Here is a 124647-nt window from a genome sequence, read left to right on the forward strand (position 1 = left end):
TTATTAATTTATTATAATAATTAATAAATATTAAATAAAATAAATTTCGACAGTATTTTTTGTTTTTTTAACATTATTATTAAATGTTAAATTATAGGTGAGGAAAAACTAAAAAGCACATCTGTCCAAAGGAATATCCTTGTTCTCCCTCAGCCAGAAAAGGAATATCCGTTCTCGATATGAGAAACGGGAGTTTAATTAAACATAAAAAAAAAAATGTCCTCACACATTTCTGTAATCAACACAATAATAGCATATAGTTTAAAAAAACTTTTAAGTATATCATTACATCGATATTTCAATAATTTTTAACAATTAATTTTAATTATATATATTATATAATTTTTATAATTAAGATCAATAATTAAAAATTATTGAAATATCCTATAACTGAAGGAGTTGCTACTTGCTACATATTCTAAGGTGTACATAGTTTAATAAAGTTCGGATAAAAAAGGGATACAATACCCGATTGAAATTAAGTCATTGTAACAAAAATCTGTTAAATAATTTTGACGAGTAAATAGCTAAAATCGTCTTGAAAGATATTTTAATCTCTATTTTAGTTTTTGAAAGATAAAGATAATCAAAATTATCTCCGAAAGATATACGATTGGTCACATTAATCCTTCCGTCAGTTGGATGATGACGTGAAGAGCTAATGCCACGTGTCACAAGATGATTAGTTGACATATCAGATCGGTGACACCTGGCATGCCACGTGTCACTTAACATGTAAAAAAGTTATTTATAATCGAAATAGTCCTTAAAAGTTCAGACGTAAATCATTTTCATCCCTAAAATTTTAAAAATTAATCAAATTAGTTCTTATATAAATCTTTTTATTTTTTCTTGATAATATTAAATTTAAAATATTTTTTGATACTAATAATTTTAATAAAAATATAATTGATAATCAAAAAATTAGTAATTGTATCTTTTCTTCTTAAAAATTTGTTCAATAAAATTATCTATCTCCTTTAATTCTTGTCAAAATCTCTCTTATTTTTTTCTATTCTAAAACTTTTTTCTTACATTATTAGATTTTGCTGGAATATATATATACTCAAATTGTAATGTATGTATTTGTTAACCTAAACAAAGTTATATGCTCAAAATAAAAATTTATGTATGTTAACCTAAACAAAGTTAATAAAAATTTATTAACCATATTTTTTTTTATTACCGTATTACTTTCATTTTGGTTAACATATATAAATTTTGATTTTGAGCATATAACTTTGTTTAGGTTAACAAATACTTATGTTTCAATTTTGAGTATATATATATATCAACAAAATGTAATAATGCAAGAAAAATGTTTTAGAATAGAAAAGAATAAGAGAGATTTTGACAAGAATTAAAGGAGAGAGATATTTTTATTGAAAAATTTTTAAGAAGAAAAGATACAATTATTAATTTTTTGATTGTCAATTACATTTCTATTAAAATTAGTAGTATCAAAAAATATTTTAAATTTAATATTATCAAGAAAAAATAAAAAAACTTATATAAGGACTAATTTGATTAATTTTTAAAATTTTAGGGATGAAAATGACTTACGTCTAAACTTTCAAGGACTATTTTGATTATAAATAACTTTTTTACATGTCAAATGTTACGTGGTATGCCACGTGTCACTGACCTGACATGTCAACCAATCATCTTGTGACACGTGGCATTAGCCCTCCACGTCATCATATGCCACGTGACACTTAACGTGACACGTTATCATCTAACTGACGGAAGGACTAACGTAACCAATAGTATCTTTCAGGGACGATTTTGATTATCTTTATCTTTCGAAGATCAAAATGGAGATTGAGGTATCTTTTAAGGACAATTTTGGCTATTTCTTTTGAGTGAAATTTATTTGCAAATGAGAGCTTAAATCCTAAAAAAAAAAAAAAAATAAAAAAATATCTCGGTTTCAAAAATCATATCAAAAGTGTAACCAATGCCACTTACTTCAATTGCCTACAATAATACGGTATTAACTATTAACCTAAATTTTTTTTTAACTTCTCTATAAGCTCTTAAATAACTTTTTAGAAAACTATAATTTAATTTTAAAAATTGTACTAAATATTAATACTACTACTTTTCATAAGTCAAAAGTTAAAAAAAAGTTACTTTTAAAGTTCCCAAATGACCCTATGTAACATTAACCATATCTCATCGATAAAAATCAAAAGATGGAATAATTTGATAAATTTGAGTAGATTATTATCTAACAATTCTCAACTATTAACTTCACATGATATTAACTGTATCAGAATTTTTATCATGTAAATAATATACCACTTTTTTTTTTTTAAAATCTTGTTGACATTACTTAAACTTCTATAATATATATAATATACAAAACTATATTTATTAACTTTTTCTTTTGTTGTACCCTTTCTTTTATTTATTCTATCTCTCTTTGTATAGTTAGGTATCAGTTAATTATGAAAAGGAGATAATTTCCTTAATATTATCTATTTGGGTCCAAAATCCAAATACATTTACAAATAACACTTATTTGAGAAGTTGTAGTCATGGCCTCATGGGCACTACCTTCCACGTTGATAAGAAATTATTAACTGCATATAGTATATATCGTTATTATACATGCAAAATAACCATCATCATGATGAGAAATGATTTCTATACAATCCTGAAAAAAAAAATCATCTATTCCAATCTGTTGTGATCTCATTTATATGTTATACACTCCAAAGAATGCCAAAATCTGATTATTCACATATTCAACCAGAATACAACAAAGACTGGATTTGGTATTGGTACCATCTTGGCAACTATAGCTTGAAAATTTTTTCTCAATTTCATAAAAGCTCAAACGAAAATTAACATCAAAATTCCAACAAGGGACATCATGGCTATCTGAAATCTGAAAATATGAGACCTTGCTAGCCAACATGCAAGTCACAGAAAGATAATTTTGCTCCCTTTGTTCTTCAGAATTTGAGGCTTTGATATGCACAAAATTTAGAAACACCAACTTCAGTAAATAGTAATGTGACTAAGTACACATGTGACATTTAGAAAAGAATTTAATTTTCATGCATGGTTAGTATAAAAGAGTTTAGACCTACTACCTTAAAAAGTCATCTAAATGCATGAATTTGATTAGATTGACTGTTTAAACCTCTTTATAATGTGCATCAAAATTAAACTCATTAGTGCACTTGTAAATATATAAATGAAGGGATTAAACATTGCATATTTTATCTTGCACCCAATGAAAGACTTACTTGGTTCTGGGTCCTTTGTTGCATCAAGGTCTTAAATGGCATCACCATGTTCATCCATCTCCTCAAGAATAACATATTTGGCAGCAGAATCTGTTGCAAGATGCTCTGACACACCATTCTCACTTGTGTGCCCCTTCTGAAGCTTCTGGTATCTGAAACGAAAAATAAAAGGGAAAAAAAAAATAAGAAAAACATTTTTATCCCTTTGTTAAATCAGCTGGCTTAGTTAAACAACATAAAACAACTGCATGTTAGGAACTGTCACTTGAAATATACATCGGTTCATGACTTACTTGTACCAATTGAATAAACTGACGCCAACGATGATAATGAATAGACCAAATCCTTTCAACCAAGTAAATTCATCATGAAAGTACAATACTGCAACCTACATATGAACAGCAAGAACACATAAGATTTAAGTTCAAGTAGATGTATCATGTATAATCAGCAACCTTGATGTGAAAAGTTTATAGATACAAATATGCATTTAAGCTATATAGTTCAGTTATACAAGTAGAATATCACATAGTAAACATGTAGTCTAGAAATCTGAGCCAAAAAGAAGAGGGGATGCTACTGGATAATTATATCAGTGAACAAAGTCATCGAAAGGAATGATACCAATATGGTGACAGCCTCCTTTACAACCCCCGCTATTGTGACTGTGACAGCACTAGTTACCGAGACCAAAACATATTCTGTTAGTACCTACGCAACAAGAAATAAAATATCCAAATGTAGGAAAGATCAGTGGCTAACATTAACTAATGTCTGTAAATAAATAAAATCTGTTCTAAGACATGTCAAACCAGAAACAAGTCAAGCATTAACTAACATCAATAGAACTCGAAAGTTACACTTACCTCCCTTGAGTTCAGTACAATTCAACCTACGTTGACCTCCCATTAGAGGCGTTTGGTACATATTATTACCAAAATTTCAAGGGAAGTCAATGTATGATCTAGAAACAGAGGAGAGCCAGGTTGAATTTCACCAAATGGCAGGGGAGGTCAGGACAGTGTAATTTACGTAATAAATATGTAAAACTCGCTTTTTTGGTGTCAGGGAAAAGGGAAAGAGGAACAAAACATGTATGCATCTTAAAGGGAATATATAAGCCTACCATAAAAAAGGCGAGTGCACCACCAAAAAGCAACAGCAAGCAAGTTCGTGTTATGTGCCATGAATTATCAAAGTACTGGTTTTCTCGGAATTTATCCCATGGATCTAATGCAAGCGAAAGAAGTGCAGTAAGCATTGCCATGACTGGAGCTACGTAGCTCATCAGGGTAAGCGGATTTTTTAGACCTGAAATCAGTATCATCTGGAAAGGTAAATAAATTTTTTGCTAAAATATGACAGCATTGATAAATATTTAGCTGGAGGAAATTCAAGGGAGGATCAAGTGAAACATTAACAAGCGTGCACTAGAACATGGAATTCAGAGTTAGCTCCCTCAGTCTTCAAATAAACAATATCCATCTATAATTTAAGACCTCCAAAGTCCACATGAAGTGCTTGGATTTAAAGTGCCCTGGGCTCTCTACAGGAACATTTATTTATTTATTTTGAAGTTAAAGAAGATTCCTGATGCTCCAATTTTATATTGTCTTCTCTTTCCAACTTTGTTAAAAATAGTCTCTACATGTGATCCTCATTTTTAATTTAATCCCTACACACATTAAAAAAGTTTTAAATTTGTTCCCATTTTATCCCTGTTGTTTGTTGCTGCTATAATACAGCAGGCTTGGCATAAATTCACAAGAGGTATAGGAATCAAAACAATAATATGTGTCATGTATCAATAGCAAACTATTACTGAATTTCACAAGGAACAAATAATTATCGTTGGTGACACATCAGATTAATTTTCAATTTGGTCCTTAAACTTCACCTTTTTTATAACTTTAACAAACCATGTTCAGGTTCGGGGTATTATAACAATTAAATTAGCTAAAGCCACCAAGTTGAACACGGCTTGGTAGTTGGTATTTGGTAAGAAGAACTAAACTAAATTTTAAGAATGTGTATCGTATTTGGGGATGTAGCTCAAATGGTAGAGCGCTCGCTTTGCATGCAAGAGGTACAGGGTTCATTCCCCTGCATCTCCATTATTATTGTTTTTGTTGTTGTTGTTGATGTGTACAAAAGTAAATATACTGTTGCATACAGGAATAAAAAATATTTTTATCCTAAACTTTTCAAAAGAAATATATTGTTTCCTTGACAAGTATTCACACCCACAACTAACATTTAATTTATGTTTATTATACTCCTAGGATCTGATAGGGTGACCCCAAACAAGTTTGGTTTAGTTTACAAGAAGAGAGGCAAGTAGTTCTACTTGCTGGCATTATTTGGCTGTTTGTTCCTTTTGAGCTAAGCTAACAGGCATGAGGGTAGTAGTCTTAGTCCTAGCTGCTGCCTAAAAATACTAGTTGACTAGTTAGTTTTCAGTTTTGTGCATTTTTCTGTTAAATCTATTAGAATTGGAGAGGCTGAGCTCCCTCCATAATTGGTAGTTCCAACCATGTATTCCTATAGGGACTGTGATTTGCAATCCCTAGTTCTTCAACAAAGCTTATCAATTCTGCTAGCTGCTGAATCTATCAGGATCATTCACATATTGGGATTTATGGATTTGATTGACCAAAAGCAAAAATGAATATGTAAATATCAATCATTTTAATCGAGACTAGTGAGATTCACAGAACTTACCATAGGATTCTTTCTGCCAATTGGTTTTGCAGTTCAACACGCAGGACGAGAATGAAAAATCAGGTCCAAACCCAAAAAACATGAAGCAGCATTGTTTAGGTTATAAAGAATGGCAAAAATAATAAAACAGGAACATGCTTGTGCAAGTGCAATTGTGTGTTGGTAATGCAGGTATAATGCATCTGTAGAAAAAGTATAATATAGAAAAAATGAAATCTAAACATAATACCTGCAAAAGAATCTGAGTCATGCACCAGCGGAAGCCAGACATAACAGCAGCAAGCATGACAAGTATGAATCCAAATAATTCAAACTCTGTTTCTTTTGCGACTGCATTATACCAAAGAAAAATAAAATCCAGATGCAAGGTTTGAGATACATATTAAAATATTAAATTATCACCATGAAAAATGAAGGGCCTCATTTGTACCTGTTAATAGTATCCCAATGGAGATTACCATGATGATGCCTGATAGTTTAAAGCTTGGTGTCTCCAACCTTCCAACATATATTTATATTTAAATGTTAGGTAAGATTATAATGTGTATATAATGTTATATACATGAAATTATATATATAGCTGAGAGCGTTTTTATCTGAAGTACGTCACTTGAGATCTCTCAAGAATAATATTTGCTTTCCATAATACTCCCACAATTTTCTTGGAGCAGCTCCTTAAGATTTAATTTTTTTTCCCTCAAATAACCACATAATTTACAGAGGTAATTACAAGAAATTCACCTGAAAGCAAACGCAAACAGAAGTAGAAAAATTGGAGCAGCAGATTTACACTGAAAAGAGCAAAGGAATGCGATTAAGGTTCGGAAGGATGATTACTTCCATTAAAACAGGAAAATAAACTCAAAATGACATTTATCTCAATTAACATGAAAAGAAAAGAAATGCTACTTACCATTGTAGCAAATGTGACAGAGATGAAAACTAGAGATGCATTGCTCAGGTTAACATCCATCGCTGTTCCAATAGCAGTTGGTACAACTGTGAAAGGCAAATTCCATCTGTGGCATTAGTTGATAGAAAGGTTAATATTATAATGGCAGAAATTTGCCAAAAAAAGTGCGCTTTCAGGTGGAAGATGAGAGGAAGTAAAATTAATAGAAGTGTCACTTGACTCACTTCCAACCATCCTTTGCTAAGATCAATTCATATTGCAAGCAATTTTGTGCATTTGAGTGTAAAAGTTGCACTTAAATCAACAAATAGAAATAACTGATTATTAGGTTATCTATTCAACATGTGAACATAGTTGAGCATCCATATAGATAAAAGTCTAGCAAAGTTCCACGAAACTAAAAGCATATTCAAATAGAATAAACTATGGTCTGTTTGGGTGGACAGTAAAGCACATTTGTGATAATTTCTACCCCTTTTTTATCCTCCAGCCAAACATACCCCAAATATCTAACATTGATGTCCAGAAGAGCTACAACCACTAAGCATTGCAAATCTAAAGCAATATGAAGAAAAGTTAAGTGACGTGGAACATTTGGCAGCTGTAAGAATAATAAAGCAACAAATTGTCAGCAAAATGTATTAAAGAATATGGGAGAAGAAATTGGAATCATACCTCTCCAGAAGTAGTCATTCCAAGACATAACAACACTGCTTTCAAATCTCTCAGACCAAAACCAGGTGATAGATTTAGCTAAAATAGCTTGCATTGCAAAGTGGATGGTATTCATCAAAAAGGGAGCTGGGAACTTTCCCATATGATCTCCTAAAAGAGTTTTATTGTACCTATTCAAAATATTAGAATGAGAGATAAAAGTTAAAAGAATATAAATACGCTAAGCAGGTAGCAATGCTTCTGAAGACCAAAGCATAAACAAGGAACTTACAAGGTCAAAAATAGACTGAAAGTGTACCACACAAGTATAAAAAACAATGTCTTTAAGATATTTGCTGCAGAAATAGGATCTTTGGAGCCTTTTACAAAAGATCCAGTATCAACCGCACGAACGGAGGAGTCAACACCAGTCATCCCCCTTTCCGAGTTGTCTTCAACATCAAAAGGCACATACTTTCCAGATCCATTACCGCTCTGATAACTTGAATCCACATCCATGGTACCTGTAAAATTCTTTTGCATACTCCTCCTTTGCTGATACTTCAGGTGAAAGCGTCTGTCTCTATCAAAAGATATGCTTTGCTGCTCGTTCTTTTGAGGAAAAGGCAACTCAAAATCCGAGTCTTCCTCTAAACTAACATCTTCATCCCTGAGTTGCTGCTCCAAATGGACTGTTCCATTATCATCACACCATCCTGAAAATGAAGGTTCTCGACGAAAGCCAGACCCTATGCTTCCATTGTTGACGTCATTGACCTCGGTGAAGTCAACCACCTCTGAAGAAAATTCACTCTGTACCATCTCCTGTATTTTTAGTTATATCCATGACAATGTAGATATCCCACACAAATCTGTTTAATATCTTCACTTACAACCAAATCCAACATAAGATCATTTGGGAGCAAAGACAACTAGTGCATTAACTTCTGTTCAGGCATAAACCCTGCCTCAATAATCTAACTCGTGAAATCAAGATTGCCTTTGCGCAGATGCGCCCTTGGTATATACCGAGATATATTCCGAATCCAATCCAGCAGAAGCAACAGCTGCAGATCTCTTGGATAGCTGCTCTATAGTTATAAACCGATGACGGCAACTTTTCAGATTCAGGTGCAAGTCAAAATTTTCAGAGGTGGCGCCTACATCTGCCAAATTATATTCAAATTAAATCTGAACACAAGTTTCCAATAAAGAAAACATGAAAAAAAAAAAAAAAACTTCAAAAGTTTGGAATTTGATTAAGAAAGAAGCAAATCAGTTCCCCATGATTATAAATCACAGATCACACATGTGCCAGCGGAAAAGTCATTTGAATACAAGTTCTTCTTAATGATCTCAACTATATTCCTGTTCTTGTTCTTGTTATATTTAACCACTCAACTACTCATTTAGCTTTTTTAACATCTAGATGCATTGCCAAACCACAACTACCAACAGTTCCAAGATTAAGAACCAACGTGCCATGCTATAATCCTAAAAGTAGCTAAAGCATCGAATAAATATTCAACAAAATCAACAAAAAAAAAAGGCAAGTAACGATTTTTCTTTTCTTTGCAGGTATTCAACAACTATTCAGAAATCCGCTTGAACTAAAATCAGCTCGCGCTAAACCAAACATGAAGCTCGAAAAAAAAAAGGCCAGTAATTTTATCAAAAAAAGAAAAACAAAATAATTTTTATTAAAAAAAAATAACAACAAAAAAGAGAGAGAATTAAAACAGAAGACCGTTTTAGACTAAAGTTTAGGTCGTGTTATCTACGAACGAAGAAGCTTCGTAAAAAAATCGAAAGTTTGAGATCAAAGAGATATTTTTGTTGACGCCGACCATATAATTTTGTAACTAGAGTGCTACATTGAAGTAATCATGGAGAACGGAACTAACCTGGGGAAAGATCGGATCTTGAACTATGAGTGCTTCGGATCTGAAACTTGGTACGGAAATGGATCAAAATGTTAAGAGGACTTAAAAAGCGTTTCAAAGACACCGGTAAATGAAATGAAAAATTGACCAATGTGTTGCTCAAGAACCAAGCAAAGCTACTTGCAATTAAGTTTTACTACCAAACTATTTGACTTGATTATACCGCCATATATATATATTTTTTTTAGAAAAAGATAAATATATCCTGATTTTTTAATTTGTTTATTAATTAAAAATATAAAAATATTTTTTATTTTTTAAATACGAGTCTTTTTATTTTTTATTTAAAATATATAAGAATAAATAGATTATTTAAAAAAAAAATTAAATATTTCATTTTTTTTAAAAAAATTATTTTTATATTTTTAATTAATTAATAATTTATTTATTTTCGAAATAAAAACTTAAAAAGTCAATGAGTTATTTATTGTTTTTGTTTTAAATAACTCCCTCCTCTCTCTATATATATATATATGAAAGTTTTTAAATATACCGTACATCGGTGTTTTAGTAATTTTTAACCGTTAATCTTAATTATATATATTATATATACTTTTTATAATTAAGATCAACGGTTAAAAATCACTGAAATACCAGTGTACTAGTACACTTGAAAATTTTTCATATATATATATATAATTAAGATGATATTATTATCATTCAAAATTTTAGATAATAAACTATAATTAATCAGCTATAGTAGATTTGTGCGAGTATTAGCAATGTCATTAATTTTTTTTTAGTGAAATTGAAAATGTCATCAATACTCAATAATGACTAAATAACATAATCACAATTCCAACTTAAGTCCTAACTAACACACTTTAATAGGACCATTCAAGATTCAACAACCAATTGCTTTCATTTTTTTTTTATGTTTGTCTCTCTTTTTTATTTTTTCATGTATCTTGTTTTGTAAATTATTTTTTCTATTGTAGGAGTATTTATTGTTAAGTAAAATGTTTAATTATTTATTAGCTTATAAACACATCAATAAGTAGAACAACTAAGCCGAAATTTGAAAACTTTTTGTCTAAATGAGGTTTAAATCTTCATTACTTATTTAAGAGATGATGAGTTCTTTCTGTGTGTATATTGTACTTTTGGAAACATTTCAAGTGCACCGGGAGTACCGATGCACCAGTTGTTTTAATCGTTGATCTAAATTATAAAAAATATATATAATATATATTAATTGAAATCAACGGTTAAAACAACTAGTGCACCGATACTCTCCGGTGCACTTGAAATGTTTCCTGTACTTTTTGGTCAAATTTTTGGTACTGGATACTTTTTCCTTTGTTTTATACAGTTGGGCCGAAAATTTTGAGCAAGCCCAATATAAAGCCCAGATTAAGATTAAAAAAGTTTCACGTACGAAAAAAAAAATGGATAGAAGCAGATAAGAGTGCTACCGTTCCATCTCTTCCTCATCGAACACCATGGCTTCCCAAGTTGTTCTTCAGGTTCCTTCCATCTCCTTTCTTCTTTTTCTTTTCCTTCGAATTATTTATGATATAATTAACCAATTCATGAATTAATTTTTAATGTGAATTTTAAAAAAAAAAATCCATATGCAGCAGGCCATGATGCTTGGTTCTTCTTCAATACTGCAAACCAACCTCAATCAATGTTTTCCATCCAAGCCGTTAGGTTTCTCTGCTATGGTATCTTCTTTTCGTCGCAACGCGCCATTGATTTCGAGCTCGGTTTCATGGCGTTGCGCTCCTCTCATTGCAAAGCCTGCTACTTTTGTAGCCAGAGCTGATTCCAATGCTGAAGGTGCTGATGCTGCTGCTTCGGATGATAATGTCGAAGGTGGAGGAGAAGAATCAGCTTCGGCTTCTTCCGAAGCGGAAGCCGAAGCTGAAGCAGGAGTGGAAGAACAGGTGGAGGAGGAACCCAAGCCTCCAAGAAAACCTCGAGTCAAGCTTGGTGACATTATGGGGGTAATTTCGTCATTTAATTACCTCATTGTGTAATGTGTTTGTGTTTCCTACTGTTAGTATACAATGATTCAAGTAATTGTAGTTTTAATTGTGCACATTGTTTAAAGATTCATCAATGTTGCAGCATGTTAGGTACTACCTCCAGATAGAGATAACTATCCATTGCAGAGTTTAATTTTGCATAAGATTAAGAAAATCATCAAAGAAAAATACATAGTATTAAGGAGTCATGATTATGATAATTTGGATCCTGTTCTTCATCCCTTTATTGCAAGAGGTTGTCTAGGATTGTGAAAATGTGTTTGTATGAGTAAATATAGTGTTTATGTTTTTGGAGCCGAGGAAAAGTAATTTTGTGGAGATGTTGGCACGAGTTTATTTTCATGACTTCTTTTTCGTCGTCTTTTAATAAAATGGTAGGACAGAAACTGATCAAGTGATTAATGGAACATAGAAATACTTTTTCTCGTAATTTGGGAGCACATAAGACTTTTGCTTTTCTACAGTTTTAAGAGCATTCACTTGTTTGCGTGATTGTTTGGTTTCAAACTGTCTGTACACCTTGACACATTCACATTGTATGTAACATTTCAGACACAATGAGTACTCATAAATAAGTGTTGCTTTAGTTCAATGTGAAAAATGATCTGTTTTACTCATAAATGGTCTTTGAAGTTGGAAGTTGGAATGAATTCATTTTTATAGTTTCTATTTTGAAGTTTCAAAAGCATAGGTGTATTGTCACTAGCTAGGTCTGTGTAACTTGTAATATCACCTTCAACACGGAAACAAGTATGTATCTGAGAGTGCATGCTGCCGTTCATGCAGATATTGAATCAAAGAGCAATTGAGGCTTCAGATAAGGAGAGACCAACTCCAGACCTTAGGACTGGAGACATTGTGCAAATCAAATTGGTATCCTGTTGGTTTCTTTTTTTTTTTTCTAAGATTATTTTAAAGTAAAATTTAGCAAGCCACTTCTGCGGAGTTGAATCTGACGATGATCTATTTTCGACCAACTACAGGAGGTTCCTGAGAATAAGCGTAGGTTGTCCACCTATAAAGGTATTGTCATATCAAAACAGAATGCCGGTATTCACACTACCATTCGAATCCGAAGAATCATTGCTGGTGTGGGAGTTGAGATAGTCTTCCCAGTGTAAGTTTCCCGCTTGCTCCGAGATCATTTATGCTATATGCAATAGTTTTCTCTTGGATGCATTCCAAGTTCACCACATATCACTAGGAAATAGTTATGCTATCATTTCCCTGCATCCCTGAAAAAAATAATAGAGGGTAAAAATGAAGCAGTTACTCCCATGTAATTGATGCTTAACATTGTGACATTGGTGGTGTGTTAGTACTGTCAGACAGTTTGAAATTGGTACCATGCACCTTTTGAAAGTAAACTGTTAGGAAATAAGCAGAGGATCATAGACCATCATAATTGAAGATATCGTCATTCTAGGGTCCATACAAGCATGTTAGGCTTCATTTTTTGCTACAATTGGAGTCACTTACATAAGCACGTCTTCATGTTTTAGTTATTGTCTTCCTGTGTATAAGAAACTAAGAATGTGATCCTAATATTTGGAATGGGGAATGTATGTTCAAAATGTGGGGTTGTCATATTAACTTTCCTCTAAAAGAAAGGAGCATGTGATACTCATGTGTACTGATAAATATATGCAATGCTTTGCTGCACAAATTCTGATTTTGACTATTGAAGCTTTAGTGAAATGGTTCATTTCCTCAAATTATCAATATATGCTTAAGGCCAATGTAATTTTCCTATCTTTATCTTATGAAGAAGCCCTATCGTGTTTTTCTTGTCCTATGATTCACATGTTTACTGTCGCAGTTACTCACCAAACATCAAAGAAATCAAAGTAATAAACCACCGTAAAGTTAGGAGAGCAAGATTGTACTATCTCAGAGACAAGCTTCCCAGACTCTCAACTTTCAAATGAAGGACGCATGCTACCCGCATTTCATCACTTCATCTACAAAGTTGTCTGCTGAACCAGTAATGATCACAGGGCCATAATTCAATTATTTTGATTCGTTGCGTTGTTGCAGAAAATTGTGATTTTTCTTAACATTTAAATTTTCTGTCAAGGGAATTGAAACAAGTGTAGCCACCCTTTATTTGTAATATTTCATGTTTATAGTGTTTTTGTATGCTTGTTATGTGTTAGAAAGCCAAGCTAAGAAGAAGGCATCACTATTCACTAGTAAGTTCCAAGGAATATCATGCATAATCTTTCCACTCTATTACTGTTATAACCTGCTGTTTTTCTTAGGTACACTGGGGTATGTCTTTATCAGCTATGACTCATAAGTGATGAGTAATAGTAATTATATCAACCATCTGGTCCATTTTTCTGATTGTCCTTGTAAAGAGATATTTATATTTTAGATAATTTCATAATAAAACTGGGTCTAACTTGCTGAGTTGAAGATACATTTACCTATTCATGAGTTCTTCCAACTTTTATTAAATGTGTCCAAATATAGGTAAACTTGTGACTAGATAAGATCTTTTTTTTTTCCCCAGTCAATTGCCTCAGCCAGATCATACTACACAAACAAAAAGATGTTCATATTCAGAGAGGGTGGATAGTGGATTCAACATGGGTGGGAGTAATGAATCCTAAGCTCAAGCCATGTTTATTAAACCCCTTAAAATTCAAGTTGGTATTCACGAGTTGCTATGTTGCCATTTATTAGAAATAAATTCTGAAGAACTAAAAAAATGTAGAAATAGGATAATGAATATATCTAATTATATTTACTATATCATTTACTATTTTAAAAATTTTACATTGATAATTGAATGTTAGTGTACAATTCTTTTTAGGGTTTGGTAAAAGAACTAACAGGAAATTTTTAATTAAAATCCTAAACTTTTTTATATGTTTAATTAACTTTCAATGTATTAAATATACTAAAAATATTTTAACCAAAAAGATACACTAAAAATATTAAAAAGTTTTTTTTGAAAAAGATTAGAAATTTCAAACGATCTTTTTAATTCTAAATAAAGTTTCAATTTTTTTTAATCTTGTCAATATTTTCAATATATATATATATATATATATATATATATAATTCTTATCTATTTAACAACTAAGATGATAAATCAAGATTTCTAATCATCACTCAAACTAGTTTAATTTAAAAATAGAGAAAATAATAAATAAATCCCTAACCTTTTGCCCCCACGAACATTTTCGTCCCTGACTATTGAAAAATACTTTTAAGTCCCTGACCTTCACAAAACTTGGACGGATCAGTTCCTCTGTCCAAATGCTTCCGTCAGGAACTGATCCGTCCAAATGCCTCCGTCAAGGACTGATCCGTCCAAGTTTTGTGAAAGTTAGGGACTTAAAAGTATTTTTCAATGGTCAGAGACAAAAATGTCTACAGGACAAAAAGTCATGGACCTATTTATCCTTTTCTCTTAAAAATGTGATACCCAAAACAAGAAATGTAAGAAGACCTCCCATAATTAATTAGTCTCAACATCACTTACTGATATGAATAATACTATTATATTTTTTATCTCTCAAATTTCCAACACATTCACAAAGAAAAAGAGAATTTCTTAAAACTCAATACATATGGAAAGATAATTAAAGCACACAAATTTCAAACTTTTATATAGACAAAATAAAAAGGTATACTTAATTGTTAAGAAAGGTTATTATTGACTATCAACAATCAAATATGAGTTGTAACAAAAGTAATAGAACTTGTAAAAAGTTCAACTTGCTACATTAGTTGTTTTGATAAATATGATGACTCATGAATATAATATATATCTAGTCATTATCTTTATTATCTTTGACCTATTTTTCTGATGTAGTTAAACTTTACAATTCTTATTTAACTATTACATTCTAAACATTTCTAGCATGTTATAAATAATTTTACGCATTTTCCAATCCTCTAAAATTTTATAATCATATAAATTATCATTTGATCATTATTATTTAAGTTGTATTTTAACTTTTAAATTTAACAATTAAAATGCTTTTTGGTTCTTCTAACATAAGTACATAACAGTCATTATGCAATTTTTTTTTTGGCCAGAGAGTCATTATGCAAGTTGATTTATATATTATTACCAACAGCAAAGTTTGCCTAATAGCTCCCTCATCGAGGAGCAATATCGTATAAATATTTTGGCTCAATTAAACTGTTAATCTGAAACAAACTCTTGCAAATATAAATAACAAAAATAAATTTCTTGCAAATATTAGTATGCAATGCAATGAGGAATGAGCCGCTTTTTAATTTTTATATGGAAGAAACAGTAATGTTATTCACTGTTATAGGCTCCGTTTGTTTTTAAGAACAGAACAGGATAAGACATTGAGAATAAGATATGATAAGATATTGATGGATAGAAACACAAAATTTTATATTCTGTTTGGTGATAAATTAGAACAAATTATGAAAATTCAATTTATTTTCATTTTTTTATTCAAAAAATTTGAGATGAAAAATATAACAATAAAAAATATAATTATGAAAAATTAACAATAATAATAAAAGAAAAAATAAAAAATAAGTTGTGTTTCTTGTTAGGGTTTCCATGTCCTTCCTGTCAGGATGGACATAAAATACACTAATTCAGTGTCTTTAGACACATTGTCTCTGTTCATATCTCCTCTGCTAAACACGATTTTGTATTTCAATATTCTGTCTTTATAAACAAACACAACCTATGTTATCTAAAAGTGTAAAAGGTTTTCTATATTATTTAGGAATTGGAAGATAGCTGTGAACAAATTAAAAAGTTCGATTTAGTTTGTCACAAATTAGAGGGTTGGTATTAATCCAACGGCTAAATTTAAATTTATCAAGATCGGACGAACGCCAATAACTTCACAAAACCAAACTTCAAATTTAGTTTATAATACTAAGAATTCAATATGTTTATCATCTAATTTTAAATTCACTAAGTTTGGCATAATCTCTCTATACTCAATTAAGAGATTGTGGGTTCGAGTCTCCTATAAAAAAAATTCACTATGTTTCAAATCGAATCCTAAATTTTTTCTTTCCCACAATTTTAAATCTCCCATTTATGAATTGTAATTTAAAAAAATTATCTCTATATTCATAAAAAAAACACACTAATAATTTATAACAATGCATAACACTTAATGAAAATCCATTACCAAAAAATTAGCCGCAACGATCCCCAAACTAAAATTTTCTTGCGGAAAAAAAGTACTGTAAATATAAATAAAAATGATTAACTGTGGAAATTTTATAAGAAACAAGAGACACAGTCCATATTTTCAGTGGAATAGACAAAAAAATATTGAAAATGATAATGATGATGAATTGACGACAAAAACAGTGCCAAACAAACCCTTTCGGTGTGTCACTTTCATCTTCCTTCGCACGCCAACAAGCACTTCAGTGTTTTCTCTGTAGCATAGCATCTCAACCAATCTCTCCTTTCTTCTCAATTTCAGATCTCAATTCTCTCTCCCTCTCTTCAGCTCAGCACAGAAAATGGCGGTTACCGCGGTTCACCAACTAGCACAATGCATCACTTGCCACGCTTGGAGCGCCGATCGATCCAGTAACTCGCTCTGTCTATCTCTATGCTCTGTTTCTCTTTTCTCTTTTTTTTTTGTTCACGATCGGAATTAACGCGATTTAGAGCTTCTGTGTGTGTTTTTTTCGTGTTCAACGAAAATTTATTCCACGGAAAATATAAGGTAGTTTGTTAATTTGTTTCTAGGTCTTGGATTGGCGGAGTTTTATAGTTTTGTAAATGGATTCTGACTCGATCTGATATTTGATTTTGTTCTTCGTTTCCGTTGTAATCCAATGAAGTATCATCGTGTTTGGTGGCGGAGATGATAATATCTCATGTTTCAGCTATCAAATCGTTTTGCTTTTGTAGCGATTAGATCCTTAAAGCTTGGGAAAAAATGTTTAAAGAGTTAGTGATTAATCGTGGAGAATGATTGATAAGTAGCTTTTTTTTTTTTCATGTTGACATCACATTTCTGTTTGAACAAGATTATGTTTGCCGGCTTATTTGAATTTTGAACAACTTAGTGTGCTTTCTAATTTTAGAGAATAGTGTTTTATATATATATAATGGAAGTGAGTTGAACTATTGTAGAAGGAATCTAGGATGTATAGAATTGAGCCCCATAGGTTTAAAAAAATGGTACTAAAACTGGAAGCTCTAGACCTAGGGCAATGCGTAGGTAAATAATGGATACATGTAGTGTGCGGAGTGAAATATGTTGCTTTGATATATGAAGATATTTGGAGGAGGAGGAAAAATAAGAAAGTTCAAGTTTCCTTCATGTTGTTTAGATGTTTGAGATCATCCTAATCTGTGTTGGAGTTTTGGATAACAACATGATAGCCCTTAAGTTTTTTTTACTGTCATTATTGTAGACACTCATGGATAGATTATGTTTTGGAATAATATTTTTCCCAACATAACCATGGCAAATGCACTTAACCTTGCCCCTCCACTAAAATCAACAGTATTTTCTGTTATCAAACACCAGTTTTGTGGCAACACAAGGCTAATACAGAAAGCCCTTTATGATAGCCATCCTTTACCCTTCCCTGACATTGCTTCCAGTCATACATATCTTGGTCATAATTTGCTGCTTCATGAATTCTTAATATATAATAATATATTAATATACTTTTGTAGTGGTTGCATTATGTCCAAACAACAGTGAAGTTCACATCTATAGATTGGTTGAAGACAAATGGGAAAAGGTGCATGTTCTCCAAAAGGTACCCTGCTAATATTCTTTCTCTGCTTAATTGAAATGATTTTGGTACTGATTTTATACTCTCCTTCTGTATGTCAGCATAGTTAGGTGAGACCTAGTTGGCTAGGGACTTTATAAATAGTTTCTGAGGAATTTGTTGCTTTTTTTTACAGCATGACCAGATAATATCTGGGATAGACTGGGGCGCGAGATCAAATAAAATAGTTACTGCCTCCCATGATCGGAATTCGTGAGTGTCTGTGTGATCTAGAACAATAGATCTCTCTCTCTCTCTCTCTCTCTCTCTCTCTCTCTCTCTCTCTCTCTCTTGGGCTTTCGGACATAATAGTTGTCAATTTCCTGTTTTCACTTGCATTGCAACGATTTAAATGCAAACCCTTTGTTCTCTGTAGATATGTCTGGAACCTTGAGAGATCAGAATGGGTGCCCACACTTGTTATCCTTAGGCTAAACCGGGCTGCTCTCTGTGTTCAGTGGAGTCCGAAAGGTATGAAGGATGCTGCCATGTCCTAGTAACTCTCTCAAGTCATGAACTTTACTGAGAGGAAAGAATTATTCAGAAAGTTTTAATTTATGCCTAGAATTAATCATGTTTGTGGTGGCTAAGTCATCTGAAATCTAAATCAAATATAGGTGTTGTTGCTTTTTGCATTTTGTGTAGGACTCAGATCTCTCTATTTCATTGCCTACATTCTGAACAGGTTGACTAGTTGTTTGCACTTATTAGATTTGTTGCAAGATTTTACAATGACTAATTTGTTGCCATAAACTAATGATAGTTAAATCCTGGTCATGTTTTTTCTGGTCCTATTTTATTTTAAGAGCTAAGACTATGGCGTGATGTTAATGTCAGAGGTTTGGTCCTCTACGAGGTCATTTTCCCCTTCTTTAACAAGTGATCACTCCTATATAACATTTCTTCTTGTTTTCCAGAATTATTCCATAGTTTTTGTTTTTCTGGTTCATTTGTTTTTAATGTGTGTCTAAGTTCTGTGCTAGCAGAAAACAAGTTCGCAGTGGGAAGTGGAGCCAAAACTGTTTGTATATGCTACTATGAGCAGGAAAACAACTGGTTTGTCCTTGCTTCTTTCATATGTTTTATTTTTCCATGCTTATTTCATCCTGGCAATGTAATGATTATGTTTTTCCATTTTTTCTTTTGGGCATACTTATGACTTTTCCTATCTTATATAAGTGCAACAGCTGCTAGAAGTAGAATCTGACATTGAAAATAGCTTTTCTGCAAATTCTAAACTTGTATGTTTTATGAGGTTAAAAGAATATCAAAATGTATACATGTATACCTTATTTAATTATTAGATGCTGCATGCTGTTTTCTGTTCTTATTCTTTATTTTGTTGATTTGTTTCCTCTCTTTTTTCTGCAGGTGGGTCAGCAAACTAATCAGGAAAAGACATGATTCTTCAGTGACAAGTGTCTCTTGGCATCCTGATAATGTTAGCATTCTAACTTACTTATTCATATGTGTTGAGACTTTCTTGTAATTTTACAATAAATAGAAGCTAGAACGCTTCCTTGTAGGCTTGATAAGCTTGTGGATGCACTTCCTTGCCATTCTGGAAATTCTTTCTAGTGATTAATAAATTATATTAATGGCTAATAGACAAGAAAACTACTTGTTACTCATAGATTATTATTATTAATCCTCAATATTTCAAACATATAAACTTAATTTATTCTGTATTTAGTTTTTAAAATTTTATTTAATTTATTGTTTCATCCAAATAGAGGATGATATAAACCATATTATTCAATCGGGTTGGTCAAAATGAAGTACTTTGAACTTTATATGTGACAAAAGATTAACTTGAAAACTCAAGGGTAAAATTATTAGACTATCATTAGCCTAGTTATGTTATATGCAACACTGTTAGCACGCTAGTTTAACAATCCAATGTTAGATCATTGTCTACTCTCGTTTAGAAACCTGTTTAAGCCGCATCTTATTTTATTTTATTTTATATTTTGCTGCAGATTCTGGTTGCATCAACATCCACAGATGGAAAATGCCGAATATTTTCCACCTTTATAAAAGGTGTAGATGCAAGGTATGATAACAGAAACTCTGATTATGGTTAACATTCCTATATTTTTTTTTCATGCTTATGTTATACTACTCATGTTTACATGATGAATTGGCACAGGGATCCAAAAAAAGAGTCAAGGTTTGGAGAGGTATTCAATATTTAACTCTTATTCCTCATGTGAATTCTTGATAAGCCTCCTCCCCAAAGTCAAGATATCTATCCTTTCTTTTATTGTTGATGAGGTTCTCAGATTTAGTGCCAAGTATGGTATTGACATATTAGGTTCATTGCTTAGGTATTATATTGATGTAGATAGTTGATGATCCTTATTCGCACAAATAGGAAGCTGAATATAGCACTTGTGAACTTAGTGAATAGCTGTGACATTAAATTATTTTAATTTCGTATGCATGCTGCAGTATATGAATTTCTTGTGAAGTTCATGATAGTTCATATCCTGTGGATATCTTATTGAGTACTTCTGAGCATTTTGATTTGATCAAATGATTGAATTCTTCTGAAGTTATAAGATCAATTGAGTTTTGGTTTCCTACATATTTTTCTTGTTAATACAATTTTTCTTCCATTGTATAAGTCATAAAAAGAACAAGAAAATAGATGAAGGAAATGGACAGATATGTTGCATTAGTGTGGCCTCCGCTTATAGTATATATCTTGTGTAACAGTTAATTGTTCAGCTTGATTTGTCATCATCTTGGACTTTTGGAGTCAAGTGGTCACCAAGTGGAAATACTTTAGCTTACGTAGGTGAGAATATTCTACTCTCTGGCTTGATATGCTGGCTAACCAGAATTGTTGTTGCCAGTTTTTATCTTTTAGTTTTGGATTTTGTTTTTCCAAAGTTAAGGTTGCTCATTGTGAGTTTCACTCAGGTTTAGTCATTTTCTTCATGCTTTAACAAAGAAGATTGAGAAGCATATACTTGTGTTGTCAAGTTTTCATGGTGCACAAATTTGATTAGTTTATCTTGCCTTATCTGAATTTTCTCAAAAATAATTATTGGAGCCAAACTTCTATCAAAGCCATGCAATTTTATTCATATATCTCTGTTATAATCTTTTGTGACCTACTGTATTTGTTGCTATTTTGCAGGCCATAATTCTGTGATATATTTTGTTGATGATGTCGGTCCTTCTCCTTTGGCTCAAAATGTTGTGTTCCGTGATTTGCCTCTCCGTGATGTGGGTCAGCATCCATTCTTTCTAAAGCATTTTCAATTTTTCAAGATTTTCGCCAATAATTTGCTGATATTTTCTTGAACTGGTGGATCCTTGTATGATATGTTTTCAGGTGTTATTTGTTTCTGAGAAAATGGTGATAGGCGTGGGATATGATTGCATCCCAATGGTCTTTGCTGCAGATGAAAGAGGAATTTGGTATGTGAATGCTCAAATACGGGTTTATAAGATTAGTGTATCCAATTTGATTAGGCCAAGTCATTGAGGCTATGTCAACTTGTGTGAAATCTTACTAGAATTAGACATTAGTGGGGTTTTTCGTATATCAATCATGCTGTGAGTGGGAGATGTTGCTGTGTGTTGATTCGTCTTTTTTTATTTTCTATTTTTTTAACTTATATTTTGGTTATTAACTTATTATCACTTTTCTATAGGAGTTTTATCAGGTATCTTGGAGAACGGAAAGCAGTATCATCTGGATCAAGATATGGCTCACAGGTAACTAAGTTTCTTAAAAAGGATTGTCCAATATAGTCGTGAGAAACTGACATGTTTTGTTTTTTATTATTGACTGAATCCCTTGGGTATCATACCGCCTTTTTGGAGCCATATATGAATGCTAAATCAAGTTTTAGATAGATTGGTGTATGGCATTTCTTTGTTGCTATTTTATTTTTTTGTATGCATGTCATTGTCCTTTTTATGTTGTTAACACGAGGTTTGTCTCTCCCTTTTATCTAATTCTGTCTGCTTAATCAGTTTTCTGAAGCATTTGGGAAGTTTTATGGCCAAGCCAAGCTTGGAGTGAGCAATGATGCCGTCGAAACTTCAAGAACACGTGGAGTTGTACACGAAAACTGTATAAAGTATACATCTCCTTCGCGACCTTCTCTTACTTTCATTTGGTTGGTTATATAATATTATTTTCTTCACGAGACTCATATTAAAATTTTATGTTGTGGACTTGCTGCTACTCGTTAACCATAATACAATTTAACTAACAGTTAGATTCACGCATCTTATGTATTTATAAACTGTATTAAGTTCATTGATTTACTGTCGGCTTTCTGGGCTTGTAGTTCTATCATCCCTCTTAGCAGGCAAGGGACACAGATAAGGCGATTCAGCACATCAGGTTTGTGCAATGTGGATGATCTTCTGAATTTCTTTTCTTCACTCCTTTTATAATTCCATTTGCCAGTTTTGATTCAGCTACATTAGCTAAAGCCCTAAATCTTGTTCCTCAAAACTGCAGGATTGGATGGAAAAATAGTCATGTGGGATTTGGAAACTGAGCAAGATCTTTTGGAACTTTTAGTACATTAGTAACTTGTCCACATTTGGTGCCAAAATATCTTAGGTAATTGTCGCGTGCAGCATTATTATATACATACAATGTAGATTAAAGTTTTTTTTTTTTTTTTGTAATTTTATTTCAATAAAAGAATATCTAGCATTATCATAGCTAATATACGCGTGTAGATCTGTGAGTGAACTCTGCCAAGACCTTAGATAACAAGAAAGATGAAGGGTTGGGAAAAGGAAGAATGTTATGTGTATTATTTTGTGTATTTTTTTGTATTAAAAATTATTGATAAGAAATGAATAAAATTTTAAAATTATATCATGAAAAGAAGATTACGAAAAATGTATATAAAAGTGATTAAGAAAAGCTTAAACATTTCTATAAATATGATGACAAGATAAAAGACTTCTATTGGTATAAATTTTGTGTGTGTGATGCTCAACTTTGTTAATGATGAATGTGGAGATACTCCTTGATAACTCATAAGTTAATTGACTTACCATATATATTTTTCAGTTTTGTCGTTCATTAAAATACCATATCGGAATTAATATATTTTTCTAACAATATACGTTATTACATTTAAAGTGAAAATTAGAAAACTGCTATTTCTTTTATAAATGTTCATCGTCTATTTATTTCTCTTAAAATAAAGTTATCATTGACATAAAAAAAATAGTTATCATTTATTTTCTATTAACATAACTTCGGACTCGTGTGCTCCGCATAAGGTAAGAGTAATTTTCAAATTCCAGCTACAACATGGGTTTATTTGTGTTCTAAATGTAGAAAATAATTATGTGAATTTATAGACATAACATCCTGAATTATAATCAATCAGTGATAATTGTAGTTCAGTTCGAATGTTAATACATATGTGTTTTACAAAGTGTAAGAATAATGCAGATAAAAGGTAAAATAAGGGGAAGAAATCAATATTGAAACTTGATCAATATTGTAATAATGAAAGAGAATTAAGGAATGGATACATATATAGTGAGGAACATTAAGCAGCGCACCGTTAGCACTACATCAATTGTGTATGTGACTATGAATTAATAAGGTCAATTAGCTAAGTTTTTTTTTTTTTTTCCAAAGTCAATTAGCTAAGTATAAAAGATATATAACCTAAGATACACACAGCTGAAAAATAGGAAATTAAAATAATTAAGAATAAGAAATGAGGCAGGGTAGGCTAAAATTAAAGACCCAACCTCAAATCCAGAGTGAGTGTTGAAGAAGAGCAATGGTAGTAGTGTTGATCAATAGGAGCAGGCAAATTGAGGTCAACAGGGAGTAGTGTTGACGTTGACCCATCAGTCTCATCAATCTCAGCTTTCTCCCAATGACACCTCTTGTGTCCACCAAGAGCCTGGCCACTGGGGAACACCCTGAGGCATATGCTACACTGGTGGCTGGCGATGCCGTCGCCGTCGCCGTCGCCGTGGTCAGCATGCGCGAGGAGGTTAATGTTTAGTAGATGATCCTCGGTGGTGGTCCGAGTAATGGCAAAGCAGCCCTTGACGTTCTTGTGACTTGCTCTGTGCCCTCCCAGTGCTTGATGAGATCCAAACACTCTCTTGCAACTGGAGCACTCAAATTCTTTGTAATGATAAGAATCTCCACATTCCACTATCTTCACTTCATTAGACTCATCATTTTTAACCGTCTCCCTCCCACTGTTCGCTAGCAGCAGGAGACACGTGGCAACCTCTTGATCCTCCACTGTGACGCCGCTCGTGTCTAGTGGTGGTGGGATGAGGTTCCGAGGAGGATTTATGCCTCGCCACGGCCGCTCAGGGTGGCACCGCATGTGGCCATAGAGAGCCTTCCATGACCAGAATTTCTTGCCGCACTGGGTGCATGGACGCGTGATCTTCGGCGCCTCCTCCGAGTCTCGGTTCTTGTTACCTTTCACTCCTTCTTCTTCCATTATGCTTATCAGTTTAGCGCTCTTCTTTCTAGGTTTACGGCACCGAGTAAGAGATGATGATGATGAAGAAGACGACGAAGGTGCAAACTCAACACCGACACTTCCAACCGCAACCATCAAGCATGAATGATTTGAGTCCAGAGAACCTGAATCGGCGGCGAAGGAAGAGTAGTTGTTAATGTCGTTCATGCCTGGGATTCGTAAATAGCAGTTGTTGCAGTTATATTGCATTTGTTATTGTGGGTATGTATATATATATATGCAGTAGCAGGAAAGCAACTCCTTTGAATTTTCAAGTATGGAGACAATGCAAAAGGCATGTGTTGAATACAAACCCACTCGTCCCTGGCGGTTACTGGCAGTTACTATACCTCTCTCACACTTTGAATTGGCAGTTTCTTCCTAGTTTCATTATTTCGTCTCCTTTTTTTTATGCACGTGTGTAAAATATTTTAGTACAATTACATTTTGACATGATCATTCATTAAAAAATTAATTATTTTTATATTATGTAATTAGATGTACGTGTAAAATTATTTTAATAATATATTAAAATTAGATTTTTTATTTTAAAAGAAAAATACCACTATAAGTTTTTTATTATTTCAAAAGAAATTTAGATAAAATTGGTAATTGATCATGAGATGTTATTTTAACAGTAATGTTATAATAAGAATTTAGTTACAATATAAAATAATTTAATATAAAAATTTAATCATGTATTGCAATATTATCATTTTTAAAAGTAACGAATATTCAAATTTGTTATTTAAAAATTTATCTAAATACATGAATTTCATTTAGATAACTATATATTATATATCATCAAAACAAAACTCATGTAATAATATATACAATTTGAAAGGTGAAAACTCATATTTGAAATTATTTAAGAATTATTAGTTGAATTTATAAATTTGATTAAATTATCATTTAAGTATTTTTAATTATTAATTTTATATAAAAATAATTGTATGTGAGCCTTCATCTTTTTTAAATTATAATCAATCACTCAATTATATATAATTTATGGCTTTAATTATTATATATTGATTGTCTAAGAGTTTTAAGCTACTATACTTAAATCATTTGTATAGCCATGTTATGATCATTGCTAAAGATTTAGGGGTTGCATATGGTGAGGAGTTAGATAGAACAATTGAATTTTTTTGGATGCCTTTTTTGATGGACAAAGCTATAATTTGGTGACACTGATGGCAGCAACAACAACAACATTATAGCAATTTGATGCTCAGTACAATGGTGAAATAGCAATTAAGAGTCTTCATCAGAAATTCTCTGTCTTCTTTGAAAAGACACCGGCAATGCTTATATATGTCCAAGTGTTCCTTCTTGGCGAGCTTTTAGTTTTATGACTCCATGCACAAGTGCACTTTGGATTTAGCTTAATTGTCTCACATTTTTCCTTTTTTAATTATTATTATTAGGACTTTGTTAGATAGACAATGACTTTTATGATGAATAATAGACTATAAAATTGGTCAAATAAAGTAAAAACATACTACACCTCAAATTATCCACCTAAATTTTAATATTAGAATAACTATTCACACACCTAGTGAATTGAATATCTGATATATCTATTGTTTACATTGTTTAATATTTTTATTGTTGTTGTTATTAATTGCAGCAGGGCAGCATCAATAACATATAACAATTTTCGATAGGGCAAATGTAGTCATCAAATGGATCAAAGCAGGGAATTGTGAATACCATATAGGATATATCTATATTTTTTAGAAATCCCTTACCTCTGTAGTTTTTATATGTAATCCAACAATCAACTATTAATTAATTCTTGTACATTTTGGATAAATATCTATATTATATAATTTATTTTTAATATATATTTTATATAAATAATTAATTTAATAATTAATTATTAAATTTAGTTAACATGTATTTTTAAGTACATGATAAATTTAATATTAGTGAAAAGTTTTAAGTATTTTTATTTAATAAATATAAAATAAATATATTAAAAATTTAAATTTTTTATATTTTTAATAATAATTTTTTATTTTATAATCTTCACATGTGCCTTAAAAGTATGATAAACTCTTAATTATTTATAGAATAAAGGTCTATATCCAAGTCATAATCCTAACAAAGTTCAACCAAGTATTTTAAATTCACACGCGCACGCTTTCACTATCATCGTTTCTACATCCAAGTCATAACCCTAATAAAATCCAATCAAATATTTTACATTTACGCGTGCACATTTCACTGTCTTCGCTTCTTCTTTGTTATCTTTTTCTTTTGTTATTATCATCACCAACAATACCAATATTTTGCTAACATATTTATTAGTTCTAATTTCTTCTGGTGCCATCATTAAATAATTTCAGTTTATTTCTTAGTTTATTTGAGGTTCATTTGGATCCAGAAATGAATTCGATGTGTTTTTGTTGACGATTGAGTCTTTTTATTGCTTGTTCAAATCCGAACAAATTTTTGATTCATTTGTGAATAATTGAGGTTCACTTGATGCTGCTGATAAGTATTGACCAAATTTTTATTCTTTAGGTAATTTCGAATCATTTCTTAGTTTAATTGAGGTTCATTTGGATCAATAAATGAATTCGATGTGTTTTTGTTGGTGATTGTGTTTTTTTTACAACTTGTTTAAATCTGAACTAATTTCGATTCATTTGTGTGTTAATTGAGGTTCACTAGATGCTGCTGATAAGTATTGATCAAAATTTTTATTCTTTAAGTAATTTCGATTCATTTCTTAGTTTAATTGAGATTTATTTGGATTTAAAAATGAATTCGATGTGTTTTTGTTGATGATTGAGTTTTTTTGGCAACTTGTTCAAATTTAAACTAATTGAGATTCACTTTTTTTTTTTGTTTTTTAATTCTATTGAGGTTCACTTTATACTGATAAGTATTGACTAAATTTTTAGCAAAGAAAAATGAAATTATTCATTATCACTTTATTCAATTGTATTATATTTCATTTCATTCCATTCAATTTGTCTTAAAAGTCATCCCAATTTTTAAGACAAATTGTTCATCGACAACACACTTGGATTGCAAATGAATCAAAATATTATTATAATAACACCATTGTATAATAACAAATGAACCGAAAATTGTACATTTTATAAACTCAAAAATTCCTGTAATTTCGGTGCATTTATGAGTTAATTGTATTGCAATCATTATGTAAATCCAGTGCATTTGATCTTATTGTCCTGTATAATTCAAAACTTTTCTTTTTTCTCCTCATTTTTCGATTCGTCTTCTTCTTTGTCATTTTTTTTCTTCATCTTCTCTTTATTTTATTTTTTTTAATTCTTCTTGATTTACTCTCTTGAAAAAAAATAAAACAAAAAAAAAATATCAAACAAAAAAAGAATAAATGACTGTAATAACATGAAAAAGAAAAGAAGAAGAAACAAAAATAAAACGCACCAGCACGTATATACATGCTATGTATAATAAAAATATTTTTTGTTAAATTTAGACAAATTTAATTAGACTTGATTGTCAAATGTATAGGAACTCTTATTTATATATTCGTATTATAGTTGTAATTTTTTCACAACACTTGAAGGGAACCAGAGAATCAAATGAAACCATGGTTCAAAAGTCAAAACCATGTCATTTTGGTGAGAAATGAGAATCATGCACTACCATCAGCTATTCAACAATAAAACCAGAATTCAATACTTTTAACAGCAAGTGATAAACTGCGAAGTGGAGTTTAAATGTTTAATAACTATTAATAATTACTAGATTCTTAAAATTTCCTCCATTATACACATTGTATAAATATTTCATTGGCTCTTCATACTTTTCTTATTATAACCCCAAAAATTGGAACAGATATAGTAACATGCGGCATGACAAAAATGATCCATATGCCATGGCACACTCTTCTACGTAACTCTCAATCCAATCATCATCTTCTTCGTATTTTTATTCTTCCTTCCACACTCTTCTCTTCTCACCCAATCCTCTCTCTCTCTCTCATCATTTTTTTGCTTGCACTTCACAAAATTCGATACTAATGTCTGCCACCACCTTCACCTCCGAATCATCGCATGTCCACGTGGCACGTGACCGTTTGGCCACTCTCACCGCTCACCTCCTTCCTTCCTCTGACTCTACCGCCTCCGAGGACCTTCTCCAGCCACTCCAGCTGTCTGCTCCGGCAACGGCGACGAGCCTGAAGGGGACACTGACGGTGGTGGACGAGAGGACTGGTAAGAAGTACTATATTCAGGTGTCTCCCGAAGGCGCCGTCAAAGCCACCGACTTCAAGAAGGTACCATTATCCCTGCAATCAAAACTCCGATTTTGAACAAGTGTTAGTAACCATGGCTAATTCTCCCGCCAAAACTGAGAACGAAGGAGGAATTGGAAGTTGTTTTTGTAATATTAATTAAATTATTTATTTATTTAATTGCAGATATCGGTTGGAAAGAATGACAAGGGATTGAAACTTTATGACCCTGGCTATTTGAACACTGCACCTGTTAGATCAACTATTTCTTATATTGATGGTGATGAAGGAATCCTTAGATATAGAGGCTATCCTATTGAGGAATTGGCACAGAAAAGCACATACATGGAAGTAGCCTACCTCATAAGTAAGTTTGAGATCCAGCCAACTGTGTAGAGTAATTTGAGATGTGTAACTGATTTTTATCCGGTTATGGAGTTTTCCTAAGTTGCAATAGTATCCGTATAGTATTATTCACTGTATTATTCATGAAAACTTTTTTCGTCAAATTTATTTCTCTCATAAGGTTGATTCATGTGTCTGTAGTGTATGGAAATTTACCTTCTGAAAATCAGTTATTGGATTGGGAGTTCGCTGTATCTCAGCATTCAGCTGTACCACAGGGAGTTTTGGTGAGCCTTCTGGTTTTTCTATTAATGCAAGATTCTAGATTTTTAGATTTGTAAACAACTGATTTCTCTTTTGTTTTTGTAGGATATCATACACTCAATGCCACATGATGCTCATCCTATGGGTGTGCTTGTTAATGCCATGAGTGCTCTATCTGTTCATCATCCTGATGCTAATCCTGCACTCAGAGTAAGTAAAAGGAAACAAAAACAGTTTCCCAACTTTTCAGCTTTTCAACATTTTTTCATCTAGCTCTGATCATTTCTTTTAAAACCCTTTATCATACTTCAATGCAGGGTCTTGATGTTTACAACTCAAAGCAAGTCAGAGATAAACAAATAGCTCGGATTATCGGAAAGGTTTGGTCACTCCATTCTCTCTATTTTTTTGTCAGTATCTGTGGTTTGTAGCTTTTACTTATGTGTGCTGAATTAGTTATTGATTTATTCTGAATGCTACCTGCCCTGGCTAAGTTTGTTTCCTCTGAAGTTCTTGTGTAGCATTCATGTAATTCTATACTTATTATTTGGAATTTATCTTATTACCTCTTTGGCAATATCATTTTCCCTTTCTCAATGCAGATAACAACAATTGCTGCAGCAATTTATCTCAGAATGGCAGGACGGCCACCTGTGCTTCCATCCAATCAACTTTCTTACACAGAGAACTTCCTATACATGCTTGATTCTCTGTATGTCTAACTGTTGTTTCTGTCAGAGGAACTGCGTTATTTTCGGTTTATTTTCCTTTGTGATCTCATTATTTAAACAGGATTGTCATTTATTCTTGATGATAGAATGGTAGTAACATACTAGCTGATTTTTGTTATGCTGAAGCTATATCAGCATCGGGTATGACTGAAATAAAATGTTCAATGTGTTTAACTTCAGAGGCAACCGCTCATATAAACCGAATCCCCGGCTAAGTCGTGCACTGGATATTATTTTCATCCTGCATGCTGAACATGAAATGAATTGTTCCACATCCGCTGTTCGGCATCTTGCATCAAGGTAGACATATTCCTACTTCAGCTGATATTCTTGCTATTACACCATATCGAACGAGCTTTCACACTGGATAGAACTTTTTCTGAATAGTGATCTTTCAGCAAAAGAAATCATTCTGTTCTAGATTGCTTAATGGTTACCTTATTTGCAGTGGTGTTGATGTATACACTGCTGTTGCTGGTGCTGTTGGAGCTCTATACGGACCTCTCCATGGTGGAGCTAATGAGGTAATATAACATTGATGAGATTCCATGATCATTTTTATTTAGCATGTTTCTTATTTGGGAAAAAAAATGAGGTTGTGATATATGAATTGACATTTGATGCAGGCTGTTCTTAAAATGCTGAGTGAAATTGGAACTGTTGACAAAATTCCAGAGTTCATTGATGGTGTTAAAGCAAAGTGTGTATTATTATTAGTATTATTTTAAAGATCTTCTTTTTCTTGTATAACTTTTGTGCCTTCTACTTTGTGTTTTGGATGCTATTTCTCCAGGAAGCGAAAGCTTAGTGGTTTCGGACATCGTGTTTACAAAAACTATGATCCCAGAGCAAAGGTCCTAAAGAGACTAGCAGAGGAAGTGTTTTCCATTGTTGGCCGGGATCCTCTTATTGAGGTGTTCATCTTTTAATATCTTACTCCATCTATTTGCCGTCTATTTTATTATTCTTTGAGTAGGAGATGGTTTGATCAGGGGTATTAATACAATATCAAATTCTACATTTCGAAGATTTTGCTGCAAACTATTCTAGCTGTTTTGTATCTGTATCTGAATGTTATTCAAATTTAAAGCACTTCAAAAGGTTTCAATCTAAAATCAAAACTTATTAATACAATATACAATTTTTTGATTGTGCAGGTTGCAGTTGCCTTGGAGAAGGTTGCACTATCTGATGAATTTTTCATCAGAAGAAAGCTATATCCAAACGTTGACTTCTACTCTGGACTAATTTATAGGTAAAGCTCACCAGGTTTTTCTTTCTAGGGAGCATAAGATAAGGTTATCCCTCCTAATATATGTTACTAGGCTTTAGCTAATGCCTTTATGTGATCAGGGCCATGGGGTTTCCACCTGAGTACTTTACTATTTTATTTGCTATCCCTCGAATGGCTGGTTACTTGGCGCATTGGCGAGAGTCTTTGGATGATCCTGATACGAAGATTATGAGGCCTCAACAGGTTGTTTACTTTCTTCAACTCATTTCTTCAGTTATGGTTTTCTTAGACATTTGAGATATTTAAAATATAGCACAACCATGGTTGAGGGTAAGAATCAAATTGGCCTAGTTGTTAGTATCCCATTAGTATATGAATTAGTTTCTTCTACGTTTTTCTATCATCTCTGATTACCAGTACTAACAGTGATATCTGTTGTGGATGATTTTGGATTGCCCCTAGTGTTCTCCTAATGTCACCTTAATCTATTTCATGTCCAGGTTTATGTTGGGGAATGGCTGAGGCATTATGCACCAATCAAAGAAAGAACAGAATCAAGTAACACTGACAAGCTTGGCCAGTTGACCGTATCGAATGCCTCAAAGCGGCGGCTCGCTGGAACTGGGATATAGGTAATATATATAGTTTTGCTAATGACATTGCCAATATATGATTTTCACTCCCTTTGTTCCAATATATGTCTGTTAAGTTCTAAGAAAGTATGTTTTATTGTTTTCTGTACAGTTATATTTAAAACAGAGGGAGTAATTCTTAAAGGTTCCAAAGTCTTTTATGGCTTATATTGCCTAAGTTTTACTATGGCTAAAGCAGAATGAGGCAAGAGACCTCAGGAGGATGTATCTTCATAAATAATGCGGCCAGTTTTGTATTCTATTCTAGTAGCAGAATAATGATAGCAGGATTTGCAGTTCCAGAGGGATCAATCAATATATGCCAAGTAACATTTGTGGATGGAATGAAATCAAACTCGTTAATATTCTTGGTTTTGTGATCATTTTATTTTACATTATTGGTGATATAAAGAAGTTCCATTGGATTTTATTTTATTTACTTTTTCATTTATTATATCCTACTAGATTTGCCATTTTTTCCTAATTAGTGCCTTTATAGAATTTGTCTAAGACACTTGAGCAATAAATAAATAATAGTAAAAAGATAAATCCTTTAATTTTTTGAATGCATTTCACAAATGCTTAAGACGCTTGTTAGTATTTTGTTTTCATTTTATCATTTAATTTCTCTCAACTCCACTTCGATATATTTTAGGAACAAAATAATTTGGACACAAGACAAGTACCTCAAGTAGTTCCCTATATCTATTCTATAGATGTATATATATATAGAGATATTTATGCGTGTCATATGACAAATGTGATGACTGATGAGGCCGATTCAATGACTTCAGGCAACAGAAACATGTTTACATTAAAAAAAAAAAAAAAAGAGTCGAATTTAGGGATTACATGCTGATTAAGATATGTTTAAGCATCACGTAAGTCACAAAAACATTTATATTTTCTTGAGGGTGTCCAAGTCTTCAACACTTCCAAGAGTGCAACAGCAATAACGTGGTTGTTGGATACTTGATGAAATGAAATGGTATAACCTAGTTATTCAAAAAGTCAATACTAAACCCTTATACCAGATATTCCTGACAGGACAATATTGGTAACATTTCAAATAACTTTCTTAAACATTTTCACTTTCATTCAATGTGCTTTAAGCACATAACTTTTCTCTCATACACATCAAGGAACTCACCTGTCTAAGGCAGAGTCATTGCATGCCATGCCTTCAGCATGAAAGAGAAGGATCGCATATATGATGAGTTCATGTAACATCCATTGTGTCCTTCCTTCCGTTTCTTTTTATCAGTCACTTTCACTTTTTGGTACAATAATGTATCTGGATACAAAAAGTGTACATCATTGAATAAATGTATACGATACAAATTGGTTACACAAACTTTCTGCCCATGATATTCTTATGCATCTCCCTTCATAAGTAAATATTTTTTTCCATTTGTTTTGCAGCTAGATCATAAACTCATTCGGTATGAAGATGCTAATTTCATTTATGTAAGAAACACATTACATCAACTACCATGCATGCCTCGATGCAACTTATGCAATAAATACAACAAAGAAAAGTAAGCCATTTTTCTTAGCGTTAAGATAGCTGAAACTAACATTACAGTTTAAAAGCAAATAATGATCCATAGCATTGCCATCTCTCACATAATTTGCTCCTAAAACATCCTTCTGATGGATTTGGGATCTTTTGATGTTGAACCAATTCCAGAAGTACTTCCAGTCCTTATAATGCTTGTTGAACTGCAGAACAACAAGCAATGGAAGATTGTTTAGAAAAATAAAAGGAGAACAAAAAAAGGGAGTGAGGATTGAGATAATTATTTTGGAAGCAATAACTAAACTGTTAGCTCCTGTAAAAGTATTACAAACACTACAAATTGGGTAGATGTATAGCCAAAAAACAAAGAAAAATGCTTAGAAAAAGTTTCTAACCAAAAAGTTGCTGTCATATATACCTACTAGTCCTCTGGAAAGTATTCTTCTTCATCACTGCAAGATTTTTCATCTCATGACTGTAAAAGAAGAAAAGACAAAGGGGTCAATATTTATAAGATAAAATTGTACAACAAAACAACCATAATTATATTACTAATTTATTTTGCCCAACTTATGATCATTGATATGACCAAAAGAAATTATTATAAACCTTAAGGCCCCTGCTTCCATCCAGCATTATAAGTTACCTCTTTAGAAATTCTATCTTTGATTTCTTCATTATGTTGCTCTTCAAATTTGACACATTGTAACCTGGTCCATCTACAACAGATCCTCAAAGATTAAACAACATTTAAAAGTGCAACCTGATGAAACATAAATAAAATATAAAGCACAATAGTAGACTGAACTAGTTACCTCCCCAGAATCTTTTTTTACTTGAAGGAGGAGTTTTAGTGCACAGCTGTACTTGCCTACTCTGTTTTTCTACAGAATTCCAATACATTGTTCATCAAGCTAACAGTTAACATGTATGTTTATCAAGTTATATTAGCATTTTGTTTGGATAAAACAAACATGTATGTTAAAAGGTTGAGAAAGATTCAAATCAGGTAGACAAAAGGATATTCACGTTCAGCAAAGCAGGAAAGGCAAGGAAAACTAAAACAAGTAGCCAATAATGCACACACTAGGAACATACTTGCATCTTCTTTCTTGTACAGATTCCTGATTCGATTAGATACTTCCTTCTCAGCCTCGGCTATTTCTTTCTGTTTTGCCTGCAGAGAGTTAACGTAGTGAGCGCGGCTAACAATTTTTATTGAATACACCCCATTCGTCTAAAATATAACCGAGTCGAACCAAAAAGAATTATGATAAAGAAATCAAAGAATGACCAAGTAAAAAATTCACCTCGTACAACTGCTTCCATTTAAATGACACTTTCTTTTCTCTCATCCTCCTCATTACTTCCTTGGAGCAATTTGACCCGTACTGCTTTTCAAAGAATCCTTTCCATAACTTATCAGTCACCGGACTCAAATCAGCTCCCTGCATAGCATATTGGGAAATTAGACAAACCATTTCACCTGGTGATAGCTCCATACATAGTTGACAAAAACGAGAACCTTAACTTACTTCGCTTGCCTTCTCCACATGCATCAACTGATCAACCGTGCAGTGTGGCAAAATTCGCTCGAGCAGGTGTAGATCGACACAACCAACATTTCCAAGGTATCTTATATTATCTATTATTTTCTGAACACAGAGATCAACCAGGGATGGAAGTTTCCGCGCAGGTAATTGAACTTCGCCTTTTCTCATCATAATGACACTGATAACCAAGAAAAGAAGAAGACTATAAGCATTCAAACTAATCATGAAAACCAATAGAAACTAACCTCTCATGTTCTCTTCCTCATATAACATCCTTCTCTTCTTGTTAATGAAAATTTACTTCTATTAGAAAAATATTGTAGATTCATATATACATGCATAGAATTGGATTCTCTCAATTGAAAAACTCACTTGATGACGTCAAAGATAAATTTTCAAGACAGAAACAAAGATGAGAACTGAATACGGTTCCATTAAGAAATTCACATTTACTATTAATTCATATCATTAAGAAACAGATGATCCGTGGAATTATTCATACTTCCACAATTTTGGCTAATAAATCAGTGGGAAAAATAAAAAGAGAGAGAATTGTTATTTCCTTCTCCATTTTTTTTTAATACAATTTTCGAAAGAACATTAATTAACAAGGATGGATCACAGATAAAGTAGATCATCAAAAACAGGATTCCAATTCATGAAAGATACAACGAGATTTGGCTAAATGCTTACATAATCGATCGAATCTAGACGCGATCCGAACGAAGGTGGATCAACGAATAAGGTACGGGAACCTCGTCGCCAAATCGAAGGACGAACGAGGAGGGAGAGAAAGAGAGGAATCGGAACACGCAGAGAGGAAGATTCCAGGGAGCGTGAACTCACGCGGTGTTTTGGGTGAGCTGAGGATGCTAACGTGCGCCGTTGGTGAGTCTTAACTCCTAACTCAAACGCACAAAAGGCACAGTTTATATTATAGTCTTTTAGATGAACTTTATTGGGATAAGGTTGGGTTTGGTTTGTTGGATACTCGTGATATGGGTAAGATTTCATTCAATTGTTGCATTAATTTTTAGATTTTCATTAAAGTATATTGAATGTAGGTCTTTTTTTCCTTCAATTATATAATTTGTGATAAAATTAGCTAATATGTGTATAAAATTATCGATTTAAAAGGTTTTTATAAAAAAAATATAATATTTAAATTTTTAATATATTTGTTATGTATTTATTAAAATAAAATAATTAATTTTTTTACTAATAATAATCTTAATATTATTATTAAAAGCACATATTAAATAAATCTTTTATGATAAGATAGATTCTTAATTTAAAACATTATGACATTATGTTACCCTAAAAAAACTTAGGTATCTACCAACTTCACCAATGGTGGTTACAAATTTTTCTCATTCAAGGCATAGTATCCAAGCAAATTTAAAAATAGGTAGAAATGAAGTTAACTTCATGTAAACTTGACAGTTAAAAGTTAAATAATTTGACAGATTTGATTTGACTAAATTGTTATCTAACCGCTCTTAATTATCAACTTCACATGAAGTTAACTGCACTGATTTTTACCTTAAAAATTTCTTAATACTTCTTAATACGAAGTAGTTACATTAACCAAATTTTTTGGAAAGTGCTAAACAACCATTTGCTTCTTTACACATAAATCAACCTAACACAGTTTTACATTGACCAAATTATAGCTGTTGGGGGTCTTTCATCAAAAACCAAAAATGCTGGTGACACCCCATTCACCATATCAAAAGCTAACTAAACGAATCTCGCATTGCTACTGTCAATCATATTCCTTAAGCTACTAATTTGAATCATTGAATGCCACCAGCATATAGTACTGAATTGCCTTAAAAAAAATACTTCAACCACCATATTGTCATGAATTAATGTAACTTTTTATGGATCACCGAAAGGTAGAAGGATCATTTATACTAGCTTGCAATGTCTTCAGCTATAATTGGTGGAACAAATCTGCAATTTTCAAGTGTCTGCTCAAAGATATGTCCCACTCTCAGAAGCTCTTCCTGCAAGACCATATAAAGGATGGGGATCCAATTATTCATTCACAAGAATAAAATTCGACTCATCTCTTTAGAACTGATAAAGCAAAGACACTGCAGTTTTTTTCTTATTGTCGGACAAGACCCAAGTCATACACACAAATTTCTTATTTGCAATTAGCTTTCTGGAAACATGTTGGATTTTATCTCAACAAAAATCATAAAAAACACAACTTTTAAAATGGTTTAAATACTTATGTCCCTTGATAATTGCATAGCAACAAGAAAACAATTCTGTTTTCCGTTAAGCTACATGTAGGAAACAATGAAAATGCATCAAATCATGATTCATGTCTATATGAAATGATGATTGATAACGGGAATAAAACTAAAGACAATATCCCTGATATCCATCAACAAGGAGTTGAGTGCAATAGATAGAAAAAGTCATACCTCACCAAATGCTGCACCAATCATTTGTAGACCAATAGGAAGCCCGGCAGTCCCACCCTCAACAAATCCACATGGCAAAACCAAGGCGGGTAGTCCAGCTAGGTTAACATTTACCTGTTGAGAGAGAGAGAGAGAGGGCCAAAGATTATGGTTAGTGACAGGTAAATGAATATTAAGTACCTAGAAATAGAAATTCAGACAATATCAAAGAGGATGAACTCTTAATTGGTGACTTTATTCCACTAGGCGATTCTTTTTCTCATACTAAGAATATTTTCCGGGTAAATGCTAACGTAATAAAAGTAAGAGACGGAAATCAAACAATAACATTGAAATGCTTACAGTCATGATGTCTCCCGCATACATGGCCAAGGGATCATTTTTCTTTTCACCTTAAAAGGTCACAAGCAAATAGACAATTAATAATGCAGGCAATGAAATGCAATCGTGACAAAGCAATAAGATGCAAATGTAGATGCTTACCAATTTTATAAGCAGGTGAAGGAGCTGCTGGTGAAATCAGGATGTCATTTTGATTGAGTGCTTCTGTAAAGCTATTCCTAATTATGGTTCTCACCTGTGAAAATATAGTCATAAATATTTTTTCAAAGATTCTAAACCGGCCTATGTAGATGAAATTTAGACATGAATGCAACAGGGAAAATAAATAAATAAATAAGAAAATCCATGAGCGTATCTATCATACCACGTATCCCTATTTCATTGCTTAGACTTTATAATACACAATGGGAAATGGACCAAATATAATAGTTATAGCAAAATGAATAATGCTTTAGCAGTACCTGCTGTGCACGTTTGTAATATGCATCATAGTAACCAGCCGAAAGGGCATATGTCCCCATCAAAATTCTCATTTTGACCTGAAATATGCATTTAAAATTCATAGCCAGCTTTTAAGAGCAACAATGAAAATTTTAGACCATCCCTTTCATAGACATATACAAAGCTGCCAAAAACCCGTAGATCACCAAATTTGAAATCTAGGGAGTAAAAGGATGTACCTCAGAACCAAATCCATTAGCTCGGGAACTTCCATAAAGAGAGTCAAGCTCATCAGCATAAACTTGGTTTCCATATCTAGATAATAGATTAGAAAAAGGAAAGGGGGGAGGAGCAGGTGTCAAACCCGACAAAACAAGAATAAAGAGCATAGAAGAAAACATTGTGGAATGCGTGTTTTTATCTCGGAGGGAGGCCATGGAGCATTTAGCTATCACCTGATACCATCGTAGCGAGACAAGTTGGAAGATGATTCAGATGAAGCAAGGATATAGTAGGCTGGCAACCCAAGGGAAAAGGATGGAAGTGAGACCTGTACATTTAAGAGCAAATGAATGAAACATACTAAAAATATAATTGTGCTAACATAAACTTATAAAGAAGCTATAGGTACGAACTAAGTAAAATGATGAGAAGGACCTCATTTACAGAGCATCCTAATTCCTCAAAATGGGAAGCAGCAGAATGAATTGCAGAAATTACTCCAGCATCAACACCGTCACCAATGGTTTCACGGATCAGACCAACTCTCAGACCCTTCAAGGGCTTACTTTCAAAGGAACTAGCAGAGACAAAATGAGACAGAAAGTTGGGCACATCCTGAGAAATAAATTTAGGAATCGGCTTAGTAACAAGAAATACATAAATAAACACTTGTAATGATTTTGGCAACTGCCCATCTTATAGACAAATTATGCCAATACCTTTGACAACTTCAGCTAACAACAGGAGATTAGATGGGCTATAACAATTATACCAAATATAAAAGAACTCTTACTTGATTACTTGAGGTGGCATCAAATCTATCATGACCAGCAATTGCATGAAGGAGAATCCCGGCATCAGCGACTGATGAACCAAAGCAACCAATAGTATCAAGTGAAGACGCATACGCCATAAGTCCAAATCTTGAGACACGCCCATAAGTTGGCTTCAAACCTACAACACCGCAAAAAGATGCTGGCTGTCTCACGCTTCCACCAGTATCACTTCCCAGTGATACCACACACTGCCTGGCAGAAACTGCAGCTGCCGATCCTCCTGATGATCCTCCTGGCACCCTAGAAAGATCCCATGGATTGGCTGTGACCTATTGAATGAACATACGCATCACCTGAGTAAACCAATCCCAGTTATAAATGGGCCATAGCAAGAACACTAGAATCCAGACAACATAAAGCTTAGCCAAATTACACCACATCCATGAGTACCAGCAATGCAACCATGGTCTTAGACCCATGGTCTCAATTCGGAAACCTCAACAATAAAATTGAGCTTAATTTCTATCTGCAGTGAAGTTTATACTCACTATCTCAAAATGAAACTAAAAAGAAAATGGTTGAGAAAAAGTTACACAATTCATTTCACCCAAATTGGAACATAGAAAGAACAGACATAGACTTAAATCCGCACAATTAAAACAAAATGCAATGCAATACAATACCATATAATTAAGTATGCTCAGCATGAAATTAACTATAAGCTAGTTATAGAAATAACAGAATCGCAAATACTTGAAATTAAACATTAAAGAAAATTGAAGAACCTGAAATGCAGAACCTTCAGTGGTGCTACCCATACCGAACTCATCTAGATTGGTCTTTCCAACAACAATGGCGCCAAGCTCCTTCGCCCTCTTTACGGCGGTTGCGTCGAACGGCGGCCGGTACCCTTCGAGAATGCGTGACCCGCCGGTGGACGGCATATCAGCAGTACAAATGTTGTCCTTGACGGCCACCAGCACTCCGGCGAGGGGACCAACATCCTCGCCGGCGGCGATGCGGCGGTCGAGTGAGTCGGCTTGAGCTAGGAGGTCGGAGGGGTCAGGGAGGTGGAGGAAGGAGCGGAGGTGAGGCTCGGTGAGGTTGAGACGGTGGAGGTGGGAGCGGAGGAGGTCGGCGGCGGAGAATTGGCGGGAGAGGAGAGAGTGGCGAGTGGAGAGGATTTGGGAGTAGGGTGGAGGTGGTGAGGTACACGTGGCGGGTTGTGATTGGTTTAGGGTGATAGAGGCGTTGGTGGAGAATGGAAGGAAGCGAGGGAGGCGAGAAAGTGGACGTGGGGTTTGGAGTGTCAATATCATCTTTCTCCCTTTCTTGTTCGACCCAAGACTTCAGAGTGAACAGGATAACAAAGGATGGGGCAAATGTCACCAACTCTTATTTTTCTCCTTAAAATTGTTTTTTTCTTCACTAGCTCATTTGTTATTGTAATAATACTTGAGAGAAGTTCAATGTTAGTAAAATTTATTATTTTTAATCAGTATTTTTAGCTACAGTCATGTTACACAAGTCTTTTTTATTTATAAGTCTTACAAGTTAGACCAAACTCAATAGAAACTACACTCACTTAGGGCTGTTATCGGTTCGGTTTAGTTCGGTTTTGGACCAAAAACCAACCGAACCGATATGTTCGGTTCCTATAGACACACAACCGTTCGGTTTACTATTTTTACAACAATCGAACCGAACCGAACCGAACTAACAGCGGTTTGGTTCGGTCGGTTTTTTCGATTTTTAATTTCTAATGAGCAAAATATGAATCACAATAATTAGAGGTTTAAAATAGTCAATAAACTGAAATAATAAGAGTAAAACATTGAAATGGTTAGGGGTTAGGGATTTTTGTTGTTAGGTTAAAGGTTAAAATGGTTAAAACATTGAAATGGATGCATATCTTCGGTTCGGTTTGGTTCGGTTCGGTTTCTATTGAGCCAACCGAAAAACGAACCGAACCGATCGGTTTTGTCAGAAAAAAATAAAAAAAAACCAATTTTTTCGGTTTTTAAATCAATTGTTGTAATTTTCGGTTCGGTTTGCGATAATTTTTGGTCCGGTTCGATAACTTACACCCCTACACTCACCCACAAAAGCGTGTTAACACGCGCATCACGTTTCCAAAGCGCTCCCTCACCATTAAAAACGACTCTTCTTCTTCTTCCTCGATAAAAATCATAACTGGCATTTTTTCTTCGCGTTTCTCCTCCTCCTCCTCTTCTTCCTCCTCCTTCTTCTTTTTCATTGTGTTTCTCCTCCTTTTTCTTCACGTGTTTCATCTTCATCATCGTGTTTCTCCTCCTTCTTCTTTTGATTTTGCAACATTATGTATTTTTTCTTCTTTATTTGATTTTTTCCTTCAAAAAAGAATTATGAGAATATGAAATAAAAAGATGAAGAAGAACAGCAGAAAATGAGGAGGAGGAAGATGAAGAGTTCTAAATTATGCAGAACTTATCAGAATAAAAATACACCCAAATATCTTCGTGCTACATCTAAATATCTTCGTTTTACACCCAAAATTGCTGCAAATACAGAAATGAGTTATGTTACATGTACACTAAAATCAATCACCAAAGTCAGCCACCAGTATAAAATACATACTGGAATACAAATAATACATTGAAAATAAATTAAAGCACACATATATTTATACACAAATACATTGGTGGTTGATTTTAGTGTATAAATAGCATTTTTGTACAGAAAAATATTTCCTCTAATACTACATTTTTTCTTCTTCTTTTCCTTATTTCTTTCTTTCTTTTAATTAAATGAATGTAAGTTCATCTTCTTTCAAGTAATTTTGCAGTATTATGTGTTTCTTCTTCTCCTTTGTTTGAACAAGAAGAAATTTGAGAAGGTAAAACAAAAAGAAAAAGATGAATAAGAAAAAGAAGAAGAAGAATATGGTGATAATGATGAAAAAAAAAAAAGAACCAGCAGAAGATGAGGAGGAGGAGGAAGAAGAAGAGTTCTGAATTATGCAGAACTTATCAGAATAAAAATACACCAAAAATTCCTTAAAATACACCCAAATATCTTCGTTTTACACCCAAATTTGCTGCAAATACAGAAATAAGATATGCTACGTGTACACTAAAATCAGCCACTAAAGTCAGCCATGAGTATAAAATACATATTGGAATACAAATATACATTGAAAATAAATTAAACCACACATGTATTTATACACAAATACATTGGTGGCTGATTTTAGTGGTTGATTTTAGTGTACAAATAGGATTTTTGTACAGAAAAATATTTCCTCTAATTCTGTATTTTTTTCTTCTTCTTTTCCTTATTTCTTTCTTTCTTTTAGTTAAATGAATGTAAGTTTATCATTTTTCAAGTAATTTTGGAGCATTATGTGTTTCTTCTTCTTTGTTTGATTTTTTGTTTTTATTCTTGTTAAGAGAGTAAAACAAGAAGAAACTTGAGAAGGTAAAACAAAAAGGAAAAGATGAATAAGAAATAAAGAAGAAGAAGATGGTGATGATGATGAAAAAAATAAGCAGCAGAAAATGAGGAGGAGGAAAAGAAAGAGTTCTAAATTATGCAGAACTTATCAGAATAAAACTACACCCAAAATTTATTAAAATACACCCAAATATCTTCATTTTACACCCAAATTTGGTGCAAATACAGAAATGAGTTATGCTACGTGTATACTAAAATTAGCCACCAAAATCAGCCACGAGTATAAAATACATACTGGAATACAAATATACATTGAAAATAAATTAAACTACACATGTATTTATACACAAATATATTGGTGGTTGATTTTAGTAGCTGATTTTAGTGTACAAATAGCATTTTTGTACAGAAAAATATTTTCTCTAATACTACATTTTTTTCTTCTGAATTAAACCACACCTCAGCCACTTGATTGGATTCAAAACAATAAAAGGAGGAGAAGACTTGTAAAGACTTGTATGAAAAAAATACTTGTATGTGGAGAACAAACTACTCATTACCATAGAGGGCTGCAAAATACACCAAAAATACACCATATTAAAACAAGCATAAACTATAGAATGTAAATAGAACTATAAAACCATCATAAAAAATAACAAAAATCAGATTCATAAATCATCATTAAACAGAAACTAAAACAATTCAACTAAAAGAATAAAACAATTTACCCTCAGTGAGATGAAAAGTCATAAACTGTAAATACACCTAAACTTTCCTAAAATACACCCAAATATTCATGATTTACCTGAACATCTGATATAAAATGCAGAAAATTCATCAGAACTAGTACATTAGATTCAATTCAAACAAGGAATAATAAACAGAAAATTTCACAGACAAGGTTCACGCATTATTCAACTACACAATTATAAACTACTAAATGGATTCAAATTCAAATTCAATTATTAACTGAAATTAAACCACACCTCAGGAACTTCATTGGATTCAAATTCAAAATCCACTCCGCTCTGGTTCAGCTGATAATCTGAAGTTGAATCATTCATTATCTTCAAAACAATTTCAAAGCTTAATTTCAAAAACAATGGAAAACGAGAAAAACGAAGAGAACAGAGAGTGAAACTTACGTAAACGGCGAAAGAGAAGGGAGAGAGAAACGCACGAAAGAGATCAAAGAGAGAAGACAAGAAAACGCAGAAGGAATTCAAAAAAGGAAACGAAATCTTTTCAAAAAAGGAAGTTATATATTTGCGCGTTGATTGATTGAAAAATCTGTTAAGGAGGCGCGTGAAACATAAGAGGTTAGGGATTTTCAGGACTTGTGTAACTTGTATAGTGAAAGGAAAAGTATATGGAACCAAGAGGTTACCAGCCAAAAACTAAACAAAACCACATTAATTTATATTAATTATTAATTTTAAATTTTTTAAATTCAAAATTTAAAAAATTCAAAATTGATTAAGTAAACCTAATTAAAACCTATAAAAACCTTCCTCTTCTCTCTCACATTAACCTACCTACATCTAACAATCACACACACCGACCTCTCTCTCTCACCAATGCTGTTGGAAGCGCCGGCGACTTCCATGCTCTCCGCGACGCCCTCAACAAGCGCATCCAAGACAACTGCTTCAACACGAAGTCCACCTCCCGTTTGTTATTCTTGTTTTTTTTTTTGGTTAATTTTCAATCTCTTTTTCAATGTTTTTTCCTCTGTTTCTTTTTTTTTTTTTTTTGCTTTTCCGAAGGGAATAGCAGTACTGCATCAGAAAATAGAAGCCTATTATTTCATACAAGATCCATGAAACTAGTTTTTATTATTATTAAGCGGCAGCAACTGCCCCTATGGTATGAAAGGAGTAGCCTCGTGCCTTGTTTGGCTAGCCAGATTGTGTTTGCTCCTTGTTCCTCAAAGCTTTCATGGAAGAAGAAATGTTCCTTTTCTTATCTTTTGCTTCATCTCAATTACAGAAATATAAAAAAAAAATTTATTTAATATGAAAAAAAAACATCTTAATACTTAACAAAAGAAATATTCAGTTATATTTTAGCAAAAATAATTAAATATCTATAAAATTTTAAAAAAAATTATGAAATTCTTAAAGAAATAGAAACATTCACATTTGTAATACAAAAAAAATCGAAAAATATATAAAAGAACATCCATTTAGTATGAAAAAGAAACATTCTGATACTTCGCAGAAGAAACATCCATATATATTAACTCGTAAAGATATTGAATTCACCCAGAGATATTTGGCTGGTTTTTGGCTAATACCCTTTTGGTTCCCTAGCATTGTTCATAGTGAAAAGGCTTGTACGTGAAAATTAATCCTTTTAGTTATTAATTTTATTTTTTTAGTTTAGTAATTTAATATATTTTTAGCCTAAAAAAAATTGATTGACTCTCTAATATTTCTCATATTATAAAATTTATATAGATATAGATATTTTTTAATTGAAACTAGAAGTAAAAGTAAGTTTAGTAAATTAAGTTTAATCAACTCAAAAAATTAAATTCAACTTATAATTTTATTCATTAGCAATTGAATCTCATCGTAAAATTTAAACTTAACACACACAAATCATGGCAGATTTTTTTTTTTTTTTGTGTCTAAAAATCATGGCAGATTTTGATGTTGATTGTTTTTTTAATCTTAAAATTCTCAGCTATGGTAATGCATTTTTATAATGTATAGTCTCAACTCTTGCATGGAAGCTTTATAATTATGATCTGAGACAACCTTGGTAATTAAATTGCATGCACCTAAGAATAAAAAAAATAAGATGATAAATTAATATAAATAATTATACATGGCACCACCACATCTTTTAAATTAGGTTTTCTTCTGCCTAAAATTTTGCTTCTCTACAAAAAACTACAATAGTGTATGCTCTTTCACCCTATACAGCAACACTACAATCACCTTTCTGTGAAATATCCTCATGGGTTTCAATGGAAGAATGTTGTTGAGACACTTCTATTCCTGCTTTAGCAGATGGCTGTTGTTCACTCTCATTGCTAATATGGGAAAGTTGCGAATTAACAAAATCGTCGTCTGCGTTGCTCTGATGCGGGTTGACCTCCCCAGCCGAGTTGCCGAGACGCGACTGACTGACATCTGCAGCTGTCTCTGCAAGGTTGTTGTTAATCGCGTGCATGGCATCGTCGCAAACCTGTGAACTATCATTCACCATAGGATAGGGTTGTTGTACATCATGAACCGTGTTCGCCACAGTTAGTTCATCGATATTCTCTTCACCAGTCATATGGTTAAACTCTTCCTTTATGTCCTCACCAACTCCATCCTTTAGATCTTGATGGTTAGCGTCGGCAGCACGATCGTCCGGCTTGTTGTGATTATCAGCAACGGCTGCATAGTGCAGCTCTGATTGGTTGACACCAATGTGTGCATCACAGAGCTGCAGATTCTCACTGTCACCTTCGGCGTGAATCAACTGGACAGCACTAACTGCATTCTCTACAGAACATAATTGTGCATGATCCAACTCTCTATCAATCCTTGTAAGATGTAATTGATCAACCGGAATAGCAGTACCATAAAACTGAGGTTGTTCATCTTCACTAACTGCACTAGTATATTGAACTGCACCATCCTTCCGTAATCGTTTACCCGCGCCTTTTCTTCTAACCCTCTCCTTTCCTCTTACCCTTTTTCCAAGTTCAACTTGGGGGGAGGTTGAGACCATGACCGGACCGCCAATTTGGTCTCTCAAACATTCATGGGCGATATATCTAATCCGTGATATCGATTCTATTTGTTGTGGATCCAACCCTTTCGTCGAGAAGGTATCCGCAATGTGTGCAATGTCCCTCAGACCAGCATTCTGCATAGATTTGTTTATTTTCTTTAAAAAGCATTTCAAACTTAATCTATAATAGGCAATAAGTTATATAACCGAATTCATTGCACATATCCTTACCGTTCTCTGGAACTCGGACGAGAGAGAAATAGGCCTCCCGATGAACTTTCGAGTGATTCTCAAATACCATTCCATGTACTCACTTTCATCAATACCTTCATCGCTGTCAACAATATGCACACGGCGATCCATCCATTCATTAAGCTCTGATTCCATTTTACCAGATAAATCAACCCCGCCATCCACTCCTCTACTCTTCCTCTCCCATCGCTCTACATCCTCTGGGATTGATTGAAGCATGCCATACTGCCGTAAGCACCGGTTTGGAAGATGTCTTTCTGCCTTGTCGAAGCATATCAACATTGTCTTCGATCTCCCAAGAAACAAAGTTCTTTTGATATGTTCAGGAATTACCATGCTGTCCATGTTTCTGTAGGGTAGCCACTCTACCTGGACATTGATAACAGTGAAACTTGATTCTCCGTTTAAAAACATCCCAGTATTCCCAGATCATAATTAAACATAAAAACCAAAAAAAGACTCACATCACATGATTTTAGCGAATCCAAAGCTTTGCGATAAAAAACAACATCACGATTTGCAGTCGGACCACTTTGTTTGCCTTTCCATCTAAGCACAAATGGAAATCGATCATGCATCATATCAAGATTAAGCTTTGGGCGCCCGATGTTTAGATGAAAGTAACTCCAACACTGCAAATAGACAATAACTGATTAACATATGATTTTGATAGAAAGGAAAATTGATGTTTGGGAGGAAAGGACAAAGATAGAGTTAAGGGAAGTAGAACAAATCTAAACTACCTGCAGTAGTGTTAAACAGCCACTAATGGTGCTTTGAGTTTTCAGCGATGCATTACCCAGTGCTCTATACAAGAATCCTAACGCTGCGGCACCCCAGGCATACTGTCCACATCTATCAAAATTCTCAAACAATGGCAAGTACATCACGGGGACTTTATTTCCCGTAGTGGTGGAGAATATAGTGCTACCTACAAGATATAGAAGATAAGCACGAGTATGTTGCTCTATTACTTCGATGGGAGCGTCTTCAGAGCAGCGAGAGAAGAACTCTTTCAACCAACTCAGCTTCACCATTCCACCACTTGTGTAGCCAGATTCTGGCACCTTGCCAAGATACTTCTCACAAACCGAATTGCATGCAGTATATGTAAGACCTATTACAGCATCTCCATCAATTGCTAGACCAAGCAAGAGTGCAACATCTTTAAGGGTTACCGTCATTTCTCCAACATTCAAGTGAAAAGTATTTGTTTCTCTTCTCCACCTTTCGACTAGAGCAGAGATAAGTGGATTGTCCAGGCTAATAGCTGGGATTGACCTCAAGTATCCAAATCCAGCCCTCTCTACCAACTCGATCTGTTTTGGGGTAAGTGTCCACTGATCAAGTTTCGAAGTGTGTTCATGACATCTGAGAGCCCCACGCTCCTGTTAAAGCATTAATGAGAAAAGACTTCGATAAATAATCAAGCAATTTATAAGATCTTTCAGCCAAAAATACAGAGCAACGGGGCTTCTCGGCTAGCGAACTGCACCTGTCCATCCCATACTGCTGTGGAAACATGCTTGTCTTGATCATAAAGAACTGAACCATCAATTGGACCCGGATTAGTTGCATAAGGGTCGCCTGCTCCTACTTCCATTAGCATGACTATGACGAACATCCAAAAGGAAAGCAAAATAAGAAAAAGATGCCTCAAATTTTATTTATTTTATTTTGTAAGCAAAGATTCTCAACAAGCAAGAGGAATGGTGGTTGCGGATAATGCAAACTCGAAAGGAAGAGGGAGGAGGAAAACTAAAGAAAGAAAGAAACTTGTCACTACATGAAATCACAAAGCCCGCAAATCCCAAGGAATAGTAACCACAGTCCCAAACTATTAATTACATGTTTGAATACATATACAAAAAAATGAAACAAAATTATGCTTATGCAGTAAAACAATTAAAGTTGAAATGGAATGATCTTGCATCTTCCAACCAATTTAGGAATGATATCCAGATATATTTTTCTTATTTATGGCGGCGCCATAGCGTTATGGCGTGGTGGATTTCTTCCTTGCCGCCATACAGTGGTCGCCACGATGAGTTTTTCGCGGACGGCGAAATGGCGGAAATTGCCGGGGTTCTTTTTTTGGAATTTTGAAAAATTTTAGGGTTATTTTAGTAATTTAGGAAACCCTAAAATGCTACAACTCACCTTTCTCAGTCTCCTTTCTTCATAAAACTGCCTCTTCCTCTCTGACGGTCCAAAAACTCTCTTCTATCTCTCCGTCTCTGCTGCGCTGCTGCCAGAAGAACCACCAGCAGCATGCCAGGCAGCACCGTCCGGCACCAGTTCCTCCTTCTCCGTCTTCCCTCTCTGTCGTTCTCTCTGCATTCTGGCGAAGCCGCTGCTGCAAGCCACAGGTTCCCTCTCTCTAGTTCGTAACTTAGTTTTTGTTCCAGACTTCTGGTGTTCCTACCCTTTTTTTCTTTCCTGTTTCCCTTTATTTACCTAGGTTCGATGCAATAAATTATATTATAAACCTCTCTATTTTCCAATTTTTTTTCAACTTATATAGGTTCAATAAATTATGTCTACTTAGACAAGCCCCTACCTCTAATGCCCCTACCCCTGCCTCTTATATTTTATGATGTGTTATGACTTGATGTTATGTTTATTTGTTGAATTTGTTACTGCATTTGCTGAATTAATTGGGTAGAAAGTTGATTAAATTGATTAGATTTTATAATTTATTACATTTGGAATTTTTCTGCATACTTTTTTGTACATACATGTATCTTTTAGGTAGTCCGCCATTTTCGCCATTTCCCGCAGCGCCATCCGCCATAATTTTATGGCAGATTTTTGGCTTACCGCCATCCATAATAAAAAAAACTATGAAGCTAACATAAGTAAAAGATAAGAAAGCTTTTTCTTTCTTTACCAGTATAAAAGAAGGGCTTCTACTGCAGAATTCAGCAACAGATCATTCCTGCAATTTAAAGCAATTGACTGATAAACAAAGCACAAGCCTCAACTTTCACTTCCATCTAATCATGCTTTATGGGTTACCAAATTCAGTTTCCTTGTAAGCAACATTCTGAGTGGAAATTGCCAGGGCTGAAAATATAAGGAAACACGATATTACAAAGGTCGGTTGATATATACAAAACATATGCAAGACCACAAACAGCATGAAGTAAGTTTATCTTAATTTATTATTCCTATGTTAAAAGGTTCAAAGGTCTTGTAATGCGGTTGCTGTGTAATCATGCAGCACATTTCAAACCCTTTAAAAAAAAAAAAAAAAAAAACTTAACTTTAGAGCAAGTAGAATCATCCCTGAATACTAAGTGCATGCTCCAACCCTCAATTTTAACCAGTGCCAAAATGCACACTAGGAATTTGACATAATGGCCATGGCATATGGATTACAGTAGGTCCTTCAGGATGATTTGAAAGTCTCTAGTTTCTAAAATAGAAAACGTCATACATATGTAATGGCATGCTACATAAGTAGAAAAAGAGAAGATAATGATACAAATTTAAAGAATTGTGTTAAGGTATCTGATGTAGGTTGCTATTTGCATCAAACAGCCATAAGATTTGAGCAATCTCAAGGGGTAAGTAATAACATGAAGCAACAGTAAATTGTCAACATGATGATGCATGTATAATTACACCCCACAATCCTAGTGATTACTAACCGAAAATAGGTGGCATACTGAAGTTTAGATTGAACCATTAACAGTGAGTGGAAGAAAATAAACAATGACGGAAGGCAATCAAGGATTAGAATGAAGAAATATAAGCTATACCTAAGGAATTAACAAAATAGCATGCCCTTGATCTTCCCATCCTCTCTTCTTCCTCCCCTACACTCGGCACTTTCTTTGACCAGAACCCTTCTCTGTCTCCTTTCATCAGTTAAAAGGATAATCCAATGACTACAAACAAAATATGAACCTTCTGACTTGAGGTACACCTTCCACAACTTTCACTAACAAAACTAATTCCATGATAATAAACACTTAAAACTTACTATACAAGGATTAACACAAGTTTCACTCATTTTAGTTTCGTTCAAAACCCCAAAGGAATCGTTTTTTAAGTAAATAATCTTTTCGACTTCAAACTTTCTTGGGATTTCTACTCAATTAGTCTATTGAGATAGAAAGTTCATTTGGTTGCTCCTTAACTAATAAAATACCCCTAAAGTATTATTTGAGGGCTACTTCTTGAACTTCACATGAATCTCTTTTATACAAAAAAATATGGTGACATAAACAAGAACATTTTTGCTACTTTTGCTTCTACTTGTATGCCGTAACAACTAAAGCATCAAACTAACAGCTCTAACTTTCATCTTTCAGTAACATATTAATCTCTTGAACCTTAACTTCTACAAAAACCAAGAAGGATTCCGGGTACAACCTATTTCATGCAACAACAACAAAGAGTGTACAAATAACAATTCAGCATAAATACATAACAACCACCCTTCCCATTTCGTTGGAGTCCATTCAAGTCACTCACTTTAATGCAAAAGAAACAAATAAATTTCTGTTATGGGCACCATCATTCCCCTAAAAGAAATCATTGCATCCACACATAAGCACATAACATTTAGGTTACCACCCCATCAAAAAAAGATCAAAACTTGGAGCAAATTAAGCAAAAGGGTATCTCACTTGGCACCATCCAAAAAAAATTGAGAACTTGGGTCCCACAAAAGTTTTGGGACCCCGCTTCCAACAGAGTGAGAGCATAAGAAAATGGCGGAGAAGAGAAAAGGGATCCGCGTGGGGTATTTTAGCTTTGGAATTGCATTGCATTTTGTAATGAAAAATAAAAAGGAAAAAGAATTTAGAGAGAGAGAGAGAGAGAGAGAGGGCTTACACATAAACAGAGTGAAGGGATTGATTGTGAGGAGAAACAACACGATACGACTTCCACCGGCGTCGTCGCTTGCCTTACCACTAATAAAGAAAAGAAAAAGAAAGAAAGCAGCTTCCTTTGTTTTCTTCAGGGCAAAACGCAAAAACTAACGAGTACTCATACCCAACGGCCTTCCATTGGGTTCTCTTTGGGGCTTCGGCCCAAACTGTTTTATTTCACATTTTTGGTGATCTGGACTTATTGGGCTTTTATTGGCCATTAATAACGATGATAAAGTTTGTGTTACTAATTTAGTATATTCAATAAAATTAACCAACATGAGTTGATAAAGTGGTTAAGTAACTTAAGTCACTAGTCAGTTTAAGTTAGTGTTATGGTTCGAATCTTATGTTGTGTATATAACAATTCATTGGCTAGCAGCGAATCCTTAAATGGAGCTCTGGTCCATGACAGATTAGTCCTTGTTATGTCTGATTAGGAGATACCGTGAAAAAAAAGTATATTCAATAAAATTTCATAAGATTAAATCAACTTCCGTTGATCTAATGGTTAGTTCACTAGTCTGTTTAAGCAAATATCAAGGGATAAATCTTTAGTCTACCGGACTAGAAGATCCTGGGAGAAACCAAAATATTCAATAAAATTTCCAAAAATTAATTTTGTATAAAAACACAATTTAACGTATAAATATCAAAATATTTTACACCAATAACACATCAAAATAAATGTTAAAATTTTGTATATTTAACAACGGTCAACATAAGTTATATATAGAAATGTCAATTAGAAAGTTTGTTGATTTATGTATATAGCAATCTGTCATATATATTTTTGGTAAGAATAAATTAGGATAACAGATCAAGCTGTTATATTAGGAAAAGATTTGCTGTGATTTGTTGATTAGAGTGTATATATATGAAAGTTTGTATCAAAGGCAAAAGAGGCCGATTACCATTCCTTATTATGGCATCAGAGCCTAACTTGAGAAACACATAAAATAGAGGACGACCTGAGAAACTATGGCGACAGAGCCAGAGAAGACCATCGAAGACAAACCACACTCCTCAAGAGGAGACGAGAAGAATACTCACTCGCCGTACGACCTCAACGCGAGTAATAACCCAGGAAACATAATCACGCAGGTGCAATTGCGTGGGAAAATTATCACGAATGGACGAGGGCTGTGAAGATTTCTCTTCGAGCTCGGAGAAAGTGGGGATTCATTGACGGGACTCACACAGAACCAGGAAAGGATGCAACTGAATTTGAAGATTGGTGGATAGTCCAATCCATGATTGTTTCGTGGATTTTGAATACGATCGAGCCAAGTTTGCGGGCCACCGTGGCATATGCAGAGAATCCAAAGACATTGTGGGAGGACATCAAAGAACGCTTTTCTGTTGTGAATGGACCTCGAATACAACAGTTAAAAGCAGATTTGACAAGGTGTAAGCAAGAAGGTGCGTCCATGGCTGCGTACTATGAGAAGTTAAAAATACTTTGGGATGAACTTGCAAACTGTGACCAGATTCTCAAATACACCTGTGGTGGGTGCAAGTATTCAATTGGCTCTCAACTTGAGAAGCGAAGGGAAGAAGAAAAGGTTCACCAACTCGTCATGAGCTTTGATGATGTCAGCTATGCCACTATGAGGTCGAGTATCCTTGCAATCGATCACTTACCTTCACTTAATCGTGTGTACACGATGTTAATTCAAGAGGAAAGGATGAAGACAATCACCAAGTCGGCGAATGAAAGGGGATTGGTTGTGGGACTTGCGGTGCATGTCGGCAACAAGGCTAGAGGGGAAGGTGAACATGGAGAAAAGACTGTGACGTGTTCCAAGTGCGGCAAAAATGGGCATGATGTGAAAGAGTGTTTTCAAATAGTGGGTTACCCAAAATGGTGGGGTGACCGGCCAAGGCACAAATGAAGAGGCACTGCCAGAGGATCAAGAAGACAAGGGATGCGCAACCGAGGGGCTCAAATACATGCTAATGTGGCGTGTACTGGAGGAAGTGGAAGTCGTGTGAATAACCTAGAAGAAAAGAATCTTGACATGACAGGTTAACTAGTGAGCAATGGAAGGTATTAGTTGATATGATCAGCAAACAAAAATAGCTGAATTTGAGAAAATGACTGGTAAGAGAATTTGGGATTTGTGAATCATCGATAGTGATGCTTCTAACCACATGACAGGTACCTTGAAAATTTTGTGTGAAAAAAGGACAATTTCAGGATGCCTAGTGGGGCTGCCTAACGGTGAGCAAGTGCTTGCTTGCAAACAAGGAACTGTGGTTCTTGACGAAGGACTTCAGTTGAAAAATATTCTTTATGTACCAAAATTAAAATACAACTTGCTTTTTATTCCACAATTGACTGATGAAGAAAACTATGTTGTACAATTGACTGACAAGCTGTGTATTATGCAGGACCGCACTTCGAGGAAGATGATTGGAGCGGGTGAACAGAAGGATGGGCTCTATTGGTATCGTGGTGTGCACAAGGCTCAAGCAAGTCATGTCAAAGCTGAAAATAAATTGACTATGTGGCATAAGAGATTGGGACACCCATCATTTAAAATTGTGCAAATGATCCCCAATGTGAGTGACAAATGTACTAGCGAAGAGGTGAATAAAATTTGTGAAATTTGTGAAAAATCCAAACAAACAAGAGATAAGTTTCCATTAAGTGATAGTCATGCTTCGAGTATTTTTTATTTGATTCATTGTGACTTGTGGGGACCTTATAAAACTCTGTCGTCATGTGGAGCCTCATATTTCTTAACCATTGTGGATGATTGCTCACGGGCTGTTTGGATATATTTGTTAAAAGAAAAGACAGAAGTGTCCGTTACATTGAAAAATTTCTTTGTTCTGGTTGAAAAACAATACAATAAATGCGTCAAAATGGTGCGATCCGATAATGGAACAGAGTTCATGTGTTTAAAGCAGTACTTTATGCAACAAGGAGTGGTTCATCAAACTTCGTGTATCGGAACTCCACAACAAAATGGAAGAGTAGAGCGCAAGCACAGACATATTCTAAATGTTGCCCGATCCTTGCGATTCCAAGGTAATCTCCCTATTGAGTTTTGGGGAGAATGCGTTTTAACTGCCGGGCACCTAATCAATCTCACACCGTCCTTAGTGTTGAAAGGAAAATTCACATATGAAATTATTCATGAAAGAGTTCCCAGTTATGAACACCTGCGAGTTTTTGGTTCTTTGTGTTATGCTCATAACCAAAATAGGAAAAATGACAAATTTGACAGTCGAAGGAGGAAATGTATGTTTGTCGGGTATCCGTTTGGGCAAAAAGGATGGAAGCTGTTTGATTTGGAAAAGAAAGTTTTTCTTGTATCTCGTGATGTCCATTTCATTGAAAGTGTGTTTCCCTTTCGTGAAGTCCAAAGAGCAAACTCACGAGTTGACCAAATTGAGCCCCCAATGCTAGAGCATGTTTTTGAAAAGGACACTCTAATTAGGTCAATTTTCACTTCCCCCACAGCTGAGCCCATTCCTCCAAATCAAAATGAGACTCTAGAATATTCACCCACTACACCTGACATCCAAGACAAGGGGGGACATGAGCTCCGAGACAACCCAGACGAGGACGTCGTCATCCCCTCCAAAATCAGCGCTGAGGAAACGGTGCCTATCTCCGATTTGCCACCAGCCGCAACTGAAGCCCCCCTTGGCCGTGGACACCGTGTGAAAATGCCCTCCATCAAGCTGCGCGACTTTGTCACCACCACCACTGTCCAAAAGGACCCCTCCGTCCAGAATCCGACTTCATCAACTTCCTCAGGTGTGTCCTATCCTATACAAAACTTTGTGAATTGTAACAATTTCTCTGACCAACATTGTATTTTTCTTGCTTCATTACAAGCCGAGCAAGAACTTCGGTCCTTCTCCCAAGCTGTCACAGATTCGCGATGGCGAGATGCCATGTCCAAAGAAATTCAAGCACTGGAAGTTAACAACACGTGAAAGCTCACACCTCTTCCTCCAGGAAAGAAAGCTTATGGTTGTAAGTGGGTTTATCGAATTAAATACAATTCTGATGGGTCAGTCGAGTGATTCAAAGCACGGTTGGTCATCTTAGGAAATCAACAAGTGGAAGGACTAGATTACAATGAAACATTCTCTCCGGTGGCAAAGATGGTGACCATTCGAACAACTCTTGCCGTTGCAGCAGCCCGGGATTGGGAACTTCACCAAATGGGTGTCCATAACGCCTTTCTGCATGGCGACCTTGATGAAGATGTGTACATGAAGCTCCCACCCGGGTTCCAAGTGTCTCAACCAAGCTTAGTGTGTAAACTTCAAAAATCCATCTATGGCTTGCGACAAGCTCCGCGTTGTTGGTTTGCAAAATTATCCTCTGCCCTTACTCGATTTGGTTTTCAGGAGTCACAAAAAGACCATTTCTTGTTTAGTCTCTGTAAAATGACGTTCACCTGGTTGTTTTGGTGTATGTTGATGACCTTGTAATTGAAAGAAATAATGGTGATGCAATTAACAAATTCAAACAGTACTTGCACAAGTGCTTTCACATGAAAGACTTAGGGCACCTGAAATATTTTTTGGGGGTTGAAGTTGCCCGATCTTCCAAGGGAATTTTTCTGTGCCAGCGGAAATACGCCTTGGACATTATCACTGAAGCAGGTTTGCTGGCTGCTAAGCCCGCAGCTCCTCCGTGTGAGGAAAATCACCAAGACTCTCGGGACGAAACAGTTTGGGAAATTCTTAGTCAAGTTGGGCATTCAAAATTTATACGCGCCAACTTGAGAGGGGGTAATAACGGTCAATATAAGTTATATATAGAAATGTCAATTAGAAAGTTTGTTGATTTATGTATATAGCAATCTGTCATATATATTTTTGGTAGGAATAAATTATAATAACAAATCAAAGCTGCTATATTAAGAAAAGATTTGCTATGATTTGTTGATTAAAGTGTATATATATGAAAGTTTGTATTAAAGACAAAAGAGGTCGATTACCATTTCTTATTAATATTCAAGTCAGCAATGTATCAATCATGATAGATATTTAAGAAAAAATTATAAATTTAATGCTTTTATGCAAAAAGTATCAAATTTAATACTATGCTGATAGAATTTACTAATGTAACCAATTATTATTCTAATTATAATAACATCTTACAACTATACACTATAATACAAAACATTCATGCATTATCCTAACTATAATACCTATAATGTCAGTTTTAACTAATTTGTTGAGTTCCAAGAAATTAAATAACGATTATCCTACTAAGATTGAGATTGCTTAGCCTATTTCCTCCATTGACCTTGGTACCATTTAGGGTGAGCACAGGTAGCGGGTACCTAATTATCCGTCTGAATTCGAACCGAACCAATTAAATTGATTCTAAAATCAATGGGTAATCGGGTCTAACCCGAACTAAACCGATGACTTTTGTTAGTGATTGATTTAGGATGATTTTAGGAGTGCGGAACCCAAACCAACCTGCGAACCCGATCATATATTAATTAAATAAAAAAATACAAAAATATATATGACTTTTCTATTAGACAATGATTATTCATTATTAATATGTTTGGATTTTAATTATTTTAGTTTTTAATGTATTTAGTGTTTAACATGTTTGGATTATTTCTATTGATGTTACATGTTTATTGTACTTGTTAAATTTTTAAGATAAAAATTTGGTTTTTTTTTATGAATTTTAAAGTCATCGGGTACCCAATTACCCGAACCGAACCAATCCATTCTTAATCGGTTTGGTTTTGTTCGAATACATATACAAAAAAAATACAAATTCAAACCAAACGGAACCAATTACATTTTGATCGATTCGGTTTTAATTTTACCATAAACCCGAACCAAACCGACCCATGATCACCCCTAATACCATTATTCTCTTCTTTGTTCACTTCTCATTTTTTTACCAATTAATTTCCCACTTAACTCTCTTTTCACTTCTTCCAAATGTGGAAAAATGAAACCCCGTTCCACTTGCAAATTCCCTTACGTATATATTATTGCACATGTAGTTTAATGTATTGGAAAATAAAAGAGACTTGATATATATCATATTATTACACATATAGTTTTCCTACGTATATTAGATACAACATACAAGATAATCGATCCATTCAACATGTCAAAAACAAGTCATTGAAAAATTGATGTATTGGTAAATAGAAAAGACTTTATGTATATCACATTAGTGTACATAATAGATAGATCTTTTGAAATGTTCAATTTTAGGCCAAAAGATTTGCCATTGACAATTAAAAGTACAACTTTTGATTCTGTTGGCTGAAAATTAAATAATTAAAGCAAGGGGATGGAAAAAATCAATCCTCCATTGAAGTAAATGGTACAAGTATGCAAACTTCTGAGTAAATAAATGTTCACTAGACATGCATTTACCTAAGCACAGAGTGATGAACATGTAAATTTCCTTACAGTTTGTTAACCAATCATTTTAAAGAAAAAAAAAAAAAAACATTAAGAGTACCCCCCAAAAAAAATCAATTTTAATAATGTTGTGGCAAAAATATTATACAAGACAACAATGGTCAAATGTGGCAGATCTTATGAGAACATCCGGAGGAAGTTGTTTGCATAAGCCATTGGCTTGACATCAGGATGTGGCTGCAAATTCAGAAAAGATAACAAGAATGTTTAACATCAAATTACTTAAGCATTTGAAAAGGTATGATCTTAGGAATTCAAACTTTTATATCCTTAAGAAAGATGTAATGCAGCAGGATAATAATACAAAGCATTATTTATATACCAACCATACTAAGTGTACACCAAAATCAACCACCAGTATAGAATATATATTGAAATACAAAATACACATTAAAAATGAGTTAAACTATATATGTATTTGTACACAAATACATAGTGGCTGATTTGGTTGCTGATTTTTGGTATGCAAATAGCATTTTTAGTTATCTATTTATGTTAAAAATGATAAAAACAAAAAATATAGCATAGCCGAGTATAGAAGTTTATATAATACTAACCACTGCTGTGAATGTGACAATGTTAGGTTTCAAATCAGGAGCTTCAAATCGAATAAAGGCACCTTTGTTACCCATCTGCAGCATTCAATTGAAAATCAGCAAAAATAACTGAAAAGTAACATCACATTGATCTTTCTTCCCCTTTGCACACTAAGTATTATGTTCCATTCACCCTAAATGGCTAAATATGACTGAAAAAGCATCCTCGCGGTTCGTCCAAGCACCTAACATGCCTAATTACCTCATTCAACTAATTTAAATAATATGTATGCTTACACAAAGCATAGCCTTTAAAAATGACTAGTTAACAGTGTGAAGAAACATATTAAGAGTGATAAATCTATTCTTGTTATTGCCTTCTGGTTTGGCTGATAACAATAACAACTGCCATAAAATTACAAGAGGAATGTTAAAAGTATTAAACAGAAGAAATGGATTGAATTACCTGGTCACAGTAATTTGGAGCAGAAAAAACAGTTATGAGTTTACCATCATGCTCAATTTCATAACCCTCGTCCTTTACTTCATGAGATCGCACAACTAAATCTGTAAATTGGTTATTTGTATGAGGTCACCGATAGAAGAGATAGTATAGTACAAGGGCAGTGGAAAACATACCTAAATGATTTTCTTGCAAAAACCTTTTCGTCACATCTGCACCAAAAGAAAGACCTACACCACGCTTACTTGGGCCTCGTCCAGGGAGGGGTTGTGGATCACTCCAGAGCAATTCACACATCAATCCTACAAAAACGAACACACACAAATGAAACTACAATACAAAGTTCAGAAAGGGTTGAGATTTCAGACTTGATACAGAAAAATAAGAGAAAACTAAGAGTAATTAAAGAAAAAGGAATTCATCTAACCTTCTTCTGGAGGCTCACAAAACCGATTAATTGCTCGTATGTCAGAGAGTTTCACCCCATCAACACTAAAAAGACCCCCATGAACGACAAAAACTTTCGAATTTATCACATGAGCCAAAGGCAAACAGCAAAATACTTCTGCAAATAGTTCCACAAATGTGTCACTCAACTTTGAGCGCACCTCACCCTCAAAACCATATATCTTGTTCATGCTCTTGCTCTCATGATTTCCTCTAGCTAGGTATATTGCTGAAAAACATGATAATATAACAGGTCAGGATATTTTTGGGGGAAATAATTCTAACATTCCTTGAAACAGGTTAACAAGATAGTGTAAGGTAGTAAGCGAAGATCAGTGGAAATTCAAATTCCCAAAGAGCATAATAAAATTTATTTGAAACAATAAAACTAAATGCTGCCATTTTCAAGCCTAAATTTTAGAAGCAATCGTGATGAACTCAAATTAATAGTCAAAAGAAATTTTCTATGGGATTTTGACTGATCTATGATTGTAATCAGGTGATTAAAAATGAAGAGACTACAAAACTCTTCTTATTTTCATCTCAGTAAAATTCTCAATTTGCCCCCAGAAAGATCTATAGGACAAAGAATTCCTTAGCATATCTAGAAAATACAAGAAAACTTTATAAGGGAAAATATGGAAAAGATAAGAGATCTAGGATCCACCTGATGGCGACATGCATTTAAACGCAAACAGAGTGAGGATGACTTCCAAAGAGAAAGATCCTCTATCCACAAAGTCACCATTGAATAGATATGGATTATCGTCTGAAGGAAGTCCATTAAGCTCAAAAATATTCAAAAGATCATAGAACTGCAGCAGTCATTAAAAGGGGAAATAGGTTAAGGAAATGAAAAAAAAAAGGGGGGGGAAACAAACAAAATAACAGCAACCAAAAGCCAAAAAACAAGACAATTAAGGAAAAGGCTACATTCAGTAACGCATACACGAAACTGGGGAACCCTCTAATGGTGGGAGATTTTTGTGAGAATTAAATTTTTTTGCTTACATGAGTGAAGTGCCACTATTAATGTCACTAAAAACATTTAACAGAATATTCATAACAATTCAAAGAAGTAATAAATCAATTACCTGACCATGCACATCACCACAAACAGTAAAATGTTTTCCATCATGAACTGTTATATCAACAAGAGAAGGCAAGGCTTGCAACAACTCTCTTGTTTGCAATACAATCTGGTAAGCATACCTAAACCATCAAAGTAGGACAAGCATGAGGTTTTCAATAACATTTTAACAAATTAACATATGTAACATGGAATGTTATCCTTCAATACCGTTTATGTAAGCACTTCTGATTCTTGAAATCGTCCATCATTTTCTTTACAAATTCCAAGGTAACTACATCCCCCTCTATTCTTGCTCCTGAATACTGTGCCTCAACATCTAGCAGTAAAATAAAGCACCAAAAATTGTTTCACGCCCATGAGTACAAGAACTTGAAATTAGTTAATGATATAGTATATACAAAAACTAAATAAGGGGGAAAAAGAATGGAGTATGTATGTTAAGGACTAACAACAATACAAAGTTGACAGGAAGGATTAATTAATGACTGTTACAAATGATAATTTCTGTTCTTGTCATCCACTTTAATTAGTTTTATGAACTGGTCCTTGAAATTAATAATCCACAAAAGCAGAAAAATTAGATCATCTATGTCAAATCCAAAATCATCTATAAAAATATCCTAAACAATTTGTGCAATTACGAAATATAGTTTGCAAATGGCAATCCATGTAGCAGTTCAACACCCATTAATAAAATTCAAACAAGGTTGCAAACAGATGAAAGTACAAAACAAAAGATAATACCATAACAATGTTTCTTTATTGATTTGAATAATGATATTTGTCCCTTCATTCATGCAATATCACATTAATTAGGACAAAATATGGAAGCAGATCTGAAAGGGATAAACTTATTTTTTGTCATAGCAAGCTCATGAAGGGAAAAAATAATCACATTGTATACACAGTTTCTTTGACACACAATATGGATTTTTCTTCCTAGGAAGCGCAGGGTGGTTTTGACTTGTTTGGAAAACAGCCAATAACAAAAGTGACGTTGCACTATAAAGAACAAAATAGAACATTTTATAATGCATTGTCAATAATCAATAACAAATCAAAATTGTTGGTTTCAGAAGTTCACCGAATGATTAATTAGTTTTATATCTTGCTTAATTCTTAAGCTAAGACCTAGGCTATTAAATGACTCCTAAATATACCAGTATTGCGGCCACTCCACCAATATGCCCCAAGGAGCAACAGCAAACCAATCACAATTGCACTTATTATTGTGGCTTTTGATGTCTTGAACATCACCAACGCTGCCATAACTGCTACTGTTACTGCTGCTATGGCCACTTCGGTAGGCACCGAATAATTGTGGCCCTTTCCTATAAGAGTGACAATTTATAGTAAATTATGACTGGTGTATCAAAATATTCATATATAGACAGGCATAAAATGTCCACAGAATATGAAAAGGGACTTGGAGTTAAGAAAGGATGAGAAAGGTATGTGACGGAAGTACCTGGTTTTTCTTATTATTGTCATTATAGAGGAAGAATGGCAGTAATTACCAATTGACTTAGGGAGAGAAAAAATCACATGCATCAACCTAGGGTGAAAAAGGGATGGTCCTCTATGCAAAGTTTAAACTCCTTATCATCTTTCACACATTTTGTATTTTGCGACTTAAAAGACATGAACTTCAAACATCTGACTCAAATTCTGATAAATCTAGTTTCTTTGCTGCCTTTTTTTCCCCCCATCTAACTTACCAACCAATAAGAAAGATATATGAAGAACAATAAGGCAGAATTTTGGAGTAAATTAAAACCTGGATGGTAAATTGGCCTATTTGTTCCGTATGGGAATACATGGTCTATTTCAACATGCCAGAGTTACTTTAACCCATAATCGGCTTACACTTAGCGGAGTATTGAAATGCATATAGATCATTGGTTAATCTAAGTAGATTATCAGTTAAATCGGTTTTTGATGATCCTCAAGCAAGGAGAAGGGTCTTGGGAATGAGGGCAACGAGATGGAATAGGAATAATGAGGACAAGCTGTAAGATAAAGAGCAGAAATAGGAATGAGCTGGAAAAAGATAGTTAACAACTGCAGCAGGGAAATGTGGATATGGAGAGGGAAGTTGGCGGTAAAAAGATTATACCATCACCTGGCACTGCCTGGGACATTGGTATCAGCTTCTTTTCATATTTTGTTTTTATCAATGTAACTGGGGCTTGTCCCCTAGACTATCTACCATTTTCAACTTTTATTAGTATCAGATTAAGGGGGAAAAAAGAAGAAGAGAGGAAAGTTAAGTGAGGGAAAGATAGAAAGAGTTAGGAGAGAACAAGTGATATTATTCACTCTTTTTTTCTTTTGTTAGAAATGAGTGATATCATACTTAGTTACATACTGACCCTTGATACTATTACGTTGAACATATTGAGAGAGAAGCTTCACAGTTCAGCAAAATAGCACCAATCTGTTACAGAATTGGCAAACGTGCTTATCATACGGAGTCAGCCTATTCCCGACTCTAACATGCCGTTCAATTGAGAGGGGAGTTTAGATATGTGGACTTGCATAAGCACTCAATAACCTAGGCAACTATAATTCACAGCAGGTCCATGAAGCTGTTCTTATTGCTATTAATACTGCTAACAATACTACTTACTAAAGGAAATCCTACCCATAGGCCATTCAAATTTTCTACAAAGGAAATGTAGAACTGTTAATAGCCAGTTCTCAAAGTAGGAAATTCCAGTAACAAACAACAATTAAATTCGATGAAACTAAGGATCACAGACTCATTTTGAAATGGCAGTAATTTAAAAAACAGAAATGATCCACAGTCCTCGTTAAGGATATCAAGATCCTCAAAATACATGCAACAAGAATGACCACAACAGGGAATGCTGCAATCAAACTATCAACTTAATCAAAATCAAGCTCAGAAACCCTTCTTAGGGCATTTGATGCATAATGCATGTGATGTCATTTCAAGTGCAAACATATTAAAAATGCCATATCACAAAAGTAAATGTTATGCTACTTCTAATCCCCTTTATCTATCACAGTATCACTTTAGCTACATGCACCAGAATTATGTAAACAAAATCAAGACCTAATTACAATGCATGTTTACTAAAATGCTCTTATTAAGTTTACACTATATATCTTGATTAGTATAGTCCTAGAACTGTGTGAAAGATAAAATTAGAAAATTAAAATAAATAGTTAATTAATAAGTGAGAATGAAATGAATAGATAAATTTTTTTTACTCAAATTGTCAGATAGAGTGGACTAGAGGCAATAAAACACATACAATATCAAGACAGCATTAAATAACAAAACAGAAGAATAAAAGTCCACAGGAAAACAAGTGTGCACAAGAGGAGTGGGAACAGAATTTCATAATATAAAGATTCTGTCATAAGAAACCATATTCAAAATAGTACCTATTGAATGGTAATCTATAGATTCGGCTACTGAACGCCTTTGAGACTCTGGTGCAGCAATGGCTTCTTCAAATTTAAGTTTCATAACTGCCTTTTCACATTCCCTCAATTTCTTTGTTGCATCGGGATCATTTGGACACATTTTCTTGACCTATTGAATATAAGCATATTACATCGAACACATAGAATGGCTCAAAAGATCTCTAGTATAGAGTAGGATTAAAAGAGTTATAGAAACTAAAAATAACGCTCAAGGCCAAAGAACTGTAGGCTTCTTCAACCATATAAAAGAAGGCTTAAAAGATCTCTCATACCAAAATAAGGAGGTATTCTGCATATTAACACACAGTACATTTTACAGACTAACAAAAAAGATGTAGTCGAAGTTACTCCAAGAGACAGGAAAAAGCCAAAAAAAAAATGTAGATATCATCAAACCTGAAGTTACAAGAACAAAATATAACATTAAGGGACAAAGAATTGTCTACTTCAGCAAGATGCTAATGTACCTGCTGAAAATCCTTAAGTGCGTCCTTGAATTTTCCTAGCCCAAGATGAGCAGCACCTCTTCTGTAATAACCCTATCACAATAAACCATATTCAAGGCTTATATTACAATTCCAACGAACTAAATGCCAGAAAACCTCCAGAGTTTTAGGAATCAAAATATCAAATCACCTTCGAATATTTGGGATCAACTTCAATAGCCATTGTAGCATCTTGTATAGCACTACCATACTCTTCAAGCCGAAGATGAGCAAAGGCACGATTAGCCCAGTAAACTGCATTGCGACTGTTTAGCTCAATTGCTTGTGTATATAAATCAATGGCTTGGGCATATTTCCGTGCTGAAAAGGGAACTCAGAGGATAAGCAAGCCGTAGTAAAGAAATCAAATACCAATTAAAAAAATAATAATAATAAATATCTGATTTTAGCTTTTTCAGTTATATAGAAGCTTTTTAGTTGCAAAACAATATTTCAAAAGCTGAAACAAATGCACCCTAAGTCACAGATTCAAGGTTCAGCAGAAATTTACATAAGCTTCAGTGACTTGATGAAGATTGGAGAAACTGAACAAAACCACACCGCAAAAAATAGTTTGCATATTAGTTACCATTGAATGCTTCATTGGCAAGTTGTTTGAATTCTTCAGCCTTTGAAATATCAGTTTTTTCAGTTTCCATATTGCACAAATTTTATGTATATGGCGAACAAATTTGGAACATAAGAATCAATATTTTCACTTCATTTCTGCGCAACTAAGACCTGATTCAATAAAACAGAGAAAATGAATAACTATATAACAATACCAACCAGCAGATGCTATTTGAGTTCACAAGAATATTATAGCACTTCACAGCATGATAATGGAGAAAAACAAGAGTGGAATGGTATATGCCAAATAATAATATTTATGCATATCTTTCATTTTCTGAATTTAGTTAAAACTTGCATCAATCTCCCAAACAAGGGACAACCACCACTACCCCCAACCTCAATGATTAACTTTCAATTCCATAACATGATAAAATTCCACCAACCTCACACTAATATCATTTTATCATTCCCCACCCATACACAATACCCTCTCAAGCTACCTCTTCATTGCTGTTTTGTTCCCCACCCACACACCCCCCTAATTTCCCAAAATCTACTGGACCAAAACAATAAACTTTCCAACAGTAACTTATATTTAGAAAAATAATAATAATAAAAATAAATCCCTTTTTAACATAAGGTTCTTACTTCTTAGGAGGAAAATAAATAACAGAATAAAGAAATGCTAAAAGGCACCCTTAGATAGCTGCAACACAAACAAAGCCAACACCTTTTTTTTTCCTTTTGTTCATTATCAATGATATTATCTTATCTATCACATGTAAACTAAGATTCTCCACACGTTGAGGAAATAAGAGGTACACATGAAACAAAAAAAAAATTCAATAAAAAAAATAAAGTAGTGATTAATAGAAGGTGTGGAAGGTAAGGTTCCAATCAAGTAGTGGAAAAAGAGGACCTAGTTATGGCTTCAATTGCAGCACACGTGAAGAAGAAGAAAGTGTTTTATAGTTACCGGCGTGTGGGTTGGGTTCAGAGCAGTCGGAAAAGGAAATCTGAGAGGAAAGAGAACACTGACCAACGAGAGAGAGAGACTCTGTTCCACACTGTCCACCCTAATAATCATCACGGTTTTCATGGCCCCGACCCGGTTCTCAAACTTCAGGATCTTATTTTCTTGGGTAAAGTATACTTTTTGTCCCTTAAGTTTGACAAAAGTTTCAAAAATACCCCTAAGTTTTATTTTGTTTCAATTTTGTCCTAAAAGTTTTCGATTTGCATCAAATATACCTTTGGCGGCTAATTTTTCAAAAAAGTTAAGACCAATTCAACAACAATTTCATAAGAACAACATCAATACAAGCAAATTAAGCATCATTTTCATGCATTATTGTTAGATTGGTCTTAAATTTTTTGAAAATTTAACCGTCAGGGGTATATTTGATGCAAATCAAAAACTTTTGGAACAAAATTGAAACAAAATAAAACTTAAGGGTATTTTTAAAACTTTTGCCAAACTTCAGGGACAAAAAATATACTTTATCCTATTTTCTTTCATTTGACTTTTTTCTTTTTTGACAAAAAAAAATTTAAATCTTTTAAATTTTCACTCGAGAATCTAAAGTGTAATTTTTTTATTTTTGAATTTTTTTTTCATATTTTCTCTTAATTTTACCTATGAAATAAATGATTAAAGAACACACTTTATCCTCTAAAATAAAATTCAAAATTTAGAGGATCCAAATCCAAAAAAATATATTGTCAAAGTGAAAACTCAGGTACAGTCAACTTCACGTGAAATTGACTGCTAAAAGCCGTTAAATGATTTGAATATTTGACTAAATTTTTATCTAACGATTTTCTTCAGTTATGATAACTTCACGTGAAATTGACTGTAACTGAATTTTCACCTTGTCAATATCATTAACTATTTTAAGTTTTTAACTATTCTTGTGTAAAAAATACGAATAGGGTGGTGTTATCAAAATGGAATTGTCAATTTTCACTTCTTTTAATTCAACTATTTTTAACAAAAATATTATGCTTAATTATCTATACTAAAAATTAGTCGCTAAATTAATATTTATATATTATTTATTTTATTTTTAATATATATTTGTGTCTACATGATCGATTTTTTAATTATTATGATTATATGTAAGATTTAAGAAGGGCTAAACAGAAAACATTAAGTAATTAATATTTTTATATTTTATATTTTATTTGAGTAAATATTAGTAAAAGTGTTGGTTTTTTTTAGCATTTTTCATAAAAAAAAAAATATAATTTTAACCTTTAATCATAAACCATGTAGAATTTAATGAAGTTTGATTCATCTAGATAAATCCCACATAATGGAATAAAATTTTGTTGTTATTGTAGTTGTTCTCATAGTAGATAAAAAAAAAGTTTTAGAAAAATGGACAAATAGGTCCCTGACCTTTTGTCCCGCGGACATTTTCGTCACTGACCATTGAAAAATACTTTTTAAGTGTCTGACCTTCACAAAACTTGGACGGATCAGTCCCTCCGTCCAAATGCCTCCGTCATGGACTGATCCGTCCAAGTTTTGTGAAGGTAAAGGACTTAAAAGTATTTTTCAATGGTTAAGAACGAAAATATTCTCGGAGCAAAAGGTCAGGAATCTATTTGTCCTTTTCTCAAAGTTTTATTACTAAAACAAGTTTTAAGTTTACAATAACATTATTAAATGTATTTTTTTTCCCAATAAAGAATCCTTAACAAACCCTTTATCATTTACTTTTCAAAGCTACTTTTATAACATAAATAATCAAATTGAAGTGTTTTGCTACATGAAAGGGGCACTTGATAAGGAAGAAAAGAATTAAAGAATGCTTTCATCGTCATTATAGGTGGTAAGTAAGCACTAACATTTCATTTGTTTCCTGTTATTTTATAATTAATGTGGCTTTCATAATTGGCCTATCATTTCAAGAAAAAGAATCAAAATCCTTGTTGCAATACAAAATTTTGGCGCATACATTTCAATTACAAAAGATATTCAAGTTTAAATATCTTCTAGTAAACTGATAAATCTTTCTCACAAATATCAGCAACATAATAACAGATTCAATTTTATCATCATAAACCTTTAACCTTTATGTGAATAGCAAGTGACATGTCTATAGCTTTGTTACTAAAATGCAAATGTTGAAATAAAGATTATATATATGGTGTATTATTAGTATTCTAATTCATGAGTAAATATTCTATTCAATTAGTCCTTAGTAAAAATGGACAGGGGCAGATTGGTACTTACTCATAATTCATCTATGAAAGACCCCATTATTACTTACAAGACCATTTTAGATAGAGTAACAATGCTGTGTTGTTGATAGCAAAATTACATGAAATTTACAATAGAACAAGTTATTAACCCAATCAAAGAGTCTAAGATTGATAGTTTGGGTAATTTTTTTTGTTATGGAAGTGAAAGTAGTGATATACCTTAACATTGTAATTTTTGGTGTTTTTTAAAATTGTGGAAAGTACACAAATCGGACCCTAAAATTTTTTAATTTTTTTAACACAAATCGGACGGTCCGATTTGTGTACCTCTAGGTTCTCTAATTAAACGGTTCCACATTTGAAAATAACAACCCAACAATCCACATCTTAAAAAAACACTATTACCACTCCAATATTAAAAATAAAAAGTTCTGATAGTTTCAACTAAACACAAGCCAATATGTCTGCAAAACCAGTCATAAACTCATAATCAGAAATTGATAATTGAGTTCTCAATTGTGTTGTGAATTGTGATCCACTTATAACCGGTTCTATTTCACTTTTATTCCTCTGCTTTCCTCTTTTCTCATTAGAAAGCACAAAACATGAGAAGTGTAACAACATGAATGAAGTATCAATTAAACAAGAGGAAAAACAATTTCAAATATTTACATAAGAAGACATCAAATACTTGAAACACTAAAGTACCTGACATTATTTGACCCAAAAAGAAAGGAAGGTTCAACATTACCATGCTTCCCAATGAAACTAACTTCAAATTGATGAAGGATTGAATTTGAAGAGATATTACCCACATGAAAACTTCAATGAAGTACCAACCATGCTTGACATTGAATTGATAAAGATCATATACACCATGAGGCCATCTTCATCATCTTTTCAGGCGTCTAGATAGGTACCCATCAAGGTCAAAATAGCACTTTTTCTCTACAGTGCCAACATTATCTGCAGCACCAGCATTTTCAGCAGTACAGGATAAGCTATGCCTTCTAGAATTATCTTTACTTTCAATGCAACTAGTGTCTAGACTTTTGTTGCACAATTTTTTATAGAATTCTAAAACCTTAGGGTCCATTCTAATCATTGAAGATTTAAAACCAGATAAGTGAAGACCTGCCAAGGTTTTAACACGAGAAAGCGCGGTATAAACCATTCCAACACCAAATGATCCTGACAAATCGATGGAAACCTTTTCAAGAGTCATTCCTTGGCACTTGTGGATGGTCTGAGCCCATGCTAGTCTAAGTGGTATCTGCCACCTCTTAGCAACAACCTCGTCTCCTTCCATTATACTCCACTCTGCCGGTTTGATTGTCAAAACCTTCCCTGAATCAAATTTAACAATTGGGAGACCGTTATCAAATCCCACAACCGTACCAGTTGCTCCATTCACTAATCCTTTCCGAACATCCAAATTCTTGATCAGCATCACTCTGGAACCTTCACAAAGCTCGAGCTGATCGGGTGCTATCCCTTGATTCAGAAGCTTCTTCCAAGTATCCTTGCCAGTATCAACAGCTGGGTAAACAGTTACATCCTTTTGCAAGCTTTTAAGCATCTTTTCATTCACTTCCATCACTTTTTTCTTTAATGGGAAGAGCTTCACCACAGAGGAATCACACACTCTCTCTGAGTAACACTTCTCCAGAAGTGACAAGTCCAAGCTATCAATCTCCCCCTTCCTCATACGCTGAAGCAACTCGATGAACTGCGGATCAGACTGCCTGAAAACCTTAGTGAGCTCCTTCTGCAAATGAAAGGATTCATCCCAACATCTCGCTTCGAAAGCATATTTAACAGGCTTAGAAGAATCATTAGGAATAGGGGGCAACTGGCAGAAGTCCCCAACCACAACCATCTGAATTCCACCCCACATTTCATCCACGCCACGCACCTTTCTCGCGACATATTCGAGGCCATCAAATAGCTCACCATCCACCATGCTACACTCATCTACAACCAAAGCATTAGCCTTTTGCCACCTCCTAACAGCCCTGTTATCCGCCAAAATCGATTCAAACAACTTCTTAGGATCATGATAAAAGGGGCCGCGGATTCCACCAAATGAATGCAAAGTTTGTCCCTTTAGAGCAACTGCAGCAACCCCAGTTGAAGCTGTGATAAAAACCTTAGATGGGGTGTGCATCTTCTTCAGCCTCTTGATAACCTCAATGACAAGCATGGTCTTGCCAGTGCCAGCAGAACCAGTGATGAACACTGATTTGCCTTGTTCTATAGCAGACAACACACTCTTTTGCTCCTCAGTCCATTGAATCTTAGACCTGCGTATTTGTCTTTTCGTCACTGTTGTTGTCTCTGCTTTGTACTTATTATTAATGTAGGTTTTCTGTTCTGAGAAACCCTTTGTGCTGAAGGTTCTATATCCAGAAAGAGCAACCCTAAGGGTGAAAAAATTCATCTTTCTGCTGTTTCTCACATACCCATCTAGGTTATAGCTAAAAATTCAAGGGAATACAATGCAGATAGAGATAACATACAATTTTCATAGTGAATAAAGGGAAATTAATAATTATAAGGATTTATGGTTGCTTACTGGAATGGTTTTCTCAAGAGAAGATCAATTGCTTTGTGGAACAGGATCAGAAACCTTGGGAACAAGAGGTTAGTATCTTGATCAGAGTTCAGTGTTGATTAATGATTACAGAAGCACTGGTGCAGAGAGTATATAGTAGCCAATTGTGAAAGAGAGGAAGTTTTTGGAAATGGAAGAGTGGAAGAAAACGGTGAACACCATCTTTTAACTGCTCGTCCTTAACCGCTATTTAGTTGGAGTGATGCATTCTCTCTTCAATAAATAAGTCTTAATTCTCTCTCTAGTCTCTTCAATTTTGACGGAAATTGTTTCACTGGGATGGGGGATGGAGACCGTGTTTTTTTATTGAGCTACGGAGCCAATGAAATATTTGTATAATGTGTATATTGGACTATATAAGTTATAAAATGAATATCACCTATAATATCTAGAATAACTATGCATAATATCTAAAATAATCATGCGGGTACTAGGGATATTAAACATCTCATATTATAAAATCACTTATGATACCATGTCATGATACCACTCATCTCAAAAGCTTACATTGAAAGAAAAAGGTAACACTAATAGTTATATTTCTAATACTCCTTAAACCTCAATTATACACATTATACAAATATTCTATTTGTTCCCTATACTTTCTCTTTTTTATTTCTGCTAAACGACCTTCATATTTTGAAAAAAAAATAAAAAAGTCAAAAAAAAAAAAAGAAATATACTTAAAATTTTAAGAAAGTCTAGGGGTCAGTAATTTTTGTATTTTGTAGCCAGCACTTAACCATAAAAAAAAGTGAGTGATCTCCCACCATTAAATGTAATTTTACACCATTAAAAATACTATTGATGGCAAATTGATGGTTACAAAACATAAAAATTGCTAACCCCCTAACACTCCTCTAAAAATTTTATGTTTTAGTACTATATCAATTTTTTTTTCATATTGGATTAACACTAGTGTTTTTTAGAATTATGAACTGTGGTATTTTTTTTAAATATAGAACAATTTAATATAAGAAGTAGAAATTGAACCGTCTAATTTTTTAGATGTATAGAAGTTAGACCATTTAATTTTTTAGTACAAAAATCAAACCTTTTAACTTTTGTATTCAGACCCTCCAATTTATGTTTAAAATGTTAAAAATATTTGAAGTACACAAATTAAAGGATCTAATTTGTGATCGGTGAATTTCAAAAATTAAAAGAAAAATTATAACAAAAAAATCAGACCCTCCAATTTTACATTAAAAAATTTTTATAAATTATATACAAAATAATTGGATGGTCCGATTACTTATTCTCATACCCAATAAAAAATACATACAAAGCCAACATTGTTGAATTGCACAAAGACTTTATTCATAATAAAAAAATTTAGCCAAAATTTTTTGAGTAAATTTTTTTTTTTTTTTAATTTAGACAATTCGAAAAAAATGACAATTCATTCGAATCCTTCTACGAGAATATTCGGCGATAAGCGACGTAAAATGCATAATCTAACATTCATCTATCTTACATGAATGATAACTATTTGATTTAGGCATTGTTTATACAGTCATCAAAATGACATTACAAAAAGATGATAACTATTTGATTGAGACATCGTATTAATGATTATGCAGAACTAAACATTCTCAATAAAATGGTTATCATTCACGTAAGATTAATGAAGATTGAATTATATAAGTTACATCACATGAAAGTATTTTTTTTTATTTTTTTGTCAAAAATTCTCAAAAAAAAAATCATGTGTCTAAAGATAGGATAAATGGTAAATTGTCATGTTTCAATGGTTACAGTATGAGAGTTCTCTAAATTGAAAATAGATCGAGGCTAAGAAGGTTTAACTCAAATTTTATGCCTAGTTTTGAGCTAATTAGCTTTTTTTTTTGTCAAGAGCTACTTATCTAGTTTATGTAGCAACAAAAACCCATGTTAAAGAATAAAACATGGTAGCTTTGGGTTGGGCTTGGTCCAATAACCCAAGGCCCATAAGGATGGTAGATAAGTAGGAGTAATATTTCGATCATTTGGGCCTTGTGTACAGAAATTTTGCTACCATAAATTTGTTGCCTCAATGCATTGTGCTACTATGTCCAAAAACAAAAATGCATTATGCTATTGAACAGTTTATGAAGCCATTGAATTGTTCAACCAAAAAAACAAATGTCACCAATTTTTTTATCGTTTGGAAATTAATTCTAAATTCTATGTCATAATTAAATGGCCTTCAAATAAAGTTGTAACAAACCCTCAAATGGCATCAAGTCACAAAAAGTCTGAACGTCTTGGGGATTTTCTCATATGTAAACCCGCAGAAGAATCAAATATATATGCTTTAAAATCTTTCAAATTCTTATTACATACCAGTGCATTAATAAACACTAACGTAGTTATGCTAAAATCAAAACATCGTGTCATGAGTTATAGCTCAAATTAAATGGTATAATCTCTTCATACTTATCTAAAAAATTGCGGGTTTAAGTCTCTCTATCTTTGATTAAAAAAAAATCGTAAATTTAATTCTTAGAGTTAAGAAAATACCTTTTTTATAACTATATATGATAAAAGATATTTTTTAAAAAATTTATACATCAACACTTTCTAATATTTTTATTTTAGTTTAATTACTTTGTTATTCCTTATAATTTCACTAAATTTATAATTAGATTTTTATATTACTTTTTTTAATTGATTTTTGATATTATTTTTAATTTTGTAATTAGATTATTATTTATGTAAAAAAAATATTAGAATTAACAGAATATTTTTCTTTGTAAATTGAATATACTCACAATTAATAACCTAATTAGATCTTTGATTATATATCTTTTAAGAAAAATATTTCGTTAATTTTAATATTTTTTATACAAAAAAAACTTAATTACAAAATAAAAATAATATATATAAAAACTAACCCAATTAAAAAAATATAAAAATTTAATTATAAAATTAATAAAACTATAAAAACTAACAAAATAACTTAACTTTTCATTATTTATAGTACAGAAAAATAGATATAAATAACAGGTGTTAGGTAGTGACTATATCATATTAATTATTAAAACATACACATCCTACTACTATATTAGCATATTTATATATGCCCATGAAGTAGTCAACTATATAGTTGAGGACTTGAGGGCACCCTCTACTTGAATTAGGGGTGTCAAAAATCTTCGGGAGATAGGGATTTTCGTGGGAACCGTTTCGAATGGGACTCCATTGGTGGAGATTTTTTTTTTTTTTTTGGATGGAGATGGAGAGCGAAATTCTCCCGAGACATGCGCGGAACCCAAGCGGAGATCCTCGTCCCATCCCCGATAATTCTCCAAATTTTTGAACTTACTTAATAATTCTTATTTTATTTTTAATATAGAGGTTCTTTTAATAATTTCACTCGTTGAAAAACCCTAATCCTATTGTTCAAAATTTTATTTTATAGACTATGATTTGCTATGTTATATTTCTAGACTTATAATCATGGATAAGATATGTTTGTGTGTTTCTATTAATATTTTGTAGTTTATTTTTTAATTTTTTTGATATTTTTTATTATAATTTCCATATGAATGTTAAACATAAGTAGATGGGAAATGGAGCCCCGCAAAAAAATGTGGAGAACGCAAAGAATGAAAATGGGGACAATTATTTTCCATAGCAAAAAACAGGGCGAAGACGGGGATTAATTTTAAAAGCGGAGACAGAGAGCAGGAGTCATCCCCCGCGCCCGCTCCGCCCCGTCGACATCCTAAGTTGAACCCAAACAAATTGATTTTTAGTTATATTATTGCATTGTTTTTCCCTTACCTTGTAAAGGGAGTTATATATATAGTAGTATCAAACTGAATTTTTTCACGTATAATCAAGCTATGAAGGACATATATACATAAAAGAAGACACTATCATTCAGCATAATAACTCGCATGTAAAGTGACCAAAAAAAAGAGTTCATTATTTCTCATGTAGGCAGGTAGGTACATAAAGTAAAACAGTGACACTAACTGAACCTAATTAACAAACAAATGAACACAACAGTAGTGTGGCTAATAGTACAATAAGTTGCAAGGTAATGTTACTACTAAGTAGAGCAGGCATGAGTCTACGGCCTATTTAATTAGACTAATGCTATGGTGGGATGCCATTAAATTTTTTAGATTAAATAATTACTCTATTAGTATTTATAATTTTATTTTATTTTTTAACCAATTTTTTATATATTAAAAATTTGTAATAGATTTTTATATGAATTTTAAATTTATAATTATATTTTTGTTATTCTAAAAATATTTAATTTAATGAAATATGTTGAGATATATTTATTAGTGATGTGAGATAAATAAAAAAATATTCATAAAATTTACTGTTAGAAAGAAACTATTTATAAATTTAAAATCAGTATAGAGATCGAATTTATTTATAAATTTTAGTAAAACTATAAAAATTAATAAAATAATTTAATTTTAATACACTTTTAATATAAAATAAATTTACACATATATTTAATTACATAATATTAGGTCAATAAAAATATTTATCTTACAAATATTTTACCTTTTTATATTGATCGTGCGCGTGAATAATCATCCAAATTATTAAACCCTTTATAATATATTATTGAAGATCAAATTAATAAATGTTGCTTCTCTTCTTGCTTGTATATATAGGTGTCATCAATTCATTTAATTTAACATTATATTGTTAGTAGAGTTTGTTGATTTGTTTATTACATCTTTTAATGGTTGTGTATGTGTTGCATTATATTAATATTGTGAGTGTGAGTATGTGATGAAGAGAGTGAAGAAAGACAGAAAGAAACAGCTAAAGAGATCATATCATCAATAGTTGAGATGAATAGGGAAGAAAGGAATAGTGAACTCAAACTAACTCTATATATATATATATATATAGGAAAGTTATCAGGTATACTCAGGAATATTAGTATTTCAGTTGTTTTAACCGTTAATTTTAATTAATATATATTATATATTTTTTGTATAATTCAGATCAACGGTTAAAACAACTGCAACACCAATATTCTCGATAGACCTGATAACCTTCCATATATATATATATATACATGGAAATATTTTAAATGCACCGAAAGTATCGGTGCTCCAGTTATTTTAACCGTTGATCTGAATTATAAAAAATATATATAATATATATTAATTGAAATCAACGGTTAAAATAACTGATGCACTGATACTCCTCGGTGCACTTGAAATGTTACATATATATATATATATAGCTTTTCACCATTTTGGGAGATGAATATACAAGCACATCCTTTTCCTACTCATTTGTTACTTTAAATTAGCAGCTTTTTTTTTTCATATATATCATGACCATTATACTACTCTTCCACTATCCTCTTGAAATTATAGAATAACATGTTCTTTGTATTACATTATTATATTATTATAAGCCTATTTTATGTATCTTTTTTGTGTGACTATTTTATGTATTTTTTAGTACACATAAAATAATAAACACACTTTTAGGCAACTCAAATTATAGATTAATTTCGGATAAAAATAAATTTTGAAACTCACATTAAATATATTCTAAAATTATACAAATATTTCTTAAATTTTATACTCAATATGAGAAGAAAGATATATATTAGGGTTTAATAATTCAAACACCAATCATGATATTTATATTTGTATAAAATACACAACAAAATTATTTCATATGTTAATTATGTGTATAATTGGACTTATTATATAATAATAATGCATGAAAAAAGTAAATTAATAATTCATCCTCCAATTTCTAAGAAAATACCAACACAGTATATATGCATATATAAAAGGAGAAATTCGTTTATACCAAATAACCAAGTATAATTCTTATTGATTAACATACAAACACCATCAAATAATCTTATTATCATAATCTTATTTTTAATATGTTGCATCAAATTCAATTCTCGATCTCTTTTGTGTTTTGTTTATCTTGATAGATTATTATTATTATTATTAGGTTTAATTACTCTGCTGGTCCTATAATTTCGCAAAATTTTCAATTAGGTCTCTGTACTTTTTTTTCTTTTAATTGAGTCCTTATACTAAATTTTTTTTTAATTGGGTCTCTATACTTTTTTTTCCTTTTATTTAGGTTCCTATATACCAATTCTTTTTTTTTTAGTTAAGTCCCTATAAAATTAAGCCAATTACTATTAAGAGGGGCTTAATTGAAAAAAAATTAGTGCAGTGACCCAATTAAAAAGAAAAAAAAGTATAGAGACCTAATTGAAAATTTCACGAAACTATAGAAATCAACAGAGTAATTAAATTTTATTATTATTATTATTATTATTATTATTATTATAAGCATAGTATACAATGACTGAAGTTACTAACACCATTGAATTTTTTAATGCTCTTCCAAAAAAAGAATCTAAGGGCAGAAACGTTTAATCACCAAGCATCAATTCTTTCCATGTTAGAGATCTAAAAAAGCATCCTTGGAACTTGAAGGGGGGTAAGGGTTGGCAATTCATGTTCTCACGCCCATACATCATTCATGAAGCATCAAATTATTCACTGGGAAAAGACTGAAAAGGGTTTCAATCGTTTTCAATGGAGTAAAAACTATAATATAATAATAATTCACTAAAACATTTTTTATTACTTATAATTGGCCTTTATTAATTAAAGGGTAATTACCCAAATCAATTTTTAAAGATTTTAAAAACCGACATTTTCGTCCCAAAGTTAATTAATACACAGATCAATTCTAACGTTTTTCTCTATCAGACCTTTATTATTATCAAGGTTCTGAAAATCGAACCGATCATTGAACCGTTCTAACTACTGATGGTTTACTGGTTTTCAGGTTCAACCGGTTCGACCGTGATTAAACTGAAAAAACCGTTTTATAATGAAATAATAAATAAAATATACATAAACATACTAAAACTATATGATCTTATCAATTTACAAACTCAAAATTTTTTAAACTCTCTTAAAATATATGTTTCCAAGCAATTTTGTCATCATCATCTTCAGCTTTACATTCATCACTCAATTAAAAAATCCACAATCCTAATCCTCTATGATTTCTTTTGGAAAAATAAAATTCCATTCAAGAAGAAAACCATAGCTGTAAGTAATTGAGAATATTTGTGAGACTCAACACAAAGACACAGAACAAGTATACAGATAGAGCAGTACCAAACAATCTAATTCTCAATTCCATGAATCATAAACAAAAGGGTGTCTAAATATCCACAGAATCAATCAAATTTAGCATTAAAAAGTATCAGAAACCAAATTTTGCAGTTAAAGAATGAAGTAAAAGACATTAGAAATGAGAGTGGCTTGAACCACTGTCTTCTGCATAAGAGAAATATACTACCATCATCAACAGCACTCCCAAGACCTCAAACAACAACATCATCTTCATGATTTCCTTGCTCTAAATCAATAACATGGGACATACGCTGTTTGTTAATGTTTTGAAAGCATCAATTTGGTTTAAAATTAAAACACAGCAACAAATAATCACTCTAAACTCTGAAATCAATAAATCTATCAACAAAAATTCAAAAACAGTATACTCGTAAATTAAAAAACAGCAGCAGCAGAGTAACAAACCCATTTTAGCAATAATTTCGACAACACAAAATCAATTTCTTTTATTGATTTCACATTCAGAAAATCACTAATCAGTTTCAAAACAGACACAACAGAGCAATAACAATACAATCCAATACAGTTTCGGTGTTCATCATGTTGAATCACAGTTTAGTTTCAGTAATCACTAATCAATAATCACAGTACAGTTTAGCTCCCTCCAATCAGTTGAATCTTGAATCAGTTCACAGTTTCACAATACACAGTTCAAAGAAAAATAAAACAGGGAGAGTGGGAGACAGCGAAGGCACCTTCAAGGCTTCAACAGAACATGCAACAGGAAGAGTGAGAGTGAGGCAGTGGGAGACAGCGAAGGCACCTTCTCAGTTCGCGACGGCTGCTGTGGTGGCTCGACCCGTGTGAGAGTGAGGCGTTCTCACTTCTCAGTTTTCGAACGGCTCTGCGGTGGCTCGACCCGTGTGACGGTGTGACAGTGACTGAGTGAGGCGTTGAAACTTGGAAGCAGCTCAGTGAAGCCTGCTCGATGAATGAGAACTGAGAAGCACTGAAGGAGTGAAGGCTGAAGCAAATAAGGGAAGGCAATTAGGGATCTCAGGATTTTGGACATTTAAGGATTCAACAACTAAAAACGGTTTTGTTGCCATCCAAAAAACCGCCCGGATCACGATTCGGTTTGACCGATCGGTTACTGGCCAGTTCGCCGGTTCAATTTCGGTTTTTAGATTTGCGGTTTTGATGATTAACCGATTCATTTTTTGGTCCGGTTCACGGTTTGACCGGTCAGTTCGAACCGATTTTCAGAACATTGATTATTATTAACTTAACTTTGTCCATGTGGCCGATAACCTTAGCATAATAATACACTCTTTTCGTTAGAAACAAGTTAGATGAATAATGATGTTTTGAAGTCCAAATTAAATATTTTCTTTTAATATAAACATGTTTTTTAAAATAAGATATCTTTTGAATATATTAAGTATAAAAATATCAAATAGTTTTAATTTTAAATTTTTTATAGAATAATCTCTAATAATTTTATTATTATTATTATTATTATTATTATTATTATTATTGAGTGATTATATATAGTCGCAAAAAAGTATATAATTGTTATTATAACATATCATAATAACAGTAAATATATAATTGCTGGTAGAATATAAATTAAATAAGACATATAGTGACTATTATATTATTGTCATTAAAAATTTATACTAAAAGTGATTTTTATTTTAGTGATGAAATATTCAGTTATAATATTTTTATCCTTAGAAAATTAATGTTTTGTCATTGATTTTAATTGTTGAGACTGTGTGAAATTAAATTTACACGCTTACACTGATCTCTCATAAATGTTTCTTTTAAGAGAAGTTAACTAATATTATATTTATGTGGATATATAAGTTATTGAATTTTCTAGGGACAAAATAATTAATTTTAATGATATTTAGACAATAAAATTTAACCAATAATATTGTTTTAGATCAATTATATAGTGTGTATTCCTTTGTAATTCTTTGGTTTTAATAAGTTTTAGATCGAAGTTATTAATTTTTTAAACTAGAGAATTGTAAACATTTTAATGAATTATCAATTTTTTTTGTGGTGACCTTTTTTATTTGGGCTTGTTATCAGATTTCAGTTCAATACATGAAATACCTATCTTCTTGTAATTTATGTAGAATTGACATTTTTTTTATATTTGTAAATGCTATTTGACTTTCTTATAACTGAAAAACGTTTTTTTTTTGTCAAAAAAAAAACTATTTAGTATAGATAATTCTCAATGGTAGTTCAAAATAACATTTCTAAAATATTAAAGTTGAAAATATTTTTAGAAACTAAATTATATATATTAAATCATTTAAAGATAAAAGTTTTAAAATAAGACTCTTTCATATGCATGATCTTAAGGGTATATATAATATTTTCAAAAGCTGTATATATATATGACTTTAATATTTTATTTACATCCATATTAAGTTATTAAATAATAATAATAATAATAATAATAATAATAATAATAATAATAATAATAATAATAATAATAATAATAATAATAATAATGTATATTACTATATTATGAGTTAAAAATATTTTTGTTTTAATAACTCAAATAGGCAAAGTATGAGACACTACTTGAGTGAATTATTTTTAGAGGAACAGAGAAAGCTGCTTGTGAGTAACTTCAGTCACTATCAGTCTCAAACCTGATTTGGTAATATCAATAACAATATAATCCCATCAGTCATAATTAATAATGTTGTGTTCCATAATTATTATATATTTGAGCAGATTGATCCTGTTCATGGATTACATGATATGTCCAAAAGTCTTTGAGTTGAGTTTGATATAATCTTAATATATATTTCTATCCAAAAATGAAATTTAGACTTTACTTTTTGTTTCAATTTTCTGTTTTTGTTTTTTATTTGTAAAAAACATTTTTGAATAGAAGATTTCATCATATCAACTATTATTTGAGAGTATGTACATAAAAAACAGTGTCTCTTTGATAACGACCATACGTTCATATAATATAAAAATTTAACTTTTCTTAGGTATGTCTGTGGGTCTCTGTTATAAATATTTCAAATAACTTATTATTATTATTATTATTATTATTATTATTAAACTAGAAGGTAGCACAAAATATTTTATATTAAATATTTCATAAAAATTATGAATAAATAATGGAGAATATTATTATCACTAATCAGAGATTTAAATATTATATATATAAATTTGTATCTATAAATCATCGATACTGACATAAATACAAGATACGATACAATACGAGATATACAAATACGTAAATTTTAACTTTTTATAAGACATAAGACACGATATATATATATAAAATATAAATTATTTTTTAGATAAATTATATATTTTAACTATTTTTAATATTTTTAATTATATAAAGTATGTAAGATAACTTTTTATGTTAATAAATAATAACATATGTTATTTTTAAATTTATTGTAATAATATAAATTAAAAATAAAACTAAACATAATTAATATGTGATGATATTTAAATATATTTAAAAAAATATTTTATATTTTTTTATTAAGATACAGTTGAATATAGAAATACGTATGGTAGAAACTCAGGTGTAGTTGACTTCACCTGAAGTTGATAATTGAGAGTCGTTAGATAAAAATTTAGTCAAATCAGTCAAATAATCTAACGACTCTCGATTATAATTTCACGTAAAGTCGACTGCACTTGAGTTTTCACCACATTAGTGTCAAATAAGTATTTGTGCATTTGGTAGAGTTGTACTATGAGTATTTATGTGTGAAAACCTAAATAGTGGTTCATTTATTAGCAATTCTTTGCATGCATTTCTATATTCGATCTCGCATCGCTTTCAAAGAAGAAGACATTCATGAATTCCACCACCAACGAACTAATAATATGGTAAGACTTTGATGATGATGAAGGGGTGGCGATTGGTGAAGGATATGGATGAGAACTAACCAAGTAAAGATGAGAGAGAAAGGGAAGAAATAAATAGAGAAATTAAATATGGAAAAGTAAATTAAATATAAAAATGTAAATTATAACAGTTTAATTTATTTTTATTTTTTCATAAAAAATTTAAGAATAAAATATAATGATAAAATATATATAGAAATAATAAAAAATTTAAAAAATAAAATATATTTTGTATTTATATTTTTTTATTATTTTTCTAAAAAATATAAAACACGATAATTTAATGTCTTAAAATATAATTTAAAATATAATATTTATATTTATATTTTATCAGTCAAACATAAATTATGTTAAACTAGTGGGTTTTCAGAATTATACATAAATCCTGCTAGTCTAACATGATTTATATACAAAGAAGAAAATATCCAATATCCTGTCAAGATGTATATATATAAAATCAGATACCTAAAATCAAACGAACCAAAAAAATATGTTATGTATAATATTTATGTATAAAAAAATAATATTCATAAACTTATTATAATGAAACATCAAATTATTTTTTAAATTTATTTTTAAACATTTTTATCAATTAAATTAGTTTTTTAAATATTATAAATTAATAAATTTTATTCTTTTATTATTTAATTAATAATTTCTGTTAATAATTAATGATATAAAATATTAATTAATATTATATATGACATTTGGTATATCTAATTAGATACTGTATAAATATGTCTATAAAAATATATTAATTTAATCTATTTTTTAATCATATAAATCTTAATTATAATATAACCTAATGACACTAAATTGATGAATTTTTATGAATATATTTATTTAACGTTTAATAATTAGATGTATTAATTATCATGTATAATGTGAATTAAATTAATTATTTACGAAAATTATTAATTATGAAAAAAATAATTAAAAAATAAACCATCTTTTCGTTAAGAATTATAATTTGATTATTAACTCTAATAAAATAATGTAGTGTTTAAACAATTCAAGATACACGTGCATGTATAGTTATGGGTGTTAATTAAAAAATCACTATTAATTATTAGTTTATCAATCCACATATCACAACATTATTTGAGCTAAAAGCATAAAACTAGTTACATTTGATCAAAGGGTTATTCATATTCATGCGGTTCTTGTTCCATGAAAATGTGTTTTAATTTGAGAGATAATAAATTAAACAATTGCACCTATTTATTAATTAATTTATTTTTTGGGTTGGATCAATTAATTACCAGAAAGTGCTATTAAGACATGAACAACAAATGTCGCTATCAAGACATAAATTCATACGTGAAAGTAAGTGGGAAGAAAGATTTTATATAGGAAAAAAAATTAAAATCGTTAATAAAATATATATTATTGGGAAAATGGAGTAATAAAAAATTTAAAGTAATACATTGATGAGAGATAATATTAAAAAGATAACAAATGTAAATTTTATTTCGGTTTAATCACACCACTTGTATCTGCTTTATTAGTTGAAAAACAGATTAATTACAAAAATAATAATAATAACTCCTCACTACTATTTTAATTTTTAAAATTTTAAAAATAAAAATAAAAAAATTAATTAAATTGACTTATATTATAGTTAATTTTCTAAACTTTTTTTAAATTATTACATTGGACATTTGTACATTTACGAATTTATTACTGATATTGTATCAAATTTCAACTCTTAGAGACAACCATTCTAAGTGAATCTTAAATTAATTCCCATTTCAAGAATAATAAAGAGATATCCCATTTTTTATAAGTATCTTCTCTAGTTCTGTATAAGATTTTAAATTCTTAAGAGTTGACATCAACTCTAAATATACCTTCAAGTAATTATATCTTCACGATATAATAAAGAGGTGCACAGTTTTTTTTTTTTTTACAATTTATATATGTTACACACGAGAATACACTTTTTAATTTAGATATAGAAGGGAAAGTGGTGTAGAACGCAGTTATGGAGTGTATATGTGCTTTACGTAGATGTGGTGTCAAGAGTAAATCGGACCCTCCGATTTGTGTTTAAAAAATTAAAAAAAAATTACAGTACACAAAATCGGACCGTCCGATTTGTGTTTTAGACAATTAAAAAAATTTTAATATTAAAATCGGACCATCTGACTTTTTTTTTAAATAAAAAAGTTTAAAAGTACAAATCGGACCCTCCGATTTTTTCTCCCACACAAATCGGACCATCTGATTTGTGTTTTTAATTTTTTAATAAAAAAATCGGACAGTCCGTTTGCTTCACTTCATAGTTCAGAAAAAACCATCCTCATATTCATGTCTAGCACTACCCACTTTCATAACCATGCACAACACATACAGAATTTACATATTCAAGAAATTGAGCCCACAAGAATAAGAACTAAAATATTTTTAAAAGAATTATAATAGATAATTACAGTTAAAAGTTAAAACTCCAAAAATCAAACATTCTCTATAGATCAAAAACATATAGCTCTATGATACCATGACGGAGTTTAATTTCTTAGAAAAATGATTCGAAATTGAAAAGTATATATGAATTGTATTGATTTTTATGTGAATGAATCGTATCCTACACTTGGTTCTCTAATAAAGTGAAGGTTTTCAAACTATAATATAATGTTATGTTAATTTATTTGTGAAATTACTATTATTTATTTATTTAAGAAATTTCCCCCGTAATTTTACTTTGACAAAATTATTACTATTAACATGTTATTCAATATTTTCTTTTACATTGAAAAAATTGAAAAGAATTTGAATTAGTTAAAAAAAAAAAAGAGCTATGACTGTATGACATATGACACTTTAACCTTTTTAGAGAGAGAGAGAGAGAATGGGGTCATTATCATAGTGGGCAGAGATGTTCATAGTGCTGTGGGTCTCCCTTGTGGGATGCTTGTCGTTTTCTATGACCACAATGCATTTATGTTTATTTAACTTCTGATGTTAACCCCTCAAATTATCCAATTTTTTATTTTATTATGGAGGTTAGAATGGAGTAGGACTCTCTAATGGGGATCAAATGTGTTTTACCTACATGTGGTGTCAGCAGGTAAAAAATCAGATGGTGCGAGTGGGGCAAATCTTATCGGACAGTCTGACTTGTTCACTACAACACGGACCATGTGAGTTATTGAAGAAAAATAAAAAAAAATTTATTCATGCAGAACTCGAAAGATCCGATAAATTTTATGTAAATTTTAGATATTCTCTCCATGTAAAACGGATCCTACGATTTATTTACAAAAAATTTTCAACAATGAAATCAAAAGGTTCAATTTTTTAACGCCAAATTTAAGCAAAAGTTATCCCACAAATTAATCTACTACCTCTAACATTCATAACTAAGCACAACATATTCACAGCTTCTATAACAAAAAAAATCAGCCCAAATTATCACCACCTCAACAATAATAAAAACACAATTACCCGTGAGTCTTCATCACCTTAAAAAAAATTAATAATGCATTTCTCTTTGGATAGGTAAACCTTGCCAACAGCCACCTTCGTCAGCATTGCCGAATAGGATTATCATTAATCCAAACACGACTTTAGAGTTGTTAAATTTTTCTTTAACGTCAAAAGCCACTTCAACACCATGGTGACCAAGATTTTCGCACGCTTAGAAGTGAACATTTGTAAATAATGGTCAATTAGACTGAATTAAATAGATGCTAATATCGATCAATTAGACTAAATTAAATAAATTCTAATATCATATTAAAATTCAGAGATCTTATTAACTTAATTCTAAATTGAATAGACTGCAATATCATGTTAGAGAATTGAAAAATCTTAATTCAATCTTAAATTCTTAATAAAACCATCTAAAAAAATAAGAATTTTCTCGAATTCATATAATATATATATATATATATATTTAATTAAGTTCTTATATCATATCAGATTTTATAACTAGGTCTCTATCGTAATAAAAACGACAAAATTAACAAAATATTTTATAATAGTATTCAGTCAAGTGCACATTAGGTATATTCATTTTATTTAATAAAATATTCTGTTAATTCTAATATTTTTGTCACAATAGAAATTAAATTATAAAATTTAATATAATATAAAGACTCAATTGAAAAATAAAAAAATATAAAAACTTAATTAAAAATTCGATAAAATTATAAAAATCGATAAATAATTAAACTTTTAAACTGTATTATAGATAAATATAAACTTGTAATAATTTTATTATTATTAAGTGTGAAATACTAACTTTATTTTTTATTTTTGAGATTGCATTGGAGAAGAGAGTTAGATCTTTTATATTATTAAGAGATCTAACATTCAATAATACTTAATCATTTAGTGCATGTTTGGGCGCCATTATTTTGTTAAAAAAAGATCTTTTTTCAATGAAAAAAGATCTTTTTTTATTTTTTAATGTGTTTGGCAAATTTCTAGTAGTAAAAGTAAAAGCACTAGTAAAATCAAAAAAAGATCTTTTTTGAGAAGCTGTAATTTACATCTTTTTTTAAAAGATCTTTTTTCCTTAAAAAAAAGATGTTTTTCATGTAATAAATAAACAAAAAAGTACTTTTATATTGTTATACCCAAACATAATTGATTGATAAAAAAACCTTTTTACATGAGATATCCAAACATAAAATTACTTTTACTTCTCTATAAGATCTTTTAAAAAAAGATAACTCGAAAAAAGATCTTTTTTAAAAAGCTCACCCAAACAAGCCCTTAATCTAAATGAAATTTTAATTTCGCCTCAATCTCAAAAAGGCTATAGCATAAAGAGGCTTGTTAATAAGGTATACATTTATGTTAAATTATTTCAAAAAAAGAAAGTATAGTATTCATGCATGTTAAATTATTCATGTGTGTATACATATATAACTCTTAAAAGCTTAAACTACTATAAATAAAAATACATAAATAGTATTATATATTCCCCATCATAAAGCACCAAGCATATATAGGTAAAAAAGAAAGTTGCACAATTCCTTAGTTGACCCAAAAATGTAGTCCCCTTCAAATAAAAAAAGGTTAAAGTTCAAAAGTTGTTAAGTGATATGATGGTGTTAAAGTAGGGCATCTTGTCTCTTGATATATATTATTGGAAGAGTTTTAAATGTATCGAAAATACTGGTGTTCCAGTTGTTTTAACCATTTATCTAAATTATAAAAAATCAATATAATATATATTAATTGAAATCAATGGTTAAAACAACTGAAACACCGGTATTTTTGATACATTTAAAAAAAAAATTTATATTATTATTATTATTGCATGATTATCTTTCCCGTCAAATTAGTTCGAATTTTAAGTAAAATGAGAACTAAATTAATTAAATTATAATTAATTCAGTTTTATATTTTTTTTTTGTATGTATATTCAAACTAAATCAAACTAATTAAAAATAAATAAATTGGTTTGATTCGAATAATTAGGTATAAAATAAAAACTAAAAAAAAGAATTTTTTTAAAAAATCATGTAAACATATAATATCAACTAACAAGTTAATAAAAAAATTATTTTTATTCAATATATAAATGACCGGCCAATGAATTATAGTTCAAATGGCATAATCTTCTCATACTCACATAAGAAATTACGAATTTAAATCTCCAAATATTTGATAAAAAATATATATATAAATGATCGTTTAAATAAATACAATAGATATATAATTAAATATATAACTGTGTAAAACATCAAATTTAATATATATATATTAGCATGCAAAATGTGAGGATATGCATGTGACACTGTATATATAAAACATCAAAATATATAAGCTGCGTATTTTGTTTCTTTATTCAGAAATAATAATGCTCATCTTAGGTACTTGGCATCTGCATTTTTTGGTTGTCACATAATAATATAAATTCAATAATTTAGACTTATCAAAAAATATAAATAAATAAAATATAATACACTTAACAGTAATAATATTTGATATAAAATATAATATAAGCTAGTGACCTCACATAATTAAGTACTATTCTTAACATTATACGGGGACTGTATGTGAGACATTATACTAGTGATTTTGATTGTGTTTGTACTAATATAGCTATAGTACCCAGCTAGCTAGAATAATTCTTTGAAATATCGGCTTTAATTATTTGTCACAATAATAATAATAATAACATGTTGTGGCTAATATATGCATACTACTTTCCTTCTAATTTTATAAAATAACATAATAGTTATTGTGAAATTAATATATGTTTCTTTTTTTATGGAATTTATTTATTTCTTTTTAAGTTATTTGGAGAGAAAAAAATAATTAGGAATATGATTAATTTTTTTTTTTAAATTTTTAATTATGAACAATTTTAAACAATTTTTTATAAATGTTATTTGTTAAATTTTTTTGACAACTCTTATAAAATGTATTTTTATTTAAAAATATTATCTTAATTTTTTTATATTGCAACATTTTGTAAATATAGTTTTAGATATCAAAAACAACTATTTTTATGGGTTGTAAAAAATTTTATTATCTTTGTCTTGTTCAAAGGCAATTCGCCAAAAATATCTAAGATAACTTTTATTAAATATTGTTTCGAATATGGATTAATTATCTTAGACAAAAAATATCATAGTAGTTTAAAATGAATTAAAAATGAAAATTTTTAATTAGAAATAATTTTTAAATATAATAATTTAATTTATTTAAAGTAAAATTAACATGAATGATTAAATTAATAAAATTAACTTTATAGACCAAGATATATTTATTAATCATAATTTGAATACAATATATAGAAGTATATATAGGCTAAAATTTGTGCAGTTTAATAATATTGGCTTTGTATATATATATTTTTTTGGGTAAAAAACACAAATAAACCAATGGAGGATAGTTATTATATGAATAAGTCAAATTGAAGATTGATTCATGAATGAGTCAAAGCATACTTATATGTAATTCAAACCTATTTGGTTCGAACTCCAATTGCATATAGATCGAACCTATTTGGTTCGAACTAGACATACATAATTCGAACCTAATTAGTTCGAATTACACATGAATTGGGCTATCACATAATTCGAATCTAATTGGTTTGAATTACTAAGGAATAAGTGTGAATATGTTACGTGCATGGGATTGTAATTGAAATGAAACAAATTTAAAATGTTGTATAACTGAAAATTGGAATTAAATTAAAAATACACTTTATATATGCAACTTGAGAATTATTTAATTTTATTCTTAAATTTTATTTTATTTAACTTTATTTAATTTTAATTTTATTTTATTAGGATTTAATTTTCTTTAATTAAATTGAAATAAGGATAAAATTAACACAAAATAAAATGTTGAAAGTAAATCTAAACGAAATGAAATTTAACATTAAAAAATTAAGACAATTAAAGATATAAAGTATATTTTTCTCTTACAAAATTTGTAAACCAATTATTAAAAAAAAGTTAAAAAGGATTTGATTTTAGAAACATTTTTTAACAACGCAAAAAATTAAAACTAAACAGAGACTAATATATTAAAAAAAAAAACCTAATTTTTTATTACAATAAGTGATAAGTAAAGTATAAGTTATATTATAAATCAGAAGAGTACACTAACTATAATTTAGAGAAGTTTAGAATTGATCTTAAAGATATTTTTTATAAACTTTATATAATAAATAATTTTTTCGTATATATTACACCATTTTAAATTTGTTCCATTTCAATGAATATATAATTTATTACAAACATTTTTTAATGTCAATAAAAAATTTGATTTTTATCTTTTACGTGTATATTTCTTTAGCTCATCGCTGTTTCTAGAGATTATATAGTTAAATATTGGAATTAAATTAAAAATACACTTTATATATGCAATTTGAAGATTATTTTAATTTTATTTTTAAATTTTATTTTATTTAACTTTATTTAATTTTAATTTTATTTTATTAGGATTTAATGTTCTTTAATTAAATTGAAGTAAGGATAAAATTAACACAAAATAAAATGTAAAAGTAAATTGAAACGAAATGAAATTTAAGATTAAAAAACTAAGACAATTAAAGATATAAAGTATATTTTTTTCTTAAAAAATTTGTAATCAAATTATTAAAAAAAAAATAAAAAAGATTTGATTTTAGAAGCATTTTTTAAGGAGGCAAACAATTAAACCCAAGCAGATACTAATATATTAAAAAAAACTTATTTTTTTACAATAAATAATAAGTAAAATATAAGTAATCTTAGAAATTAAAAGAGTACATTAATTATAATTTAAAAAAATTTAGAATTAATTTTAAAGATATTTTTTATAAACTTTATATAATAAATAATTTTTCTGTATATGTTACAACATTTTAAATTTTTTTCATTTCAATTACAATTCCATGCACGTAACATATTCACACTTATTCCTTAGTAATTCGAACTAATTAGGTTCGAATTATGTGATAGCCTAATTCATGTGTAATTCGAACCAATTAAGTTCGAATTATGTGTGTCTAGTTCGAACCAAATAGGTTCGATTTATATGCAATTGGAGTTCGAACCAAATAGGTTCGAATTACATATAAGTATGCTTTGGCTCATTCGTGAATCAATTTTCAATTTGGCTTATTCATGTAATAATTATCCTCCATTGGTTTATTTGTGGTTTTTAAACTTTTTTTTTTTTTTTTGGTATGGGAATAAGTAATTGGACTCTCTGATTATTTTGTACGAGATTTTTAAATATTTTTTAATATAAAATTGGAGGGTTTGTTTTTTTTTTGTATTTTTAAAATTTTTGCAGTTTATAGTTTATAAATCAGATCTTTTAATTTGTATATTTTAAATTTTTTTAACTTTTTAAATATAAATAAAAAAATTTAAATATAAAAATTAAAAAATTCTATTTTTATACTAAAAAATCGGATCGAACGGTCTAATTTATAGACCTTAAATTAATTTTTTTCATATTTTAAAAATATATCACAGTCTACATTTAAAAAAAAAACGTAGTTGTTAATCTAATATAAAAAATAAAAAAAAAGTGGTATATATATACACACACGGCCACCAAAATTCACTGTATATAATGATCAACGGTGAATGGATCATGATCGCAACAAGCTTTTTCTGTCACACAGTGTGCCTTGGCTGCTTTTGGTGCTTCTTAATGGTCACAAATACAATTCGGTTTCTTTTACTACTTTAAATATAATTTGTATCTATTTTAATTTAGCCCCTCTTTTAGGTTTTGTTATTGTTTTTCTATTCTTTTATTTTTAATTTTACGAGTCTATATATATATATATATATATATATCATCAAATGATAGTATTAATTAAATTTTATCCAATAAGTATATATTTATCAAGTAAAATAACAAAATTAACATATCATGTTAGAACAATTAATTTTGCTACCATATTGATTCACGCACTACCATCTGTGCATTTTAGATCATTCTAACAATATTTTTTTAAAAAGTAATATTTAAACACAAATATGTAATTATGTTAGAATTTAATTTTGATGTATTCAATATAAAGTAATTTTATATATGTATTAAATTATGTAATATTATATTAATAAAAATAATATTATATTATACATTATATTAAATACAAAAATTATAAACACCTAGTGGGACAAAATTTTGGTGTAAATATAAATAAAGAAAAGCGTTTACATTAAATGTATTATTATTGACGAGTTTGATAAATGTTAAACTTAGGACATAACGTATTATTATTTAATCGGTGAAATAAAAAGAAGGATATTTTAGCTTTGTTAGTTTATTATTAGAGAAAAGGATAAATAGATCCCTAATCTTTTGTCTCACGGATATTTTTGTCCTTGACCATTAAAAAATATTTTTAAATCCTTGACCTTCACAAAATTTGGACGGATTAGTCCCTGACAAAGGCATTTGGACGGATCAGTCCCTGACGGAGGCATTTGGACGGAGGAACTGATCCGTCCAAATTTTGTGAAGGTCAGAGATTTAAAAGTATTTCAATGGTCAGAAACAAAAATGTCCGTGAGACCTATTTGTCCTTTCTCTTATTATTATCTTAATGATAAACAGAGAGAAACATTTTTTTTCCCTTAAGAACTAGTGATTAGGCCACGTCTTATTAAAAAATTATACTATTTTATTTCCTTTATATATATATACAAATTTTATTTTGTAGCGACAATAAAAAAATATTAAAATATAAAAAATTAATAGTCTTAAAATTACATATATCAATAAATAATGAATTTAATTTATTTATTTATTTAAAAATCTCTTATATTTATCATATGCTAAAACATTTTTTTGAGTAAAGTATCATAATATTTTTAATTATTATATAAATTATTTAAAAATATTTATGAATAGAACAAAAATCTTATTGCATTTCTAGTAAGCACTATTATTATTGTTTGATTATTTTTATTTTCCCTGTCTATTTTTAATTCTTTTATAGGAAATTCTTTTTGTCTCAGTTTATTTATCATTTGAGAAAATTTTATATAGGAAAGGATTAATTACATTGAAGAAATAAATATTTTTTTTTTCATACAAAGTAATGAAGAGAAAGACCTTAATAATTACATTTGTATCGAGTATTGACTAAATTTATATTATTTTTGGAAAAGTATCTTGCGGTTATTTTGTGTAATCAACAACATTCTTAATTAGTATTTCAAAATCTTTAAACTATTTATAATTAAATGGAAAGAATCTTTACATAAATTAAATTTATTCATTTACTAAAAAAGTATAAATGACAATAAAAATATAAGATACTGTTGTAATAATTTGTAAGCGTATATACTAACGAATTATATCTCAAATGATATAGTTTTTTTATTTTTATCTAGAAGTCTCGTGTTCGAGTCTCACTCCTAACTTAAAAAAAAATTATATACCAATCTAATTTAATTATAAGCGTGTATATTTTTATAAGAAAAGAAAACCACAATTTATATCCTAAATAAATTAATTTTTTGCTAGAAAGATCTTAATTACAATCATGAACTTTAAAATCTAGATTTTATTGTTGACTATGTTAGAAGGAAATTTGTTTATGTTTTAACATTTTAAATATTTTATATATAAAAATAATAATTATATTAAGTATATACAAAAAATAACCACTAATTAGCCACATTATATAAGTACATATTTGACTTTTTGTAAAATTATTTTTTATTATACTAATGTAAACAAGCTTAACTATTTGTTTGTTATATGTTTGCTTATTCTAGTGGCTATTTGAAAAAAATAAATAAATTAATGTGTGTAAATTAAACAAATATAAATACATAACGTATAATTTAAAAATTATTTTTTAATTAAATTTATTCAATCATACTATGTTTACACAAAAAAAAAAAAAAATAACAATACCAATTTATTTGACAATACGTGTAAAAAAATTTGATTATTTTAACAATTGAATATTGAGTTAAAAAAATATGAATGAACATATATATATATATATATATATATATATATATATATATATATAATATTCATTAATTTGGTTTTTAGTACACATAAATTACTTTTGAAACTTATTATTGCATAAAAAATTTAAATCTTAATATATAAATTCTTTAAAGCTAAAATAATCATACTTGATAAAAAAAATCTAATGAAAAACAAATTGTTAATTAGATTTTCATTTCTACAAATTATTATTGTAAATTCTACTCTTTTAAATATAAAAAAATATTATTTGTATATTAAAATTGGCCACTAAAATCAACCACTAATATTTTTACGTATAAATATATATGTAGTTTAATTTTTTTCACTATGTATATATTTTAACGTGTATTTTGTATTGATAATTGATTTTAGTGGTTAATTTTAATGTAGACGTAACATAATTAATTAAATATTACTCTGCAAATACCGGAGAAAAAAATAATTAACTTTTTACATTTATTTTTCTTTTTACTTAAAAATATTTAATTAGATATGCATAAAATTAAGCCAAAAAAGTTGAACTCAATAAAATATATTAATTATTTATTTTATTCTATTTAAAAAAATCTATCTGTAGATACTAAGTGTGCATGTCTGTGTCTTGGTGAGAGTTACAAAAGAAGTGACTTTCTGTGACGACCGAATGCACACACTTTCTTTTATATATATATATATTTTATCCATAAATTATTTAAGAAATAAGCACAAACACAATATTATATAATAGAAAAAGTAAAATAAAAAAAAAAACTTTCGTTTAAACACACTATTTTGAATTTCTGCTTCTCACCTTTCTATTGTCTAAAGAGAAAGAACAACGAAGAAAACGAAAATGTTTGGGGTCATTGAGACATTGAGAATCAAAGGCAACTATGACTTTTTTTTTTGTTTATTTATTCATTTTTTATTTTGTATTTTTTAATTATTACTGAAATAAATAAATAATTTTATACTATTATCTCCCTAACATTATTCGTTATTATTTATTAGTTACTTAAAATGCATATTATAGATAAATTTGACTATAATTAGAAGTAATTTATAAAATAATTTTTAATTAATAAAAATATAACTATTATACAAACATATTATGACTGTTATTAATACACATATTATGTATAAGAAAGTAATATTTTTCTGCAGAAAAATAATTTGTTGTATAAAATAAATATATTTTCTAATCCCGGTGGAATAATTTTATTAAATAATTAAGTTAAATGTATAAATATGAAATTAGTTGTACAGTTGAAATATTCGCATTACTTGACGACTTTACTCACACAGCGGCAGCTAGCTCTCTCTCTCTCTAATCCAAAACCATTTCTCTCTCTCTTCCTTCATGTCTTTTTCTTCTGATCTTCTATCACCACTACTTCTTCTTCTTCAGCTTCATAGTCTCTTTCTCTTTCTCGCTGGATCATGTCTCGAGCATTCTCAATAAGGCATTTATCTACGCTTCATCTTCCTTTTTATTTTCTCATTTGTTTTGTTTTATTTTATTTTGGTTTTAGCTGGGTTTATGAGTGAGTAGGGTGACTGTTATGACTGTAACTAACTCTTGTCTCTTTCTTCTGGTTTTGTTGTGTGGGTTTTGATTCGGTGCTTCGCAGGGGCTATGCCTTTATCATGAGGTCGCGCGACGTCTTCCAGTGCTGGCCCTTCCCGACCAGCGACGCAACCGCAGAGCAAGTACGCTCATGGCTTCCTCCGATGACTGTTCCCAACTGGACCACTGACGACTACGACGACTCTGAGCTCAGATCCAACCGCATCGCCTCCGGAGAACAGGAAAATGAAAATCCTCCGTCGGATGCTGCAGCTTCGAGAGAATCGAAAAGCTCAGAAAAGTCATCGTCGCAGGAGGAAGAAGGAGAGGCGGAGAAATTGGAGATTCAGGCGGTGGATGACGCGGTATCTCATGGCGACAACGGCAAGAAGGAATCGGAGAAATCGGAAAAGTTGCCGGAGGAGGAGGAGGTGGAGAAATTGGAGAATCCGGCGGTGGTGGAGACGGCATCTCAAGCAGACGACGGCGAGAGAGAATCGGAGAAGTTGGATGAAGAAGAGGAGGAGAAATTGGAGATGGTTTGCCCGGTGTGCGGCGATTTCAAAGCGGCGACTCTGACGGCGGTGAACGTGCACATGGACGGATGCCTGAGGGAGGATCGGCGTCGGCGACAGATGAAGATGTCGAAATTGAAGTCAAAGTCAAAAGCGCCAAAGAAGAAGCGCTACATCACCGAGATTTTCAATGTTGAAGACGAAGAGGAAAAACTAGAGCAAGAAGAGAATCTAATGGAGGAGGAGGAAGAGGAGGAGATGGAGAATGAGCGACCCGAAATCGAGACGGAGATGAAGTTCTGGCCGTTCGGAGAGGACGTATCCGTCACGGTCGAGAAGTTCCGGTGGCTTTCACGGCGGCTCGAGGAGCTGAGATCCAAAGGAGCCACTGGTGGCGGCAGCCAATCAATGAGATCGGAAGGAGGAAAAACGAATTCCGTGTCGGAGGATTCGTTGTCTTCACCGGAGGAGGAGGAGGAGAAATTGGAGATGGTTTGTCCCGTTTGTAGGGTTTTCAAGGCGGCGACGGTGACTGCGGCGAACGCGCACATCGACGGTTGCCTCGCGCAAGCGATGAGGGAAGAGCGGTGGCAGATAAGGAAGAAGCTGGGGTCGAATCTCAAGCCTAAAACGCAAAAGAAGCGTTCCCTCACTGAGATTCTCAACGTGGCGCCGCAAATCGACACTGGAAACTGTGACGCACCGGTGGATGCTACAGTAGATGAAGAAGAAGATAACATGGAACGTGGCGCAGGTAAGAGAAAGAAGAATACAAAGAAGAACGCAAAGAAGAAAAAGAAGAAGATAATGGTGAAGAAGAAAAGCAAGGTTCAAAAGCGCGTTTGCCTTGTACCTCTGAGCACTAAGAGTAAGATGGTGAAAATGAAGAAGCCGAAGAAAAAGAAAAGGAAGAATAAGAAGAATTTGTTCAACGACGAGTTCGCTGCAACGAAGGTACGCTACGTGTATGTACATATATATGGTTTACATTACATGAAATAATAGGATTTTATCGTTATTATGCATGCTAGTTCCTTGATTTTAATTTGAGCTTATTGGATCAGAGGCAACCAACTATGCGATTAATGGAATTTAAAACATAAAATATTAGCTTTAAATTATATCTTAGCTTCTTGGTGTTGTATGTGTTGCTTTTCTCTTAGTAACAGAAGCTCTAGATAACAGAGATAGCATCACTTTTGTTATATGAGGAAGAAATTAAACTGGGTTGATGACTATCATAGTGTGAGATTTATGTCTGAACTAAAATTCAGGAAGAGAAAAACAATATTCAAGATAAAACATGGTTATTAGAGAGTTGGGTACACGGGAAATTAAAGGACATGCATTTAGTTCGGAGTACGTAATTTGTTATTAAATAGAGAGAATTTGATATATGAAATAGAGAATTTGGCATGCCATACAAAAGTAATTAAGAAATACAATGTATATATATGAGGTAAAGGTCTTAATAGGTAGAAGGAATTCAGAAGAAAATGGAAAAGAGAAGGGGGGCTGATGGTGTGGTGCTGGGATGTTGATCCAGCTGGAAGTTGTTTAGGAAGGACAGGTATATATGATAGCTATATAGAAGGGGCCACTCATGGGTCATGTGTTAAGAGGTGGAAGAAGGTAACTGAGTCTGATGATGATGGGTTCTTTCTGCCCCGTCACTATTAGCAAATAATTTGAAAAGGGTAATTATCATACATGGGGCCATCATCATGGGCATGGTGTATATATATAGATAAACATTCATATAATTTCATTATCTTATGGCTGGCCTTGCTTTTCTGACCTAACTCTAGCAGATAGAGGTTAACATACAACTTATTAGGTGCTTGAATTTGTTTGGGGTATATTAGGAATTGGGAGATCATATCCATTTCGTTTGGGATATATACTGAACTGTATTGATGATTTATACGACTTCAACATTTAGACACTGTTGAAATAAAATCTTGTATAATTTCAAAGGTGAATCATAAATTAGTAAGTGCACTATCCCAAACAAAATGAGTTAATGGCTAGTAATTCTCCTTATAGTTGGGTGGATTTTGGTTATAGTCTTAGTGGCGTGATATTAGATCATTATGGAGGTGGAGTTCTACTCTAAAGTGTATTATTTTATGCACTCGTGAGGGAGGTACTGATGCTAGTGTTGGATATATCTACACTTTTATGTATATAATGATTCTAATTTGGTGTTATGTGTGATAATAATACGTGAATGAGAAACTTGTCTGATTTTATTCTGAAACTGTTTTAGTCTTTGGTGGGTTAATTTGCTCTTATAGTATATGTGTCGCTTAGTCAAAAGGAAGTTAGTTTGTATTTTGTGAATTTTATTTTATACCAGCGTTGTTTTTTAGATGCAACCAAACCAATGAGTAAAAGTTGTCAAATATATAACTTTAAGGAGCTGATTGTGAAGGTTGCACACAATATTGTAGATGTTGGTTAGTGGTATCTTTTTTTCCTAGACCGGACCGTACTCCAAAACCAAAATCAATGTAATCACATTAAAATTGTGAAATTCCATGGATAGGTTTTATTGGTTCAACAAGAGTGTTAAGTACATAGTCAAAATTTTGGTGACTATTTAAACACCAACTTTGATAATGTTTAATTCATTATATATTCCCATTTTTTTCATCCATAATTTAACCAATGTCAAATGAACTCCTACTTTTGAGCATGCCTTTAAAAGGGAAAAGAATATATTATTACTGGTCTTACGTTAGGAGAATGTCTCTACTCTAATCTTAGTTTTCTGGATGTCACTAGGCTAATCTTCCTTAATGCTTTATATTCCAACTTTATCTGATGATGATTATAATGTTTTTTTTTCGATTTGGCTAGGAAATAGGAATCATTATTATTACAGTTTCTATATAGAGGTAGTGCATGATATGTATGTAGTGTTTCGTAGATAAAAGGCCTCAAAATTTTCACGGGCTAAAGTATTCTTTATGCATCCTATTCATGCATTTACCCTATGATCCTCTCTCTTTAGTAGGCCTTTTTCAATGGATGTTTAGTAAAATTCTTTAGTATTGCTTTAATATCACAGTAATTTGTTTGTTAAGGAATTGCTTTTGCTCCGTTTCTTTAAAAGATACCTTTCTCTTTTCAATTTTTTGTTTTTGGGTTAATTTATAGTTGGAAACTTTTTCTAATATTGACGAATTCCTTTATTCTAAAACTTTAACTAAGCATCGATGGAAAAAGTTTATATTTAATAATTGTAATTTATGAAATTCAGAATGACTTTATCATAATTGTTTTATTTTCATGTTTGTAGGTGCATACATGATACATATATACTCCTATAAACATAACAAGTTGATAAGATTGAAGCTAGTACAAATTGTCTTTTAGGGTAAATCTTTCATATTTTATTTTGAAAAAAAAAAAACGCTTCAGGACATTTAAAAAAAAAAAAAGAGGTTAACTAGTCCGGGTTATCAGTTTTTTCAAGAAAAGAGAATAATGATAACAATTAACTCCAATAATGAAGAAATAATACTTAAATAAAGAGAGATCTGATATATCCTTTGGTTTTAATATGCGTTAATTAAAATACTAGTAGAGATGTATATTACTTAATTAAATAAATAAAAATGTTATAACATCTAAATGATGAGAAAGTTAAATAAAATATTTTAGTTCTTATTATGTGTCGTCGTAATGAGTTAAAATATTTTATATATTATAATTGTCTAATAAAAAAATATATTAAATTTCTTTTTCTCGACAAGAAAAATTGTCTTATAACGTATATATATTTACGTGTTATTATTATTATTAGTATTATTACATCTATTATTATTTATTTCTTTATTTTTGTTTATATTTATAAAATTAATTAATCAATTCTCTTTCATCAGTAAAATCAGCAAAACTATCTCTTTATTGATTAAATATATAAATACTTCATTATTATTTCTTATAGAGAGGTCTCTATCTTCTCCGAAAAGTAAAATATATATCCCCTCTCTCTTGACACACATTTTAATTACACTTTGCTTTCTTGTATTTTTAAAACGAGAAAAGCTATTTGTAGACCAAAATCAACCACTAAAATCAGCCACCAATGTATTTATGTATAAATATATGTGTGGTTTAATTTATTTTCAATGTGTATTTGGTGGATGATTTTAATGGCTAATTTTAGTGTACACATAGCATAACCCTTTTAAAACCTACTCCGTCCGATCAAATAAGAAAAATAAAAACAAACTAGAATAGTAGAATTCAATCTTTACATGTTCATTATTTTACTTCCTAGAAAAAAAAAGCTAGCCTTAATTAAGTAATAGTTATATATGTTATTGAAATATTTATGAAAAAAAAAATAATAAAAATAATAATAATAATAATATGATTTTCTTTTGAATTTTATGTAAAAGAATAAATATTAACAACAACAATTATATGATGATTATTTTTCAGAAAAAAAATTGATATATATGTTAAACTGAACTATTCTTATTCCCTTATTTTACTAAAAATATTATATATGAATATTATAAAATCAATTGCAGATAAAATACGTTTTTTTAAATAATTATGACAAATTATAGTTAGTAATATATTCTCTTAGTATACTATTATTAGTCACGTTCTTTTTTATATAGAAATTCATTTATATAAGTTTTAGTAAATAAAGAATATTTTGATCTTCAAATAACAAAATAATAATAATGAGAAGATCGAATTGCTAGAATAGGACAGGAGAGTTTATATTTCAAAGAAAGATGGGAAGTAGATGAATAACAAAATGTGTCTTAGGGCATGTACTTTACTCATCTAAAAGGTGGTGGTAATTAGTTGTTTAATTTGTTGCACAAATCTATTTCTATAGTATCCTATGAGTTATTTATCATCTAGTTTTTAAGTTTGAACACTATTTTAAATATAAAATTACATTTCCAAACAAATACCTTTCTACACTTACATGACAAAATAAATAAAATACATGAGAATGACTAAAATTTCTATCAAAGCATGCTCACAAGTCTTCCCCGACAAACCTTTTGCGTAGAGTATTTTCTTTTTTAAGTCCTTTTCGGTATATAAAATTTAGTTCCATTGAGTCACCTAAGCTTTTCCCCTCCTTTTCCATCCGTTTGCAATTCTTGTTAGAGTTGAGAGACATTCACTAGCTACCTATCACATCATTTTTCTGCATTATTCAGTTGTTAATATATATTATGCAATTATTGTTGTCATGGTTATTGTTTAAGTTAGTTTTCTTCGAGTCTCAGGAAGATGCATCTAAGAGCAAGGTGCAAAGGTCAGCAACAAGATCCACAAAACTAAAAGGAGTAGATGTTGAAGTTGATGTCATTGATGCTTCTCTTACCCATGAAAAGAAATTGGATTTGAAGATATTACCAGAAGAAAAGAAGGAACAAGTAAGTTGTGACTCAGTTGAAAAGCTACAAAAAGCAGTGTCTCCCATTCGTGGCATACTCAAGAATCACAAACATATCTCTCGAAATACTTCAAGTGGTGGTTGCAATGTTCAAGAAGGTACCGAAGAAGAAAGCCACTGTGATATGCAAGTGCCAACTTCAGACAAGCATGTGAGATTCTCTGGTAAGGATTATACACTTGGCCCAAAAGATAGAAGCTCATTTGATGAAACTGCTACTAACTTGGCTTCGGATGCATCAGAGTCTTCATTTGCAAATGAGCATTGCTCTGAAAGTGAGGCTGAGGCAACTCGGAATTTGGAGGCCAAAAAAAATGATGACAATAATGCCATTAACAAAGACAAAGGCAAGGAGGTTTGCCCTATTGCTGAAAGTAAACAGTTTTGCAATGCTCTTGGTCAAGTTGCAGCACAGAATTTCTTGCAGCCATGTACCAGTCAAGAGAAATCAAAGCACATTTCAGAGAAGGGTCAATCATCACCATCCAACGTGGCATTCCATGACAAGTCTGATAGAGTCAACACAACTCCACTGCATTGTTCTCCATATGCTGACGCTCCTAGATCTCTTCCTGCAGTTCAAACAGGACAGGTTTCTGGTGTAAATACGCAAGTGCCTGAATCTGAAGCTTTCATTTCCACTAGAAAATTCGTGGATCATATGGAGGATAGGACTATTAAATCTGCCACTACGAACGTGAACTCTAACTCGAATTCAAATACAAGGACATTTTTGGGGCCTTCATCCTCGTATTCTACTTCGTTTAACAAAGCAAATGAGAGGCCTGAATTTCAACCGCATAATTATGGCGACAATGGTAATAATGGCAAAGCTTTAAGTAGCAGACCATCATTTAGCATCTTTAATGCAGATATGACTGATAACTCGAACCAGTTTCTTGGCCAGGGAAAAGCAAATGCAAGAGAAAATCTCATGGACCAGAACTTTATTGGTTTGCCACTCAATTCTCACGGTGAGCTGATCAATTTCAGTTCCAATTCCATCAGCGGAAAAGCAGTGATGAATCAACAACCGGATAAATCATGCATATTAAAAGGTTACTTTAATGCACCTATGAAAGAAACTTCCCATCAAAATAGCCAACAACATTCAAGCATTGGTGCGAGGAATGTGGTTCAGAAGACGGTTCAAGATAGGCTAAATCCATTTCCACATTACCCAGCCAGGTTAGGTGTTACAGAGTTACATGGAAGTAGCCGAACAAACATCTTCCAGCAAAATTCTGATAGTAGGAGTTCCGGTCACTTTGTTCAGCTGCTTGATTCGGGTTTGAATCTTGCCAGATCCTATCCCGTCGAACGCGACAAGACGCCTAACTACATGGGAAATGGAATGATTTATCCAAAAGAAAGTTCAGGACCTATTGCACCGAGTGCTGGACCTTCCCGCCAACCAACAATGAGATTGATGGGTAAAGATGTTCTAATTGGTGGGAGCAACAAAGAGAAACAAACATTTGTGAGAGGTGAAGAATCCAGAAGGAGGCATTATCCTGAGCATCATGCTGCTACGGACAATTCTTTATTGGGAAGATGCTCTAAGCTGGATCGGGCTTCTGGTTCACATTCATCACAAACACCACCTGAGAATGTGTTAATTCAAAGTAACCCATCATTACAAGGCACTGTTTTGATGACTGGTACAGGCTCTGGATTTCTTCAAAGTAATCATGTATGCCAACAAGGAAACCTTGGACTCAACAAAAATATTGCTAGTTCTAATTTGCAGTGGCAATCTACGTCTGGTGCCAAACCAAAATCACACATCAGCTTTAAGTCTCAAGTACTACCATCTCCTCAGCATACTCCTTTACCCCAACTTGAGCTGAATGACAGGAATAAGCACCATCATCATGCTTCGAGTTCAGCATCCGAATTTCCTTTAATGCACCAAGGTGTTGAAGAACAGGCAAAAATATCATTGTTTCAGAGGCAAAGTGCTACTTTTGCAACTTTCCCACCATGGTTGTTAGGTCCAACAGAAAGGCTTCCAGGGACCTCTGCTACTAGAAGCTTTCCTCAAGATACAAGGGGAAACAATTTCACTACACCGGCCGGGAACCATTCAGCAGAATTTCGGTATCCTCCTGATCCTGGTCCACCACCAATTGTTGCTCAACCTCCATATATTCCAGTTACTCCCCTTAACAAATCACCACACTCTGCAGTAAATAGTGGATTTATAAACATACCTCAGGTCGCTGACAGAGTGAATCCGAATGGTATCATGACTACTACCAATGACCATAATCATCATCCATACACAAACACCAGGAAAAGACCAGCTTCTAATTTCATTGATCTTATAAGGCCTAACAAGTTACAAAATATAGCAGTGCAAGGAAACTCATTTGGCCGCATGATCGGTTCAACCGGAGGAAGCTCAAGTGCAGGGTTGCAAAGAAATGCAGGAGCTGTTGAACTTGGTTCCCAATTGAATGGTGCAATATACTCAAGACAGAATCAAACTCAGAATCTGAACCCTGCAAGTCATATTGGTGCTAATTCCATTCTAAGACCCTCTCAGAACATGGATCAGAACTATACAAGAACAATGAATTCTTCTGCCATTCCAAATACTGCGACAACTGACTGTGATAGAGATCTTGAACTTCGGAGGAGACTTACAAAAATGCATAGGTTTTAGGCCTAAATCAACATTTTATGGTATCAGGTTCTTTTTCTTTTTCCTTTTTTTTTTCATTATAGTATATCCAATGAAACATTATTTATCAGTTCTATATTTAGATATTCATCTTCATTCAAAGTATTATTCCTTCATGTTAGCTTTTATTGCAAAGACAACAATTTATCTTATTTTGCGAATTCCATGTTGGTTCGTCTCGTTTTTATGTTTACCTTTATTTTTAATTTGTTATCTTTATTTTATACCAATCATAATATATTCTATCGTGAAAAGTAAAGTATTGTGGAAGCTATATATAATATAATTTAGGTGGAAACTCAGGTGCAGTCGACTTTATGTAAAGTTGATACCTGAGAGCCGTTAAATGATTTGACTGATTTGACTAAATTTTCATCTAACGGCTCTCAGGTATCAACTTCACGTGAAGTCAACTTCACCTGAGTTTTTACCTATAATTTAAAGTATCAACCTCAAGATTGTTGCAATTTAAACAAAGTATAATTAAGGATTACATAATATTTTTGTGCATAATAACACATGCAACAAAAGCAATGATTACACAACGTTTATAAAATCCTAATAAGATATCAACTTGGTTAAATCAATCTTCAGTGCCTCCACGCTTCTTTCTCAGCCTGCAAATTCGAATAAAGAAATGGGGAAAATATTATTAAAAGATGAAATATAGATAAGCTTTATAATGAAGCAAACATATGTAGTCAATTAGAGTTGTTGATAGCATACAGCTTTGACAACTTTCTCAAATGCATCAGGACCATATCTCTCTATGTAGCGTTCAACAGATTTTTTTGCATCAATGCTCAACATTTGAAGGTCCTTCCTCTTGTCTTGATCTGAATCCTTGTAACTTCCATAGCTTACTATCTTCACATATTGCCTCACATAATTCTCATATATAAAAGCAGCACCATTGAACATTGGCAGTACCAGCCAAATGCAAAACACAAGCTTCATGTATGGCCATATGGGAAACCTATATAATATAATAAATGTTCAATTATTATTAGAAATCTATTTGGTATTTCAATTTTCAACTTGGTTTTGGTATAATTAATGATGATATTTGTACGTAAAAAATCGACATTAATCATGGACGCCAAGGAAAAAGAACTAATATCACTTTATGTATACTATTACTTTTAATAAGTTGGCACATTAAAAAATTAATGTATTTAGATATGACTGCATCAATATGTATTTATCAATTTACACAAAATCAACATCAAATTTAACTATCAATGTAGAATGAATACACGTTGAAAATAAAAATACATATTAAAAATAAGTTAAATTATACATATATTTATATATAAATACATAATGGCTGATTTTCGTATACAAATAGTATTTTTGATTTTTTAATACCTCAACTTTAATTGATCAAATAATCAATTATATATTATTTTGAAAAGGTTAGAATATGCATGGTATTCTATCAATCCACTACTTTTAGTACTCAAATATTATATGCATGTATATGTACATGCATGTATGTTTATGTAAACTCCTTATCATATAATATACATATATCTACGTACCATGCTAGAATATTATAACATGAAAGCTCAAAGAGTTCGACGAAGGAGTATAAAACCCAGTAAGTTAGCCATTGATGATCATCTAAGGTTGAAGGACTCTCAATCGCCCTTATTGATGCGTATCTGTAATATGTTAAATATTGACACACCCCAAAAATAAATATTATTGCACTACTTTCAAACTTCTATATATAAAAAGGAATGAATATGAATGTAGAGCAAAAATAATATTATTTATATATTAGTCATAAAATCATAAAGTTAATTAAGAATTGGCAACTAGCTACTAGCTTACAAGGGATAAAGAAGCATCACTCCAGGCCTGTCAAAAATGAAAAACAAAATTAAAAACTTATATATGTAATTATTTAACCATCAAATTACATATACAAAAATTTGTGGAATTATTTCGTATCGCAAAGGATTATCGTTGTAAGCTAAACAATACAAATAATTAAATAAAAAAGAACAAAACAAAACCTTAGTATTGACTATATATATATATATGGAAAATTTCATATATATATATATATATATATATATATATATATATATATATGGCTTTGTCTATAATAATTTTGGTGAAAATTCAGGTACAGTCGACTTCACGTGAAGTTGATATCTGAGAGTCGTTAGATGATTTGACTGATTTGACTAAATATTCATCTAACGACTCTCAGATATCAATTTCACGTGAAGTCGACTTCACTTGAGTTTTCACCAATAATTTTCTTTTATAATAAACTTCCTTTACCATATTAATTTATTGGGCAATTTTTTTTTGCCCTATCTATTTATTAGGAGTAGTGATTCTAAACAAATGAAATATAATGAAAGTTGGTAGATATATGAGAATAACAAAGAGATATATATGCATATATTTACATATTTACCCTGCTATTGTGTAGAAATTTCTTACAACTGTTCCAAGAGCGCCCATGATATGAAGATGTGTTATTCAATAATTCAAAGGATCTTTTATGGAAGTTAGATTGAATGATAATGAGTTATACTATGCAGCTTTTCACTAATTGGTTCAAGTAGTTTATCGGGTATCTATTTATATTGAAGTGCAAGTTTTGGTTGATGAAGGAAGCAAAGAATGTTTATGGGACGACACAAAAGTCTTCTTTTCTCTAATGGGAAGAAATTAATTAAGAACCATATAAAAGCTTAACGGATATGTAAGCAAAGCAATAGAAAGGGTTAGGGCACGTAGGTGCTTATATATATATATATATATATATATATATATATATATATATATATATATATATATATATATATATATATATATATTATATATTTATTTATGTTAGAAAGATTGGGATTTGCATGTGGACTTTTGAAATCTTTAATGGTATATTCAAGAGATTATGTATATTATTCCTTATCTTATCTCTTCTTCCAAAAGCGAAATATTTTTTTTTTATCTTTTACAAAGTTATTCACTCATACTAAAAATCAGGTATTATATATTTAATTATATATATTTATACATATTATATATTTGTATATATTCACTTACACTAATGAAACTTTTTATGGTAAGATAATATTTTTATACGCAATAATTAATTGGTGATTAATTTTTTATGTACACATAATATAATTATTGATTTTAACCATGACAAATAACAATTTTTCGCAAGATTTATATAATTTTGAACAAACCGTGTAATTCACATGACTTCTATTTGAAAATAATTGAAATACAGTTTTATTGAGAAAATACTCAGTTTAGTTCTAAAGTTACATTCGAATTTTAATTTAGTCTTTAAAATTTTAATTACCTCAATTTAGTCTTATGGTAATTTTCGTCACAGAATCAATTAAAAAATTTAAAGACTAAATTGAGATAATTAAAATTTTAAAGACTAAATTCAGGCCTGAATATAATTTCAGGGACCAAATTAAATATTTTTTAAATTTTATTTTAGTTACTTTTCAATTCTTTATTTCTTTACATGTAAAAGAATTAAATTTCATCATTTCAAGTATAAAAGATTGAAACTAGAAAATCAGGTAAGTTTTAATTCTAATGCCAATTCCATACCCAATTCCAAGTGGGTATTTATAGGCGGCTGACCAGGTTTAAATAAATTTGTACTTAGTTCTAAAAAGACAAAATCTATTTTGATCCGGTAAAATAAATTGTGTTAAATCGAGTTGATCAAATATAAAATTAGTATATATAAAGTTGTAATTTTTATATATTAAAATAATAAAACTTTATTTTTAAAAATTAAAATTAATAAATATTATATTATATTTATACTAAAATAAATTATTTTAAAACAAAAATAATATCATATAATATAAAAAATATTAATTAAAGTATAAAAAATATAATATGACATTATTAATTTCATTCTAAAATATATTTTTTATTATAAAAAAAATGACTTTGAGTTCGGGACAAGTTGGGTTACGCGAAACATAACAAGAAGACGACATAAAAATAATGTCGCATAAAAGCTACGAATTCAAACCCAACAAAATATATCTTAAAGTTCGAATTGAACTTATCTGGGTCTTAAAAACATTACGAAGCTTGGACATTTTGTTGAGTTGTCGTGTCTGCGTGTCAGACACATTTCGGACATGACACTCACTACCGCACTCGTCCGACACGCATGTCTGTTGTGTCCAACCGTGTCTTAATAAAAAATAAAAAATTATTCTCTGGACACATCGACACACCTAAATACCATCACGTGTCAGCGTATCCAGTCTTATTCTTAACATATATTCTTAAAATAAATTTAGATATAGTATATATTATTACTTATTATAATAAAAAATATTTTAAATAACTTGATATAATTAAAATAAGACATTAAAAATAATTAAAATTTTTAATTTATATTTTAATATCAATAAAATATCAAAATATCATTATAATTTATCTAAAAAATACTTTATATTTTATATGTATGCATGTCCCCGTGTCGTGCAAGATTTTAAAATTTGCGTGTCGGCGTGTTCCGTGTCGTATCCCGTATCAGTGTCAGTATCTGTGCATCATAGTAAAAACACCTCTGTGTATACTATTAACTGTTCTAGTTAAGTAAGTTTATAAACTAAATATCGCATTCATCTTGGAGCGATATCTCAATTTAACAATATTGATTGTTTTTAAATAACTTGAATTAGCTAGGTAAAGAATCATATATGCACAAGTACAACACCCCATTGAGGAATTGCGTGCTATATGGGTAAGGTATAGATATATAATCATGTTTAATGCAATTAAAAATTCTATAGAATTATGTATTTTGTATCCTATAAAAAAGATTTATTTATACTACATACAACTAAACAAGTTTGATTATTTTTTATTGAAATTTATTTATTCTACTATGACAGGTTTAATTATTTTCGTAATTGATTATTTAGTTGAAAAAATATATAATCAATATGTGTAAATACATACAAATACATGATAATTAATTTAGTGATTAAATTTTAGTATTCATAGAGCAATTTTCATAATCTTAATATTGATATACATAGAGGGAACGACGTTGCTATACATAGGGGTTTATGATCGGCGAAGAATATAGAAATGCTATTTTGAATTTTTATAATTGTCTAAATCCACATTTATTTTAGTTTGTAAACTTTCACAATGTTTTGCAATGTCAAAAGCTGAAAAATGAAAAATAAAAAATTGTATGCCTACCAAAAGTGGCTCAATTTTTTCGTTATGGAACCCATGAATGTGATGTGTCTGGATATGGAAATAGGGCGTGCTAGATCAAATTGTAGGACAGCTTTATGTGAGTGGCAGGAGTTAGAACTCGAACCCTGCGAGTTCTGTATTGGCAAAAATTGCTTAACAAATCGGAGGGTCCGATTTGGCAGGGGCTGAAATTTGAATTTCAAAGCATGCAAATTGGACGGTGCGTTTTGTATATATATATATATATGAATTTTTGTATGAATCTCGGACCGTCCGACAAGTTATGAAGAACTCGCATGGTCTGATTTATGGTATTCTGACACCACACATAGGTTAAGCACCTCTCTTCTCCATAACTGCGTCCAACCTAACCTTTGCCTCCATATTGAAATTAAAAAGCGACCAAAAGTGTCCAAACACAGAAATGTAATATTAATATCTAATCATGGTACGGTTTCTTCTTTTTCTTCTTTTGTCAAAACATGTTATGTTTGATTGAGTAATTTTTAGTGAGTTATCAATGTGATTTTGGTTGGTGAATTTAAATAACATTTTTTTTAAATAGATATTAAAATTAGTTTTGACTCAAGGTTGAAATCAATAGAAATTCAATTTACATCATGTGAATACATGTTTGTGCATGCTGAATGGATGAGAACCATGAATTACAAAGCTTAAATTATAGTATGGTTTATTTAGTATTAGATATTAGATTAGATAATGAGATAAAGTTCCTTCTAGATATATTTATACTGTGCTGTCAACAAATCATATAACCGAAAAAGCAACCATATAAAAACAGCTTATTATTTGATTCGAAATTTTTCAATACATCTGTCTATTTTTCTCCTCATAGATTGATTGATGAAATCCTAACCTTAACCTTACACAAAAAGATACAAATTATATGAATGATAAAAGTAAGAATCATAACAAAAATTTTAAGGATAACCCTTTTTTCCTTTAAGCAATATGTCCTGCCAAGGTAAGAATCTTGACATGCTTCTTCTGCCTCAGCTCATGAGGGACAGGTCCAAAAACTCTGGTCCCAATAGGCTGGCCTTGCTTGTCGACGAGCACCACAGCATTGTCGTCAAACTTGACCTCACTGCCGTCGCATCGCCCCCTTTGCATTGCCGCACGCACAACCACACCATATACTACTTTTCCTTTCTTCACTTTTCCATTAGGATGTGCTTCCTTCACGGATGCTACTATTGTGTCGCCTAATCTCGCCCCTTTCTTACCTTTCAGAGCCTGTATACACATGACCTTTTTAGCCCCAGAATTGTCTGCGACCTTGAGAACGGTCCTCATTTGTATGAAGGTGCGCTGTTGCTGCAGCTGCAAGGAATTGGGATGCATTTTTTGGTAAGCAAGGATGCATATCAAATACTAAAGAACGGGCTAAGCCTTGTTTGGTCTATGTTTTCATTTTTAGTGTCTTCAGTTCATGAATAAAAAGAAGAAAACAATAGAATCTTATTTTCTGATTTCATTTCCTATTTTCACTTTTCACTTTTCTTTCACAAAATTTTGAAAACAAAATACTACTAAAAATGAAAATAGAGATTGAAAAAACAAACCAAACAGGCCCTTATTACTCGTAATAACATGCATATCTTGTCAATAAACAAATTTAGTCACCAATCCATATCTGGTACTTTTGCAGTACAAGGAAAATTTACCATTACTATTTTGTTCTCTAGAAGCCAAGTTCATATATACTAACCTGAGAAAAGGAATTGCTGCATGTCATCTCATGTGATGTGGTAAATAAACCAGGGGAGTTGTTGCTTAATCCACCGAACAGAGAACGACTCACTAGTTTGGTTTTTATGCATGGAACAGAAAAGATGACAAGGTGAAAACAAATATATCATCATTGAATATATTCAGTCCATGCTTCAATTGCAAAAGGAAATCGATAGGGGATTATAGCAGTGGCATGGATGCGAGCTCAACATATATCAAGAAGAAGTGAGAAAGGTTAATGTATGACATTTCATATTGGTTATAAAATGCAGTTCTTGAAGAAGAAAAGATTATTGCAAATATACAAAATTGGCAGGAGTTCATGTTTTAAGAAACAAAATCATTATACAATATGAAACTATAAAGTGTCCATAATAACTGCACGCTTCCCTGATAATTTGCTAGCTTTTTTTTTCCCCATAGAAGCATATTATCCTTCTCATGACTCACTTTTGGTTGGTTACCAAAGAAATGAACCCGTATGAATCAACTACAAGCAACTCCATTCATAAATCATAATGAAAACAATGTTCAATGACTAAATAATTTCATTAGTAAATTAAACACAGGTTCCATTCTTTCGAATGTGAAGGCCTACCGGATACCTCAGAGGCTAAATCCTCGCTATCTCAATGATATTCATCTCATGTATATAACCATAATAACCATATGTATGCCACTAAAACTACCAAATCCTGCAAATGGAGGTTACAACTAAGCTAAAATCAATTGCTAAGAAAGGATAATGTTGAAACAAATGAAAACAGTTGTCATGAGCTCAGAGATTAGACGAATAGTGATGAGCTACTAGCAGCAACCGATGTAAACCAACAAGAATAATGCATTAAGCCAAGAAAATTAATAGTTGAGCCAGCAGTATTTTGAAACACACAACATCATAACAGCAACAACTATATTAATTTGAAAGATCGTACTCTAACTCTAAAACCATAGAAGCCCTATGCCTAAGCATCAAGTTCAAGAATAATAGAATAGTATCCTGTGACTTGTAACAAGTTTCAAGATTCATAGCTAAAAGGCAGCATATATGAATTTGTCATTCCATTCCTTCTAATAAGCTAAACTGCATACCGTAAAATTAAGCAACTTGAAGTGGAAACTAATACATAGTTGCAACTTAACAGTTCGGAAAAAATTCAATTTTTTCTGTGATACACGAAATTTCAGCGCTCTATCTCAGACATGAATGATGAATCTAAATAATAAAAACAATCATTTGAAGCTCACAGAACGAAAGATAACATGATTAAGAAAATTCAAGCAAAAACGAAAGTAACAGAAGAATCAAGTGAGTTACTGTAAACGAAACAGTTAATCTTACCACGAGAGCACCTGGAAGCGAAGCTTGCAGCCATATTCGAAATTCTATTCTTTCACAGTTGAATACTGAATACTTCACCGCAGAGAGTGTAGATCTCCGACGAAGAAAAGGGTTTAACGAAACCCTTCGTCAAAACGACGTCGTTTTGTTTTATGATTTATTTACTATTTTTTTTTTGGGAGTAAATGAAGGTGCTGAAGCCCAAAGAACAAAAGAAAATGATTTAGTGCATGTTTGGGCGCCATTATTTTGTTAAAAAAAGATCTTTTTTCATTGAAAAAAGAAAAAAGATCTTTTTTTATTTTTTAACGTGTTTGGCAAATTTCTAGTAGTAAAAATAAAAGCACTAGTAAAATAAAAAAAAAGATCTTTTTTGAGAAGTTGTAATTTACATCTTTTTTTAAAAGATCTTTTTTCCTTAAAAAAAGATGTTTTTCATGTAATAAATAAACAAAAAAATACTTTTATATTGTTATACCCAAACATAATTGATTGATAAAAAGACATTTTTACATGAGATATCCAAACATAAAATTACTTTTACTTCTCTATAAGATCTTTTAAAAAAAGATAACTCAAAAAAAGATCTTTTTTTTAAACCTCACCCAAACAAGCTCTTATTTATTTACTATTTTAATTTTTGAGAATAAAGATATAAATGGTACATTACACTGCAACGCTGCGTTTCAACTCTCAACTTAAATCGTGAAGCGGAGCTGCTGTTATCTTCTTTTATTTTTCTGCTTTCCTCATTTTGCATTAGGGTTTTCGGAGGGCACAACAAAATTTCAATCACAGGGTCATCGATTTTCCCGCCACAAGGTACGACATGCCTCCCAAGATTCTTATCTGTTATTGAAAATTGTAGCATTGTTTGATTGTAGAAGGAAAAAAAAATTTTGATCGATGTTTGATTTTCGAAGCATGTATAAGAGAATTGCATGTCACTGAACGCCTGCGAAACTTTAGATTTTTTTTTTTTTTTTGTTGGTGTGCTGTTGTATTATCAGTTATGTTTATTTTGAAAACTGCAGTGTTGTTTTAGGTTTAGCTGCCTTTAATTTTTAATTTTGTATTTCTTTTAAATATTCTTTGGAGCTGAGAATATTAAAGAGAAAAAGTTTATCGTATATACATATAGAGAGTTTGGAAAATTTATGACATTTCTTAGTTTTTGAGGAAACTTTAAATTTTAATATATAATCACTGAATAAGAGTTTATGATATCATTGAGCTAGTGGACTGAAATTAGGGCGAGAAAATACAGAGTGTTGCGGTATTATTCCAATGGGTTCCTCCTTGGCCAGTGTTAACCATTGGAAAGAAAGAGTTGTTACATTAACAACTACCTAGGCTTATTGAATAGTATAGTAAGTTATTCCTTTTGTGCGACAATTGGATAGTGTTACGAACTGCGAAGACAAGTAATTAGTTGTCTATTTTTCCTCATGTAAATCTTGTTTTTCAACTGGCTCCTATCAGTTTGGAACTAAATTAAAATTTAATATCCCCGTATTTAACTTTGAGTGGAGAGAGGTTCTCTTAAAGCTTGCTTTTGAGTTTCAGTTACATTTACTTATGGGAAATGCAAATTCGAATATCCTATTCTTGAGTTCTAGTATTATTATCAATATTTTGTAGAAGCTGATGTATGAATTACTTTTTGTATTCATTCCTTTCCATATTTGATTATCTCTTTATAATAACGTAGAAGTCAAAGATACATGAACATATCCATTTCATCACTATTTCCTTTTGGAAATGTAGAATGCGCATTATCTTATTTTCGTGTTTTATTCAATTTCAAATCATATATACTTTATGGTAGAGTTAAAATAATATATTGATTTATTTATTTTAACATAAATAATAATTCGTATATGCTAATAAGCTATCATATTCATTGCGGTTTTGTCAGTTTGAGCACACTTGCGTTTACACAGACTGGATTGTGCCAATACGCTATCCTGTTCATTATATTTTACACTCCAAAATGGAAAATGTTTGACTTGAATTTAATGCGCTGCCTTTTTGCCAGGTTCATGTGATGGATATCTCAGATGCTGTCATTGTCAAATCTAGTAGGCTGAAATCTGTTGTATGGAATGATTTTGATAGGATAAAAAAAGGAGATACCTGTGTGGCTATCTGTAGGCATTGTAAAAAGAAATTGAGCGGGTCAAGTTCCAGTGGGACATCACATCTAAGGAACCATTTGATCAGGTGTCAGAGAAGATCTAATCATGGCGTAGCACAATTCATTACTTCAAGAGAGAAGAGAAAGGAAGGGACTCTTGCAATTGCAAATTTCAATTTGGGTCAAGATCAGAACAGAGATGAAACCCTTAGCCTTGTGAATATTAAATTTGAGCAGACACAGTTGAAAGATGAATCTGTCAATGCTGGAACTAGTACCTTTGATCAAAGACGGAGTAGATTTGATCTTGCTCGCATGATCATCCTACATGGGTATCCATTGGATATGGTGGAGCACGTTGGTTTCAGAGTTTTTGTAAAGAATCTACAGCCGTTGTTTGAGCTTGTGACATTGAATAGGGTTGAGGCTGATTGTATTGAGATATATGAGAAAGAGAGAAAAAAGATGAGTGAGATGTTAGACAAACTACCTGGGAAAATCAGCCTTAGCGTCGATGAGTGGACTGCTGGCGGTAATGCTGAGTATTTGTGTTTGACAGCGAATTACATTGATGAATCATGGCAGTTAAGAAAGAAGATATTAAATTTTATAAGGGTTGATCGTTTTCACACTGAAGACATGCTTTCAGAAGCTGTCATGACTTGTCTGATGGATTGGGATATTGACCGCAAGTTGTTCTCCTTGATACTGGATAGTTGTTCTACTTCTGATAACATTGCGATTAGAATCAGTGAGAGGCTTTCACAAAACAGGTTTCTTTACTGTAATGGGCAACTATTTGATATACGCTGTGTTATAAATGTTCTTAATATCATGGCTCAACATGCTTTGGGAGCTGTGAGTGAAATAGCGGAAAAGATTCGAGAAATTGTTCGCTATACTAAAAGTTCACAAACTGTGCAGGCAAAGTTTAACGAGATGGCTAAAGAAGTTGGGATCCTGAGTCAAAAGTGCTTGTTTCTAGATAATCCCTTGCAATGGAATACGACTTATTCAATGCTTGAAGCTGCCTTAGAATTCAAGGATGTTTTCATTCTTCTGCAAGAAAATGACACATCCTACAGAATCTGTTTATCTGATGTAGAGTGGGAGAGGATCAGCACAGTTAATAGCTACTTGAAGCTTTTTGTTGATGTCATTGAAATTTTCACTAGGAGCAAGTTTCCAACAGCGAATATATATTTTCCTGAACTCTGTGATGTTAAGTTGAATTTGAATGAATGGTGCAAGAACTCGGATGAATATATCAGTTCTTTGGCATTGAGACTGAGAAGCAAGTTTGATGAATATTGGGAGAAATGTAGCTTGGGGTTGGCAGTAGCAGCCATGTTAGACCCTAGATTTAAGATGAAGTTGTTAGATTATTACTACCCACAAATCTATGGTAGCATGTCTCCCGGTCGCATCGAAGAGGTCTTTGAGGGTGTGAAGGCTCTATACGATGAACATTCAATAGGCTCCCCATTAGCTTCTCATGATCAAGGTTTGGCCTGGCAGGTTGGCAGTGGGACACTTTGCTTACCAAGTTCCACTAAGGACTCCCGGGATAGACTGATGGGGTTCGACAAATTTCTCCATGAAACTTCTCAGGGCGAAGGTGTAAAGTCGGATCTAGAGAAGTACTTAGAAGAGCCACTCTTTCCGCGTAATGTTGAATTCAACATATTAAATTGGTGGAAAGTTCACACTCCCCGGTATCCAGTCTTATCCATGTTGGCGCGAAACATACTGGGAATTCCAATGTCGAAGGTTGTGCCAGAATTGGCATATAACAACAGCGGAAGAGTCCTTGATCGTGATTGGAGCTCGCTTAATCCTGCTACAGTCCAGGCTTTGGTTTGTTCACAAGATTGGATACAAAGTGAACTGGAAAATTAGAATTGCTTTTCCCTGCATTCAAAAATGTACATGCCAAATCCCCTCTTTAAGCATCCCCATTGTAAGTTAGATCTTCTAACTCCCCATTTTGATTCTCCTCATCCTATATCAGGTTTTTGTTTAGTCCGCAGCCGTATTCAACTTAAGCAAGTTGATTTTTATGATTTAGCTTACATTATTTTTGTTTACTATTTTAGCAATCTGTGCCTCTGGTTTATTGAAACCTCGTGTCCCTTTTAGAAGAAACTTAACCTATTTGCTTGCTAAGATAGGGCTATGTATATCTACCCTTTCCAGATGGATTGAGGTGGGAGTTTTATGCATTGGAGTATTGGACTGCCTTTTGTTGAATTTGTTTTTTGTTTGGAAATGAGGCTTGAATTTAGGATCCGACAAAATTATCTGACGAACTATCCAAAATAGATAGGTTTATCCAACTGACCCAATCTTTTATGGGCAGTTTATTTGTTTTCTGATCATAATTGTCTGTTAAAATTTTTTGTGATTATAAATTGTAATGTATTCTATTCTAAATGTTCTGATATGGCATAGGCAACTATTCTATGTTTTGTTTTCTTTTAATTAAATGGTTGAATTATACTTAGAATTGTATATGCTAACAATTAAAGTGAAAAAAGGAAAAAGTCTTGTACTCTCAAAATAAATTTAGGACTTGTATCATATTTACAAGATCTCATTTCTAAAAGGTTATAGCAATTAACATAGTCAAATAGGAATCAAATAGGCACAACTGCATGAGGTTCTCTCTTGCTTGGAAATAGCGATCATAATTAAAAAGGGTACACTCCTTTTGTGCGAGGAAAATAAAATCAATTCTTGATGTATAGTAATCAAATTGGTGCTACTTACACTAGTATAATTTTGAAGAAAGATTGATCAAATTTGTTCAAAGTTTGAGTAAATGGTTAAGAAGTTTGAACATGCATGGTGGTTTTGGATGTGAATGCAAGAAGTTGAAATTTGAAATTTAGGTTTGTTTGAGTGTTTGCCTGTTCGGTCATCTCTTTCGTATCTGGCTAGAGGTTTTGGTTTAGATGGAGTTATTACCTATTTGTATTTTTGACATATTTCATGGTAAAATATTTGTTGGTTGTCTTTGTGCGTGGACGGAGGCTTGAATCCGACTACGCTAATTCCTCGTGTCAAATTTTGTTTATTTTGCCTCTGCTCTCTCACTACTATGCTTAAATTTTTAACAAGTGGCATCAGAGTTCAATGTTGAGTTTTGGGACAAATTTGTTTTGAAGATATTTGAAGGATTCAGGATGATGACATTTTTGGAGATGATTTTGAGTATTAACCAATATGGTTAATTTTATATGAAGTTTTTGTTTCTGGTAGAGTTTTGTGAAGTCAAATTTGAAGCTATTAACAAATTAATTTTGAGGTGGAGATTGTGAGGATAATCAAAATAAATTGTGGTTACTTACACTAGTATAATTTTGAAGATAGATTGATTAAATTTGTTCAAAGTTTGAGCAAATGGTTAAGAAGTTTGAACATGCACGGTGGTTTTGGATGTGAATGCAAGAAGTTGAAATTTGGAACTTGGGTTTGTTTGAGTGTTTGGTCATCTCTTTGGTATCTTAGGAGAGATTTTGGTGTTTAGACTTTAGATGCAGCCGAGGCTTGGACTAGTAGTGGCAGAATCTGCTGCCTCACAAGAAGTCGCACCCGGATTCAAGTCCTATGAGAAGAAAATGAACCCTTAAATGAACTCATGTAGTGTGTGTGAGTGTGTGTTGTGTGGGTGTGTAATACATGAGTAATGCCTAGGATTAGGGGTTGTCTATTTTTGTGCATGGATGTAGGCTTTAAGGCGAACCACGATAATTCCTCTTGTATCAAATTTTGTTTATTCCACTTTTGCTCTCGCTCTTGCACTACTCTACTTAAATTCCTAACAGAATTTAAGGTTGAGTTTTGGGTCAAATTTGTTTTAAAAATGTTTGATACAATAAAAAATTCAGGATGATGATATTTTAGAGATTATTTTGAGTATCAACCAATATGATTAATTTTATATGAAGTTTTTGTTTCGGGTGGAATTTTGTAAAATCAAATTTGAAACTATTAGCAAATTGATTTTGAGATGGAAATTGTGAGAAAAATCAAAATCAATTATTGATGTATGGTGGCCAAATTGTGGTTCTTTACACTAGTATAATTTTGAAGAAAGATTGATCAAATTTGTTCAAAGTTTGAACAACTGATTAAGAAATTTGAATATGCATGATGGTTTTAGATGTGAGTGTAAAAAGTTAAATTTTGGAATTTGGGTTTGTTTTGAGTGTTTGGTCAGTTCTTTAATATCTCAATAGAGATTTTGGTTTAGATGGGGTTGTCACTTGTCACCTATTTATATTTTTAACATATTTCATAGTAAATAGGATAAATATTTTAACATATAGTAAATAGGATAAATATTTTAAAATATTAAAATCATAAATGGGACACTTGATACTGCGGATGAATTGTGTTTTGTTTCTTGTCTCCATATTCTTATATATCAACTTTTATTTCCTAAAACATATGAAGGTAAAAGTTGGAACCTGAAATAAATAAGGGCAGAAAACCTATTGTTTTTACGATATAATACTCAATTTCGTCTCTGAACTTACATGTGAGTCTCAATTTAGTTCCTAAAGTTTCAATTGCCTCTATTTAGTCCCCAAAGTTTATAAACGTGCCTCATATTTGTCCCTGAGACGATTTTTAGTATAAAAACGTTAATGGAACGCTGTTATACACTATCAGATGTCACGTTAAAACTTGTAAAATGATGTAGTTTTGGTTTTGGCATTTAAATAGCTAAAAAAGGCATTGTATTACTTATTTTGTTAGGTAAAAGTTTAATAAACACCATTTACGATGTTGTTTTTGGGTTATTTGAGTGCCAAAACTAAAACGACATCATTTTACAAAGTTTAGTGTGGCATCGGGTTGTTCACAACAGTGTTTCGTTAACGTTTGTACGTTGAAAATTGTTTCAAGGACTAATATGAGTTATGTTCACAAAGTTTAAAGACTAAATAGAGGCAATTGAAACCTCAAAGACTAAATTAAGACTTGCGTGTAAGTTTAGGAACCAAATTAAATATTATCTCTGTTTTTACCTATGCTTTTTTTGGAAAGTCTTTAATATAATGAGTTTTAGTCATCATTGTTAGCACTAAGTATTCTGAGAAAAAGGAAAATTATTTGGTGGGGTGGGGGGAACTCATTACTTTTTCACGAAGGACCAGATGATAATATAAATAAATAAATAAATAAAAAGATAAAAGAAGAAAAAGAGAAAAAAAAAAAAAAAAAGAAGAAAGATAAAAGTTGGGTTTTCGAATAATTATGTTGATTTGTACAATGAAGTTATGTGCTTTTTATTTACTCAAACTTCAATGAACATATAGTTAATTTTTTGTGGAACAAACGTACAATGATTTGGTAAGCTCAATTCGCTGCTATTTTTAGATGATGCTTAATACAAGAATAAAATGAAATTGGGAGAGTAAAGATTGGCGTGTTTGTTCAGGTAAGTAATTAGAATGGAAATTAACAATTCTAAAGAGATTAGAGAATAAGAATTCCTATATTACTTTTGTGGCAAATGTAGAAAACGATATAAATCATCGATATGTTCAATCCAACATCAAAGTCATTAATTTATTTTGCCATGTTAGAAAAGAAAAATTGGTATGGACTAATTAAGGGTTGACCGGGTCAATATTTTGAAGTCAGCTCAACTTCTCTATTTTCATACTTGGACTTTGAAGTAAGAAAATTTTTTTTATTAGACCCAAAAAAAAAAAAGAATTAGGGTGAATTTGTTTTTTTTTTTTCCTATTTTTAATCATTTTATCTTTTAATTTTTTAAATTTGTAAAGAAAAAATAAAAATCATAAGTGAAATCAGAAAATATAATTTTGTTATTTTAGTTTTTTATTTTTTTTATAAAACTCTAAAAATATAGAAAATAAAATATACTAACCTTTAGTTTCTTCTTACAAGAAAATTTTCACTTTTTATTTTTTATATTAAGTTGATAATGGTGTTTTTTTGGATTATAAATAGTTGGGATGATAATCTCAAATATGGTACTATTTAAACGTAAAATACAGAAATAGAATCTTTTGAAGTGGATACAAAAATCAGTGAATTTCTAAAATCGGACTTCTCGATTTCTACTTCAAATAAATTTAAAAAATTGAGATACAAAAATCGAATTCAGCAATTTATGTACCTTCGACAATTTTAAAAAACACTCAAAATTATAATGTTAAAGTGTATCACCCATCTTACCTTCACCAAAAAAAAAGTTACCCAAATTTTTTATTGAAAAAGTCTAGGACTAGCAACTTTTTTAAATTTTGGCCAACATGTAACTAGCAAAAAAAAGTGAGTCATTTGATGAAATATCACACCAATCTCACATCATTAAAATATCATTGATAACTATTTGATAGCTATAAATCACAAAAATTGCTGATGCTGTCACTCCTCTTTTTCATCTGCCATATTGTTTCAATTGAATTGAAGATCTCATATATGAGGACGGTGTAATTTTAGAGGTTAATTAATTTGCCATTTGAAGAACCTGTTATTGCATTGTATGGTTGTTGTCACTTTCTACTACCTTAGTTTTTAGTATAAAGTATAAACATCATCAGGCTATAGCTAGTTGTGGTCCCTTGCCTAGTAGCATTTTAATTAGGGTTTTGAATTGTTGGTAACAACTGTAAATGGTCACATACAACGAATTACTTAGGGCGGATTATTATCTCATAAAGTTTACTAGAGAGAGATTTAAAATTTTTAAAAGTATAAATTAAGATTTTGGTGTTTGGTAAAAAAAAAGTTACGAAGTATTAAAAAAAATAAAACAGAGATATAATTTCTAACTAAGATATTTTAATTAGAAATTCGATCATAAAATTAATTAAAGCAGTGACAAATCACTTTTTTAATTACCTATTTACTCGAGTTTAAACTTAAATTATAATAAAAAATATTTACTTTTATAACAATATTTACTTATACACGTGCAGCTGTGCACACGCACACGCACACGACAGGCATATGCATGTTTTAGGCCTCCATAAATATAAAAAAATATTTTTTTATGAGTAAAAATAAAATGAATTTTTTTTATGTGTTTCTAATATATAATAATTTGTTTTTTTAATACAAACAAATGTAATTATCAATTTTTTTTTAATATTAAGTGGATATCTTATCTATCAAAATTGCATCCCAAGTCTTAAACAGTATTTTTCTGCACCACTAGAATTTTAGCCACATAAGTATTGCTTTCGACTTTGTTATTACTTGATTAGGAAGTTATTAACAGATGTAGTTATTAATTTAACGTAGCTAATTGAAACTTGATATTGTGAGTGCATTTCGCTTAACTATAAACATTAGTTTAATTTTATAACTTAAATTAGTTACTATATATCTAATAATGTAACTAATTTTCCAATAATTCTGTCCACACCATGAGAGATTGCACAAAGAATTCATATACCCAATTCAAAGCCATATATAGTACTGCAAGCATGGTATATTATTTTCTGGATTGGGATACAAAGAATCAGATAATGTTGGTTCCACACATGAAATTAAAAGTCAAAGGATATGGTCCACTTAATATAAACGAACTGAATGACTTTTCCTAATAATATTCCCATTAATATTATCTTTAATGAAAATATTATTACCATATCCTTAGTATATTAGGCTCCGTTTGTTTATAGAGACAGGACACTAAGACAGAGACACTGAGACAGAAAATTGTGTTTAGCAGAGAAGACATGAACAGAAACAATGTGTTCAGAGATACTGAATTAGTGTATTTTGTGTCTATCCTGACAGAAAAGACACGGAAACACTAATAAGGGACACAACTTATTTTTTATTTTTTCTTTCATTATTTTTGTTAATTTTTCATAATTATATTTTTTATTGTTATATTTTTCATCTCAAATTTTTTGAATGAAAAAAAATAAAAATAAATTAAATTTTTATAATTTATTTTAATTTATCACTAAATAGAATACCAAAACATAAAATTTTGTGTGTCCATCAGTGTCTTATCCTGCTCTAGTCTTAGAAACAAACGCAACCTTAATGTCCAAGGTATAATAATTAAATATAGAACGTATAAGCTCCAAACTAATAATAATGCACGCATCATTTTCTTTAAATTTTACTTGAGAGTTTTTTTTTTTTTTATCAAAAATAGGAGACTCGAACCCGTAATCTCTTAATTGAGTATGAGGAGACTATACCATTTGAGCTATAACTCATTGGGTTACTTGAGAGAGTTTGTTAAGTAGAATATAATTATTTGTTAATTAATATTTAATTTATCTATCTCAACAACTTGAGTTTGCATGTGAAATGTAATAAATTGTAGAATGATAAGAATGTGATTATTTTACGAAAAAATCTTAGGAGTCAACATAATAAAATTAATATTATAGTTAATATTTAACACAAAAAAATATTTAAAATTCTTAAAAATAAAAGTATTTGAAACTCTTTAATTAAAAAAATTGAGATGCAAACTCAACAAAAATTTATTCTTAATAAATTTTATAATAAATTTATTTGTTTATCTACTGTAATATTTATTGAAATTGATTGATATAATGTTAGTTCATATCATTATTCTTAAAAAAATATTAAAAGAATCATTAGAATTTATTTTTTTAGTTATTATTTAATAATAATTTAATTATTTTAATCTAATAATTTTAATAATATATTTTAATTTATATTTTTAAATATTTATAACTAATTAATTATCAAAAATAATAAATTTTGGTTCTCTAGCATTCTTTTTGTTCTTATTTTAATTCCAACACTCGGACACCATGATAAGGGTCTAGATATCAAGGAATTGAATAATTGCACTTTAGTAGAGGGTTATTAATTATCATCAAACCCCTTTCCAGGTTGTAACAATGTGGTCCCCACATAAGAAACTTCATGCATTCAATTTTCCCTTTCTGATGTATGGTCAGTAGCATATAGTGATATCCAATAATGTTACTAATTTAGGTTAGTTAAATAATTAACTTTTTCATCTATTTAAATAAATATTATATTTTTAAAAAATTAATACACAAAAATATCTTTAAAATTTTGTTTTAGCAGATAAATCAGTTTTAATTTACTTTTTGATAAAATAATTACTTAAATTAGTCTCCAAAAATTTTAAAAACGAATATTTTAGTTTCAAAAAAAATTAATACATAAATCAATTCTAACGTATTTTCCGTCAAATATAACAGTCATCCGTCTATTTTCTGGCATGCCTTATTAAATTATTCAAATATTTATTACAAAAAAAATATTAATATATATTATAATCAAATTAATTTTTAAGGTTAAAGTAAACCTATTTGATTTCTAATATAATATTTCTAAAAAAAATATTATTAAACCATTCTTACTATACACAATTTTAAATCTAACAAAAAGAGATGTACTAATTGCACAAAAATACTATACTATATTTGTTTTTGTATGTTTTTGAACAAAAATAATAATAAATTTATTCATTAAATTTTTATGTATATATTTATAATATAAAAAGAATTGTTACATAATAAATAAATAATATATATATATATATATATATATATATATATATATATATATATTGTCACTGAATATGAATAATAATAATAATAATAATAATTGTTCATACATTGGCCCAAAAAATATAACTAGGTCCAAATAAATAGAAGTCCACTTAATAGATCTAACTACTATACCTACCCGATCTAATAGAGATCGGGCGCAACGATGGCAGTTTAGCTCTACTTATTTGAATAAGCAACTAACTCCTAAAATATCTTCCACTTATTTAGAAGGAAGATCTCAACAACTTCTCTAAAAAAAGGGAATAATTATCCACCATTAAAGGTAGAACTACTCTAAAAGGTGGTTATCTACTCTACTATAAATACACTGACACCGTCAAGTATATTTAGAACCCAATAAATTAAAAACATACTTTAAATCCTTGCTAACTTAAGCATCGGAGTCCCTTGTAGATACCACCCCAACCTCCTCATGAGGAACTCGGACGGTGGCATCTCGACACCAGTAGAAGTCGGACGCTGCCTCAAAAGGAGTCTAGACCTCACATTTAGACCCAAAAGCAACCCAGTTTTCAGATAACTCTCGGAACAATAATAATGTTATTCAATAAAGTTATTAGAAATTATTCTATAAGAAATTTAAAGTTGAAAGTATTTGATATTTTTTGTATTTAATATAACTTAGTTTAGTGTGATAGTTAAGAATTAAGTATCAAAAAGTTATTCTTTTATTCTGACTTGAATCTCAACTCGATCACCAAATTATCAATTAACTCAAAAAACTAACTGAATTTTTACTTCATAATTAGACTAACTTAACATACACTACATATTATTTTTCTTTGAGTTATAATGTGTGCAAAAACTATGTTAACAAAAAAAAGTTTGTCAAATTTATAACTTAACTGTCACATGTGAGAGTTTGTAGTTCAGTATTTTCTGTTAGTAAGTCAT

The 124647-nt window shown here is 31.3% G+C and overlaps 15 protein-coding genes across 32 annotated transcripts; 6 read left to right on the forward strand and 9 right to left on the reverse strand.

Annotated features, from left to right (window-relative positions):
- Positions 1-2567: 2567 nt before the first annotated feature.
- Positions 2568-9638, reverse strand: LOC107632521 (putative sugar phosphate/phosphate translocator At1g06470). 2 transcript variants are annotated; one of them, XM_088500775.1, is made up of 13 exons: positions 9450-9634; positions 7838-8711; positions 7567-7736; positions 6892-6977; positions 6720-6769; positions 6409-6476; positions 6208-6308; positions 5979-5991; positions 4384-4568; positions 3882-3968; positions 3551-3645; positions 3258-3409; positions 2568-2973 (listed from the first exon to the last, which is right to left on the reverse strand). In XM_088500775.1, exons 2-12 carry the CDS (start codon positions 8365-8367, stop codon positions 3289-3291), a joined length of 1506 nt encoding a protein of 501 aa, XP_088356901.1. In that variant the 5' UTR covers positions 8368-8711; positions 9450-9634; the 3' UTR covers positions 2568-2973; positions 3258-3288. The 2 variants fall into 2 exon arrangements, with proteins under 2 accessions (XP_088356901.1, XP_088356900.1); XM_088500774.1 differs by lacking the exon at positions 5979-5991 and having other exon boundaries at positions 4384-4584; positions 9450-9638.
- A 1197-nt stretch (positions 9639-10835) lies between these two features.
- On the forward strand, positions 10836-13618 carry LOC107632600 (large ribosomal subunit protein bL19cz). 2 transcript variants are annotated; one of them, XM_016336292.3, is made up of 5 exons: positions 10836-10954; positions 11069-11437; positions 12266-12352; positions 12463-12596; positions 13299-13618. In XM_016336292.3, the coding sequence occupies exons 1-5, from the start codon at positions 10931-10933 to the stop codon at positions 13405-13407; spliced, it is 723 nt and encodes a 240-aa protein (XP_016191778.1). In that variant the 5' UTR covers positions 10836-10930; the 3' UTR covers positions 13408-13618. The 2 variants fall into 2 exon arrangements, with proteins under 2 accessions (XP_016191778.1, XP_016191824.1); XM_016336338.3 differs by having other exon boundaries at positions 10872-10954; positions 11072-11437.
- Positions 13619-16728: 3110 nt separating this feature from the next.
- LOC107632723 (actin-related protein 2/3 complex subunit 1A) lies at positions 16729-23108 on the forward strand. Its single transcript, XM_016336408.3, has 16 exons — positions 16729-16830; positions 16930-17039; positions 18144-18229; positions 18381-18457; positions 18621-18715; positions 19231-19300; positions 19616-19685; positions 20224-20297; positions 20394-20424; positions 20963-21044; positions 21390-21478; positions 21588-21673; positions 21910-21973; positions 22235-22341; positions 22555-22610; positions 22731-23108. Exons 2-16 carry the CDS (start codon positions 16970-16972, stop codon positions 22799-22801), a joined length of 1128 nt encoding a protein of 375 aa, XP_016191894.1. The 5' UTR covers positions 16729-16830; positions 16930-16969; the 3' UTR covers positions 22802-23108.
- An 874-nt stretch (positions 23109-23982) lies between these two features.
- LOC107643999 (zinc finger protein ZAT3-like) lies at positions 23983-24831 on the reverse strand. The gene has a single exon (XM_016347766.3). The coding sequence runs from the start codon at positions 24829-24831 to the stop codon at positions 23983-23985; it is 849 nt and encodes a 282-aa protein (XP_016203252.2).
- A 3725-nt stretch (positions 24832-28556) lies between these two features.
- On the forward strand, positions 28557-32613 carry LOC107632806 (citrate synthase, glyoxysomal). The gene is made up of 14 exons (XM_088500780.1): positions 28557-29014; positions 29159-29339; positions 29519-29604; positions 29687-29791; positions 29899-29961; positions 30184-30293; positions 30493-30612; positions 30761-30836; positions 30939-31012; positions 31106-31226; positions 31470-31567; positions 31666-31789; positions 32047-32178; positions 32291-32613. Exons 1-13 carry the CDS (start codon positions 28757-28759, stop codon positions 32176-32178), a joined length of 1548 nt encoding a protein of 515 aa, XP_088356906.1. The 5' UTR covers positions 28557-28756; the 3' UTR covers positions 32291-32613.
- Positions 32614-33616: 1003 nt separating this feature from the next.
- Positions 33617-36233, reverse strand: LOC107632897 (transcription elongation factor B polypeptide). Its single transcript, XM_016336560.3, has 8 exons — positions 35944-36233; positions 35233-35428; positions 35008-35145; positions 34796-34874; positions 34513-34581; positions 34344-34416; positions 34116-34172; positions 33617-33900 (listed from the first exon to the last, which is right to left on the reverse strand). The coding sequence occupies exons 2-8, from the start codon at positions 35419-35421 to the stop codon at positions 33816-33818; spliced, it is 690 nt and encodes a 229-aa protein (XP_016192046.2). The 5' UTR covers positions 35422-35428; positions 35944-36233; the 3' UTR covers positions 33617-33815.
- A 353-nt stretch (positions 36234-36586) lies between these two features.
- On the reverse strand, positions 36587-40932 carry LOC107632975 (Amidase family protein). 2 transcript variants are annotated; one of them, XR_015902152.1, is made up of 11 exons: positions 40255-40927; positions 39487-39798; positions 39129-39308; positions 38927-39021; positions 38711-38786; positions 38492-38569; positions 38172-38265; positions 38031-38080; positions 37689-37802; positions 37074-37259; positions 36587-36956 (listed from the first exon to the last, which is right to left on the reverse strand). XR_015902152.1 is itself a non-coding variant. In XM_088500781.1 (10 exons), exons 1-10 carry the CDS (start codon positions 40786-40788, stop codon positions 37167-37169), a joined length of 1626 nt encoding a protein of 541 aa, XP_088356907.1. In that variant the 5' UTR covers positions 40789-40932; the 3' UTR covers positions 36980-37166. The 2 variants fall into 2 exon arrangements, 1 of the variants encoding a protein (XP_088356907.1); XM_088500781.1 differs by lacking the exon at positions 36587-36956 and having other exon boundaries at positions 36980-37259; positions 40255-40932.
- A 4761-nt stretch (positions 40933-45693) lies between these two features.
- On the reverse strand, positions 45694-51858 carry LOC107633057 (protein MAIN-LIKE 2). Of its 8 annotated transcripts, XM_088500776.1 has the most exons (9): positions 51731-51804; positions 50650-50778; positions 49904-49951; positions 49776-49823; positions 48381-48496; positions 47629-48273; positions 47350-47517; positions 46865-47254; positions 45694-46789 (listed from the first exon to the last, which is right to left on the reverse strand). In XM_088500776.1, the coding sequence occupies exons 5-9, from the start codon at positions 48492-48494 to the stop codon at positions 45824-45826; spliced, it is 2283 nt and encodes a 760-aa protein (XP_088356902.1). In that variant the 5' UTR covers positions 48495-48496; positions 49776-49823; positions 49904-49951; positions 50650-50778; positions 51731-51804; the 3' UTR covers positions 45694-45823. The 8 variants fall into 8 exon arrangements, with proteins under 8 accessions (XP_088356902.1, XP_088356904.1, XP_020964229.1 ...); XM_088500778.1 differs by having other exon boundaries at positions 45694-46768; positions 49776-49951; positions 51731-51858; XM_021108570.2 differs by lacking the exon at positions 50650-50778 and having other exon boundaries at positions 51731-51850.
- Positions 51859-52749: 891 nt separating this feature from the next.
- Positions 52750-53663, forward strand: LOC148575532 (uncharacterized). Its single transcript, XM_088502334.1, has 2 exons — positions 52750-52872; positions 52920-53663. Exons 1-2 carry the CDS (start codon positions 52750-52752, stop codon positions 53661-53663), a joined length of 867 nt encoding a protein of 288 aa, XP_088358460.1.
- A 4410-nt stretch (positions 53664-58073) lies between these two features.
- On the reverse strand, positions 58074-66376 carry LOC107633240 (serine/threonine-protein phosphatase 5). 5 transcript variants are annotated; one of them, XM_021108648.2, is made up of 14 exons: positions 66236-66376; positions 65276-65427; positions 64838-65007; positions 64669-64740; positions 64160-64310; positions 61906-62076; positions 60953-61061; positions 60747-60864; positions 60320-60467; positions 59633-59881; positions 59382-59507; positions 59209-59309; positions 58764-58838; positions 58074-58383 (listed from the first exon to the last, which is right to left on the reverse strand). In XM_021108648.2, the coding sequence occupies exons 2-14, from the start codon at positions 65343-65345 to the stop codon at positions 58324-58326; spliced, it is 1620 nt and encodes a 539-aa protein (XP_020964307.1). In that variant the 5' UTR covers positions 65346-65427; positions 66236-66376; the 3' UTR covers positions 58074-58323. The 5 variants fall into 5 exon arrangements, with proteins under 5 accessions (XP_020964307.1, XP_020964333.1, XP_088356908.1 ...); XM_021108674.2 differs by having other exon boundaries at positions 66179-66336; XM_088500782.1 differs by lacking the exon at positions 66236-66376 and adding an exon at positions 65908-66038.
- A 2609-nt stretch (positions 66377-68985) lies between these two features.
- LOC107633429 (uncharacterized) lies at positions 68986-71314 on the reverse strand. Of its 3 annotated transcripts, none has more exons than XM_016337084.3 (2): positions 71045-71314; positions 68986-70889 (listed from the first exon to the last, which is right to left on the reverse strand). In XM_016337084.3, exon 2 carries the CDS (start codon positions 70670-70672, stop codon positions 69362-69364), a length of 1311 nt encoding a protein of 436 aa, XP_016192570.1. In that variant the 5' UTR covers positions 70673-70889; positions 71045-71314; the 3' UTR covers positions 68986-69361. The 3 variants fall into 3 exon arrangements, with proteins under 3 accessions (XP_016192570.1, XP_020964495.1, XP_088356910.1); XM_021108836.2 differs by having other exon boundaries at positions 68986-70772; positions 71045-71243; XM_088500784.1 differs by having other exon boundaries at positions 68986-71294.
- A 23457-nt stretch (positions 71315-94771) lies between these two features.
- LOC107633510 (uncharacterized) lies at positions 94772-103899 on the forward strand. Of its 2 annotated transcripts, XM_016337153.3 has the most exons (4): positions 94772-94961; positions 95130-96534; positions 100851-101184; positions 101263-103899. In XM_016337153.3, exons 1-4 carry the CDS (start codon positions 94939-94941, stop codon positions 103686-103688), a joined length of 4188 nt encoding a protein of 1395 aa, XP_016192639.2. In that variant the 5' UTR covers positions 94772-94938; the 3' UTR covers positions 103689-103899. The 2 variants fall into 2 exon arrangements, with proteins under 2 accessions (XP_016192639.2, XP_020964021.2); XM_021108362.2 differs by having other exon boundaries at positions 100851-103899.
- A 226-nt stretch (positions 103900-104125) lies between these two features.
- LOC107615926 (HVA22-like protein f) lies at positions 104126-106280 on the reverse strand. The gene is made up of 5 exons (XM_016317942.3): positions 106141-106280; positions 105543-105569; positions 105248-105370; positions 104433-104682; positions 104126-104323 (listed from the first exon to the last, which is right to left on the reverse strand). Exons 1-5 carry the CDS (start codon positions 106185-106187, stop codon positions 104297-104299), a joined length of 474 nt encoding a protein of 157 aa, XP_016173428.1. The 5' UTR covers positions 106188-106280; the 3' UTR covers positions 104126-104296.
- Positions 106281-109721: 3441 nt separating this feature from the next.
- LOC107633597 (Ribosomal protein L14p/L23e family protein) lies at positions 109722-112255 on the reverse strand. Its single transcript, XM_016337229.3, has 3 exons — positions 112030-112255; positions 110665-110756; positions 109722-110276 (listed from the first exon to the last, which is right to left on the reverse strand). Exons 1-3 carry the CDS (start codon positions 112061-112063, stop codon positions 109896-109898), a joined length of 507 nt encoding a protein of 168 aa, XP_016192715.1. The 5' UTR covers positions 112064-112255; the 3' UTR covers positions 109722-109895.
- A 455-nt stretch (positions 112256-112710) lies between these two features.
- On the forward strand, positions 112711-116465 carry LOC107633684 (zinc finger BED domain-containing protein RICESLEEPER 2). Its single transcript, XM_016337311.3, has 2 exons — positions 112711-112851; positions 114068-116465. Exon 2 carries the CDS (start codon positions 114077-114079, stop codon positions 116063-116065), a length of 1989 nt encoding a protein of 662 aa, XP_016192797.1. The 5' UTR covers positions 112711-112851; positions 114068-114076; the 3' UTR covers positions 116066-116465.
- Positions 116466-124647: the final 8182 nt, after the last annotated feature.

This window comes from Arachis ipaensis, chromosome B1, assembly GCF_059453495.1.
Source record: "Arachis ipaensis isolate K30076 ecotype BB chromosome B1, ASM5945349v1, whole genome shotgun sequence".
NCBI lineage: Eukaryota > Viridiplantae > Streptophyta > Magnoliopsida > Fabales > Fabaceae > Arachis > Arachis ipaensis.

Coding starts and splice junctions, on each gene's coding strand:
- LOC107632600 (XM_016336292.3), top strand. CDS start 10,931: ATGGCTTCCCAAGTTGTTCTTCAG. Junction 10,955..11,068: donor CTTCCCAAGTTGTTCTTCAG/GTTCCTTCCATC, acceptor ATCCATATGCAG/CAGGCCATGATGCTTGGTTC. Junction 11,438..12,265: donor AGCTTGGTGACATTATGGGG/GTAATTTCGTCA, acceptor CCGTTCATGCAG/ATATTGAATCAAAGAGCAAT.
- LOC107632806 (XM_088500780.1), top strand. CDS start 28,757: ATGTCTGCCACCACCTTCACCTCCGAATCATCGCATGTCCACGTGGCA. Junction 30,294..30,492: donor CTATACATGCTTGATTCTCT/GTATGTCTAACT, acceptor GTTTAACTTCAG/AGGCAACCGCTCATATAAAC. Junction 30,837..30,938: donor TCCATGGTGGAGCTAATGAG/GTAATATAACAT, acceptor CATTTGATGCAG/GCTGTTCTTAAAATGCTGAG.
- LOC107633684 (XM_016337311.3), top strand. CDS start 114,077: ATGGATATCTCAGATGCTGTCATTGTCAAATCTAGTAGGCTGAAATCT.
- LOC107632897 (XM_016336560.3), bottom strand. CDS start 35,421: ATGATGAGAAAAGGCGAAGTTCAATTACCTGCGCGGAAACTTCCATCC. Junction 34,582..34,795: donor GTACAAGAAAGAAGATGCAA/GTATGTTCCTAG, acceptor GGAATTCTGTAG/AAAAACAGAGTAGGCAAGTA. Junction 33,901..34,115: donor ACTTTCCAGAGGACTAGTAG/GTATATATGACA, acceptor GTTGTTCTGCAG/TTCAACAAGCATTATAAGGA.
- LOC107633057 (XM_016336720.3), bottom strand. CDS start 48,494: ATGCTAATGGAAGTAGGAGCAGGCGACCCTTATGCAACTAATCCGGGT. Junction 48,274..48,380: donor CAGCAGTATGGGATGGACAG/GTGCAGTTCGCT, acceptor ATGCTTTAACAG/GAGCGTGGGGCTCTCAGATG. Junction 47,255..47,349: donor ATTCGCTAAAATCATGTGAT/GTGAGTCTTTTT, acceptor ATCAATGTCCAG/GTAGAGTGGCTACCCTACAG.
- LOC107633240 (XM_021108648.2), bottom strand. CDS start 65,345: ATGGAAACTGAAAAAACTGATATTTCAAAGGCTGAAGAATTCAAACAA. Junction 64,741..64,837: donor TTGATCCCAAATATTCGAAG/GTGATTTGATAT, acceptor TTATTGTGATAG/GGTTATTACAGAAGAGGTGC. Junction 59,310..59,381: donor TTTGCAAGAAAATCATTTAG/GTATGTTTTCCA, acceptor ACCAATTTACAG/ATTTAGTTGTGCGATCTCAT.
- LOC107633597 (XM_016337229.3), bottom strand. CDS start 112,063: ATGGCTGCAAGCTTCGCTTCCAGGTGCTCTCGTG. Junction 110,757..112,029: donor CGCTTCCAGGTGCTCTCGTG/GTAAGATTAACT, acceptor AAACCAAACTAG/TGAGTCGTTCTCTGTTCGGT. Junction 110,277..110,664: donor GCAGCAATTCCTTTTCTCAG/GTTAGTATATAT, acceptor AATTCCTTGCAG/CTGCAGCAACAGCGCACCTT.
- LOC107633510 (XM_021108362.2), top strand. CDS start 94,939: ATGTCTCGAGCATTCTCAATAAG. Junction 94,962..95,129: donor TCTCGAGCATTCTCAATAAG/GCATTTATCTAC, acceptor GGTGCTTCGCAG/GGGCTATGCCTTTATCATGA. Junction 96,535..100,850: donor ACGAGTTCGCTGCAACGAAG/GTACGCTACGTG, acceptor TTCGAGTCTCAG/GAAGATGCATCTAAGAGCAA.
- LOC148575532 (XM_088502334.1), top strand. CDS start 52,750: ATGGCGACAGAGCCAGAGAAGACCATCGAAGACAAACCACACTCCTCA. Junction 52,873..52,919: donor CAGGAAACATAATCACGCAG/GTGCAATTGCGT, acceptor AGGGCTGTGAAG/ATTTCTCTTCGAGCTCGGAG.
- LOC107615926 (XM_016317942.3), bottom strand. CDS start 106,187: ATGGGCGCTCTTGGAACAGTTGTAAGAAATTTCTACACAATAGCAGG. Junction 105,570..106,140: donor AATTTCTACACAATAGCAGG/GTAAATATGTAA, acceptor CATTTTTGACAG/GCCTGGAGTGATGCTTCTTT. Junction 105,371..105,542: donor GTGATGCTTCTTTATCCCTT/GTAAGCTAGTAG, acceptor AACATATTACAG/ATACGCATCAATAAGGGCGA.
- LOC107633429 (XM_088500784.1), bottom strand. CDS start 70,909: ATGAATTTTTTCACCCTTAGGGTTGCTCTTTCTGGATATAGAACCTTC.
- LOC107632521 (XM_088500774.1), bottom strand. CDS start 8,367: ATGGTACAGAGTGAATTTTCTTCAGAGGTGGTTGACTTCACCGAGGTC. Junction 6,770..6,891: donor CTGTCACATTTGCTACAATG/GTAAGTAGCATT, acceptor TGCTCTTTTCAG/TGTAAATCTGCTGCTCCAAT. Junction 3,410..3,550: donor AGTTTATTCAATTGGTACAA/GTAAGTCATGAA, acceptor TTTTCGTTTCAG/ATACCAGAAGCTTCAGAAGG.
- LOC107643999 (XM_016347766.3), bottom strand. CDS start 24,831: ATGGTTGCGGTTGGAAGTGTCGGTGTTGAGTTTGCACCTTCGTCGTCT.
- LOC107632723 (XM_016336408.3), top strand. CDS start 16,970: ATGGCGGTTACCGCGGTTCACCAACTAGCACAATGCATCACTTGCCAC. Junction 18,230..18,380: donor AGGTGCATGTTCTCCAAAAG/GTACCCTGCTAA, acceptor TTTTTTTTACAG/CATGACCAGATAATATCTGG. Junction 21,045..21,389: donor AAATACTTTAGCTTACGTAG/GTGAGAATATTC, acceptor GCTATTTTGCAG/GCCATAATTCTGTGATATAT.
- LOC107632975 (XM_088500781.1), bottom strand. CDS start 40,788: ATGATATTGACACTCCAAACCCCACGTCCACTTTCTCGCCTCCCTCGC. Junction 39,799..40,254: donor CTGAAGGTTCTGCATTTCAG/GTTCTTCAATTT, acceptor TTCATTCAATAG/GTCACAGCCAATCCATGGGA. Junction 38,081..38,171: donor TTCACCTGCTTATAAAATTG/GTAAGCATCTAC, acceptor TGACCTTTTAAG/GTGAAAAGAAAAATGATCCC.